Raw genomic sequence first — 144,179 nt, 5'->3', positions numbered from 1 at the left:
GGCGAGCCGGTGTCAGGGCGGCACTTTTTCGAGGGGCGGCACTGCCCCCCCTCCTCCAACGGACACCAAGTACAGGGGTGGGCAGAGGGGCTGCTGTACCTTACCTGGCTCCGGTCCCGGTCCCACGATAATCCGGTCCAGGAAGCGCGGCTGCTCCTTCTTTCAGTTCGGCCGCTCGATGGTCCCGCCGCCCGCTCGGCTCCGCCTCCTCACCGGTAATTGGGCACCAGCACTGGAAAGGCACACGAGGAGGCGGAGCCGAACGGCCCTGCGAAAATCAAGCGGCCGAACTGAAGGACGGAGCAGCCGCTCCTCTCCCCCCACTGACACTAACGATGGGGCACTATTCCTCCTCCACTGACACCAATGATGGGGCACTATTCCTCCTCCACTGACACCAATGATGGGGCACTATTCCTCCTCCACTAACACCAATGATGAGGCACTATTCCTCCCACTGACACCAATGATGGGGCACTATTCCTCCTCCACTGACACCAATGATGGGGCACTATTCCTCCCACTGACACCAATGATGGGGCACTATTCCTCCCACTGACACCAATGATGGGGCACTATTCCTCCCACTGACACCAATGATGAGGCACTATTTCCTCCCACTGACACCAATGATGGGGCACTACTCCTCCCACTGACACCAATGATGAGGCACTACTCCTCCCACTGACACCAATGATGGGGCACTATTCCTCCCACTGACACCAATGATGGGACACTATTCCTCCCCCACTGACACCAATGATGGGAGACACATATTCCTCACACACTGACACTAATGATGGGGCACCATCATTGGTGTCAGTGGGAGGAATAGTGTCCCATCATTGGTGTCAGTGGGAGGAGTAGTGCCCCATCATTGGTGTCAGTGGGAGGAGTAGTGCCCCATCATTGGTGTCAGTGGGAGGAGTAGTGCCCCATCATTGGTGTCAGTGGGAGGAGTAGTGCCCCATCATTGGTGTCAGTGGGAGGAGTAGTGCCCCATCATTGGTGTCAGTGGGAGGAGTAGTGCCCCATCATTGGTGTCAGTGGGAGGAGTAGTGCCCATCATTGGTGTCAGTGGGAGGAGTAGTGCCCCATCATTGGTGTCAGTGGGAGGAATAGTGCCCCATCATTGGTGTCAGTGGGAGGAATAGTGCCCCCATCATTGGTGTCAGTGGGAGGAATAGTGCCCCATCATTGGTGTCAGTGGGAGGAATAGTGCCCCATCATTGGTGTCAGTGGGAGGAGTAGTGCCCCATCATTGGTGTCAGTGGGAGGAGTAGTGCCCCATCATTGGTGTCAGTGGGAGGAATAGTGCGCCATCATTGGTGTCAGTGGGAGGAATAGTGCCCCATCATTGGTGTCAGTGGGAGGAATAGTGCCCCATCATTGGTGTCAGTGGGAGGAGTATTGCCCCATCATTGGTGTCAGTGGGAGGAATAGTGCGCCATCATTGGTGTCAGTGGGAGGAATAGTGCCCCATCATTGGTGTCAGTGGGAGGAATAGTGCCCCATCATCGGTGTCAGTGGGAGGAGTAGCGCCCCATCATTGGGGTCAGTGGCAGGAATAGTGCCCCATCATTGGTGTCAGTGGGAGGAATAGTGCCCCATCATTGGTGTCAGTGGGAGGAATTGGAATACCATATTGAAATCAAATCTGATGTTTTTTCATTTTTATTTGGTGTGCGTTGGAAGAGGGGTAGTCTTATACGGCGAGTATAGCTCAAACCCTATATTTTAACAGGAAACGTAGGGGGTCGTCTTATACGCCGGCAAATACGGTAGATCCAGGTGGGACATCCAGCCGTCCAGCAGCAAACTATGTCTATAGGATCAGGAAGTAGAGTCCAGGATGTGCATCAAAAATGAAGCTTGGAGAGCAGAGTCAGATGTAGCAGGTGAAGGGGGCGGTAATGCATTTCAGAGCATGCTCAATAGGCTCCTTCTTCAGGTCTGCAGAGCAGGGGAGTTGTGCAAGGATTAGGGATTTGGGGGTGGGGCTGTACTAAGAGGGGACTTGAGAGATTTTGTACTAGGAGGGGTGATTTGAGAGCGGGAGGATTGTGTAAAGATCAAGGATTTAGAGGTTTTGTGCTGGGAGGGGAATTTGGGGTGTTTGTGCTAGGATGGTAGGGGGGGGGGGGATTTGGGGGCAAAGTTGTCCCAGGAGGTGGAATTTGTGCTAGAAGGGAGGATTTCCAAAGGGGGGGGTGGGTGTTGTAATAGTAGGGGAATTGAAAATTTGTACTACATGGTGAATTTTTGGGGGGTTATACTAGGTGGGGTGATTAGAGGGGGATTTGTATTAGGAGGGGGATTTGGGGGGAAAGTTGTGCTAGGAGGGGGATTTGATGGGCATTGTGCCAGGAAGGGGATTTGGGGGGAATGTTTGGCCAGGAGGCGGGGTTTGTGCTAGGAGGGAGGATTTCAATGGGCTTTGTACTAGGAAGGGAATTTGGGTGCTTGTGGTAGGAGGGAGGATTTGAGGGGATTTGTGCTAGGAGGGGGGGGGGTGTGCTAGGAGGGGTAATTTGGGGGTAGAAGATTTACGTCCTACAGCCCACTGCACGTCTACGTTCGGTCCGGATGACATCAGCGCAGTGCAGTAACGTGAAGGTTGTGCATTTTCCCGCATCGCACATAATATGTCCTGCTGTGGATGTACACTGGGGGGGGGGGGGGGAGCATTAATTCTTAGTGGCACCCCCATTATGCAGCTTATGTTCATGCCTGGCACGATACCACAGTACAGCGTTCTTCTGCCATGTGATTTGAAGAATCACGCCGGCAGCTTTTTGCACATTTCCCACTTAGAGCAGCCCAGCGATGTGCAGGAGCATGCTCAGATGTACCTCCTGGGGTGAATGAGCCCTCAGAATGCTGTGTCCCCGGATTGTGCATAGGGGGCCTGGACTGAAAAACGGTTGAGAAACACCGGAATAGACAATATGTGGGGGGGAGGGGAGCAGGATAGGTAGGGGAACTGTGTGTAGGGGGTAGGTAGGTGTGTACAAGGGAGGAGGTGGGTGATCTGTGTCTGGGGGGAGGTAGGTGATCTGTGTGGGCGGGGGTAATTGTGTGGGCTGGAGGTAGGTGATCGGGGTGTGTGGGGGGGGAGCTAGGCAATCTCTGTGTGGGGGGGAGGTGTGTATAGGGGAGGAGGTAGGTGATCTGTGTGTGTGTGTGGGGGGAGGTAGGTGATCTGTGTGTGTGTGGGGGGAGGTAGGTGATCTGTGTGTGTGTGGGGGGAGGTAGGTGATCTGTGTGTGTGGGGTAAGTGATCTGTGTAGGGGGGAGGTAGGTGATCTGTGTGTGGGGGGAGGTAGGGGATCTGTGTGTGTGTGTGTGTGTGTGGGGGGGGGGGGTAGGTGATCTTTGTGGGGGGGTAGGTGATCTGTGTGTGGGGGGGGGGGGGGGGGAGGTAGGTGATCTGTATGGAGAGGAGGTAGGTGATCTGTGTGTGTGGGGGGGGGGGGGGGTGGTAGGTGATCTGTATGTGGGGAGGTAGGTGATCTGTGTGGAGGGGGGAGGTAGGTGATATGTGTGTGGGGGGGAGGTAGGTGATCTGTGTGTGTGTGTGGGGGGGGGGGGGGTGGTAGGTGATCTGTGTGTAGGGGGGAGGTAGGTGATCTGTGTGTAGGGGGGAGGTAGGTGATCTGTGTGTAGGGGGGAGGTAGGTGATCTGTGTGTAGGGGGGGAGGTAGGTGATCTGTGTGTAGGGGGGAGGTAGGTGATCTGTGTGTAGGGGGGAGGTAGGTGATCTGTGTGTAGGGGGGAGGTAGGTGATCTGTGTGTGTGTGAGGAGGTAGGTGATCTGTGTGTGTGTGAGGAGGGAGGTAGGTGATCTGTGTGTAGGGGGGAGGTAGGTGATCTGTGATATATGGGGGGGGGGGAGGGGGGGGGAGGCGATCTGTAGGGGGAGGTAGGTGATATATGAGGGGGGGGGGAGGGGGGAGGCGATCTGTAGGGGGAGGTAGGTGAGGGTAGTCTGGGTGTGATATCTCCATGGAGTACAATGCAGGGATCTCCCCCCCAGTAGAAATCTCCTGCAGACTCCTCTGTCTATCAGAACACCCAGTGCAGGGATATCACCCCCCCCCCCCATGTCTGCTGTGTGAAGACATTTCCCTGTATAGCCCCTCCCCCATGGTGACCCCACATTACACCCACCCCAGTGTCCCCCCCTGTACTCCCCTCCATGTCCCCCCCTCTTACCTGATCTCTTCTGAAGTTTCTCAGATTCTTCTCTGTGTCTGGTTAAAGCTCCATGTGAGGGGAGGGGCGTCCGCCATGTTCTTGTAGCTCAGATGGGCGGGAGGAGTGTCCTCCATTTTCTTGTAGCTCATTGAAGGGGAGGGGATGTCCTCCATTTTCTTGTAGATCATAGAAGCGACGGGGATGTCCTCCATTTTTTTGTAGCTCAGAGAAGGGGAGGGAGTTTTCCATTTTCTTGTAGCTAATTGTAGTGATAGGGGGTCCTTTTGACGTCACATTGTGTGGATGAAATGTCTCCATTGATGGATCTCTTCCTCCTCCATATACAATGTCTCCATTGATGGATCTCTTCCTCCTCCATATACAATGTCTCCATTGATGGATCTCTTCCTCCTCCATATACAATGTCTCCATTGATGGATCTCTTCCTCCTCCATATACAATGTATCGGGTGAAGTATTCTGTAAAATGGTTTTAGGTAAAACATGAGCGATGTTCTTGTAGTCAGCTCTGTAGTTTCCCCGGACATTGTATACAACACCCGGACGTGTCACTAATGGTGTGAATATATACTGTATATATACACACAGCTCCAGAAACTGACAGGAAGACTCTGAGAACCCATCAGATCCCAATGGGGAGGAATCTCCTGCTGGATCTCTATCCTGACATGGACGGGGGATGGTGAGGAACGTAAGGACGCCCCATCATTGGATGGAAATGATCGACCTACAGAGGACTGAATTCACAGACACCCCAAAAATCAAAGTGAAGAAATGATGCAGCAGGCGAGTCCATGTTGGTGAAATGTCATTGCAGCAACTCACAATGGTCCTCAGTAGTCTGTGTGGCCCCCACATGCTTTTATGCATGGCTGACAACATCGGGGGAGGCTCCTAATGAGACCACGGATGGTGTCCTGGGGGATTTCCTCCCAGATCTGGACCAGGGAATCACTGAGCTCCTGGACAGTCTGAGGTGCAACCTGGAGGCATTGGATGGACCGAAACATGTCATCCCAGAGGTGTTCTATTGGATTTAGGTCAGGAGAGCGTGGGGGCCAATGGTATCAATTCCTTCATCCTCCAGGAACTGCCTGCATACTCTCCCCACATGAGGCCGGGCATTGTCGTTCACCAGGAGGAACCCAGGACCCCCTGCACCAGGAGGAACCTAGGACCCACCGCACCAGGAGGAACCCAGGACCCCCTGCACCAGGAGGAACCCAAGACCCACTGCACCAGGAGGAACCAAGGGCCCACTGCACCAGGAGGAACCCAGGACCCCCTGCACCAGGAGGAACCCAGGACCCCCTGCACCAGGAGGAACCCAGGACCCCCTGCACCAGGAGGAACCCAGGACCCCCTGCACCAGGAGGAACCCAGGACCTCCTGCACCAGGAGGAACTCAGGACCCACTGCACCAGGAGGAACCCAGGACCCCTTGCAACAGGAGGAGCCCAAGACCCACTGCACCAGGAGGAACCCAGGACCCCCTGCACCAGGAGGAACCCAAGACCCACTGCACCAGGAGGAACCAAGGGCCCACTGCACCAGGAGGAACCCAGGACCCCCTGCACCAGGAGGAACCCAGGAACCCCTGCACCAGGAGGAACCCAGGACCCACTGCACCAGGAGGAACCCAGGACCCACTGCACCAGGAGGATCCCAGGACCCACTGCACCAGGAGGATCCCAGGACCCACTGCACCAGGAGGAACCCAGGACCCACTGCACCAGGAGGAACCCAGGACCCACTGCACCGGAAGGAACCCAGGACCCACTGCACCAGCGTAGGATCTGAGAATGGGTCCAAGGATTTCATCCCCATACCTAATGGCAGTCAGGGTGCCATTGTCTAGCCTGTAGAGGTCTGTGTGTCCCTCCATGGAGATGCCTCCCCAGACCATCACTGACCCACCACCAGAACAGTCATGCTGAGCGATGTTACAGGCAGCAGAACGTTCTCCATGGCTTCTCCAGACCCTTTCACGTCTGTCACATGTGCTCAGGGGGAACCTGCTCTCATCTGTGAAAAGCACAGGGCGCCAGTGGTGGACCTGCCAATTCTGGGGTTCAATGGCCAATGCCAATGGAGCTCTATGGTGCCCCCTTACATCAGGTGTCCCCATAAGAGTGCCCCCTTACATCAGGTGTCCCTATCAGAGTGCCCCCTTACATCAGTGTTCCCATCAGAGTGCCACCTTACATCAGTGTCCCCATCAGAGTGCCCCCTTACATCAGTGTCCCCATCAGAGTGCCCCCTTACATCAGTGTTCCCATCAGAGTGCCCCCTTACATCAGGTGTCCCCATCAGAGGGCCCCCTTACATCAGGTGTCCCCATCAGAGTGCCCCCTTACATCAGGTGTCCCCATCAGAGTGCCCCCTTACATCAGTGTTCCCATCAGAGTGCCCCCTTACATCAGTGTTCCCATCAGAGTGCCCCCTTACATCAGTGTTCCCATCAGAGTGCCCCCTTACATCAGTGTCCCCATCAGAGTGCCCCCTTACATCAGTGTTCCCATCAGAGTGCCCCCTTACATCAGGTGTCCCTATCAGAGGGCCCCCTTACATCAGGTGTCCCCATCAGAGTGCCCCCTTAAATCAGGTGTCCCCATCAGAGGGCCCCCTTACATCAGGTGTCCCCATCAGAGTTCCCCCTTACATCAAGTGTCCCAATCAAAATGCCCCCCCCTTCCATGTATTTTCCCCATCAGAATCCCCCCTTACATCAGCTGTCTGCGTCTGATTGGCTCATGGATCAGTGGATGCACTCTCAGAGATCTGGGGGGTGGCACAGCCCACCCCCTATATCCGGCCCAGTACACTGGTCTGGTGTGGTTTGTGATAAGGAACACTGACTGGCTACATTGGCCCAGTGACACCGTGACTGCTGTGGCTGATGATCAGGGGCCCTGCGACTGGCTAACACTGGTCTGGTGACGGTGTCACCGGTGTGCCTTGCAAGCAGAGAACTGCAGCTGGTCCTGGTGACCGTGAATAAGTCGCCGGCCATCAAATTCGGAAAAAGTTCTGTTTCCATTCACAACAAAATGCAGCCTTTGTTTACATGTGTGATTGGCCCCCCAGTGATCACATGGTACAGGACCAAATTCATGGGCTCTGTACCTTGCTTGGCGATCTGTAGCATCCAATGGACACAGTGATCACAGACCATGCCCATGCGTGTTGTAGAGGGCAGGTATGAGCACCACAAGGGTGAGAGGAGTTTAGGACGGCCTCCCATTCCCGGGAAGGATCTGTCTGGACATTTTCATACAACCACCAGATGGCGAGTAGTTCAAGTGGTTCTGAAGGTTCAAGGTTTTATAGAACGCAACCTCCTGTGTACAGCATCCCCTCCCCCCAGCACTCACCTAAGCCCCCTCTGGATCCAGCAATGTGCACTGGAGTCTCGGCTATCCTGGGGCTCCCTCTTCTCATTGCCTCCCCCTGCTGTCAATCACAGCCAGTGAGCCAATGAGGAGAGAGAGGGGGCGGGGCCGAGCCGCTGCTCCGTGTGGGAATGGAACAGTGGGTGCCCCCGTTGCAAGCTGCTTGCTGTGGGGGCCCCCGACAGGAGGGAGGGGGCCTTAGAAGAGGAGGATCTGAGCTGCTGTGTGCAGCGATCTCCTGGAGTAGTAGGCGAGATGATGAAGGGGGTGTACTAATGAGGTCAGCTGGACGCTGAGGTGAGGACTTCTGCAGAAGAAGTACATAAATGGTATTTTGGTACATAGGGGACCTAGAATTTCAGGGGGGGACTTATCCTTCAACTTCTACCACACCGGAACCTCCAGACCATCACCTTTCTGTGGAATCGCCACTAGATGGTGCTCTAACACAGGGCATTAAGGTACCTTCACTCCTTCCTTCTACCTACAAGTCCAACAGCAACCGGGAACCTCACTGCTTGTTGACTTGAGTATCAAATAAACGTCACTGAATGTTTAGTGTCCCAGAGGTCCATACAAATGCTCCACGCTAGAATCCCGTCACCTTTTTGCTGCCATCTTTGCATTTTGATATATCCACTTGCCCACCGCCCTATAGCAGGATCGCTTCTCCTGTGAACCGTCACAGCAGAAACCGATCTGCAAGTCCCGGAGAATGGATCCTCACCGGCACCTGCAGATTGTCAGTCAGGGAGGAAGAACAGAGCTGTGTCTGTTTCTGTTGTGTCGGGGAGGGTGGGGGAGTAATCGATCCTGCGTCCCTGCAGAGCTGGGAACATGATCCAGCACTTCCCCTTGTACCAGCGCCATCTACTGTTTACCAAGCGCATAGCTAGGGACACACTTAACCCTTTGATCATCCTAGGTGTTAACCCCGTCCCAACCAGTGTCATTAGTACAGTGATCAGTGTATTATTGTCTCTTGTTTCCACAAAGTGTCAGTGCAAAAATGTCTGCCGAAATATCAGAGTCCCGCTATCAGTCGCTGATCACCGTCAATGCTGGTATAAAATTCCAGTATACACTATATTGCCTGCAGTATTGGGCCGCCGGCCTTTCCACGCACATGACCTTTAATGGCCTCCCAGTCTTAGTCCGTAAGGTTCAATATTGAGTTGGCCCCGCCCTTTCCACGCACATGATCTTTAATGACCTCCCAGTCTTAGTCCGTAGGGTTCAATATTGAGTTGGCCCCGCCCTTTCCACGCACATGACCTTTGAGGGCCTCCCAGTCTTAGTCCGTAGGGTTCAATATTGAGTTGGCCCCGCCCTTTCCACGCACATGACCTTTAAAGGCCCCCCGGTCTAAGTCCGTAGGGTTCAATATTGAGTTGGCCCCACTCTTTCCACACACATGACCTTTAATGGCCCCCCCGGTCTTAGTCCGTAGGGTTCAATATTGAGTTGGCCCCGCCCTTTCCACGCACATGACCTTTAATGGCCGCCCAGTCTTAGTCCGTAGGGTTCAATATTGAGTTGGCCCCGCCCTTTCCACACACATGACCTTTAATGGCCCCCCAGTCTTAGTCCGTAGGGTTCAATATTGAGTTGGCCCCGCCCTTTGCAGCTATAACAGCTTCAACGCTTCTGGGAAGGCCGTCCACAAGGTTTAAGAGGGTGTCTATGGGAAGGTTGGACCATTCTTCCAGAAGCACATTTGTCAGGTCAGGCACTGATGTCGGGGGAGGAGGCCTGGCTCGCAGTCTCCGCTCTAATTCATCCCAAAGGTGTTCTATGGGGTTGAGGTCAGGACTCTGTGCAGGACAGTCAAGTTTCTCCACCCCAAACTGGCTCCTCCATGTCTTTATGGACCTTGCTTTGTGCACTGGTGCGCAGTCATGTTGGAACAGGAAGGGGCCATCCCCAAACTCTTCTCACAAAGTTGGGGGCATGAAATTGTCCAAAATGTTGCCTTAAGAGTTCCCTTCACTGGAACTAGGGGGCCAAGCCCAACCCCTGAAAAACAACCCCACACCATAATCCCCCCTCCACCAAACTTTACACTTGGCACAATGCAGTCAGGCAAGTACCGTTCTCCTGGCAACTGCCAAACCCAGACACATCCATCAGATGACCAGATAGAGAAGCGTGATTGGTCACTCCAGAGAACACGCCTCCACTGCTCTAGAGTGCTTTACGCCACGGCATCCCACTCTTTGCATTGCACTTGGTGATGGAAGGCTTGAATGCAGCTGCTCGGCCATGCAAACCCATTCCATGAAGCTCTCTACGCACTGTTGTTGGGCTCATCTGAAGGCCACACCAAGTTTGGAGGTCTTTAGCTATTGACTCTGCAGACAGTTGGTGACTTCTGCGCACTGTGCGCTTCAGCATGCGCTGACCCCGCCCTGTCATGTGACGTGGCCTACCACTCGGTGGCTGAGTGGCTGTTGTTCCCAGTTGCTTCCACTTTGTTATAATCCCACTAACAGTTGAGCGTGGAATATTTAGTAGCCAGGAAATGTCACGGATGGACTTATTGCCCAGGTGGCCACCTATCACGGGACCACGCTTGGAGTCACTGAGCTCCTGAGAGCGACCCATTCTTTCACCAATGTTTGTAGAAGCAGTCTGCATGCCTAGGGGCGTGATTGTATACACCTGTGTCCATGGAGGGGATTGGAACACCTGAGTCACATGATTGGGAGGTCAGGGACAATACTTTTGGTAATATAGTGTATACTAAAGGTTGAGGGGATCATCATGGCCATGCTGGTTCAGAAGAAAGCTGAAACCTGTCCTGGTAGACTTCTCAGCAGTGCACCACCTGAATGTACTCACTAGTGAAACCCTGCAGAGCCTGGCAGCAAAGATCTTTATCCTCAGATGCCAATCCCTTCCTCTGGACGCATCTTAACAATAAGGACAGCAGGAACTATGGTCAGATATCTCCAAGTTCCCAAACGCAGTTAATCTGGACTCAGTGTTATGTTAGGATCCCGATACCTGGGACCAGGTTGTGTGCAATTAAAATACGATTTATTAATAATAAAGCAAAACAAATCTAATGCCAGGAAACAGTATACAAGGCAAGAGTGAACATACACTTGAACAATGAACTACGTGACAAAATACCTAACCAGCAACCTAACTATCATACAATGTATACCAATTGAGGGAGAACACGAATATACAGGGTAGGACAGAAGATGCAAGGGACAACCAGGGAGAAGGATCAGAAAGGGAATCAGAACTGGGACAAGGAACAAAGGGAGCAGATGTGAGGTAGCAAGGTATAAGATGCAGGTGCTGGATAAGGAACAGGATCACAGCTGGAAGCGGGATCAGGAACAGAGCAAACAACCAGGTATAAGGCACAGAGACAAAACAATGAGGCACTGAGAAAAGCTAGGGAAGGGGCTATGTACCTTCACAGCGGCCAGCATTAGACTGATTACTGGGATCTGCTGGTTACTGGGAGACACCCACAGGAAGACACTGGAGCTGCACTCTTCAGCTCTGAGAGCCACAGTGCCACCAGCAGGTGATCCAGGTCCTAACTGTCCCCCCCTTAAAGTGGCTGTACTGGCAGAAAGCATTCATTTTATGCACGAAGGTAGAAAAACTTTTGTGTGCAGCTACCCCCAGCTCCTCCACGAGAGCCTCGGCTGTCGAGGAACTCTCTTCTCACTGGCTGAGACAGCCATTGACTCCCGCTGCTGTCAATCACAATTAGTAAGCCAATGGACACAGTGGCTAGCTCCCAAGCCTGATTGGGTGCCCCCATAGCAAGCTGCTTACTCTAAGGGGCACTCAGCAGGAGCATAGGGCCAGAAGCACCAAAAGGGGACCCAAGAAGAGGAGGTAAGAAGATGCTCTGTGCAAATTAGGGGCTCTCAGCAGGAGGGTAGGACCAGGAGCACCAGCAGGGGACCCAAGAAGAGGAGGTAAGAGGATGCTCTGTGCAAATTAGGGGCTCTCAGCAGGAGGGTAGGACCAGGAGCACCAGCAGGGGACCCAAGAAGAGGAGGTAAGAGGATTCTCTGTGCAAATTAGGGGCTCTCAGCAGGAGGGTAGGACCAGAAGCACCAGCAGGGGACCCAAGAAGAGGAGGTAAGAGGATGCTCTGTGCAAATTAGGGGCTCTCAGCAGGAGCGTAGGGCCAGAAGCACCAGCAGGGGACCCAAGAAGAGGAGGTAAGAGGATGCTCTGTGCAAATTAGGGGCTCTCAGCAGGAGGGTAGGACCAGAAGCACCAGCAGGGGACCCAAGAAGAGGAGGTAAGAGGATGCTCTGTGCAAATTAGGGGCTCTCAGTAGGAGCGTAGGGCCAGAAGCACCAGCAGGGGACCCAAGAAGAGGAGGTAAGAGGATGATCTGTGCAAATTAGGGGCTCTCAGCAGGAGGGTAGGACCAGGAGCACCAGCAGGGGACCCAAGAAGAGGAGGTAAGAGGATGATCTGTGCAAATTAGGGGCTCTCAGCAGGAGGGTAGGACCAGGAGCACCAGCAGGGGACCCAAGAAGAGGAGGTAAGAGGATGCTCTGTGCAAATTCATTGCGCAGAGCAGGTAAGTACAACATGTTTGTTATTAAAAAAAAAACTTTAATATCACTTTAAAGAGTTTCCTGCAGAAGCTTCACCTTGCTTTGATCAAAAAAGTCCATATGAGAGACTCCTGTCCTGAATAAGTCTGTAAAGAAGGCCTCTCATCAATATCTGAAGACATGTCGGTCTTCTTTTTAACAAAGTCCTTCAACTTGCAGGATACCTCATCTCCAGGGTTCGGTAACTGGTTGGTTGTCAACATCAGGTAAAGACTGGGATCTGCTTGATTTTAGGAGACACCCTCTGGTGGACACTGGAACTACCCCCCTTCCGCCCTGGGAACCACAGTGCCATCAGCAGGTGATCCAGGTCCTGACACCATTTTTCTCTCTAAATGTATTTCTCTGAAGGGCCCGTCTCAAAGTTTGTTTGATTTCCTTGGTTCGAAGGAAATAGACGATTGGATTGGCCATGTGAGGTACAAATGAGTAGAGATAAAGCAAAAGAGCACTTGCATCAGGTTTTATTGTAACAAAGGGAATATTCGTTACAATGTACACAAAGATTCGAGGAGTAAAATACAAAGCGATGACCAGCAAATGGGTCACACAGGTGTAAAATGCTTTCTGGAGGTTCTCAGCGTGAGTCATTGAGATGGTCACTACTATTTTGATATATGAGGCTAATATCAGCCCCAGTGGCACTAGAAGAACGACCAAGGCAGTGACAAAGACCACCTTTCTTGGGCGGGAAATATCAGCACATGCTAAAGCTGCATGCGCTGAATAGCTACAGAACAAACTATTTATTGTGTTGGGGCCACACAGGGGGATCTGTGACGCTAGAATGGTAATCATTGAAATTGCAGAAGGAGACAAAATCATCCAACAGATGCCACAGGAAACGGTGACCACTTTATTGGTGACAATGGAGGTGTATCTCAGTGGGTGGCAGATGGCCACATATCGATCTGCAGCCATCAGCATCAACAGAAATGCATCCATACTTCCAAAATAATGACCCAAGAACATCTGGAAGAAGCACATTCTCAAAGGAATGGTGGAAGCTCCAAACAAATATCTAGCGATGAGTTTCGGTAATGTCACGGTGTCAAATAAAAGATCAGAGGTGGCAAGGTTGGCTATGAACAGGTACATGGGCTGATGCAGATGTTCATTAAAGGTGACCAAACATATGACGGTGCCGTTAGTAGTCAGCGATATCATGTAGGTAACGAACATCATGATGGATACCAAGCCATGGAAGGCATTAGGAAGCCCCGGGAATCCAACTAATATAACTTCTGACACTGCCGTTTGATTAGACATCGTTCCGAAAACGGACCTAGGTGAGAAAATATCCACAGATCAAAGTACACATTTTGACGGTATTTCGAGAAGTAATAAATCAGGGAACAAATATCTTGTAGCTGTTTACAATCTTTTTATGTGCTGTTCCTCAAATGTTTGTGAGAAAAGCAGATATTTGTTGTCGGAACCATTGGCGGTGGTATGCTAAGACAGTTCCCACACCAGGGGGGCTCCTGAGTGAAACACGATTGGTTTGGGCTACCATTCCCCCTTACCCACTAGGTACCTGGTTGTTGTCTTGTGACCACAGGCCCTCCAGGATCAATTACTGGTCTCCTACTCAAGTTATATTAGAGACTGTAATGGAACCGGACCCCGACTGCACGAGGGTATTTCTGTTAGACTCCCGCTTCCCTGTCCAAACACAGATCCACGAACACCACTCTTGAATGAAACCAGTAAATAGACGGCTTTATTTGAACACAGACACAAGATATAAAATTCAAGGGAATAACCCCCCTCCCTGCATATGGACACAGGGCGGGGCAAACCAAATCTAGCAACCAGAGACACATCAGCAGACACCCCCCACCAAGCCAATACACAAACACATACATCCCATAATAGTTTGCTCCCAAGCAAGACACACAATAGATCAATGGGATGCAGCCCCATGGCAGTAAACAATGACCAACCCCCACCCCACCTATACATGTCTACACAATATTAGGACATATCACTCTGTATCCCTAACAGGCACAGGGTGACTTACACATAAGAGGGATATGGGGAGCTGAGACAGAGGTCTCCCCACCGCTCCAAAGTGAGCTGTGTTCTATGGGCCCCCCACCCAAAGTCACTCCTGTCACAGAGACCCTTCAGGGTATGCTAAGCCCTATGCAGATTAGGCACAGCACTCATCCCAGCTCACCCAGTTATCCAGCCTGGCACTTGGTTTTCTGCATGCTTTCCTTAACACCCATTAATATACAAAGTCAAGCTGATGGCATCGTAATCCATTCCTTAAGAAGCAACACAATCTGGCATAGAGGGGTTTTCTGCCAGAATTCTGAGTCCGGGTCAGGGCCGAGACAAGGGTTGGGTGGGAAGGGCAGCTGCCCTAGGCTCGGTGGTTTTTTATATTTTTTTTGTGGGGGGACTACATGGAGAGTTCCTACATACAAGCTGCCCAGAGTAGTGATGGCAGTTTCACTACTCCTGTCAGCTTAGTGCTGGAGGAGACAAGCCAGACCTAGAGAGGAGGGGAGAGCTGGGAGGAGGGATGGGTTGTGCTCTCTCTCCCCTTCAGCTCCTTCTCCTGCCACTACAGCTCTCCTGGATCGGGGCTGTCACTATGCAGTGTTTATTTATCTGGCCCCATCTTCTTCCAGCAAAGAACATGGGTAGGAGGTGGGTAAGCAAACACCGCACAGTCTGACAGCCAGTGGTATCTCTGGTGCTGCAATCTTCAGCCCTCTATAGCCCCCCAATAGTGCTTGAATTTTTTTTTTTGGGGGGGTGGGATTTTGCTGACACATTATGCACATACATTTTGGGGGGGGAGAAGTGCTGTTTAGAATCTTCACCCTGGGAGCTAGATGACCTTGTCCCGCCACTGGTCTGAGTCTCTACATAGTCACTCTCACAGTCATTCACCCTGAGGTCTACTTCACAGACCCATGCTGGGGCCCACAGAGGGGAAAATGTGGCTCTCATACCAATGTTCTTATACCACCACAAACGGAAGTCCTCCATGGCTGTCTCTTCCCATTCACCGCTCTCCTAGCAGCTGCTCTTCCATTTTTTGTACCTTAGCCAGTGTAGCACCCTCCTAGAAAGGTGCTAGGATTTGTACAGTTAGGGTAGTATCAGGGCTGTATTTACCACAAGGCAAACAAGGCATTTGCCTAGGGCAGCATTTTTCAGGGGGGCAGTGCTGCCCCCTGAAAGAAGGGATGGAAGAAGGGACACACAGATCATGAGGACCAGGTGGGATCTGAGAGAGGCTGTGGGCTTCTTGATGTTGTATGCAGAGCCTGACTCTTGTGCCCGGGGATGTCCGGAGCTGTGAAGATGAGTGTCTATCTCTCACCAGGGTGGGTGGGGGTTGCCAGTGTATGGGGGGCAGTGGTAGTGGAAGGCTTTCTTGGGTGAGGCTGGGGTGTTATTGGTCAATGTCAGGCTCTCTTCATGTGGGAGGGGGGTGTTGGTTGGTGTCAGGGTCTCTCTGTGGTGATGGTAGGGGGGGGAACCGATTTTTGTGTTGCCAAGGGCAGCACGAAACCTAAATGCACCACTGGGTAGTATAGTTGTGTTTCTCTGCTTAACAGAGAGAACTGATAGGAAAATCTAGCTTGGCTCTCTGCTTAACAGAGAGCAGTGATGATGGACATGTAAGGGCTGCTCAGTGTGCTCTGGTACTGTTTGGTTCTGCTTCTAGGTGTCCCCTCTATCCAGGCAACCTAGGAAGGTTCTGGATGGATAGGATGAACCTATGCAGATCACAGTGTGAATATTAAAGCCATCCCAGCCAATCATGGGGAATTCTGCCCTGAAGCATTCTGGGAGAGGGGATGTATTTACGGAGCCCATTGAGCTCTGTGTCTTTCCTGGAGGCAAGCTTGCCTCGCCTGGCACCATGCGGCCTCAGGTGGACAACCGGGGGTGACCCCGGTTCTTCAGACGCTGACTGAGGGGAGCTGTCTGCCAAAGATCTTTCTGGTATCAATAGAGGAAAATTGGAAGGAGGCCACCATTCTGTCCTTGGACCTTGTGAGTACAGGCGCTGAGGGTTCTTGGAGAATCTGAGTGCTTTTGTTACCCCTCTGGTGCTTGGGTCTGTCAAAGCAAACAATGACTACTGTTCTGAAGAGATTGTAAAACTGTTGCTACTGCAAAGGACTTTGCTCAGTTTCTGTTACTTTTGGAGTACCACAGTCTGCCGTAACTGGCCTGCACCCGAGGAGCTCAGCCCTGCTACTACTACCACTGCTAAGGGACTTTCCTCACTTCTAAACTACTTGTAACTATTACCAAAGAGAAGTCTGCAATCTGCTTCCACCAAAGACCCTCAACAGTGCTTCCCTAAGAGATCAGTTCGATGTCCTCAGTTGTGAATAGTTCTAATTTTGGAGTATCCTACTAAAATTCCCCATCCCTATCCCCAGTTCTACAATAAATCTACAAAACCAACATCCCCTAGACTGGTCACTGGGGACAACGAGTGAAGGTCTGTCTAATCCACAGAGATAAATCCGTCACAAACCTTTTCAAACTTTCGAAGTTGGCCACCCAGGAATACAGGTACAGGGGCCACAAATACATTTCAAACCTGTTGTTGAGGCTGCAGAGACTGCCTGAAATGCTCCTAGTTGGGAAATTGTAGTTTAGTGTCCCTTTACTTGCCTGCCTCAGGGGGAGACACAGGCCCCTATAACTCTGTTCCAGGGGTGGACTGATAACTCATGGGGCCCCGGGGCAATAGGAAATCATGGGGCCCCTGTATCCTTGCCCACGCTCAAATCACACCCAAAAAAGCCTATGAAAGGCACCAGGGGCATCTCATGGAGCCCCCTACTGACCCGGCCCTCAGGCAGTGCCAGAGGCGGACTAACCATTTGGAAATTTGGGCACTGCCCAAGGGCCCGGGGTCAGTAGGGGGCCCCATGAGATGCCCCTGGTACCTTTTTCATAGGCTTTTTTGAGTTTGGGCAAGGACACAGGGGCCCCATGATCCCTTATTGCCCGGGGGCCCCATGAGTTGTCAGTCCGCCCCTGGGCAGTGCACAAGGGCCCAAATGGTCAGTCCGTCCCTGCTCTGTTCCCTAACAACCCCTGGGCTCCCATTTGGCCACTCTCAGAAGATATAAGTTCCAGCTCTTCCTGCCATTTGTTGCTCATGGAGACCCTGCCTCGTGGGTCAACAGTGACTGGGCGCATGAGCTGTAACCAGGTGTTGGGTGCTTCATTCCTATGTCTGGGGAGCAGGCTACTGGTGGAGAGCCGCTGCTTCTGGTTAGGTCCCAGTCACTATGGTGAACACTTTGCCAGCAGACTTGACTTTGGAGCATTGCCCTTCCTATGGGGTGGCATGGACTTTGACTACCTGAACCTCGAGATTGAAGACTTCTCCAGCCATACCCCTGTGGAGCCAGCTTGGGGATCATAACTACCAACTATCTGAACTATCAGCTACAGCCTGCCTCCTAGAAGTGTTACACCCCTTACCTAGGGGACCACAAATAACTGCATTTTTTACTGACTGCATGGCACCTTTTGTTTAGCAAGTGAATTTCCCTGTTCTCTAGGAATCTGTTATATTTTACTGCCACCTAATGGTCAAGTGTGAGAACTACTCCAAGCACTCCAATTACCAGAGTTGGTTGTATACTGCGTTCAATACTGATTGCATACCATTTACTCCATCTGGACTTTCAGTTTACTAAGTTGCACCTTGTTGTTTGTTTGGTCATATGGCTGATACTATAGCAGTTCTACCCTCTTGGAGCCTCCGAGGTTTAGGTCCCCCTATTTCTACACAGTCACCTTTTCTCCCAGAGACAATGACCAGTCCATGGGGTTGTTTTTGTTGTTTTATTGAGGAATGACCAACTTGATTTGGTGAAACAACTTGGGGGCAAAACTTCATACACTATGTGGAAGGTGAATGTATCCCGGACGTTACTCCCTCCGGAGTGGTATCAGACCCTTTAAGGATCCATAGCAATGTTACTGAGGATCACTAAGTCCCCTTGAATGAACTCTCAAAGCTCAAGTTAGTAATACTACCAGCCAGGGGCGGACTGACCATTTGGAAACTCGGGCACTGCCTGAGGGCCCGGGGTCAGTAGGGGGCTCCATGAGATGCCCCTGGTACCTTTTTCATAGGCTTTTTTGAGTTTGGGCAAGGACAGAGGGGCCCCATGATCCCCTATTGCCCGAGGGCCCCATGAGTGGTCAGTCTGCCCCTGCTACCAGCTCACCTGGCTGCCTTGAAGAGTGTCCCAGAGCAAGAGATTTAAGTCAGCTGTGACACTGCCCTAATGAAGGCCTCCTGGATATTGCATCTGGCAGCCCTCTCCCTTGTAGGCCCTGGGAGTGTAGAGGTACTTCCACTGTCCCTTATATCCTGCTGCTGTGGGTGACTCTGCTCTCAGGCTTTTCACTGTGCTAGTCTTCCTGGGCTAGGCAGGCTGTCCTCTTTTCCAGACTACAGAGCAGTGGAGATCCCTCTTTCCAGCTTCCTTCCTTATCCTTTCCTCAGCTCCAGCCTGGAGGTAGAGCCCCCCTTCCCCGGGGTCTCCTCCCGGGCCTCACAACTCCAGCTCAGTACTCTATCTTCCATCCGACTCCCCTTACTGGCCAGGATCTTCAGTATATTTTAGCTGACCCATCCACCCTACCATGCCTCCTGCCTGGGGATCGACCAGGTTCCCATAAACAAACAGATCACAGCCTCTTGGCCACCACCCACTAGCTTCTAGAATCCTCTGGAAGATTTTCAGAACCAAGGGGAGGTACCAGAGGCCTGACCTGTAGGACCCTACAGCCCGATCTAAAGTTATCCCAAAACAATTCCCCAGATTCACCACCCTGCTGCGAGTTATAACTTTTGCCTAAACTCTAACTGTACACTAGAGGGTGCTACACCTTTATATAGCATTGATCATTTGCTTGAAAAAATCCCCCCATAGTTTGGCAAGTGTGAGTGCGTAATTTTAACTGGCAATTTTCAGAATGTTTACATAGTACTCATAAGCAGGGGCATACTGACAACTCATGGGGCCCCCGGGCAATAGGGGATCGTGGGGCCCCTGTGTCCTTGCCCAAACTCAAAAAAGCCTATGAAAAAGGTACCAGTGGCATCTCATGGGGCCCCCTACTGACCCCGGTCCCTCAGGCAGTGCCCGAGTTTCCAAATGATCAATCCGCCCCTGCTCATAAGCTGCCATTTTTTCCACCTCCCCTGTGTCTTTGAGCCTCCATTCATTCAAAATGTTTTGTTGTGCAGTTTTAGGTCTTCATTATCTGAAAAACATGCAACACTTTTTTAGGATTTTGTAAAATGAAGCTCATGGTCTTCACAAGGCTTCTATAGAGACACTGCATTCTACTGAGCTTTGGACACTCATAAACTGCCACTTTTTTCCACCTCCCCTGTGTCTTTGAGTCCCCATTCTCCCTCAGAACTTGGCTTTGATATTCTTCCATGAGGGTCTATAGGACATCAGTATAGAAGATATCTACCAGAAGTGGTCAATCTAGTCCTAAGGAAGGGTCATTGAAAAGGGTTAGTACACAACATACCGAAAGAGTCGGAGGAAAGGAGGTTCTTCAGAAGAGAAGGAGGCCCTGTGTCAAAAAGTTTTGTTGTGCAGTTTTGGGCCTTCATTATCTGAAAAACATGCAACACTTTTTAGGATTTTGTGAGATGAAGCTCATGGTCTTCACAAGGCTTCTATAGGAACACAGCATTTTACTGAGCTTTCGACACTCATAAGCCGCCGTTTTTTTTTTTTTAGCTCTAATGTGTCTTTGAACCCCCTTTCTCCCTCAGAACTTGGCTTTGATATCCTTCCTTGAGGGTCTTTTAGAGGTCAATATAGAAGATATCTTCCAGAAGTGGTAAATCTAGTCCTAAGGAAGGGTCACTGAAAAGGGTTAGTGCAAGGTATACCGTAAGCAGGGCTGTGGATAAGGATATACCACCAGTCCTCCTGTACGGGGCCCAGGCTAGCAGGGGGGCTCAGGCAGCTGGATGAATTGGATGTGGGCAGGGAGGGTAATCAACATGGTGGGGGGCAATTACTGGAACTGATCCCCTGTATGGCTCTCTCTGCAGCACCTGGAATCTGGCTTCTTCTCCACTCCCTCCCACTGGCAGTTACTGCAGAGAGAACCCTACAGGGGACTGGTTCCAGTAATTCCCCCCCCCCCCCCCACATTCATCATCCTCCCTGTGCACCATACGTTTCCCCCTGCTGCCCAGACCCCTTGTGTGCCCAAACCTCCACAGGGCTATCAGCTATCCTCCTCTCATTTCCACCAACACCTGCAAGCACACAATAGGATCCTTTAGGATGGAGACTGGGGGAAAGGTCCGGTACATATGTCACATTTACCAGCCTCTTCCTTTCCTGAATGAACTTAATGAGTGATTGGTACTGGTCATTCACTGTGTTCATTCATACCTGAAGCATAGTAAACTGTTTTTTTTAAAGGGGGAGGGCCCTGTTAGGCTGGCTGTATGGGGCCCCGTGGTTTCTATCAGCACCCCTGACCATAAGAGCCGGAGGACAGCAGGGTCTTCAGGAGAGAAGAAAGCCCTGTGTCAAAAAGTTTTGTTGTGCAGTTTGGGCCTTCATTATCTGAAAAACATGTAACACTTTTTTTTAGGACTTTGCGAGGTGAAGCTCATGGTCTTCACAAGGTTTCTATAGAGACACAGCATTCTACTGAGCTTTGGACACTCATAAGCCGCCAATTTTTTCCAGCTCTCCTGTGTATTTGAGCCCCCATTGTCCCTCAGAACTTGGCTTTGATATCCTTCCATGAGGGTCTATTAGAGGTCAGTATAGAAGATATCTGGCAGAAGTGGTCAATCTAGTCCTAACGAAGGGCCATTGAAACGGGTTAGTGCGAGGTCTACCGTAAGAGTCTGAGGAAAGGAGGGTCTTCAGGAGAGAAGGAGGCCCTGTGTCAAAAAGTTTTGTTGTGCAGTTTGGGCCTTCATTATCTGAAAAACTTGCAAAACTTTTTTAGGATTTTGTGAAATGAAGCTCATGGTCTTCACAAGGCTTCTATAGAGACACAGCATTCTACTGAGCTTTGGACACTCATAAGCCGCCGATTTTTGTCCAGCTCTCCTGTGTCTTTAAGCCCCCATTGTCCCTCAGAACTTGACTTTGATATCCTTCCATGAGGGTCTATTAGAGGTCAGTATAGAAGATATCTGGCAGAAGTGGTCAATCTAGTCCTAACGAAGGCCCATTGAAACGGGTTAGTGCGAGGTCTACCGTAAGAGTCTGAGGAAAGGAGGGTCTTCAGGAGAGAAGGAGGCCCTGTGTCAAAAAGTTTTGTTGTGCAGTTTGGGCCTTCATTATCTGAAAAACTTGCAACACTTTTTTAGGATTTTGTGAAATGAAGCTCATGGTCTTCACAAGGCTTCTATAGAGACACAGCATTCTACTGAGCTTTGGACACTCATAAGCCGCCGATTTTTGTCCAGCTCTCCCGTGTCTTTGAGCCCCCATTGTCCCTCAGAACTTGGCTTTGATATCCTTCCGTGAGGGTCTATTAGAGGTCAGTATAGAAGATATCTGGCAGAAGTGGTCAATCTAGTCCTAACGAAGGCCCATTGAAACGGGTTAGTGCGAGGTCTACCGTAAGAGTCTGAGGAAAGGAGGGTCTTCAGGAGAGAAGGAGGCCCTGTGTCAAAAAGTTTTGTTGTGCAGTTTGGGCCTTCATTATCTGAAAAACTTGCAACACTTTTTTAGGATTTTGTGAAATGAAGCTCATGGTCTTCACAAGGCTTCTATAGAGACACAGCATTCTACTGAGCTTTGGACACTCATAAGCCGCCAATTTTTGTCCAGCTCTCCCGTGTCTTTGAGCCCCCATTGTCCCTCAGAACTTGGCTTTGATATCCTTCCGTGAGGGTCTATTAGAGGTCAGTATAGAATATATCTGCCACAAGTGGTCAATCTAGTCCTAAGGAAGGGCCGTTGAAAAGGGTTAGTGCAGGTATACTGTAGGAGTCGTAGGAAAGGAGGGTCTTCAGAAGAGAAGGAGGCCCTGTGTCAAATAGTTTTGTTGTGCTGTTTTGGACCTTCATTATCTGAAAAACATGTAACACTTTTTTACGATTTTGTGAGATGAAGGTCATGGTCTTCACAAGGCTTCTACAGAAATATGACATTCTTCTGAGCTTTGGACACTCATAAGCCGCCGTTTTTTCTTTTTTTTTTCTGGCTACTATGTTTCTAAGGTAATTTCTAGTTAAAAGAAAAAAAATGCAGAAATGAATAAAAACAAAAAATACAGAAACGCATAAGTTAAAAAAAATAAGAAAATAAAAAGGACAGACTTGATGGACCGCTTGGTCTTTTGTTTCTTGCCATCACTTTTCTAAGGTAATTCCTAGTAAAAAAAATAATACAGAAATACAGTAAATAAATAAATAAATAAATAAAGGATAAATAAATTTAAAAAAACAGACTTGTTGGACCAATTGGTCTTTTTTCTCCCGCCCTCACTTTTCTAAGGTCATTTTGTCAGCAGGCTCCCAGTATTAGAATGACAGAACTGTTCTGACTGGCTCACAGTACTGGCTATATAAATGCTGCACAAAAATGAACTGTGCTTGAAATAGAAAAAAAATAAATAAAATCATACATTAAAGTTACATACATTAAAGTCTAAAAAATGAACTGTGCTTGAAATAGCAAAAAAAATAAATAAAATCATACAATAAAGTTTATCTATCAAAAATGTTAAATTATAACAAAAATAATAATAATACTGATTAATTATAAAAATAATACTTATTAAATATAAAAATAATAATAATACTGATTAAATATAAAAATAAAAATAATACTGATTAAAAATAAAAATAATACTGATTAAATATAAAAATAATAATAATACTGATTAAATATAAAAATAATAATACTGATTAAATATAAAAATAAAAATAATACTGATTAAAAATAAAAATAATACTGATTAAATATAAAAATAATAATAATACTGAATTAAATATAAAAGTAGTAATAATACTGAATTAAATATAAAAGTAATAATAATACTGATTAAATATAAAAGTAATAACGTACGTAGAGATATCTCAGCAGATTTCCAGGTATACGGATCTTCTCTGCATCATGTGCTGTATTTTTATAGTATGGAATATCCCTCGTGGCTTCAAACTGCTGACCTGATTATGTACGCCGCGCTGCGAAAATCTCGAAAAGTTCTTTAATTGCTAATTAACTGACTGGGAGCTTCATCCGCGCCACGCCCACATGCTACAATGCATCACGGCATGGCACAATGCACTCATTGCACACACAACAAAAATGCAGACCGGGCCACCTTCTTCCATGGCTTAGTGGTCCAGTTCTGATGGTCACATGCCCACTGTGGGCGCTTTTGGTTGTGGACACGGCTCAGCATTTGCACCCTGACCAGTCTGCGGCTACACAGCCCTCCATACACAACAAACTACGATGCTCTATGTGTTCTGACACCTTTCTATAGGAACTGGCATTCACTTTTTCAGCAATTTGAGCTCCAGTAGCTCTTCTATTGGATTGCACTGCATGGGCCAGCCTTCTCCCCCCCCCACCTCCATCAATGAGCCTTCCCTCCCCACCTCCATCAACGAGCCTTCTTCCACCCCACCTCCATCAACGAGCCTTCCCCCCACCTCAATCAATGAGCCTTCCTTCCCCACCTCCATCAATGAGCCTTCCCTCCCCATCTCCATCAATGAGCCTTCCCTCCACACCTCCATCAACGAGCCTTCTTCCACCCCACCTCCATCAACGAGCCTTCCCCCCACCTCAATCAATGAGCCTTCCCTCCCCACCTCCATTGATGAGCCTTCCCTCCCCATCTCCATCAATGAGCCTTCCCTCCCCACCTCCATCAATGAGCCTTTTCGCCCCACCTCCATCAATGAGCTTTCCTTCCCGACCTCCATCAATGAGCCTTTCCTCCCCACCTCCATCAATGAGCCTTCCATCCCCACCTGCATCAATGAGCCTTCCATCCCCACCTCCATCAATGAGCCTTCCATCCCCACCTCCATCAATGAGCCTTCCCTCCCCACCTCCATCAATGAGCCTTCCTTCCCCACCTCCATCAATGAGCTTTCCTTCCCCACCTCCATCAATGAGCCTTTCCTCCCCACCTCCATCAATGAGCCTTCCATCCCCACCTCCATCCATGAGCCTTCCATCCCCACCTCCATCAATGAGCCTTCCATCCCCACCTCCATCAATGAGCCTTCCCTCCCCACCTCCATCAATGAGCCTTTCCCTCCCCACATCCATCAATGATCCTCTACTCCCCACCTCCATCAATGAGCCTTCCCTCCCCACCTCCATCAATGAGCCTTTCCCTCCCCACATCCATCAATGATCCTCTACTCCCCACCTCCATCAATGAGCCTTCCCTCCCCTCCACCATCAATGAGCCTTCATAAGGGGGGATATGATCACCATGTATAGTACATAGGGGGGGATATGATCTCCATGTATAATACATATGGGGGATATGATCTTCATGTATAATACATAAGGGGGGATATGATCTCCATGTATAATACATAAGGGGGGGATATGATCTCCATGTATAATACGTAAGTGGGGATATGATCACCATGTATAATACGTAAGGGGGGATATGATCTCCATGTATAATACATAAGGGGGGGATATGATCTCCATGTATAATACGTAAGGGGGGATATGATCTCCATGTATAATACGTAAGGGGGGATATGATCTCCATGTATAATACGTAAGGGGGGATATGATCACCATGTATAATACATAAGGGGGGATATGATCTCCATGTATAATACATAAGGGGGAATATGATCTCCATGTATAATACATAAGGGGGGGATATGATCTCCATGTATAATACATAAGGGGGGGATACGATCTCCATGTATAATACATAAGAGGGGATATGATCTCCATGTATAATACATAAGGGGGGGATATGATCTCCATGTATAATACATAAGGGGGGGATATGATCTCCATGTATAATACATAAGGGGGGATATGATCTCCATGTATAATACATAAGGGGGGGATATGATCTCCATGTATAATACATAAGAGGGGATATGATCTCCATGTATAATACATAAGGGGGGATATGATCTCCATGTATAATACATAAGGGGGGATATGATCTCCATGTATAATACATAAGGGGGGATATGATCTCCATGTATAATACATAAGGGGGGATATGATCTCCATGTATAATACATAAGGGGGGGATATGATCTCCATGTATAATACATAAGGGGGGATATGATCTCCATGTATAATACATAAGGGGGATATGATCTCCATGTATAATACATAAGGGGGATATGATCTCCATGTATAATACATAAGGGGGATATGATCTCCATGTATAATACATAAGGGGGGGATATGATCTCCATGTATAATATGTAAGGGGGGATATGATCTCCATGTATAATACATAAGGGGGGATATGATCTCCATGTATAATACATAAGGGGGGATATGATCTCCATGTATAATACATAAGGGGGGATATGATCTCCATGTATAATACATAAGGGGGGGATATGATCTCCATGTATAATACATAAGGGGGGATATGATCTCCATGTATAATACATAAGGGGGGGGATATGATCTCCATGTATAATACATAAGGGGGATATGATCTCCATGTATACATAAGGGGGGATATGATCTCCATGTATAATACATAAGGGGGATATGATCTCCACGTATAATACATAAGGGGGGATATGATCTCCATGTATAATACATAAGGGGGGGATATGATCTCCATGTATAATACATAAGGGGGGATATGATCTCCATATATAATACATAAGGGGGGATATGATCTCCATGTATAATACATAAGGGGAGATATGATCTCCATGTATAATACATAAGGGGGGATATGATCTCCATATATAATACATAAGGGGGATATGATCTCCATGTATAAATGCATAAGGTGGTTCAGGCTGAATGTTGGGTGGTCTATACCTGGAGGAAAGAACATAGAATGGTTCCGGTTGATTGTTGAACGGTCTAAACCTGGGAGTAAGTATATAGACTGGTTCCGGTGGATTGTTGGATGGTCTATACCTAGGGGTAAGTACATAGACTGGTTTCAGTGGAGTTTAGGGTGGTGTATACCTGGGAGTAAGTACTTTGCCTGGTTCCGGTGGATTGTTGGATGGTCTATATCTAGGGGTAAGTGCATAGACTGGTTCTAGTGGAATGTTGGGTGGTCTATACCTGGGAGTAAGTACTTAGACTGGTTCCGGTGGATTGTTGGATGGTCTATACCTAGGGGTAAGTACATAGACTGGTTTCAGTGGAGTTTAGGGTGGTGTATACCTGGGAGTAAGTACTTAGCCTGGTTCCGGTGGATTGTTGGATGGTCTATACCTAGGGGTAAGTACATAGACTGGTTTCAGTGGAGTTTAGGGTGGTGTATACCTGGGAGTAAGTACTTAGCCTGGGTCCGGTGGATTGTTGGATGGTCTATACCTAGGGGTAAGTACATAGACTGGTTTCAGTGGAGTTTAGGGTGGTGTATACCCGGGAATTAAGTACATAGGCTGATTGTTGTGGATTGTAGGCTCTGACCTTGGGCCTCACCTATTTGCTTTCTACACCTCTTCCCTGGGTCAGCTGATAACCTCTCGCAGCTTTCAATACCACCTTTATGGAAACGACACCCAGATCTATCTTTCTTCTTCCCAACTCACCCACTTGATCTCCTCGCGCATCACAAATTTACTAAGTAACATAACAGTATGGATGTTGCACCTTTTCCTCAAACTTAGTCTGCTAAAACCAAGCTTGTAATGTTTCCTCCTCCCGATCACCCCCTCATGACTTTGCAATTGAGATCAATAGCACAATTATTGGTCCTTCCACTTTGCCAGGGTGCTGGGTGTAATTTAGGACTCTGACCTCTTCTTCGAGTCCAACATCCAATCACTGGCTAAATCTTGCCACCTTAAACTCTGCAACATTTTCAGAATTCACCACTTCTTAATTAATGACACCACAAAACAACTTATCTACCCCTTGGCTGTTTCCTGCCTTGACTACTGCAACTCCGCAATGGTGTACATTTACACCAGCTATCCCCCGTTTAGTCTACTATGAATGCTGCTGCTACACCTTACTAACCAATCCTGCTGCTGTCCCTCTCTACCAATCCCTTCACTGCCTTCCACTAACCCAACATATAAAATTCAAAATACTAAGCACAACATACAAAGCCATCCATAACACTGCCCCCAGCTATATCACCAATCTCAGATCAAGATATCACCAAAATTGTCCTCTCTGTTCCTCCCAAGACGTCTTGCTCTCTAGATCCTTTGTCATCTCCCCCTATGCTTGCCTTCAGGACTTCTCCAAATTCTCTCCCCTCCTGTAGAACACCCTACCCCACTATGTGTGGTTAGCTCTTACTCTGTAAGCCTGGGTGGTCTATACCCAGGAGTCAGTACATAGACTGGTTCCAGTGAATTGTAGAGTGGTCTATACCCCGGGGTCAGTACATAGACTGGTACCAGTGGAGTGTTGGGTGGTCTATACCCAGGGATCATTACATAGACTGGTTCCAGTGAATTGTAGGGTGGTCTGTACCCAGGAAGTTATTACATAGACTTGTTTCAATGAATTGTTGGTTGGTCTATACCCAGGAGTCAGTACATAGACTGGTTCTAATGAATTGTTGGGTGGTCTATACCCAGGGGTCAGTACATAGACTGGTTCCAGTGGATTGTTGTGTTTTCTATACCCAGGAGTCATTACATAGAGTGGTTCCATTGGATTGTTTTGTGGTCTATACCCCGGGGTCAGTACATAGACTGGTTCCAGTGAATTGTAGGGTGGTCTGTACCCAGGAAGTAATTGCATAGGTTGGTTCCAGTGAATTGTTGTGTGGTCTATACCTAGGGGTCAATACATAGACTGGCTCCAGTGAATTGTTGTGTGGGCTATACCCAGGGGTCTGTACATTGACTGGTTCCAGTGAATTGTTGGGTGGTCTATACCCAGGAGTCATTACATAGACTGATTCCATTGAATTGTTTGGTGCTTTATACCCAGGGATCAGTGCATTGACTGGCTCCAGTGAATTGTAGGGTGGTCTATACCCAGGGATCAGTACATAGATTGGTTCCAGTGAATTGTAGGGTGGTCTATACCCCGGGGTCAGTACATAGACTGGTACCAGTGGAGTGTTGGGTGGTCTATACCCAGGGATCATTACATAGACTGGTTCCAGTGAATTGTAGGGTGGTCTGTACCCAGGAAGTTATTACATAGACTTGTTTCAGTGAATTGTTGGTTGGTCTATACCCAGGAGTCAGTACATAGACTGGTTCTAATGAATTGTTGGGTGGTCTATACCCAGGGGTCAGTACATAGACTGGTTCCAGTGGATTGTTGTGTTTTCTATACCCAGGAGTCATTACATAGAGTGGTTCCATTGAATTGTTTGGTGCTCTATACCCAGGGATCAGTGAATTGACTGGCTCCAGTGAATTGTAGGGTGGTCTATACCCAGGGATCAGGGCATAGACTGGTTCCAGTGAATTGTAGGGTGGTCTGTACCCAGGAAGTAATTGCATAGGTTGGTTACAGTGAATTGTTGTGTGGTCTATACCTAGGGGTCAATACATAGACTAGCTCCAGTGAATTGTTGTGTGGGCTATACCCAGGGGTCAGTACATTGACTGGTTCCAGTGAATTGTTGGGTGGTCTATACCCAGGAGTCATTACATAGACTGGTTCCATTGAATTGTTTGGTGCTTTATACCCAGGGATCAGTGCATTGACTGGCTCCAGTGAATTGTAGGGTGGTCTATACCCAGGGATCAGTACATAGATTGGTTCCAGTGAATTGTAGGGTGGTCTATACCCCGGGGTCAGTACATAGACTGGTACCAGTGGAGTGTTGGGTGGTCTATACCCAGGGATCATTACATAGACTGGTTCCAGTGAATTGTAGGGTGGTCTGTACCCAGGAAGTTATTACATAGACTTGTTTCAGTGAATTGTTGGTTGGTCTATACCCAGGAGTCAGTACATAGACTGGTTCTAATGAATTGTTGGGTGGTCTATACCCAGGGGTCAGTACATAGACTGGTTCCAGTGGATTGTTGTGTTTTCTATACCCAGGAGTCATTACATAGACTGGTTCCAGTGGATTGTTGGGTGGTCTATACCCAGGGGTCAGTATATAGAAGGATTACAGTGAATTGTAGGGTGGTATATACCCAAGGGTCAGTACATAGACTGGCTTCAGTGAATTGTACGGTGGTCTATACCCAGAGGCCAGTACATAGACTGGTTCCAGTGAATTGTTGTGTTGTCTATACTCAGGGATCAGTACATTGACTAGTTCCAGTGAATTGTTGGGTGGTCTATACCTAGAGATCAGTATATAGTCTAGTTCCAGTGGATTGTTGGGTGGTCTATACCCTGGGGTCAGTACATAGACTGGTTCCAGTGAATTGTGGTGTTGCCTATACCCAGGGGTCAGTACATAGAATAGCTACAATGAATTGTTGTGTTGTCTATACCCCGGGGTCAGTACATAGACTGGCTCCAATGAATTGTTGTGTGGTCTATACCCAGGGGTCAGTACATAGAATGGTTACAGTGAATTGTAGGGTGGTCTATACTCAAGGGTCAGTACATAGACTGGCTTCAGTGAATTGTACGGTGGTCTATACCCAGAGGTCAGTACATAGACTGGTTCCAGTGAATTGTCAGGTGGTCTATACCCAGGGGTCAGTGCATAGACTCGTTCCAGTGAATTGTTGGGTGATCTGTACCCAGGAGCCAGTACGTAGATTGGTTCCAGTGGATTGTTGGGTGGTCTATACCCTGGGGTCAGTACATAGACTGGTTTCAGTGGATTGTTGGGTGGTCTCTTTCCAGGGGTCAGTACATAAATTGGTTCCAGTGGATTGTTGGGTGGTCTATATCCAGGGGTCAATGCATAGAATGATTCCAGTGAATTGTAGGGTGGTCTACACCAAAGTACATAAACTGTCCAGTTATACAGGTGGCCGCCAGGAGAAGGAGTGATGGCCAGCCTGGCTATGGTGATGGGTTCCCTGCCTGGATCACACGTCTACCCTTTCTACCCTTACCAAATTAGTGTAAAGTGGGTCAGCTGTTTAGTGTGACCCCTGATGGATCTGGCTGGCAACCACAGTATTTTTGTCCCCAAAAAGCTAAGCTAGGACAAGTGGGTGTCAGGTTCCTAAAAAGGCCAGTAGTGAGGTGAGTGATCAAAGCAAGGGAAGAGGTCTCCAAAATTCCTTTAATTGTAAGCTCCGACGGGGGAAACTTGTTTGACAACCCACCACAAAGAGGAGCTAAAAGCCTTGACCATTGACTGCTAATCTATCCACTCCATGTCCTAACCTAGCATTCTGCATGCCAGTGAATGATAAAACAGGTATTGATGCACTAAAGAGATGGATGGCAACACACCAACCTACAAATGGGGAAATGGGCCCCTAATGTTATATTGTTGGCTAATAGTACCTGTGTGTGCTGTGACCATTGCAGGTCAACCCCCGAAACATGACCGATAGATCTTTGACCCTGAGTGTGATTTTAATCATTAACTATAAAAAGAGTTATCTTGTTCCTTGTCACCTCTGACAGTGAAACTGAGAATGTGACAGTGAAATCATATCAGAAAGTGTATTGTGGTCAATGCGGGGGTGGTGGTGGTGGTGTGGGGAGTGGGGGGGGGGGGGGGGGAGTATAAGAACCAACTACTGTCACTATCATACTGACACTTCTCCTATGTCCAGAGGATGAGGATGAGGATGACTCCACCGAGCTGGATCTTCTTCACGTTGAGTGAGTGTGACCACCACCATAGAATGTTGGCCTCTGCACAGTACCACTTCTCTGCCAGGTGTAATGGACTGTATTTATGGACTCTGCACAGTAGATGGATGTTAGCATTTAGGATTCGGAAATATTAACTTTATATAAAGAAATATCGGCAAAATCACAGTTTGGTAACAGTTATAGGATTAGGTAAGGATAAAATAAATTAATTCTATTCCGTGCTCTTCTGGATGTCTGATCAGTTTGGGTGCTGAAATGGACAAAAGAGACTGGAGGAGAGGAGATAATAGATGAGCTTGGGGGAGGTGAGATGATGAAAGAGATTGGGGGAGGGGAGATGATGGAAGAGATTGGGGGAGGCCAGATGATGAAAGAGATTGGGGGAGATGATAAAAAAGAGATTGGGGGAGGGAAAATGACAAAAGAAACTGGAGGAGACGAGATGATGGAAGAGATTGGGGGAGGCGAGATGATGGAAGATATTGGGAAAGGGGAGATGATGGAAGAGATTGGGGGAGGGGAGATTATGGAAGAAATTGGGGGAGGGGATATGAGAAAAGAGACTGGAGGAGAGGAGATGATGGAAGAGATTGGGGGAGGCAAGATGATCGAAGAGATTGGGGGAACAGAGATTATGGAAGAGATTGGGGGAGAGGAGATGACATAAGAGACTGGAGGAGAGGAGACGATGGATGAGATTGGGGAAGGTGATATGATGGATGAGATTGGGGGAAGGGAGATTATGGAAGTAATTGGGGGAGGGGAGGGGAGATGACAAAAGAAACCAAAGGGGAGGAAATAATGGATGAGATTGGGGGAGGCGAGATGATGAAAGAGATTTGGGGAGGGGAGATTATGGAAGAGATTGGGTGAGGGAATATGTTAAAAGAGACTAGAGGAGAGGAGATGATGGATGAGATAGGCAGAGGGAAAATTTTGGAAGAGATTGGGGGAGGGGAGATGATGGAACAGTTTTGGGTAGGGGAATGATGGAAGAGTTTGGGACAGTGGAGATGATAGTAGAGACTGGGGAGTGTAGAACATGAAAGTGATTGGGAAAGAGGAGATAATGGAGGAGACAGGGGGGATAGATGGAAGAGATGATGAATAAGATCGGGCTGGGCGGGTGATGGAAGTGAGAAGAGGTAAGATGAGAAAGATGGATTAAATTGGGGAGGGGCAATGATGGAAGAAATTGGGGGAAGGGAGATGATGAAAGATTGGGGAAGGAAGATGGTAAAAGAAATTGAAGGAGGGGAGATGATGAAAGATATTGGGTGAGTAGAGATGATGGAAAATATTGGTTGAGATGGTGGAAGAGATTGGGTGAGGGAGAGATGATGGAAGAGATTAGAGGTGGGGAGATGATGGATGAGATTGGTAGAGAGGGAGATCATGAAAGATTTTGGGGGAAAGGAGGTGATGGAAAAGATTTAGGGAAGGGAAATGATGGAAGAGATTGGGTAAGGGGAGGGAAGGGGAGGGGAGATGATGGATACTGTTGGGAGTGGGGCAATAATGGAAGCGACTGGGGGAGGGGAGATGATGGAAGTTAATGGGGTATGGCAGATGAAGGAAGAGATTTTGGGAGGGTAGATGATGAATTATATTGGGAGAGGGGAGATGATGGATAAAACTGACGGAGCAAAGGGGGAGGGGGGAGGTTATGGATGAGATTGGTGGAGAGGACAAGATGAAAGAAATTTGGGGAGGGCAGATTTAAGAAGAAATTTAGGGAAGGTAAATGACGAAGGAGATTGTGGGAGTTGAGATGATGGAGGAGAATGGGAGAGGAAAGGGGGAGATCATGGAAGATAATGGAGGAAAGGAGGGGGGAGTGGAAGAGATTTGGGGATGTAAAACGATGGAAGAAATTGTGGAGGAGAGGTGACGTGAGGTGAAGAAGATGGATGAAACTGGGGAAGGGCAATGATGGAAGAGACTGGGGGGAGGGGGAATATGAAAGAAATTGAAGGAAGGGAGATGATGGAAAAGACTTGGGGAGAGGAGGGGAAATGATGGATGAGAAAGGAGAGAGGAGATAATGAGTTATATTGAAAGGGGAGATGATGAAAAAGACTGGGGAGAGAAGATGATTCAGGAGATTTTTTTGGGGGAGGAATGATGATGGAAGATATTTGGAGATGGGGGATAATGGAAGATATTTGGGGAAGGCAGACGATGGAAGATAATGCAGTAGGGGAGATGATAAAAGAGATTTGGAGAGGGAAGATTATGGATTATATTGGGAGAGATGAGATGATGGATGCGATTGAGGGAGGAGAGGAGGAAATGATTTATGAAATTGGTGGAGGGGAAAAGATGGAATGATTTTGGGAGGGTAGATGAAGAAAGAGACTTGATGAGGGGAGATGTTGAAAAAAATCAGGGGACGGGAGATGATGGAAGAGATTTGAGGAGGGAAGTTGATGGAAGAAATAGGGGATGGGAGATATTGGAAGAGATTAAGATAGGGAAGGTGATGGAAGAAATTTGGGGGAGGGGAGATGATGGAAAAGATTTGGGGAGGGGGGTTGATAGAAGAAAATATATTTCTTACTGGAGAAAAGTATATGCCCAGATTTGTTAATGACGGCATCTCAATTGGCACAGTTATGGTGGTGGAAAGCTGAATGATGTTCAATGTGTTCTTCAAATCTTTTTCATCACATACTTACCCGTTCCTCCAGTTCTTTGGAAAGTTGTGTTCCTAATTTTGTGTCTTTGTGATGTTGTGTCCATTGAGGGACATTCACTAACACTGGAAAGTGATGGGCCGAACACCCCAGCAATTAAATTAAAGTGATGGGCATTACCCAGCAATTAAAAAAAAACAAAACGTGGGGTCCCCCCCATCCATACCAAACCCTTAAGGTCTGGTATGGATTTTGAGGGGAACCTCCCTGTCAACATTTTTAAAAAATTGCCATGTGCGCCCCCCCCCAAAATCCACACCAGACCCTTACTGAGCATGCAGCCTGGCAGATCTGGAAAGGTGGGGGGACAAGCGAGCTCCCGTCCTCCTGAACCATACCAGGCCACATGCCCTCAACATGGGGGGTGCTTTGGGGCAGAAGGGGGCTTCCCCCGAAAGCACTTTGTCCCCATGTTGATGGGGACAAGGGCCTCTTCCCCCACATCCAAGGCCGGTGGTTGTGGAGGTCCCCTTTAAGTAGGGGGCTCCCAGATCCCTTCCCCCATGTGAATGAGTATGGGGTACATGGTACCGCTACCCATTAACAAAAAAAAAGTGTAGTGGAAAAATGACAGGAGACAGTATTTGACAAGTCCTTTATTAAAAACAAAAATTAAAAAAATGTACCCCGAAGTAGATCCAACGTCAATCAAAAAAAGAAAAAAAACCTCGCTCCGCTCTCAGTGCCGGCTCCTGCCGTCTGACAGCTGTGCAGGGATGACAGTTCTTAAATAGCGTGATGACATCACAAATTGTGCCCATCCCTAGCCAGAATGACCTTCTAAAACCCCATATCTCACCATGCCATGTGACCCCACAATGTAACCACACATCTAACCCTGCCCTGTGACTCGGTCATGTCTTCTCGCCTTGTGACCCTCCCACATCCAACCATCCACATGCTATCTGAGCATCCCATGTGACCTGACATGTAACCTCACATCTAAACCCACCACGTGACCCCACTTCTTTCCCTGCTATATGATCCCACATGTCACCTTGCCATGTGACCTCACTTTATAACCCCACCATATGACCCTACCATATGACCCTTCAATGAAACATGACATCTAGCCCAATCGTAGGACCCCACCATATAACCCTATCATGTGACCCTACCAAATGACCCTGCCATGTCACATGACATCTAGCCTCATCATGTGACCCTGTTTTATAACTCCACCATGTGATCCATCCATATGGCCCTGACATGTGACATGACATTTAGCTCATTGTTATTTCTTTGCTTCTTGTATCTTAGATGGTATTCTTGTCTATTTCTGGATATGATCAAAAATAAAACTGTAAGTTGGGCAAAATGTCCTTAAATGTCTATACAGTTTAATGTTCTCATTTTCCCGCAGTGCTCTCCTCCACTGGGGCCTTCTTTATGGACACAAAGAATCTGATCGTCTTCCAGAATGAGGATCCGAGCTTTGGATATCGAGTGGCACAGCTAAATAAATGGTGAGAGAGGGATCTGTCCTCTTTCTTGTAGGGTGGACCATGTTGGGTTACTGGGACACTCAGGGACTGGAGATGCCTTAGGGGGGGACCTAAAGCCTTACCCCACCTGAAACTAGCTTTTTGATTTTAGGAAGAATTTCTTTAAGTTGATCTTATCCCCAGAGCCTGTGACAGCTATAGGAGGCTTTTAGGAGGCCTTAGCACTGAAATGAAGATCTGACTCCACCCTGTCCTCGCTCCTGTCTTCAAGCTTATGTTTGCCAATGTTTTGGTTGGAGCTTCCCAAAGGACACATGACATGTTAGCTCGGTTCAAATGTTGGTGAACCAAAATGTGCCCCACAGGAAGCTCTGCCTTTTATAATTTAAGGAGCCTAAGGAGCAGCTCTACGCAGGGTTCAGGCAGGTAAATCCTTTACACCCCTGTAAGGTTATCTAAACAAACTAACTGACCACATATTAGCCAAAAATGCAATTTTAAAATTTTTTGTAGCACCTCTAATGCGCATAGTTAGATATATATAGTTTGGCTCCCAAGTATCTAAAGTGAACATGTCTGTGGAGTTCAAGCTCAGGTCAAGTTGGAGGGCTCTGTAGGTCAGGCCTCTGTTCCCTCCCCCGGTTCTGAAAGTTTCCAAAAAGCTCTAGAAGCCAGTTGGTGGAGGTACAGGGGCAGGGATCTGAATATTCATGGGAGTTTGGGTGGGAGGGGGGCAGGGGGTGTTGTTGGTCAATGTCAGGCTCTGCCTCTGGTTAGTTACACCTGTTCAATTGCTTGGTAACACTAATTGCTAATCAGCCAATCACATGGCAGCAACTCAATGCATTTAGGCATCTAGACGTGAAAACGACTTGCTGAAGTTCAAACTGAGCATCAGAATGGGGGAGAAAGGGAATTCAGGTGACTTTGAACGTGGTATGATTGTTGGTGCCAGACGGGCTGGTCTGAGTATTTTAGAAACTGCTGATCTACTGGTATTTTCACGCACAACCATCTCTAGGGTTTACAGAGAATGGTCCGAAAATGAGAAAATATCCAGTGAGCGGTAGTGGTGTGGACAAAAATGCCTTGTTGATGTCAGAGGTCAGAGGAGTATGGGCAGACTCGGTAGAATGTTTTGGTTGGAGCTTCCCAAAGGACACGTGACATGTTAGCTCAGGTCCAAACGTTAGTGGATCAAAATGTGCCCTAGAGGAAGCCCTGCCTTTTATAATTTACAAAGAGCCGATGGAGCAGCTCTACGCAGGGTTCAGGCAGGAAGATCCTTTACACCCCTGTGAGGTTATCTAAACAAACTAACTGGCAACATATTAGCCAAAAATGTAATTTTTTAAATCTTCATAGCACCCTCTAATGCACATAGTTAGATATATTTAGTTTGGCTCACAAGTAGTTAAAGTGAACATGTATGTGGAGTTCAAGCTCAGGTCAAATTGGAGGGCTCTGCATGTCAGGCCTCTGTTCCCTCCCCCTGGTTCTGAAAGTTTCCAAAAAGTTCTAGAAGTCATTGGGTGGAGGTACAGGGGCAGGGATCTGAATATTCATGGGACCAATCCCCAGGCAGGAGGCCTGGCAAGGTGGTAAGATGTGTCCATAAATATTGAAGAGCCTGACCAGTAGGGGTTGTTGCTGGTTGAAGTACGGAGTGCTGAGTGGAGGATCATGAGGTCAGGAGGGGACCCTGGGGCTGGGGGCTCTGCCTCCAGGCAGGAGCTGAGGAAGGAATGTAAGGAGCGGTTTGATCTGAGGGATCTTCACCGCTCTTCAGTTTCATCCAGGAGACACCCTGTATTACAAAAGGAGGACTTGTACAGCAGGAGGCCTGAACAAACAGTCTTTACTGAGCAGCAAGAATTCAAGGGACAGTGTGAGCACCTCTGCTTTCCCCACCAAAAGCCTATAAGGAAGAGGCAGCCAGGTGCAATGCCCAGTTTGCCATTTGGGAGGGACAGCTTCTGCCAACCTTTACCCCTGCGTGGTATAATGTTGTGCTAATGGGCCAGCGTTGGGATCAGTATTGGAAGTGCTTTGCCAGCTTTCAGAGGGACAGCGTACTGTTATCCTTCAGCCTTGCTTGGGGAATTCTCAGTTGAAGCCAGGTGCGCCGGCATCTTGCAGGGAATACTAAAGCTCCTCCATACAGCTGAGACTTTCTACTAAGGGGACATAGAGCTCTTTAAAACAAATGGGATATCCATTAAGGACTGATATCCTGGAGGGGGTACAGTCTAGGATCCATTTTTGCTGCAAGTTGCACATAGAGAAGTTGTCCTCCAAGTTGTTGTTGAATTCAATTTGGGCATCCCATAATCCCTTATCCTCATCCAAGTTTATATCCCCCCAATAAAACATAAAAACAAGCCCAAGGACTGGTAACTGACTGCGGATGCAAGCAGAAAATGCATTTTGCCTGGCTGGGGGACCCACAATCCAGTGACTCTTTAGGGGGTAGCGCTACAACTTATAAAATAAGACTCCAGTCTAAAGTTTGACTCAGCGAATGTCATTTTACACACTTATGTTTTATGTGATTGCAGGGTGATAGTCAGCGCTCCACTACAACAGGTCGCCATGGATAAAACTGGACAGGTTTATCGCTGTGACCCCCAAAGGAACAGCTGCGAGGTGATCCCAATCGCTGCTGGTAAGTCCTGTATTAATATTATGATAGTCCTGATGACCCAAACGCTTCCAGCAGACAGGAGGTAATTTTAACGAAACTGGACCCCGACTGCACTTGGGTACTTCCGTTAGGATACTGCTTCCCTGTCTGAACACCGACCACAGACACCACAGCCGACCATACAAGACCAGACGACACCAGTTTTGAATTAAACCAGGAAGAAGACTACTTTATTTTAACACAGATACAAGATATATACATTCAAGGGAACAACCCCCCCTCCCTGCATAATGACACAGGGCGGGGCAATCTACATTTAGTAACAAGAGACACACCAACAGACAGTCCTATCAGGAGGGAGAGCTGCTGGAAACACCCCCCACTAAGCCAATACAAAAACACATACATCCCATAATAGTTTGCTACCAAGCAAGACACACAATAGAACAATGGGATGCAACCACATGGCATTAAACAATCAACAACCCCCCCACCCCAATGTTAGGACAGATCACCCTGTACCCCTAACAGGCACAGGGTGACTTACACATAAGAGGGATATGGGGAGCTGAGACAGGGGTCTCCCCACCTCTCCAAAGTGAGCTGTGTTCCATGGGCCCCCAACCCAAAGTGACTCCCGTCACAGTAATGGTGGGACAATTATATAGAAGGAGGTAGCTGGAGACCCGGATATGTGCTGCATGAGATCAGATGAGATAAGTTGATGTGTTTAGACATGTTTATCGAACTCAGAATGAATGCAGGCGTACTGAAAGCTGGTGGCAGATGACCAACACATCCATCGTTTGTCATTGATTAAACAACCTCATGACCAGCTTTTACATTTTATTTCTTCCTCTAGCAGTCACGTGTAACACTAAACAATCATCTGTGAAGGGTCTCGTTCACCCAGGTCAGGTTCCCCTGGTAGTAATTAGCCATATTCATCTGTACTTTTTCTCTAATGTTGGATATGTTCCATGGCTTATCCAAGTGGCATCTTTGGTTCTAGTGAAGGTCAGTGAGGTGACCACTCTCTCAGTGATGCCAATCTAAGGAAATACCCCACTAGCTTGTATAAGACCAAGGTGATAAACTGGCAGCAAAGGCTAGAAAAGGTAAAAAACAGTGTTTGTACCACCGTCTCTGTCCTGGGGAAGATATATCATATCTACCTAGACTACCTAAGCTTCACAAGGAAGGTGGCCCTTCTAGGACTGGATGTCAGAAGCATCAATTCTGTCACTTGTAACATTGCTAATCATCTGGCTACAGTTCTGTCCCTATACCCTTAGTTTTGCAGCACACTACACCATATTCAGATCCCTAAAGAATTCATCAGCAAGGTACGTCAATTGAAGTTAGAGGCCGAAGACACAATAGTGTCCTATGATGTCACGTATTTATTTGCATACCAACTTCAGAGGGTATTGAAACTGTAAGGAAACATGGGAACTGGAGAACATTCTTGACAGCCAAACAAAACTCAAGACCAACTATGATCACTGCTGGACCTTTGTCTCAACACCACCGATTCCAAGTCGAAGGACAGCTTCTACACTAAAAAATACGGCTGTCATGGGATCATCTGTATCTCCCATTGTAGCTATCTTGTGCATGAAGGAGGTGGAGATGAGAGTCATCACCAAGTGATTGGTTCAGGTATGTGGACTATAAGTGGTCATAAGACAACCAAGTGGTCCTTTGTGTTCTTCTCTTTGTTGTTTTATTTTATATTGGGTATACACTCAGGCAAACAAGGCATTTGCCTAGGGCAGCATTTTTCAGGGGGGCAGCACTGCCCCCCCCTGGAAGGAGGGATGGAAGAAGGGACACATGCGGCTTGAGGACCAGGTGGGATCAGAGAGAGGCTGAGGGCTTCTTGACTCTTGTTCCTGGGGATGCCCATAGCTGTAAAGGTGAGTGTCTTTCTCTCTTTTGCTGGGAGGGGATTGGCCGGTGTATGGGTTCAATGGTAGTGGAAGGCTTTTACAGGTTGGGGGGGGGGATAGGGGTGTTGTTGATCAATGTCAGGCTCTCTCCAGTTAGTTACACCTGTTCAATTGCATGGTAACACAAATTGCTAATCAGCCAATCACATGGCAGCAACTGAATGCATTTAGGCATCTAGACATGGTGAAAATGACTTGCTGAAGTTCAAACCAAGCATCAGAATGGGGAATGTAACAGAACCGACCCCAGACTGTGCTTGGGTACTTCCTTTAGACTACCGCTTCCCTGTCTGAACACCGACACCATACAAGACTAGACGACACCAGTCCGGACGTAAACCAGGAGGTAGACTAGTTTGTTTGAAAACAGATACAAGATATATACACTCAGGGGACAATCCCCCCTCCCTGCATAATGACCCTGGGTGGAGCAATCTACATTTAGTAACTAGAGACACACAGGTATTCAAACTTCACACCAGCAGACAGTCACATCAGGAGGGAGGGCTGCTGGAGACACCCCCACCACTAAGCTAATACACATAAACATATACATCCCATAATAGTTTGCTCCCAAGCAAGACACACAATAGAACAATGGGATGCAACCACATGACACCAAACAATCCACAACCCCCCACCCCACCTATCTCATAGACATATCTACACAATATTAGGACATATCACCCTGTACCCCTAACAGGCACAGGGTGACTTACACATAATAGGGATATGGGGAGCTGAGACAGGGGTCTCCCCACCTCTCCAAAGTGAGCTGGGTTCCATGGGACCCCCACCCAAAGTGACTCCCGTCACAGGGAAGAAAGGGAATTTAAGTGACTTTGAACCTGGCATGGTTCTTGGTGCCAGATGGGCTGGTTTGAGTATTTAAGAAACTGCTGATCTACTTGGATTTTGACGCGCAATCATCTCTTGGGTTTACAGAGAATGGTTCAAAAATGAGAAAATACCCAGTGAGGGCAGTTGTGTGGAGGACAATGCATTGTTGATGTCAGAGTTCAGAGGAGAATGGGCAGACTGGTTCGAGACGATGGAAAGACAAGCCATGTTGTCGATTTGGACCAAAATCTCAGGGATGTTTCCAACACCTTGTTGAATCTATGCCACAAAGAATGAAGGCAGTTCTGAATGCAAAAGGGGGTTCAACCAGGTACTAGCAAGGTGGTCCTAATAAAGTGGCCGCTGAGTGTAGTAGATCTATATACAGTAAATCCCAAGCATGTTTAGATTCACTTTACTGTTGATTGCCCTTGTGGACATCTTTAGTGTTTTTAGAGCAGGAGGAGGTGCCATCTTGCTTGAAATCATCAATAATTGTTCCAGGTCCAAAGAAGTCCAGTATTTCCTGCTGTAGTGATTGTCCCCCTGTGGCTCAAACTTTCATTGTAATGAAATTCTTTGAGAAATTAAAGTGAAAGTTTAGTCAAAACCCAACTAAGCTAAACCTACTCCCACCCCATTCTATAGACATCTTCCCTTTTCCAAAAAGGAAAGATGTCTTTACCTATTGGTTCTGAAGTTCCTCCCGTCTGGTCACGTGATCTCTCAAGCGCCGGCATCAGCTGACAATGGCTGCAGTACAATACAAGAGGATTAGGAGGGCCCTGCTTCTGGGAGCTTACGATCTAATAGGTAGGGGCTACTGGAACAAAAGGTAATAACTGCGGGGGGTGAAACTGATGGGAGAAATAGAAGATTCGGTTATTAGCTGAAGGCAGGATAGGCTTCCCTGAAGAGATTTCTGGGTTTTCGGGGATGGCCTAAATGTGGACAGAGTAGGTAATAGACAGACAGATTGGGGTAGAAAGTTCCAGAGGATGGGAGAAGCTCTGGAGAAGCCCTGGAGACGAGCATCAGAGGAGGAGACAAGGGAGCTAGAGAGCAGGAGGTCTTTGGAGGAGTGGAGAGGACAGTTTGGATGATATTTGGAGACAAGACTGGTGATGTAGCTTTGGACAGAATTGTCTGTATGTTGTTCATGTTTACAACTTGATTTGTTAGGCAATGGGATTGGCAGAGAGGGATGGAGGACACTGAGTGGGGGCCAGTGGAGGGATTGGCAGAGAGGGGTGGAGGATACTGAGTGGGGGCCAGTGGAGGGATTGGCAGAGAGGGGTGTAAGACACTGAGTGGAGGCCAGTAGAGGGATTGGCAGAGAGGGGTGGAGGATACTGAGTGGGGGCCAGTGGAGGGATCGGCAGAACGGGATGGAGGACACTGAGTGGGGGCCAGTGGAGGGATCAGCAGAGAGAGGTGGAGGACACTGAGTGGGGGCCAGTGGAGGGATTGGCAGAGAGGGATGGAGGACACTGAATGGAGGCCAGTGGAGGTATTGGCAGAGAGGGGTGGAGGACACTGAATGGAGGCCAGTGGAGAGATTGGCAGAGAGGGATGGAGGACACTGAGTGGAGGCCAGTGGAGGGATTGGCAGAGAGGGATGGCAGATATGAAATGGTTGGTAAGGTGGATGAGTCTGGCAGCAGCATTCATGAGAGACTAAAAAGGGGATAGCCTGCGATGAGGTCGGCCAATGAGGAGGGAGTTACAATAGTCAAGTCGAGAGATAACCAGGGAGTGAATGAGTTACTTAACGGTTTCAATAGTTAAAAAGGGACGTATTCTGGAGATGTTGCGGAGGTGAAGTCTACAAGATTTGGACAGTGATTGGATTTGGGGCTGAAAGGACAGATGAGAGACTAGGATTACACCTAGTACCCTGGCATGAGGTGAGATACTGATGGTTGTATTATTGATCTTGATGGAGAAGGAGGGGGCACGGCTGGAGGAAATACTAAGAGCTCAGTTTTGGAAAGATTGAGTTTGAGGAAGTGGAGTGACATCCATGCCGATATGTTGATGGAGAAGGAGGGGGCACGGCTGGAGGAAATACTAAGAGCTCAGTTTTGGAAAGATTGAGTTTGAGGAAGTGGAGTGACATCCATGCCGATATGTCACTTAGTAGGTTAGTAATGGGAGAGGAGACTGAAGGGGTGAGGTGAGGAGGAGACTGAAGGGGTGAGGTGAGGGGTAGACAGATAGATTTGTGTGTCATCAGCATAGAGATGGTACTTGAAGCCGTGGGAGTTTATAAAGTGACCAAGGGAGGAGGTGTAGATGGAGAAGAGAAGGGGTCTGAGGACAGAAACTTGAGGGACCCCTACAGAAAGAGGGAGTGAAGAGGAGGAGAAAGAGTTATAGGTAACGCTGAAGGAGCGCTGCGATAGGTAGGAGGAGAACCAGGGGAGAGCAGAGTCTTGGAGGCCAAAAGAGTGGAGTTTGTTGAGGAGGAGGGGATGGTCAACAGTATCAAAAGCCACAGAGAGGTCAAGCAGTAAGAGTACGGAGTAGTGGCCATTGGATTTAGCAGTTAGTAAATCATTAGTGAGTTTTAGTAGGGCAGTTTCAGTGGAGTGTTGTGAGCGAAAGCTAGATTGTACGGGGTCAAGAAGGTTATTGTCATTGACCCATTTGAAAAAAAAACAAACAGTTACATCTGCATGCTTTTTATTGATTTTCAGCTCAGTTTTTAATAGGAAAATAAGGGATGTTAATCATGAGCCGGTTATGACTGGTGGGGTGGAGTTTGTGGGGGTAAAGGAGTTCTGCTTTCAGAGGACAAGAATTATTTTATTTTATTTATTTCAGGTACTTATATAGCACCATCAATTTACGCAGCGCTTTACATATATATTGTACATTCACATCAGTCCCTAACCCTCAAGGGGTGTACAATCTAAGGTCCCTAACTCACAGTCATACATACACATACTAGGGACAATTTAGACAGAGCCAATTAACCTACCAAGGATTTGTCATGGACAGGACATATGGGCAAGGCCCACCAAAGACTGTACTTCTTAAGGAAGCATTTGCAGGCAGGTTTATGGAGCGCATCTTTCTCAGCTTCTATAAAGCGACATAGTTGCTCAGTTGATAACAATGAATAAATACACCGTTACATCTAGTTCAACCTTGGTGTGAGTCTATCCTTTCCCATATCCCTGTACATTGTGTTCACTAAGAAACACGTCAAAACATTTTTGGAACCTATCTACACTCCTTGCTGACCCCACCAACTCCACATTCTTACTGCTCAAACAGTAAAGTACCCCTTACGCTGTTTATGATTGAACCGCTTTTCATCCAGTCTCATTATGCGGCAGCGTGTCTCCTTTAGGATTTAAAGGTTAAATCATTTCCTACAAATGTTAGACTCCCTATTTAAACATTTGTTCATTGTGATCAGATTCCTTCTTAAGCATCTCCTCTCGAGGGAGAATAAGTTTAATGTTTGTAGTTGTTCTTCTTAACTGAGGTGCTCCATCCCCCATAACTGAGGTGCTCCATCCCCCATAACTGAGGTGCTCCATCCCCCATAACTGAGGTCCTCTATCCCCCGTAACTGAGGTGCTCCATCCCTCATAACTGAGGTGCTCCATTCTCCATAACTGAGGGCCACCATCCCCCATAACTGAGGTGCTCCATCCCCCATAACTGAGGTGCTCCATCCCCCATAACTGAGGTCCTCCATCCCCCATAACTGAGGTGCTCCATCCCCCATAACTGAGGTCCTCCATCCCCTATAACTGAGGTGCTCCATCCCCCATAACTGAGGTGCTCCATCCCCATAACTGTGGTCCTCCATCCCCCATAACTGAGGTCCTCCATCCTCCATAACTGAGGTCCTCCATCCTCCATAACTGAGGTCCTCCATCCCCCATAACTGAGGTCCTCCATCCCCCAAAACTGAGATGCTCCATCCCCCATAACTGAAGTCCTCCATCCCCATAAATATGGTCCTCTATCTCCTACAACTGAGGCTTTCCATCTTCCATAACTGAGGTCTTTCTTCCTCCATAACTGAGGTCCTCCATCCCCCATAACTGAGGTGCTCCATCCCCCATAACTGAGGTCCTCCATCCCCTATAACTGAGGTGCTCCATCCCCCATAACTGAGGTGCTCCATCCCCATAACTGTGGTCCTCCATCCCCCATAACTGAGGTCCTCCATCCTCCATAACTGAGGTCCTCCATCCTCCATAACTGAGGTCCTCCATCCCCCATAACTGAAGTCCTCCATCCCCATAAATATGGTCCTCTATCTCCTACAACTGAGGCTTTCCATCTTCCATAACTGAGGTCTTTCTTCCTCCATAACTGAGGTCCTCCATCCCCCATAACTGAGGTCCTATATCCCCCATAACTAAGATGCTCCATCCCCCATAACTGAAGTCCTCCATCCCCCATAAATATGGTCCTCTATCTCCTACAACTGAGGCTTTGCATCTTCCATAACTGAGGTCCTCCATCCCCCATAACTGAGATGCTCCATCCCCCATAACTGAGGTCCTCCATCCTCCATAACTGAGGTCCTCCATCCCCCATAACTGAGGTCCTCCATCCCCCATAACTGAGGTGCTCCATCCCCCATAACTGAGGTGCTCCATCCCCATAACTGTGGTCCTCCGTCCCCCATAACTGAAATGCTCCATCCCCCATAACTGAGGTCCTCCATAACTGAGGTCCTCCATCCCCCATAACTGAGATGCTCCATCCCCCATAACTGAAGTCCTCCATCCCCATAAATATGGTCCTCTATCTCCTACAACTGAGGCTTTCCATCTTCCATAACTGAGGTCTTTCTTCCTCCATAACTGAGGTCCTCCATCCCCCATAACTGAGGTCCTATATCCCCCATAACTGAGATGCTCCATCCCCCATAACTGAAGTCCTCCATCCCCCATAAATATGGTCCTCTATCTCCTACAACTGAGGCTTTGCATCTTCCATAACTGAGGTCCTCCATCCCCCATAACTGAGGTCTTCCATTCCCCATAACTGAGGTCCTCCATCCCCCATAACTGAGGTGCTCCATCCCCCATAACTGAGGTCCTCCATCCCCCATAACTGAGATGCTCCATCCTCCATAACTGAGGTCCTCCATCCTCCATAACTGAGGTCCTCCATCCCCCATAACTGAGATGCTCCATCCCCCATAACTGAAGTCCTCCATCCCCCATAAATGTGGTCCTCTATCTCCTACTACTGAGGCTTTCCACCTTCCATAACTGAGGTCTTTCATCCTCCATAACTGAGATGCTCCATTTCCCATAATTGAGGTCCTCCATCCCCCATAACTGAGGTGCTCCATCCACCATAACTGAGGTCCTCCATCCCCCATAACTGAGATGCTCCATTTCCCATAATTGAGGTCCTCCATCTAACATAACTGAGGTCTTTCATCCACCATAACTGAGGTCCTCCATCCCCCATAACTGAGGGCCTCCAATCCCCCTTAACTGAGCTCTTTCATCCCCCATAAATGAGGTCCTTCATCCTGAATAACAGAGGTCTTCCATCCCCCATAACTGAGGGCATCCATCCTCCATAACTGAGGTCCTTCATCCCCAATAACTGATGTTCTTCATCCCCCATAACTGAGGGCCTCTATCACCTATAATTGAGCTCCTTCATCCTGCATAACTGAGGTCCTCCATCCCCCATAACTTAGGTCCTCCATCTCCCATAACTGAGGGCCTCCATCCCCCATAACTGTGGTCACCCATCTCCCTAACTGAGGTTTTCCACCCCCCATAACTGAGGTCCTCCATCCTCCAGAACTGAGGTCCTTCATCCGCAATAACTGAGGTCCTTCATCCCCTATACTGTAACTGAGGGACTCCATCCTCCATAACTGTGGTCATCCATCTCCCATAACTGAGGCTTTCCACTCCCCATAACTAAGGTCCTCCATCCTCCAACACTGAGCTCCTTCATCCTCATTAACTGAGGTCCTTCATCCCCCATAACTGAGGTCCTTCCTCCTGCTGGTGACCCCTCTAGTTATATAAAGATCTATATAGAGGAATTGGGACCTTCTTCCTCCTGCCTGTGATCCCTCTAGTGATATAAAGATCTATATACGGAAATCGGGACCTCCTTCCTCCTGCCGGAGATCCCCTCTAGTGATATAAAGATCTATGTAGAGAAATCAGGACCTCCTTCCTCCTGCTGGTGACCCCTCTAGTAATATAAAGATCGATATAGAGGAATAGGGACCTCCTTCCTCCTGCCGGTGACCCCTCTAGTGATAAAAAGATCTATATAGAGGAATCAGGACCTCCTTCCTCCTGCCGGTGACTCCTCTAATGATATAAAGATCTATATAGAGGAATCAGGACCTCCTCCCTCCTGCCGATGACCCCTCTAGTGATAGGATCTATATAGGGGAATCAGGACCTCCTTCCTCTTGCCGATGACCCCTCTAGTGATATAAAGATCTATATAGAGGAATCGGGACCTCCTTCCTCCTGCTGGTGACCCCTCTAGTGATATAAAGATCTAAATAGAGGAATCAGGACCTCCTTCCTCCTGCTGGTGACCCCTCTAGTGATATAAAGATCTATATAGAGGAATCAGGACCTCCTTCCTCCTGCCGGTGACCCCTTTAGTGATATAAAGATCTATATAGAGGAATCGGGACCTCCTTCCTCCTGCCGGTGACCCCTCTAGTGATAGGATCTATATAGAGGAATCAGGACCTCCTTCCTCCTGCCGGTGACCCCTCTAGTGATAGGATCTATATAGAGGAATCAGGACCTCCTTCCTCCTGCTGGTGACCCCTCTAGTGATATAAAGATCTATATAGAGGAATCAGGACCTCCTTCCTCCTGCCGGTGACTCCTCTAGTAATAGGATCTATATAGAGGAATCGAGACCTCCTTCCTCCTGCCGGTGACTCCTCTAGTAATAGGATCTATATAGAGGAATCAGGACCTCCTTCCTCCTGCCGGTGACACCTCTAGTTCGCCTGATATGGATTGCTGATTAATTTTTCTGTTATCCCCTTAGAAGGTTTATCCTCTAACCAAGGGTTTATCTTCACCCTATACCAGAGCTGAGAACATCTCATCCCCTCCCAGTCCCTAGCTTCCAGCCCTGTATATTACATCCTGCTGGATCCCCCCCTCTGGATCTCCCTAGATCCATCAGACATGTTCTATATGTGATACATTCTATATTATGTTTATTGCAGGATCACACGATGGAGTCAACATGTCACTCGGACTCTCTCTGGCTGTCCAAGAGAAATCACAGTTGTTGGTACGTGACTTTTGTACGTCTGTATTTCCAGACTTCTCAAAGACTTTGCGGGGTTTCAAGTAATTCACGTAGGGTGAGGCCAGACAAGCGGCGGTCTATGGCGAGGTTTTGTTGGCCGACTATTGCAGTGGGTGTTTCTAGGCTTTCTAGGTCAGCGATGTAGACATGGTGAAACTGCGCCAAGCATCCCTGCGGGGTTCAGGGCCAACACTTACAGTTGGTCAACTTTTACCCATTTTTACCACGACCCACCTTAGCATCACAATACTCCGACTCTTTATGGATTTGAAATTCCGGTCATCTTTGATATTCCAAGCCAGGGAAATGCATAGTTCAGGTCCTCACTGGCCTCACCTTGGGTGGTAAAGATCGGACAGCACATTCTACTTTCCTGTCTATTACAGGTTTGTGGGCCAACTCTTCAGAGAGTCTGCGGAGAAAATCTGTTTGTTAATGGACGGTGCTACCAGCTAGACCTGAGCCAGCCGGGGAACCAGAGAACACTACCAGCTTCTCTACCAGGTAATCCTTGCACGGTGTTATGTTTTTCCCGGGGGCCAGATGTGGTCCTTTGCTTGCCTTTATCTGGCCCTTGGGGCACTATTCCACCAACTAACACCAATGATGGGGCATCATTCCTCCTACTGACACCATCAATGGGGCTCTATTCACCTAATTGATATCAACAACTGAACACTGTTCCTCCCATTAAAATGCCTTGGAACTGATGCCAAGACATTTTCTACTCCCACTGGCCAAAGTCCAGCCCTTCTAAAGCTTGAAAGTCAGTAAACTGACCCCTTGCTTGGAAAGTTTGGAGACCCCTGCTGTATACCATAGATTTATGACAACCCAGTGTAGTATACAGTTGTGTTCAAAATAATAGCAGTCAGACATCGCTAACCGGATCAATCACTGTTTTTGGTAGAAATTACATTTCTACATGGCAAATAATTTCCTAGCAGGTGTAGTAGAGTAATAGAAATCCAACAGACCCAACAGTCATGACATGCATGCTGCTGATTCTGTGTCATTGAATCATTCATTGAGGGGCGTGTTCAATATAATAGCAGTGTGGAGTTCTATTAGTGAGGTCATTCATTCAGGTGGCAATTATTGCCCTTATTTAAGGAAGGAAGGCAGCAAATGTTGGACATGCTGGTTACAGTGCATTTCTCTCTGAAATTCTGAGGACAATGGGTCGTTCCAGACATTGTTCAGAAGAACAGCGCACCTTGATTAAAAAGTTGATTGGAGAGGGGAAAATATATAAAGAAGTGCAGAAAATGATCGGCTGCTCAGCTAAAATGATGGCAAATGCTTTAAAATGGCAACCAAAACCTGAAAGACGTGGAAGAAAGCGAAAAACTACCATTGGAATGGATAGAAGAATAGCCAAAATGGGGCAGACTCAGCCAACAATCAGCTCCAGGAAGATGAAAGAAGGTGTGACGTTCCCTGTGAGGACTGTTACAATTAGAAGACGCCGATGTGAAGCCAAGCTATCTGCAAGAAGTCCCCGCAAAGTCCCACTGTTGGGAAAAAGACGTGTGCTGAAGAGGTTACAATCTGCCAAAGAGCACATTGACCGGCCTAAAGAGAAATGGCGCAACATTTTGTGGACTGATGGAAGTAAGATTGTTCTTTTTGGGTCTAGTGGGCGGAGACAGTTTGTCAGACGACCCGCAAACACTGAATTCAAGCCACAGAACACTGTGAAGACCGTGAAGCATGGTGGTGCAAGCATCATGATATGGGGATGTTTCTCATACTACAGTGTTGGGCCTATTTATCGCATACCAGGGATCATGGATCAGTTTGAATCCATCAGAATACTTGAAGAGGTCATGCTGCCTTATGCTGAAGAGGAAATGCCCTTGAAATGGGTGTTCCAACAAGACAACGACCCCAAACACACCAGTAAACGTGCAACATCTTGGTTCCAGACCAACAAGATGGACGTTATGGAGTGGCCAGCCCAATCCCCGGATCTTCATCCAATAGAAGACTTGTGGGGTGACATCAAAAATGCCGTTTCTGAGGCAAAACCAAGAAATCAAGAAGAACTGTGGAATGTCGTCCAATCATCCTGGGCTGGAATACCTGATCACAGGGGCCAGAAGTTGGGGGACTCCATGCAACACAGATGTACAGCAGTTCTCAGAAACAGTGCGACTACAACCAAATATTCATGAAGTCATTCAAAGGAAAGCAAAATCTTCAAACATTTCTCAGTTTATATAGTGAATATTTGAGTTTGTAAAGAAGAATACAAACACGGCCATTTTATTAAACCGTCTAATATTCACTTTTCTTCCATTTTTTTTAGAGGAACATCACAAATTTGATGTATTTTTCTTCATGTTGTGATTTGGAATAGAATGTGTCGTGTTCCCAATGCATTTGTGTGGATGGAAATAAAAGTATTAGAAGGATTTTCAGCTTTAGTCACTTTTTTTAACACACTGCTATTAATTTGAACACAACTGTACATCAGATATTGTATCTGCTGAGAACTTGAAGACAATGAGTAAGTACAAAGAGATCAGGACAACGATCAGACCCGTCCAATAAAATGTGCCCCATAAACACAATCTCGAGGTCAAGACTCGAATATCCATCCTGGTATCCCTACAGGTCCAGGTAGGGTGGCCACCTCATCCCTTTAAAACCAACACATATTAAATACACGGGTTCTGAGGCTAATGTAATGTGGATAGTTGAGTGTCATGACCGTCTTCATCAGCCACAGAGCCCGTGTCGTTAATATGTGTTTGGGTTTAAAGGGATGAGGTGGCCACCCTAGGTCCAGGGGTCCAGGTTTTCTTCTACAGCTGGTCTCTGGAGCCCTCATTCTCGTTCTTTGTGTCCCTGCAGAGTGTATCCTTTCCAGCCTTGACATCGTCTTCCTGATTGATGGATCCGGCAGTGTTTCTTCCGATGACTTTAAGAAAATGTTAACTTTTGTGTCTACAGTCATGACATCTTTCAGCAAGACGGACACCCAGGTAACCCTCTCTCCATGGTTCAATGGTCAGTTCCATGTCTATAGTAGGTTAGAAGAAAGGAAAAAAATCTTATTTACGTACAACTGACAATGGGCGGGGTTTTCCTCCAGCTCTCTCTGTGATTGTGTATAGTCCTGCCCCTCTGTGATCCCGGGTGGTGGGCGGGGATTTCCTCCAGCTCTCTCTGTGACTGCGTATAGTCCTGCCCCTCTGTGATCCCAGGTGGTGGTCAAGGCTTTCCTCCAGCTCTCTTTGGCTGCGTATAGTCCTGCCCCTCTGTGATCTCGGGTGGTGGGCAAGGCTTTCCTCCAGCTCTCTCTTTGGCTGCGTATAGTCCTGCCCCTCTGTGATCCTGGGTGGTGGGTGGGATTTTCCTCCAACTTTCTCTGTGGATGCGTATAGTCCTGCCCCTCTGTGATCCCGGGTGGTGGGTGGGGCTTTCCTCTAGCTCTCTCTGTGGCTGCTTGTAGTCCTGCCCCTCTGTGATCCAGGGTGGTGGGTGGGATTTTCCTCTAACTTTCTCTGTGGCTGCGTATAGTCCTGCCGCTCTGTGATCCCAGGTGGTGGGTGGGGATTTCCTCTAGCTCTCTCTTTGGCTGCACATAGTTCTGCCCCTCTGTGATCCCCGGTGGTGGGTGGGATTTTCCTCCAACTTTCTCTGTGGATGCGTATAGTCCTGCCCCTCTGTGATCCCGGGTGGTGGGTGGGAGTTTCCTCCAACTTTCTCTGTGGCTGCGTATAGTCCTGCCCCTCTGTGATCCTGGACAGTGGGTGGGGCTTTCCCCCAGCTCTCTCTGTGGCTGCGTATAGTCCTGCCCCTCTGTCATCCCGGGTGGTGGGTGGGATTTTTCTCTAACTTTCTCTTTGGCTGCGTATAGTCCTGCCGCTCTGTGATCCCAGGTGGTGGGTGGGGATTTCCTCTAGCTCTCTCTTTGGCTGCACATAGTTCTGCCCCTCTGTGATCCCCGGTGGTGGGTGGGATTTTCCTCCAACTTTCTCTGTGGATGCGTATAGTCCTGCCCCTCTGTGATCCCTGGTGGTGGGTGGGGCTTTCCTCCAGCTCTCTCTGTGGCTGCGTATAAACCTGCCCCTCTGTGATTCCGGGCTGGGCTTTCCTCCAGCACTCTCTTTGGCTGCTTATAGTCCTGCCCCTCTGTGATCCTGGACAGTGGGTGGGGCTTTCCCCCAGCTCTCTCTGTGGCTGCGTATAGTCCTGCCCCTCTGTGATCCCGGGTGGTGGGTGGGGCTTTCCTCTAGCTCTCTCTGTGGTTGCGTATAGTCCTGCCCCTCTGTGATCCCGGGTGGTGGGTGGGGCTTTCCTCTAGCACTCTCTTTGGCTGCTTATAGTCCTGCCCCTCTGTGATCCTGGACAGTGGGTGGGGCTTTCCCCCAGCTCTCTCTGTGGCTGCATATAGTCCTGCCCCTCTGTGATCCCGGGTGGTGGGTGGGATTTTCCTCTAACTTTCTCTTTGGCTGCGTATAGTCCTGCTGCTCTGTGATCCCAGGTGGTGGGTGGGGATTTCCTCTAGCTCTCTCTTTGGCTGCACATAGTTCTGCCCCTCTGTGATCCCCCGTGGTGGGTGGGGCTTTCCTCTAGCTCTCTCTGTGGTTGCGTATAGTCCTGCCCCTCTGTGATCCCGGTGCTGGGCGGGGTTTTCCTCCAGCTTTCTCTTTGACTGCGTATAGTCCTGCCCCTCTGTGGTCCTGGGTGGTTGGCTGGACTTTCCTCCAGCTCTGTTTGTGACTGCATATAGTCCTGCCCCTCTGTGATCCCGGGTGGTGGGCGGGACTTTCCTCCAGCTCTCTCTTTGGCTGCATATAGTCCTGTCCCTCTGTGATCCCAGGTGGTGGGCAGGACTTTTCTCCAGCTCTCTCTGTGGCTGCATATAGTCCTGCCCCTCTGTGATCCCGGGTGGTGGGCGGGACTTTCCTCGAGCTCTCTCTATGACTGCATATAGTCCTGTCCGTCTGTGTTCCCAGGTGGTGGGCGGGACTTTCCTCCAGCTCTCTCTGTGGCTGCATATAGTCCTAGAGATCTGCAGTGACTAGTAGACTAGACTCTGCTGCCAGATCGAGCAGCGCTGTACACCAGGGGTACACATAAACCAATGTCATATCTATAATCGATTTTAATACATTGAGGTGAAAAGTAATTATTTGCTGATAATTCTGCCATCATCAGTGTCTCCTCTATATTGTAATACAGCGTGGAATGATTTCGTTACATTTCCGTCTCCTCCATCTTTCCCCTCCCCAGTTTGCCCTCATGCAGTATGCCAGCACATTTAAGATACACTTCGACTTCAATCGATTTTCTTCAGTAAGGGACCCGAACGTTCTGACCTCAGGGATCAAAAAATTGAATGGGTTGACCTATACCGCAACGGCTATCCACAAAGTAACGTAAGTATCCCATCCGATACCACGGCCAGAACAGCAACAATCGGGAGTAATAATACACCACGTGGGAGTTCGATGCTCGGATGGCAATACAGAGTTTGCAGATTGTACAGGTGAGGGAGCAGATTGCTGAGTTGGCAGATGCTACAGGAATATGGCTCCCGAAAGTATCAGCACATTCACACTGAGGGCCACAAGTCACAACAGGTGGAGAGAGAGTGTGACGATGACGCTCGTTTTTTGGTTGCATCCCGTCTGAAGGATGTACAGGCCGACATACATAGGATACGTGTACCCAGCACTCCACCCAGGACACCTTGGCCTCCAGTCTTTGTTTTTTTCCATCGTCCTTTTATCTACTAGATGTCCATTCAGGGTATCTCCACCTCACTTCGGGACTTGCTGAGATGATATGGATTGGTGGACTGCTCCCTACCCCACATTCCCCTGTCTATATTTCTCTCATGATTTTTCTCATCGACTTTTGTCCTCCACTAGGACATCAGGATGTGTTCTCCACTCTGCCTTCTCTCCCTGGGACGGCCATGTCTAGTATTTCAGCCCCTGAAATGAACAGGTATTTTAAGGGTTTTAGATGGGACCCATTTTTTTTGTACGCAACGCCGAGGTGCACCATTGTTAGGTGAGGAAGATATAAAATGTAACACGAGGACCAAAAAACATAATTCCTCAGAAAGGGAGTCCAAAAAGAAAGACAGAAAGGTGTAGAACTCCCCCTCACCATCTCCCTGAGTTATGTCATTGTCCTCCTCTATCTCTTTTGCCATACAGTGGTTCCCCCAACCCTGACCACCGGCGGACACTGAGTGGACCATCAGAAGAACCTGTACACGAGGGTGGCCATATGTACTCTACCTGAGTTATGTCATTGTTCTCCTCCATCTCTTGCCATGGTTCCCCCAACCCTGACCACGTCTTCATCCTCATAGTCATCCCCACCGGCAGACACTAAGTGGACCATCAGACTAAGAACCTGTACACGAGGGTGGCCATATGTACTCTACCTGAGTTATGTCATTGTTCTCCTCCATCTCTTGCCATGGTTCCCCCAACCCTGACCACGTCTTCATCCTCATAGTCATCCCCACCGGCAGACACTAAGTGGACCATCAGACTAAGAACCTGTACACGAGGGTGGCCATATGTACTCTACCTGAGTTATGTCATTGTTCTCCTCCATCTCTTGCCATGGTTCCCCCAACCCTGACCACACCTTCATCCTCATAGTCATCCCCACCGGCAGACACTAAGTGGACCATCAGACTAAGAACCTGTACACGAGGGTGGCCATATGTACTCTACCTGAGTTATGTCATTGTTCTCCTCCATCTCTTGCCATGGTTCCCCCAACCCTGACCACGTCTTCATCCTCATAGTCATCCCCACCGGCAGACACTAAGTGGACCATCAGACTAAGAACCTGTACACGAGGGTGGCCATATGTACTCTACCTGAGTTATGTCATTGTTCTCCTCCATCTCTTGCCATGGTTCCCCCAACCCTGACCACACCTTCATCCTCATAGTCATCCCCACCGGCAGACACTGAGTGGACCATCACAAGAAGAACCTGTACATGAGGGTGGCCATATGTACTCAACATGTATCCAATCAGCTTCTACCTTCAGCTTGATCAGTGAAGCTTTGGATATAAATCCTGGAAGCTGATTGGTTTCTATGCAGAACTGCACCAGATTTTTGCACCCTCCAGTTTTAGTAAATAACCCCCCAATGAGTCTATGAGCCAACTCACTGAGCAACATACATCTTCTCTCAGCTAGACACGTGCACAACGAAGACATTTGTTTTGCTTCGCTTCCTTAATCAGTTAATTTTGTCTCGTTAAATTCGTTTTCAGAATTTGTTTCGTTTCATTTATTCATTTTCGTATTCGATTAAAATTTTCCAAATTCTATCAAATTGAAATAAATTCGACCGAATTTGGAAAAATTCAAATTGGCATTCGCATGCACATTTATTCTACTTGAAATGTGAATTTCGGAAGACAATTCTATTTAACTCTATTCTATTGTTTTTTTTTCTATTTTATCATATTTTATTCTGGTCTATTCTTTAATTTTCTATTCTACTCTTATCTATTCTAGTCTTTTATTTTTTATTCTATATTTTTTTTATTTTCTATTCTACTCTATTCTTGTATTTTCTATTCTTTTCTATTCTGTTCTTCTCTTCTCTATTCTAATCTTTTCTATTCTTTTATTTTCTATTCTACTCTATTCTTTCATTTTCAATTCTATTCTTTTCTATTCTAATCTATTCTATTCTTTTATTTTCTATTCTATATTTTTTATTTTCTATTCTTCTCTATTCTTTTATTTTCTATTCTATCCTAATCTATTCTATTCTTTTATTTTCTATTCTATTTTACTCTAATCTATTCTATCTTAATTTGAATTTATTCTATATAAAATTTGAATTTCGGAGGATGTTTATATTTTTTCTAATTTAATCATTTCTATTCTATTCTTTTTTTCTATTTTATTATATTCTAATCTTTTATTTTCTATTCTATTCTAATCTACTCTATTCAAAATTTTATTTATTCTATTCAAAATTTGAATTTCGAAAGATCTATATTCTTTCCATTTTATTTTATTGTATTCTGTTCTTTTCTATTCTACTCTTTTATTTTCTGTTCTATTTTATTCTAGTCTTTTCTTTTCTATTATTTTCTATTCCTTTATTTTCTATTCTATTGTATCCTATGTTTTTACTTTATTTTCTGTTCTGCTTTACTCTAGTCTATTTTTTCTGTTCTATTCTTTTGTATTCTATTCCATTATTTTTTATTCTATTTTATTCAGTTTTGTTTTACTCTATGTTTTTCTATTCTAGTCTTTTTTGTTCCGTTTTATTCTATTCTTTTCTATTCTAATCTGTTCTATTCTAATTTGAATTTATTCTATTTGAAATTTGAATTTTGTACATATAATCTTTCTAATTTAATCATTTCTATTCTATTGTTTTTTTTTTCTATTCTATTCTTTTCTATGTTATTCTATTAGTTTATTTTCTATTCTATTCTAATCTATTCTATTCAAATTTGAATTTATTCTAAGAAGGTTCTATTCTATTGTTTTTTTCTTTTCTATTCTAATCTTTTATTATCTATTCTATTTTATTCTATTGTTTTATTTTCTATTCTTTTCTGTTATATTCCTTTATTTTCTATTCAATTCTTTTATTATTTTATTCTGCTCGGTTTTACTCTTTTCTATTTTTTTATATTCTATTCCTTTATCTTCTATTCTATTCTTTTATTTTCTATTCTGTTCTGTTTTACTATATTCTTTACTATTCTATTCCTTGCTTTCTGTTCTTTTCCTTTATTTTCTCTTTTTTATTTTATCCTTTTCTTTTGTTTTCTATTCTGTTCTGTTCCAGTCTATTTTTTTTCTATTTTATTCTATTCCTTTATATTCTATTCTATTTTGTTCTATTCTCATTTTCAAATTCGATTTCTTTTTCGAATGTGATTCGCATTTTGGATGAAATTTAATTTCGTTATCTCCGATTTATCTAAATTCATTACTATAGTAATTCAGGATTTCAGATATATCCGAATCTTCGAATAACGAAAAATTCATCCAAATTTAAATTTAGGAACAAAATGATCCCCCCGTGTGCTATTACCATACAAGCTCATCCTGTTATATTTCCCTCCTCAGGACGCAGCTCTTTGTCCCCAGCAGAGGGGCCCGAGATGACGCTATGAAAGTCCTCATTGTGATAACTGATGGACGGACAGCTGGAGACATCAGAAAACTTAAAGATTCAGCCAAAAAGGCAAAAGAAAAAGGCATAGTGTGCTTCGCCATTGGGGTAAGTGTCCCAGGAACTTCCAGACGTTCCACATGTGTCACACCTATAGGATAACGGTTGTAGTAGGGTGACCTTCCCATGGATGGTCATCACCACCTAATTCAAATGTAGGGTTGGTGCTACACTGGGTTGGTGGGATGGTTGGTGGCACACTGGGTTGGCGGGATGGTTGGTGGTACACTGGGTTGGTTGGTGGTACACTGGGTTGGTTGGTGGGTGGGTGGGTTGGTTGTTGGTACACTGGGTTGGTGGGTTGGTTGGTGGTACACTGGGTTGGTTGGTGGGTGGGTGGGTGGGTTGGTTGGTAATACACTGGGTTGGTGGGTTGGTTGGTGGTACACTGGGTTGGTGGGATGGTTGGTGCTACACTGGGTTGGTGGGTTGGTTGGTGCTACACTGGGTTGGTTGGTTGGTGGGTGGGTGGGTTGGTTGGTGGTACACTGGGTTGGTGGGATGGTTAATGCTACATTGGGTTGGTGGATTGGTTGGTGGTACACTGGATTGGTTGGTGGGATGGTTGGTGCTACACTGGGTCATAGGATGGCTACTTATATCTTTGGAGTGTTTTATGAGATGTTACTACTAGAGTTATGAGTTTAACCCCCTCTGGACCAGCGACACACCCGTATATGGTTATACCGGGGTGATGCCTGCAGCTGCTGTTTTTTTTACAGCCGGTGGTCGACTCTCAAACTTTGACCCAGATTCACACCAACCGTTCTCAGACTCCTCAGGCCGGTCAGATCTGTTCATCCGTGGCCTCAAATATGCTGCCAGTTCGGTCAAGAGCTCCGGGATAATATTTCGTGTTCCCCCCTCCCCCCCCGCAGGTTGGGAACGCCTTCGGAAATAAAGCGGCCTACAAAGAATTACAAACCATCGCGTCGTCCGATGACCGCATCTTTAGAGTCACCGACTTTACAGCCCTCTCTGAGCTCCAGGAGGTCCTGCAGGAGAAGATCTTTACCATCGAAGGTGCCGTCACCCAGGTTTTGGGGTTTTTTTTCTTGGTCTGTCGTACATGGAGATGTTTACTAGAACACGTCCCAAAGTATTGGCCCCGCCCTCCCAATCATGTGATTCAGGTGTTCCAATCCCCTCCCAATCATGTGATTCAGGTGTTCCAATCCCCTCCATATCATGTGATTCAGGTGTTCCAATCCCCTCCCAATCATGTGATTCAGGTGTTCCAATCCCCTCCCAATCATGTGATTCAGGTGTTCCAATCCCCTTTCCGATCATGTAATTCAGGTGTTCCAATCCCCTCCCAATCATGTGATTCCAGTGTTCCAATCCCCTCCCAATCATGTGATTCAGGTGTTCCAATCCCCTTCCAACCATGTGATTCAGGTGTTCCAATCCCCTCCCAATCATGTGATTCAGGTGTTCCAATCCCCTTTCCAATCATGTGATTCAGGTGTTCCAATCCCCTCCCAATCATGTGATTCAGGTGTTCCAATCCCCTCCATATCATGTGATTCAGGTGTTCCTATCCCCTCCATATCATGTGATTCAGGTGTTCCAATCCCCTCCCAGTCATGTGATTCAGGTGCTCCAATCCCATTCTAATCATGGGATTCAGGTGTTCCAATCCCCTCCCAACCATGTGATTCAGGTGTTCCAATTCCTTCCCAATCATGTGATTCAGGTGTTCCAATCTCCTCCAAATCATGTGATTCTGGTGTTCCAATCCCCTCCCAATCATGTGATTCAGGTGTTTCAATCCCCTCCCAACCATGTGATTCAGGTGTTCCAATCCCCTCCATATCATGTGATTCAGGTGTTCCAATCCCTTCCCAACCATGTGATTCAGGTGTTCCAATCCCCTCCCAATCATGTGATTCCGGTGTTCCAATCCCCTCCCAATCATGTGATTCAGGTGTTCCAATCCCCTCCCAATCATGTAATTTAGGTGTTCCAATCCCCTCCCAATCATGTGATTCAGGTGTTCTAATCCCCTCCATATCATGTGATTCAGCTGTTCCAATCCCCTCCATATCATGTGATTCAGGTTTTCCAATCCCCTCCATGGACACAGGTGTATACAATCAAGCTCCTAGGCATGCAGACTGCTTCTACAAACATTGGTGAAAGAATAGGTCGCTCTCAGGAGCTCAGTGACTCCAAGCGTGGTCCCATGATAGGTGGTCACCTGTGCAATAAGTCCATCCGGGATATTTCCTGGCTACTAAATATTCCACGCTCAACTGTTAGTGGGATTATAACAAAGTGGAAGCGACTGGGAACAACAGCCACTCAGCCACCAAGTGGTAGGCCACGTCACATGACAGGGCGGGGTCAGCGCATGCATGCCTAATGGCCGCAGCCCCACAGGGTCTGGGGTAATCCTGGGGAGAGAGAACCCACCTCTCCGGTGAGAGAGAACCCACCTCTCCAGTGAGAGAGAACCCAACTCCCCAGTGAGAGAGAACCCACCTCTCCAGTGCTTCATACTATTTATTTCCTTTCCAACCCCTACTTGGATATTCCTTTTCCAGGGGCGGACTGACAACTCATGGGGCCCCCGGGCAATAGGGGATCATGGGGCCCCTGTGTCCTTGCCTACACTCAAAAAAGCCTATAAAAAGGTACCAGGGGCATTTCATGGGGCTTCCTACTGACCCCGGGCCCTCGGGCAGTGCCTGAGTGCTCGAATGGTCAGCCCGCCCCTGCTTGGAGCACGATGAATATTCAGGCTGCTCATTTGGACCTCCTTCTCTAAGTTCTGGAAACGTCTTCCAAAGGAAGGGGCAAGCAATCAAACTCCCAGCCTTTGAAACCCTGAACAGACCAGGACAAAGGAACACTGCTCTCTTGATTACACCTAGTATCACGTACCTGGTGATGGAGGCCAATGGAGAGAGGGCTTCCCTTGCGGCTAAGTTCCGGATACCCCTGAGAGTGGGACAGTGGAAGTCAGGCCCAAAGTTGCATAGGTCGCCTGTAGGAGTGCTGGTTGGTGGTCCACTCAGAAGCACAGCTGGTACACAGAGATAGGTCTGCAGACAGGAGGCGCCTGTGCGTGGTATGCAAGCCCTTCCGGGATTTAGATGTTCACTGGGTAGTCGGTTCAAGCCAAAGTCAGGTGGCAGGTGGGAATCAGAGCAGATATAGTCGAGGTCATTCACAGAGGAGCGAGAGAGAGAGAGAGTATCTGTAAGCCAGGCCGAGGTCAGATCAGGGGTAAAGCAGAGTAGACAGGTCCAGGAGCAAGCCGAGTCGGTAACAGGAAGTCACAGGAACCAGGAACAGGGCACGGGAGCTAAATATCATCCAGCAACTTGAGGAAGTGATGAGCCTCCTTATAAAGGCCGTCTGGCACCAGACTGAGGCTGATGTGTACTTCTGCGGCCATGCGGAGTACTGGCAGAAATGCCAGATCTTCCAGAACTTCTGCCGTGGACAGGACCCTGACACCTAGCATCTTACATTCGGAGGGTGCTAGATCTGTCTTGTGGGTTTTAAGGAGGACCTGTTCTCAGCCAAGGAATTGGTCCTTGGAACCTAATATATGGCTGTTAGGTAGACATCTAGAAGAAAACAGATGACCCTGAGCTGAATGAAGTCCTCCATACTTCTCTGTCACCCATTGCAGTTCTGGTACACAGTTTACTGAAGGTGGTGCCAGGTGAGGACAAAGCTGCCGAGGGACTCCTGTACCTTCCTCCTAAAATGTGACCACTTTCAAAAGGGACTGTATCCTTATCAATGTCTTTCTTCTACAGGAATGCACTCAAAGAATGCAGTCTCCTTCCAGATGGAGATGTCCCAGGAGGGGTTCAGTGCCACCCTAACACAGGTCATTATCATGTATTGTAAGAAGAAGTCATTTTTACTATTCGTAAGGGACTTCACACCTCAAACACGTGGTCTTCTACACATTCCTGGACGTCGATTCTCTGAAGGCATTTCAGCAACTATTGGTTAGGAGAAGAATGGATTTTAAGAAACACACCATGAAAAGATGTGAGCCGTTTATAATTGGAAAAAGCCTAGTGTCTTCAGAGCTTTCTCCTCGGCCTGTTTGGACCCGAACCACCATGATACCTCCGCGGGCCTGGATGATAAGGAGACCTCATTTAGTATTTTGTATTCCATAACTGGATCGATGAGTTACAGAGACTAGAACATAGCGATGGTTAGATGTGTAATAAGCACACTCTGTTGGAGTGGCTCCATCATTCAGAAGTCCATTGGTGGGCTTCATTTAACGGTGGACCTTCTTTAATTATGGACCTAGTTATTGGTGGGCCTTCTTTAATTATGGACCTAGTTATTGGAGAGCCTTCCTTAATTATGGACCTAGTTATTGGAGAGCCTTCCTTAATTATGGACCTAGTTATTGGTGGGCCTTCTTCAATTATGGACCTAGTTATTGGTGGGCCTTCTTTAAATATGGACCTAGTTATTGGTGGGCCTTCTTTAATAGGCAGTTGTCCTTGTTGCCCCTAAAAGCAGAACCACTTAACCCATGTAGGCCTGAATAATATTCTATAACTGGATTAATGGGTTAAAGAGACTCAAACGTACTGATGGATCAATGTGTAATAAGCACATCTTTCAGGTGTCAAAGGTAGGCCTTCTATAATGGAGAACCTATTTAGTGGTGATCATCCTTTCTCCATGGGTTTCCTATAATGGAGAGCCTTTTTTTTAGTGGTGATCGTCCTTTAACCGTGGGCCTCCTATAATGGAGAGCCTTTTTTAGTGGTGATCATCCTTGAACCATGGGCCTCCTATAACGGAGAGCCTTTTTTAGTGGTGATTGTCATTTAACCATGGACCTCCTATATTGGTGGGCCTTTTATAATAAGTTGTCCATGTCGGACTTTTATTAAATCAGCTTTGGTTCCAGCTCTGGAGGTGGTGCGTGTTTGGTTCTCTGTCCTGCAGACCATCGATCAGTTAACTTTGTCTTCTCCTCCTCCTCAGGATGGGCCCATCCTCGGGGCAGTAGGTGCCTATGGTTGGTCAGGAGGGATATTAGTTTACAGCGCCGGGCAGCAGAATGTTACCTGGATAAACTCTACCAAGGATCAGACGGACATGAAGGACTCTTACATGGGTGAGAAGGCAGATTATCTCCTGCAGCAGTTTTTTTTTCATTTGCATTAATACTGTATAAAACAAGGTCTTCTCTGTCAGTGATGGTGATGCCCTCATAATGATCCAGTAGGTACAGTGCCTTGAAAAATTCTTCTTCCCCCTTGAAATGTTCCCCATGTTGGCATGTGACAACCAGAACCATCAATGTATTTTATTTGGATTTTATTTGATAGACCGACACAAAGTGGCACATAATTGTGACATGGAAGGAAAATGAGAAATGGTTTTCAACATTTGTGACCAATATATCTGTAAAAAGTATGGCGGCATTTGTATTCAGCCCCCTTTACTCTGATACCCCAAACTAAAATCTAGTGGAACCAATTGCCTTCAGAAGTCACCTAATTAGTAAATAGAGTCCCCCTGTGTGTCATGTGATCGCAGTATAAATCCAGCTGTTCTGTGAAGCCCTCAGAGGTTTGTTAGAGAACATTAGTGAACAAACTGCATCATGAAGGCCAAGGAACACACCAGACGGGTCAGGGATAAAGTTGTGGAGAAGCTTAAAGCAGGGTTAGGTTATAAAAAAATCTCCCAAGCTTTGAGCATCTCACGGAGCACTGTTCAATCCATCATCCAAAAATGGAAGGAGTACGGCACAACTGCCAACCTACCAAGACATGGCCGTCCACCTAAACTGACAGGCTGGGCAAGGAGAGCATTCATCAGAGAAGCAGCCAAGAGGCCCATGGGAACGCTGGAGGAGCTGCAGAGATTTACAGCTCAGGTGGGAGGATCTGTCCACCTGACAACTATTAGTCGTGCACTTCACAAATCTGGCCTCTATGGAAGGGTGACAAGAAGAAAGTCATTGTTGGAGGAAAGCCATAAGAAGTCCCGTTTGCAGTTTGTGGGAAGCCATGTGGGGGACACAGCAAACATGTGGAAGAAGGGGCTCTGTTCAGAGGAGACCAAAATGGAACATTTTGGTCTAAAAGCAAAACTCTGTGTGGCGGAAAACTAACACTGCACATCACCCTGAACACACCATCCCCACCGTGAAACATGGTGGTGGCAGCATCATGTGGTGGGGATGCTTTTCTTCAGCAGGGACAGGGAAGCTGGTCAGAGTTGATGAGAAGATGGATGGAGCCAAACACAGGGCAATCTTAGAAGAAAACCTGTTAGAGTCTTCAAAAGACTTGAGACCGGGGCGGAGGTTCCCCTTCCAGCAGGACAACAACCCGAAACATCCAGCCAGACCTACAATGGAATGGTTCAGATCAAAGCATCTTCATGTGTTAGAATGGCCCATTCACAGTCCAGACCCAAATCCAATGGAGAATCTGTGGCCAGGCCTGAAAATTGCTGTTCCCAGACGCTCTCCATCCAATCTGACAGAGCTTGAGGGATTCTGCAAAGAAGAACGGGCAGAAATGTCCCTCTCTAGATGTGCAAAGAGACATCCCCAAAAAGACTTGCAGCTGGAATTGCAGCCAAAGGGGGTCCTACAAATATGGACTCCGGGGGGGCTGAATACAAATGCCACCACACTTTTCACAGATTTATTGGTCACAGATGTTGGAAACCATTTCTCATTTTCCTTCCACTTCACAATTATGTGCCACTTTGTGTCGGTCCATCACATCCAATCCCGCTAAATACATTGACAGTTCTGATTGTCACATGACAACATGGGGAACATTTCAAGTGGGAGGAAGACTTTATCAAGGCACTGTTTACAGAGCCTGGAACCCACCTCTGGAGTCCCATCACGCATCCCTGTGTAGTAGTGGAAGAACTCATTTTGTGAGGGTGTCTAGCACTTGTTCTGTGTTGAAGCTGCTCCTAGAAAGGCAGGAATAGCAATGTATCGGTCTTATTTTGGTGGTTCCAGAAGTTCCTGAACATGCCACTTTAATCACGCTTCAGTAGTAGCCATGTACACGTGTATTTGTGCATGCATATCATCAGTGAATCTCTATAGGTTACGCTGTACAGAAGGTGACAAAGGACCTCATAGCAGTTGGGGCCCCAAGATACCAACATATCGGGAGGGTCCTGATCTACAAAAGAGACCCCAAAGACAGCCAGTGGAGGCAAATGGCTACAGCCAAAGGAGAGCGGGTAAGTCATGAATTGCTTGGAGAAAAATGGGAATTATGATGGAATTAGGGACCTCATCATGTGGGAATTATGATGGAATTGGGGACCTCATCATGTGGGAATTAGGATGGAAATGGGGACCTCATCATGTGGGAATTATGATGGAATTGGGGGCCTCATCATGTGGGAATTATGATGGAATTGGGGACCTCATCATGTAGGAATAAGGATGGAAATGGGGACCTCATCATGTGGGAATTAGGATGGAAATGGGGACCTCATCATGTGGGAATTATGATGGAATTGGGGACCTCATCATATGGGAATTATGATGGAATTAGGGACCTCATCATATGGGAATTATGATGGAATTGGGGACCTCGTCATATGGGAATTATGATGGAATTGGGGACCTCGTCATATGGGAATTATGATGGAATTGGGGACCTCGTCATGTGGGAATTATGATGGAATTGGGGACCTCGTCATATGGGAATTATGATGGAATTGGGGACCTCGTCATGTGGGAATTATGATGGAATTGGGGACCTCGTCATGTGGGAATTATGATGGAATTAGGGACCTCATCATATGGGAATTATGATGGAATTGGGACCTCGTCATATGGGAATTATGATGGAATTGGGGACCTCGTCATTTGGGAATTATGATGGAATTGGGGACCTCGTCATGTGGGAATTATGATGGAATTGGGGACCTCATCATGTGGGAATTAGGATGGAAATGGGGACCTCATCATGTGGGAATTAGGATGGAAATGGGGACCTCAACATATGGGAATTATAATGGAATTGGGGACCTCATCATATGGGAATTATGATGGAATTGGGGACCCCGTCATATGGGATTTATGATGGAATTGGGCACCTCGTCATATGGGAATAATGATGGAAGTGGAAACCTCATAATATGGGAATTATGATGGAATTGGGGACCTCTTCATGTGGGAATTAGAATGGAAATGGGGACCTCATCATATGGGAATTATGATGGAATTGGGCACCTCGTCATATGGGAATTATGATGGAATTGGGGACTTCGTCATATGGGAATTATGATGGAATTGGGCACCTCGTCATATGGGAATTATGATGGAATTGGGGACTTCGTCATATGGGAATTATGATGGAATTGGGGACCTCGTTATGTGGGAATTAGAATGGAAATGGGGACCTCATCATATGGGAATTATGATGGAATTGGGGACCTCGTCATATGGGAATTATGATGGAATTGGGGACCTCGTCATATGGGAATTATGATGGAATTGGGGACCTCATCATATGGGAATTATGATGGAACCGATTCAGTTATCCCTCAGCCATTTCTAATGCAAAGATTTGTGAAGCCATGGACTCCTTCACCAGTAACCAGCCAGCTCCTTGAGAAACTACAGTTTGGGCTTCAGAGTCCTCCTGCTCTTGTTCCACTATGGCTGCTAGGATGTCACTAAACTCCACATCCTTAGTATGTTGTAGTTTTCACCTGGTTCAGTTGTGCCTGTTTGGAGGTGCCTGCCCAGACCCCTGAGATGAATTGATCCCTCACCACTTGATTGGGGGTCCCTATGAAGGCAAAGTCTTCCTTATCCTTTTCCACTAGCTGCTTCCATCGTTTTTGTACATCCACAGAATACAGGGGGATAGTATTATTCTCATGCTGTTTTCTCAAATACTGGGGACTCTCAAAATGTTTTACCTTTTACCTGGGTGCTTTCAGGAACAAAACACCAATAAAGAAAAAGTTAGTCCTGATATCTCCTGTCCCTTTGAATTGACTGCTGAATGTTCTCCTCCTTAATTGTCACCAACTGATGTCTCCAGAAGATGGAAAGACAAAGTCGTACTTTCTGAACCTGGGGTTGTACTTTCCAATACTGTGTATAGAACCATATCTAGTAACTTCATCTAAATGTATACATTAATGTGATGCTTTATATTACTCTCCCAGATTGGGTCATACTTCGGGTCAGTTCTAAGTGTTCTGAATGAGAATTCAAGACAACCTGTCCTTTTGGTTGGAGCTCCAACATATTACTCTCCAGAAGTGCCAAGTGGACAGGTGTACCTGTGTCCCATTCCTACTGAGGTGAGGTCTTTATTACAATAGACACAAAGAATGTTAAGGGGTACATGGGTTGAACTTGATGGAACCAGTGAGAAATGGGGTCATCAGTGGTGTTCAGAACTGCGATTGTAGTTGTTGAATATTACAAATGACACGACTGAATGGTGAAAATCATCATCAGCTAGTTTTTCGGTGGAGTGTGGAAAGTAGAGATGAGCGAATCGAACTTGGCGAAGTGGAATTCGTTTCGAATATTAGGAAAAATTCGATTAGCATACTTCGGATGCGCGAATCGAAATTTTTCCAAAAATGGCGGCGACATGTGTGGCGACGGAGCGGGGATCTCTGGGAAGGCGCGCAGACAAGGCGCGCTGACCCATAATGCATTCATTCATGACGTGATCGCATTAGCCAATCAGCAGCCAGCCAGCACTGTGTAATGGTGGAGCTATAAATTGCGGCCATCTTACAATTCTCCATTTGCCTCCGGTCATTCAAGAGAGACAGACCTCTCTGTATTAGGGACAGAGTTAGGGCCACAGATACTTTAGGGACACAGAATCGTTACTTAGGGACAAAGAATTGTTACTCAGGGACACAGAACTGTTACTCAGGGACACAGAACTGTTACTCAGGGACAGACACAGAATTGTTACTGAGGGACACAGAATTGTAACTGAGGGACACAGAATTGTTACTGAGGGACACAGAATTGATACTCAGGGATACAGAACTGTTACTCAGGGACACAGAACTGTTACTCAGGGACACAGAACTGTTACTCAGGGACAGACACAGAATTGTTACTGAGGGACACAGAATTGTTACTGAGGGACACAGAATTGTTACTCAGGGACAGACACAGAATTGTTACTGAGGGACACAGAACTGTTACTCAGGGACACAGAACTGTTACTCAGGGACACAGAACTGTTACTCAGGGACACAGAATTGTTACTCAGGGACAGACAGAGAATTGTTACTGAGGGACACAGAATTGTTACTGAGGGACACAGAATTGTTACTGAGGGACACAGAATTGTTACTCAGGGACAGACAGAATTGTTACTGAGGGATACAGAATTGTTACTGAGGGACACAGAATTGTTACTCAGGGACACAGAACTGTTACTCAGGGACACAGAATTGTTACTCAGGGACAGACACAGAATTGTTACTGAGGGACACAGAACTGTTACTGAGGGACACAGAATTGTTACTGAGGGACACAGAATTGTTACGCAGGGACAGACACAGAATTGTTACTGAGGGACACAGAATTGTTACTGAGGGACACAGAATTGTTACTGAGGGACACAGAATTGTTACTGAGGGACACAGAATTGTTACTCAGGGACACATAATTGTTACTCAGGGACACAGAATTGTTACTCAGGGACACAGAACTGTTACTCAGGGACACAGAATTGTTACTCAGGGACAGACACAGAATTGTTACTGAGGGACACAGAATTGTTACTGAGGGACACAGAATTGTTACTCAGGGACAGACACAGAATTGTTACTGAGGGACACAGAATTGTTACTGAGGGACACAGAATTGTTACTGAGGGACACAGAATTGTTACTCAGGGACACAGAATTGTTACTCAGGGACACAGAACTGTTACTCAGGGACACAGAATTGTTACTCAGGGACACAGAACTGTTACTCAGGGACACAGAATTGTTACTCAGGGACAGACACAGAATTGTTACTGAGGGACACAGAATTGTTACTGAGGGACACAGAATTGTTACTGAGGGACAGACACAGAATTGTTACTGAGGGACACAGAATTGTTACTGAGGGACACAGAATTGTTACTGAGGGACACAGAATTGTTACTCAGGGACACAGAATTGTTACTCAGGGACACAGAACTGTTACTCAGGGACACAGAAGTGTTACTCAGGGACACAGAACTGTTACTCAGGGACACAGAATTGTTACTCAGGGACAGACACAGAATTGTTACTGAGGGACACAGAATTGTTACTGAGGGACACAGAATTGTTACTGAGGGACACAGAATTGTTACTCAGGGACACAGAACTGTTACTCAGGGACACAGAATTGTTACTCAGGGACACAGAACTGTTACTCAGGGACACAGAATTGTTACTCAGGGACAGACACAGAATTGTTACTGAGGGACACAGAATTGTTACTGAGGGACACAGAATTGTTACTCAGGGACAGACACAGAATTGTTACTGAGGGACACAGAATTGTTATTGAGGGACACAGAATTGTTACTGAGGGACACAGAATTGTTACTGAGGGACACAGAATTGTTACTCAGGGACACAGAATTGTTACTCAGGGACACAGAACTGTTACTCAGGGACACAGAATTGTTACTCAGGGACACAGAACTGTTACTCAGGGACACAGAATTGTTACTCAGGGACAGACACATAATTGTTACTGAGGGACACAGAATTGTTACTGAGGGACACAGAATTGTTACTGAGGGACACAGAAATGTTACTCAGGGACAGACACAGAATTGTTACTGAGGGACACAGAATTGTTACTGAGGGACACAGAATTGTTACTGAGGGACACAGAATTGTTACTCAGGGACAGACACAGAATTGTTACTGAGGGACACAGAATTGTTACTGAGGGACACAGAATTGTTACTCAGGGACACAGAACTGTTACTCAGGGACACAGAACTGTTACTCAGGGACACAGAATTGTTACTCAGGGACACAGAACTGTTACTCAGGGACACAGAATCGTTACTCAGGGACACAGAATCGTTGAATTAAAGAGTATGTCAGACAACACGCAGAGGAGTGTCAGAGGAGGCCATGTTTTAGGAGCGAGCAGACGTGGCAGCAGAGGAAGGGGTCAAGGCAGCACTAGTCGCAGCCAGAGGCCAGTGCTCCCGGTGTCATCCAGCGGTCGTGTCTCCACCGACAACCCTGCCGTCATCGATTGGTTGGCTCGGTCGTCTTCCTCTTCCCAGGTCACCTCTGACACCTACAGCCAACGGTCGGTGGGTACGTCAGACACAACCGTTAGTTGGCATGGCCCGGGAGCAAGGCCACTGAAATCACGTGTCCTCTACCTGCCCCTGTCCTTTGGTGTTCCCTCACCAAGCGAAGTATCGCATGCTGTGGGCTCAGCCCCACTGTACAGTGAGGAAGAGCTAACAGAGGGCGGTCAGGAACGGGGGGAGACATCCGCCTCTTCAGCAGCCAGGCGAAGAAGTACTGGCGAGGAGAGTGGCTCGGTAGCCGGTCTAGAGACAGGTCTGTCTCCTGACCCACACGCAGCCGAGGGGGCTAGTAGTGAGGCGGAGACCCTAATTGATGATGATGAGGCTGATCGCACTTGGCAGCCTCGTCGTCATCAGGCTATTTCTTCCGCATCATCAGGAGAAGAGGGTGGCAGCTTGGCAGCGAGCAAAACAGTCGGTGGGTTGCCCAGGAGGCAGCAGGGTCGCAGCAGTGTCAGTGGAGGCAAACGGCCACGGAGTAGAGCACCAGCTCCACTGCAGCCTACCACCACGGCCAGTAGTGGTGCCGGTGTGCACGGAGGAAGTAGCAGTCAGCCAGTGAGGAGTAGCGGGGGCAAAGTTTCCTACTCGGCGGTGTGGCAATTTTTCGTCAAGCCGCCCGAGGAAGTAAACGTAGCCGTATGTCGACTATGTGGGCAGAAAGTCAAGCGTGGCCAGGGGGCCCATGTTGGGACTACAGTGTTGCGTCAGCATATGCAGCGTCGCCATTCAATGGCCTGGGAAAACCATGATAAAGATACGGCGGTTCTGCCTGCCCCAGCCCCCACTCCATCACCCGCTCCGTTACTTGCTCCGTCACCCGACGTCAATCGCCCTCTATCAGCCAGTCAAGGCTCCAACACCTCTGCTGAGGGGAGTTGTCGCTCGTTGGCATCTTCCGCTTGTTCAGATGCTCCTTCTCCTGCTACTCCTCTTCACGGATTCCGTCAGCAGTCTTTCTTGGAATCCGTTTCCAAGAGACAACAGTTTGCGAGCACGCACCCGACGGTGCAAAAGCTGAACGTCCTCCTGTCCAAGTTGCTGGTGCTGCAGTCCCTCCCTTTCCAAGTGGTGGACTCAGCACCTTTCCGAGAAATGATGGCTTGTGCCGCGCCGCGGTGGAGAGTGCCAAGCCGGCATTTCTTCGCCAAAAAGGCAGTGCCAGCCCTGCATTCACATGTAGAAGAGATGGTGGGCCAGTCTTTGAGCATGTCGGTCTCTGCCAAAGTGCACAGCAGCGCCGACGTGTGGAGCTGTAACTACGGTCAGGGACAGTACATGTCATTTACGGCCCACTGGGTGAACGTGGTGCCGGCACAGCCGCACCAGCAACTTGGACAGGTCACGCCGCTTTTGCCTCCACGTTTGCACGTCCTTGGTCTAGAAAAGATGTCCGCCTCTACCACCTCTTCTTCCGCCGTGTCCTCAGCCGCCACCCCCGTGCCAAGTCCCATTACCCGACCGGCATATCACATGTGCAGGGCGCAACGGTGTCACGCTGTGCTGCACCTGGTATGCCTTGGCGAACGTAGTCACACAGGGGAGGAACTTCTGAGTGTAATGAACAGAGAAATCGACAGATGGCTGTCTCCGCGCAAACTGAAAATCGGAACCATGTTGACCGACAACGGAAAGAACATGGTGTCTGCTCTGCGTCAAGGAAGGTTGTGCCATGCGCCATGCATGGCTCACGTGTTCAATCTGGTTGTCAAGCGGTTCCTAAAATTCACCATCCCACTGCAAGACATCCTTAAAATGTCACGTAAACCTTGCATGCATTTCAGCCATTCCTACACCGCAAAGCACACCCTCCTTGAGCTGCAGCGGCAGAACGGAATTCCACAGCATCGCCTGATCTGCGACGTTGCAACAAGGTGGAATTCAACCCTACACATGTTAGACCGCCTTTACGAACAGCGAAAGGCCATCACCGATTTCCTGATGTTACAAGCGGATAAAGGTACTCCCCTGTGTAACTTCGATGTCAGCCATTGGCAGCTCATGCGTGACACCTGCTGCTTGCTCAGGCCCTTTGAGGAGGCCACGCTATTCGTGAGTCGGCAGGACTATGGGATGAACGACGTCATTCCTCTGTTGCACGTCCTGGAACAAATGCTGTTAACAATGGCTGGTCAGGGTGCGGTAGACGTGGTTCACAGATCTCAACGCCACATGACCCCTGTGGGGCCAGGACAGGAAGAAGAGGAGGAGGTAGAGGAGGACATTGGTGCTCAGGAATTATTGAGTGAAATGGGTGGTTTTTCCACTCAGCGGACAGGAGTGGAGGAGCAGGAGCATCTGGTAGAGGAGGAGGAGGAGGAGACAGAGGACCCAGACGCATCGTGGCAGTATGCTGTGGAGATGGAGGCAGGGAGTCCCTCGCATTCCTTGGCACAAATGGCCCATAGCATGCTCGGTTGCTTGTGTAGCGACAGCCGAATAATAACCATCAGACAGAGGGATGACTTTTGGCTGTCCACCTTGTTCGACCCTCGCTACCGTTCAAAAATGGTGGCCTTTTTCACACCTGCTGAGAGGGAGGCCAAAATAACGTACTATAAAAACCACCTATGTAGTCAGTTGGTCTCTGCCTTTCTGCGCCAACGTCCATCCTCAGACACTGTGGGCCCTGTGCGCTCGCGTTCCGCTGCCATGGCAGCAGGGGAGGGGTGGGGTGGTAGGAGCAGTGGCAGCTCCACCAGCAGCGGCTGCCTCAGTCTGCAGTCGATGATGAGTAGCTTTCTTCACCAGCGCAGTGAGGAAACTACTAACCAGCCGCAGCAGCAGCAGCAGCATCAGGTGGACCTGGAGCAGGACCTCAAACAACAGGCTTGGGCCTACTTGGACAGCACCCTGTCAACCGAGGTAGACAATCCCCTTGACTACTGGGCAACGAAACTTGACCTTTGGCCCCAACTAGCTGAATTTGCCCTTGAAAGGCTGTCATGCCCGGCCAGTAGCGTGGCATCGGAGCGCGTGTTTAGTGCGGCAGGAGGTATTGTAACTCCGCGGAGGACACGACTGTCCACCCAAAGTGTGGAGAGACTCACGTTTGTGAAAATGAATCAGGCGTGGATTAGTCTGGATTTCAAACCACCAGTTCCTGACACAACTGACTAAATCCGCCATGAATCATGCCCCAAACATGTTAACTCTGCCATGTGCCACTTTCAAGTCTCCTCACACTGCTGGTGGGTTCCATTTTGTCATAGGGTGCTGGCAGATTACGGGCCTCCCATTGCTGCTGCCAGGCCCGTAATCTGCCATGGGCCCCCGTACCGACTCCTCATGCTGCTGCCAGGCACGTAATCTGTCATGGGCCCCTGTACCGCCTCCTCATGCTGCTGCCAGGTCCAGAGTCTCTCATGGGTCCCTGTACGGCCTCCCATTGCTGCTGTCTCCATCGCCACACTCTCCCATTTGCCACTTTCAGGTCTCCTCACACTGCTGGTAGGTTCCATTTTGTCATAGGGTGCTGGCAGATTACGGGCCTCCCATTGCTGCTGCCAGGCCCGCAATCTGCCATGGGCCCCTGTACCGCCTCCTCATGCTGCTGCCAGGTCCAGAGTGTCTCATGGGTCCCTGTACGGCCTCCCATTGCTGCTGTCTCCATCGCCACACTCTGCCATGTGCCACTTTCAGGTCTCCTCACACTGCTGGTGGGTTCCATTTTGTCATAGGGTGCTGGCAGATTACGGGCCTCCCATTGCTGCTGCCAGGCCCGTAATCTGCCATGGGCCCCCGTACCGACTCCTCATGCTGCTGCCAGGTCCAGAGTGTCTCATGGGTCCCTGTACGGCCTCCCATTGCTGCTGTCTCCATCGCCACACTCTGCCATGTGCCACTTTCAGGTCTCCTCACACTGCTGGTGGGTTCCATTTTGTCATAGGGTGCTGGCAGATTACGGGCCTCCCATTGCTGCTGCCAGGCCCGTAATCTGCCATGGGCCCCCGTACCGACTCCTCATGCTGCTGCCAGGCCCGTAATCTGTCATGGGCCCCTGTACTGCCTCCTCATGCTGCTGCCAGGTCCAGAGTCTCTCATGGGTCCCTGTACGGCCTCCCATTGCTGCTGTCTCTATCGCCACACTCTGCCATGTGCCACTTTCAGGTCTCCTCACACTGCTGGTGGGTTCCATTTTGTCATAGGGTACTGGCAGATTACGGGCCTCCCATTGCTGCTGCCAGGCCCGTAATCTGCCATGGGCCCCTGTACCGCCTCCTCATGCTGCTGCCAGGTCCAGAGTGTCTCATGGGTCCCTGTACGGCCTCTCATTGCTGCTGTCTCCATCGCCACACTCTGCCATGTGCCACTTTCAGGTCTCCTCACACTGCTGGTGGGTTCCATTTTGTCATAGGGTGCTGGCAGATTACGGGCCTCCCAAGGCTGCTGCCAGGCCCGTAATCTGCCATGGGCCCCCGTACCGACTCCTCATGCTGCTGCCAGGCCCGTAATCTGTCATGGGCCCCTGTACCGCCTCCTCATGCTGCTGCCAGGTCCAGAGTGTCTCATGCGTCCCTGTACGGCCTCCCATTGCTGCTGTCTCCATCGCCACACTCTGCCATGTGCCACTTTCAGGTCTCCTCACACTGCTGGTGGGTTCCATTTTGTCATAGGGTGCTGTATGGCCTCCCATTGCTGCTGCCTCCACCGCCACACTGTGGCTCCACACTCTGGTTTTGGCAACGTGACTGCCCAAATGAGTGAAGTGTGCGGTGATTCTAAGATCGACGGCACTCATCTGCATGTCATACTGACTGACAGTATTATTTCTCTTCCCCAGCAGACTCCAAGGGCATTTAAATTAAAGGTACAGTGTTCTGCACTAATATAAAGGCTCTCTGAATCCTAGAAACACCCTTTTTATAAGTTAAATTCGCAGCGAATATATTCGCATCGAATCGAATTTGTTCCTCGAATTCGCCGAATCGAATTTTTGAATACTTCGCTCATCTCTAGTGGAAAGGTTAGAACTCCTATCAGTCTTTTATTGATGTACTGCATGTATCTCACTGGGAGATTCTCCCCAACTTTTTCCTGGTAACCATTGTCACCAGAACTGAATGTGAGGCAAAATCTAAAATTTGGAGTTGTCATCAAAACAGGAATAGAGGGGAAATCATCCAGTGAGGACACCCGGTTGGGTGTAATTGTCTAAGAAGGGAAATCCCTCACCTTGGAGAGATTTCAACTCAGGAATTAAAATTAAGGGAAATTTCCCCAATGGCACACAAATGGAAAAAACAGATGGGTTTTAACCACTCTTTACTATACCCAAGATAAAAAAAATGCTTTAGTTATACTTTCATGAGTGCCAACATTCTATATCGTGTGTGCATTGGATATGTGTGCCCCTGTTTTCCCAATTCCACCTTCCTGGCTTGAAAAATGCTGAGTGCCCCTGTTCTGTCTCTTGGTTCTCGTATATAAGAGCAATATATAACAGTTCCACTGTCTCTGGATTCAGGTCACCTGGTCAGCTCAAACTATCACCATCTCCTGCCCGGAAACCCTTCAGGGTGACTCCAGCCAAACTTTGGGACAATTTGGTTCTGCCATCTCTGTTCTGCTCGACCTGACTGGAGATCAGCTGCCAGACCTGGCAGTTGGTGCCCCATATGAGGACAATTATCAGGGAGCTGTCTACATCTTTCCAGGTCAGGAGAAAAGCTTCAGAACATCATATATACAGGTAAAATCATGTGACCTCTACAGTCTAATTCTAACTTTCTGGGTTAACTACATGGCCTAAGGTCCCTTTCGCTGGTTGTCCTACATGACCTAATGTCACTGTTACTGGGTGTTTTACATTATCAGATGTCCCTGTTGTTGGGTGTCCTACTTGACCTAATATTTCTGTCACTGGGTGTCCTATATGGTCTGGTCTCCCTGTTGCTGGGTGTCCTACTTGACCTAATATTTCTGTCACTGGGTGTCCTATATGGTCTAGTCTCCCTGTTGCTGGGTGTCCTACTTGACCTAATGTTTCTGTCACTGGGTGTCCTACATGGTCTGGTCTCCCTGTTGCTGGGTGTCCTACTTGACCTAATGTTTCTGTCACTGGGTGTCCTACATGGTCTGGTCTCCCTGTTTCTGGGTGTCCTTATTGACCTAATATTTCTGTCACTGGGTGTCCTATATGGTCTGGTCTCCCTGTTGCTGGGTGTCCTACTTGACCTAATGTTTCTGGAACTGAGTGTCCTACATGGTCTGGTCTCCCTGTTGCTGGGTGTCCTACTTGACCTAATGTTTCTGTCACTGGGTGTCCTACATGGTCTGGTCTCCCTGTTCCTGGGTGTCCTACTTATTATTAATATTATTACATCGAGTTTATATAGCGCCAAAGGATTTGCTCAGCGCTGTACAATAGAGGGGGGGGACAATACATGAAACAGTACAACAACTACAAACAGCACACGAGGGGTTAGAGGGCCCTACTCTTTCGAGTTTACAATCTAGAAGGGAGGGGTAGTGGTACAGGAGGAAATGGCTGTGGGGGATGGAGTGGTAGGAGGAATGAAGGAGAACGGCTGTTAGGTGAGGGTGGGGTAGGCTTCCCTAAAGAGGTGGGTGTTCAGGGAGCGCCTGAAGGTGAGGAGGGAAGGTGACAGTCTGATGGATTGGGCTAGTGAGTTCCAGAGGATGGGGGAAGACCTGCAGAAGTCTTGCAGTCGTGCGTGGGAGGAGGAGACCAGGGAGCAAGATAGAAGGAGGTTCTGTGAAGAGCGAAGGGTACGGGTAGGGTGGTACCTGGGAATCAGGTAGGTGAGGTAGTTAGGGGCAGTGTTGACCTTATGTTTCTGTCACTGGGTGTCCTATATGGCCTGGTCTCCCTGTTGCTGGGTGTCCTACTTGACCTTATGTTTCTGTCACTGGGTGTCCGACATGGTCTGGTCTCCCTGTTGCTGGGTGTCCTACTTGACCTAATGTTTCTGTGACTGGGTGTCCTACATGGTCTGCTCTCCCTGTTGCTGGGTGTCCTACATTGCCTAATGCCACAGTAGCTTAATCTCCTACATGATTTATTGTCTCTGCCACTGTGTGTCCTACAAGACCTGATGTCCCTGTCTATGGGTGCTTTACATGGTTCAATTTTGCTGTCGTTGAGTGATCTAGATAGCCTAATGGTAATGTCCCAGTCACTGGCATGCTATATTGTCCAATGACCCTGGTGGGGTTTATAGATGTCTATGCTGCCGGGGGTCTTACATGGTTTAATGTCTCCATCATTAGGTGTCCTACATGACCTAAAGTTGCTGTTGCTAGGTGTCCTACATGACCCAATGTTGCTATCACTGTGTGTCTCACATGACCAGATATCTCCTTAATTACATCATCTAATGTCCCTGTCATTGACATTCTACATTGTTTAGTCTCCCTGTAATTGGCATCCTATATTGCCCAATGTCCCTGTTGGTGGGTGTTATGCAAGTAGATGTTCATGCAGTTGGTTGTCTAACATTGTTTAAAGCTCCTGACACGGAGTATCATACATGACTCAATATCCCTATTATTATGTATTTAACATGACCTAATGACCCATTCAGTGGGTGTCCTGCAGTGTTTGGCCTAGTGATCATGTAACTTGGTGTCATACATGGTCTAATGTTCTTGTCACTATATGTTCTGAATGACTTGATGCCCCATCTATGGGTATCCTACATGGTCTAAAGTTCCTTTTGTTGTTTACTCTACACGGCCTAATGTTTCTGTCATTAGCAGGGCTGCTGGGAGAAACCACAGGGCTCCATACGGCCCCCCAAAAAACACAGGTTACTAGGCTTCAGTTTTGAATGAACACAGTGAGCGATTGCTACCAATCACCCATTGTGTTCATTCAGGAAAGGAAAGGGCTGGTAAATGTGACTTATTTATCAAGTCCTCCGCCCACACTCCATCCTTAAAGATCCTATTGTCTGCTTACAGCTGCCAGTCGGAAGGAAAGGAGGGAAGCCAGCAGAATGTGGGGGAACACTGGGGGGTCTTGGGCAGCGAAAGAAACATACGGTGCACAGGGAGGGTGATAGGTGCTGCAGGGGGGGAGTTACTTGATCCCTGTATGGCTCTCTCCACAGCAGCTGAAAGCCAGCAACAGGTAGAGCAGAAGAAGCCAGCTTTCATCTGCTGCGGAGAGAACCAAACAGGGGACTGATTCCTGTATTTGTGCCGATCATCCTCTCTACTGCCCACATCTGATTCATCCAGCTGCCTGGGCCCCCCAGCTGGCCTGGGTCCCATACAGGAGAACTGGTGGTACCCCCTTATCCACAGCCCTGGTCATGAGCATCCTATAATGTCTAATGTTCTTCTCAATGGGTGTTATAGAAGGTAGATGTCCATGTCGATGTGTGTCCTATGTGGCTTTATGTCCCTGTTACATTGTGTACTACATGACTAAAATTCCTATTGCTGTATGATTTACCTGGCCTAATGTCCCACTCACTGGGTGTCCTACATGGCCTAATGTCCCTGTTACTGCCTGTGCTACAAGGTCTAATGTCTCCATCACTGTGTGCCATACATGATCTAATGTCCCTATTGCGCTGTGCCCTATATAGCCTAATGTCCAACTTTCTGGGTGTCCTACATGGTTTAATGTCCCTGACACTGTGTGTCCCACATGACCTGTAGCTGAATGTCCTACATGGTCCATAGTTCCCTTTGTTGTTTGCCCTACATGGCCTAATGTCTCTGCCATTAATGTCATCTATCGTCTCAGTTGGTGGGTGCTATACATGGTACAGTGGGGCAAAAAAGTATTTAGTCAGCCACCAATTGTGCAAGTTCTCCCACTTAAGATGAGAGAGGCCTGTAATTGGCATCATAGATAGACCTCAACTATGAGAGACAAAATGAGAAAACAAATCCAGACAATCACATTGGCTGATTTGTAAAGAATTTATTTGCAAATTATGGTAGAAAATAAGTATTTGGTGAATATGAAAAGTTCATGTCAATACTTTGTTATATATCCTTTGTTGGCAATGACAGAGGTCAGACGTTTCCTGGAAGTCTTCACAAGGTTGGCACACACTGTTGCTGGTATGTTGGCCCATCCTCCATGCAGATCTCCTCTAGAGCAGTGATGTTTTGGGGCTGTCGCTGGGCAACACGGACTTTCAACTCCCTCCAAAGGTTTTCTATGGGGTTGAGATCTGGAGACTGGCTAGGCCACTCCAGGACCTTGAAATGCTTCTTACGAAGCCACTCCTTCGTTGCCCGGGCGGTATGTTTGGGATCATTGTCATGTTGGAAGACCCAGCCACGTTTCATCTTCAATGCCCTTGCTGATGGAAGGAGGTTTGCACTCAAAATCTCACGATACATGGCCCCATTCATTCTGTCCTGTACATGGATCAGTCATCCTGGTCCCTTTGCGGAGAAACAGCCCCAAAGCATAATGTTGCCACCCCCATGCTTCACAGTAGGTATGGTGTTCTTTGGATGCAACTCAGCATTCTCTCTCCTCCAAACACGACGAGTTGTGTTTCTACCAAACAGTTCTATTTTGGTTTCATCTGACCATATGACATTCTCCCAATCCTCTTCTGGATCATCCAAATGCTCTCTAGCAAACTTCAGACAGGCCCGGACATGTACTGGCTTAAGCAGGGGGACACGTCTGGCACTGCAGGATCTGGTAGCCTTTGTTATGTTGGTCCCAGCTCTCTGCAGGTCATTCACTAGGTCCCCCCGTGTGGTCCTGGGATTTTTGCTCACCGTTCTTGTGAACATTTTGACCCCATGGGGTGAGATCTTGCGTGGAGCACCAGATTGAGGGAGATTATCAGTGGTCTTATATGTCTTCCATTTTCTAATTATTGCTCCCACAGTTGATTTGTTCACACCAAGCTGCTTGCCTATTGCAGATTCAGTCTTCCCAGCCTGGTGCAGGTCTACAATTTTGTTTCTGGTGTCCTTTGACAGCTCTTTGGTCTTCACCATAGTGGAGTTTGGTGTGTGACTGTTTGAGGTTGTGGACAGGTGTCTTTTATACTGATAACAAGTTCAAACAGGTGCCATTGATACAGGTAATGAGTGCAGGACAGAGGAGCCTCTTAAAGAAGAAGGTACAGGTCTGTGAGAGCCAGAAATCTTGCTTGTTTGTAAATGACCAAATAGTTATTTTCCACCATAATTTGCAAATAAATTCTTTCCAGATCAGCCAATGTGATTGTCTGGATTTTTTTTCTCATTTTGTCTCTCATAGTTGAGGTCTCCGTATGATGCCAATTACAGGCCTCTCTCATCTTTTTAAGTGGGAGAACTTGCACAATTGGTGGCTGACTAAATACTTTTTTGCCCCACTGTATATATCCATGCCGCTGGGTGTTGTACATGACTGTACATGGTCCATTGTTCCTTTTGTTGTTTTCTCTTCATGTCCCACTCACTGGGTGACCTACATGGTTAAACATGCCTATCACTGTGCCCAGATGACCTATAGCTATCATATCTTACATGGGAAAAAAAAACCATGAAGGACCAAGAAGGTTCATTTGTTCAAACACAACTTTGGAAATGTTGTAGCATTTATGCACAGCGATCCACCACTTGCAAGGCTCTAATGTGTTCCCCAGGTTTAGGTGCACAAAATCAAATAATGGATATCTTCCTTGCAGGTTTCTTTCCTACCCTGCCCTTCCAGCTCTTGCCGATTTCTCTTTCTGTGTCTTCCTTCCACAGAGGGTTGCTGGAAGCTTGGTCAGGAGTGGCATAAAGTTTTTCGGGTGGTCATTAAGCGGGAATCTAGACATGACAGGGGATGGAATTCCAGATGTCACCATCGGAAGTGAAGGCCGAGTCCTTATACTGAAGTAAGAAGCAATTATGATTAGTGCCCATTCACACCAGGCACATCGTTGGATACCTTTGCTCAGTCATAACACTAGACGTGGCCAAAAGCTTAGATCTCCATCATGCCAGTTCATACCGCGGCACTGTGGTGGTGTGCATTGAAAAACAGCATAGCATGCAGTACGTTTCTTTGCACAGTTGATGCAATCCACCGTATCGCTCTTCAGCCAGTAGAACTTTGTCACTCTGTGACATTTCAATAAAGTTAACACAAAAAAAGAAAAAATGTAAGCAGTGCAATATGCAAGATCAGCACATTGGTACCAGGGGCGGACTGACCGTTTGAAAACTCAGGCACTGCCCGTGGGCCCAGGGTCAGTAGGGGGCCCCATGAGATGCCCCTGGTACCTTTTTCATTTTTTTTTGAGTTTGGGCAAGGACACAGGGGCCCCATGATCCCCTATTGCCCAGGGGCCCCATGAGTTGTCAATCCACCCCTGATTGGTACTGTTCTTCCTAACTCACACCAGTAGCCAGGAATTCGGCTGTATTCTCTGGAGGACAAGAAAGTTTAGGAAGTTCCTTGGGGTCACCCTAAACAGGTAAGACACGAGAGTCAGGAGACTTTCTCACCAGATCTGTTATAAATCTCATCACATGCCTGATGAAGGTGTTCTGCGTGGCTCAGAAACATTGCTGTGGTATGATTGTTAATAAAAGCATTGGAGCCTTTGATGGGGTTCATTGGCATGCTGAAGACATATCCTTTGACCTAATAATATTGTAGTGCCGCTTTAAACAAAGAACAAAAATGTATGTAGTCCCGCTGGTACTCAGGAATGGAACACTGGCTGAAAATATCACCATCCATGGCTAAGTACTGGTGGGTGGGGCCAGACATATCTAAGGGTGTGGCATGTGGAGTGGTGCAAGGCTGAGGCCATCTTACATGTGTTAACCACATAGACTGGATTAGGCTGAGAGGTGATTTTTCTAACTAGGTGATACAGTATATCCTTTGTTTTAAATATTGGGGTCAACTATGAAGGAGAGGGTCTTGTCCTCCAGAAGTAGACCTGGGGAGGAGTGCTGTCAATGCGGCTATCCTTTTAGGGATCCTAGGTTAGTCCTAGGTCAAGGTCTGGAGCTGTCCTGTCTGGCAAGGAGGAAGCTATATAGGGTTGCCACCTCATCCTTTTAACCCAAACACATATTGTTTGCACGGGTTCTGTGACTGATTAAGATGGCCATTAAACTCATTTAGTGCCTTATCTGCATTAAATTAGCAGCAGGACCTGTGTAATTAATATGTGTTTGGGTTTAAAGGGATGAGGTGGCCACCTTAAAGCTATACCCAAGCTGGGAGGGATACCAGAGGGAAGGATCTCTTCCGGAGGAGGTGCTCCAGATGAGCAGCTGGAACCTTGCAGAGGGTTGGTAACCAACATGAAGGATGGATAGAGCTCTCTACTCACCATTCAAGGTACTTCTCAATTACAGAATTCCTGGACTCGGCTTAAAGAGTTTATTCTGTAAAGCTGGGAGTGGAGACTGGAATTGTGCAGGGCTGTGCTCTGGTATCCGATGTCCTAAACCACAGGTGTCAAACTGGCGGCCTTCCATCTATTGCCAAACTACAAGTCCCATGAGGCATTGCAAGATTGACAGTTACAAGCATGACTACCAAAGGCTGAGGCATGATGGGACTTGTAGTTTTGCAAGAGCTGGAGGGCCGCCAGTTTGACACCCCTGTCCTAAACCCTCTCAAATTTGCACAATTGCTGGCAATAAAATACAATTTGTTGGGGCACATGCGCGACCAGGGACGATGGCGGCTGTGTAATCCCTGAGCTCCGCTCATCCCTGGCCAGCACGGACTCACCACGCGCCACTGCCTTCCTTCAGCTCCGGGTGAGTCATACACCCTTTGCACCCGGCACGGCACCAGAACGAGTCCTCTATGGGGAAGATAGGGCGCTGGAAGCCCCCCTCCCCGCAGCCACAGGATCCGCGGCCGTCACCGCTCCGTTCTTATCCAGGCCGCAATCACCGGCCTCTGGCATGTCCAGGAACCCAGGGAGTGATCCCGGACCCCCGGTGGTCACGGAGGGTACTGCACCCTCAAGCATTACAGCTCCTCTGCCTGCCTCTGCCCTGCTCCAGCCCCAGATGGAGGATCATGATCCCCAGATTATAACTGGGGGGGCAATAGTTCACCCTGCCTTAGGGAATCAACACCCCTCCACCCAGATTTCCCAGCAGGCCGTCACATCATCCTCTCTCACAATTTCAGCGCTAGATGATAAATTGCAAATATTCTTACGCAATATCACCGCATCCATTTCCACTGAAATTGGAAAACTGGCGTTGGATCTCAGAGGGGAAATAGCGCAGATTGGTGACCGCACGGATAAATTGGAAAATGAGTTTGATGATTTGGTGCAATACGTTCATGTTCTGGAAGAGGACAACGCGTATTTGAAACATTCCATGTCCCAAATGCAGCTCCAACAAGAGGATTTGGAAAACAGGGAACGGCGCCAAAATATCCGTATACGCGGTATGTCCGAATCTATTGTTGATGCACAACTACATCGTCACCTATTATCCTTTTTCACCGCAACTGCTCCCTTGGTTCCAGAAGCTGATTGGCGTATGGACAGGGCTCATCGCTCCTTGGGCCCAAAACCTGTTGAAGGCACCAGACCTCGCGACGTCATTGTTCGCTTCCATTTTTTTCAAAGCAAGGAAGCCTTATTATCAGCAGTTCGCCACAAGCCATCTCTGGAATTTAAAGGTGACAGACTCCAAGTCTTCTGCGATCTGTTCCCGATTACCCTGGCCAGCGGCGAGCTCTGAAGCCGATCACCTCACACCTTCAGCAACACCGTGTCCTTTATCAGTGGGGGTTCCCCTTCAGGCTGATCGTAACTAGGGACAATGCTCAAGTTGTGCTCCGTGATCTTCATGAGGCGGATTCTTTTTTTAAGCGCCTGGGACTTCCACCTTTGTCAGATGACGTGACCCCTCTGCCACCCACTCCAGCCCGTTCATCTGCCACCCCGAACAAGATCTGGACTCCAATCCGCAGAGGCCGGAGGAGGCTCTCACATACCCCACAACGTCCACGACATCCTCGGACAACTGATCCGCCTGTCTGATGACTCCCTGGGGTGCTTCTCCGATGTGAATTTGGTGCCGATCCTTCCCTCCTGGTTTATACATGTTTTTTTCCACAGGTTTTTCATTTCTGGCCGGCCGAACCATTGTTGGGTGTTTTTTTTTTTTTTTTTTTTTTTTCACTTTTGTTTTTTCTGGCCGGGTTTGGCGATCTTCCTGATGTCTTGGTTGTCGTGCTGCTCCCGATTTTGTCTAGCCATAGGCCTAGACGACTTGGGCCAAATTGTTGCTCCCAAGTTTATATCCTTGCGGATACTTATGTCAACTACTGTGTTTGTTCTTTCTTGTGTTAGTTTAATGTTTTTTGTTCTCCATTTTTTTACATCGATGGTATATTATTCATTTCTCATGCTTATACATGTGTTTATTTTATTATTATTTTATAATGGCTTTGAGGTTTTTGTCATATAACGTCAAGGGTCTCAATTCCATTCAAAAACGTTGGATGGCTTTGCGGGAATTTCGATCCTCAGGAGCAGACATTATTTTTGTCCAGGAGACCCATTTCAAATCAACTGGCTCCTTCCGTTTTGCCTCGAGATTTTTTTCCCAAGCCTATTCGGCCTTTGATCCTTCCGGAAAGGCTGGGGTGGCAATTTTGATTAGGTCACACTGCTCCCTTCGGGTTGTTTCCTCCAGGGTTGACCAACAGGGTCGCTTTATTATTTTGGAATGTATGCTTGGTGACACTCCCCTTGTTTTGTTGAATCTATACGCCCCAAATTTGGGTCAATTGCAATTTCTTTCACAAACACTCGCCAACTTAGATTCCTTTCCCATTTTGCATGTGATTGTTGGGGGTGATTTCAATTTGTTTTTTTCCCCCCAGAAAGACAGGAAAGTTCTTTTTGAGTCCACACCCTCGAAGCGGCAATGCTCCTCTTCAAAATCTTTCCGTAGACTGATAAGGGAGCACCGTCTCTTCGATGCCTGGCGGATTAAACACCCCCTCCATAAACAATTTACTTTCTACTCCACCCCTCACCGTAGTTTTTCCCGCCTAGATCATTTTTTTATCTCTGCCCCACTTCTTCCACTTCTGGTCGCCTCTGAAATCAACCCCATTACCTGGTCTGACCATGCCTCTCTGACTTTAAACCTTTTTTTCCCTCCTATTATACCCAAACCATGTCATTGGCGCCTTAATGAGACCTTTCTTTCCACAGAACATCTTAGGGATGAACTGTCACGGGGACTTGATACCTATTTCACCCACAATGTTGGCTCCGTAGCTTCTTCCTCAACCCTATGGGAGGCCCATAAGGCGGTATTTCGAGGACTCTGTATTTCTATGGGTTCTCGTTTAAAAAAATCCTCAGCGAGTGCTAGGGCTTCTCTCATCCATCAACTATCTTTGGCAGAACGACGGTTGTTGGCCAAGCCGTCCATTTCTGGGCTCCGGAAGGTAACATCTCTACGTGACCGAATTAAAACTCTTGACTCTAGTAAGTCTGCGCGATCCCTCCTATGGGTTAAGCAAAAATTTTATGAATTTTCCAACAAACCTCATCGTATGTTAGTCAATCGAGTCAAAGCTCAGTCTCCTTCCACGATGCCTGATCTTTTAATCCAACCGAATGGAAGCCCTACCTATGATCCTCAGGTCATGGCATCCCTTTTTGGCTCATACTATAAGAATATTTATAACTGTTTGACCCCAGACCTTCACCCGCCCCTCACACAGTTATCTTTTGATAATTTTTTTGACCCCCTGTCACTTCCGAGTCTTTCACCCTCAGACATTGCCACCCTTAATGCTGATATTACGCCAGAGGAATTGTTTGACACAATTAAACATCTTCCCTCTCGTAAAGCCCCAGGACCGGACGGATTGCCCTACTCCTACTATAAATCTTTTATTGGTATCCTGGCTCCTCATCTCCTCTCCTTTTATCGAGATCTTTTCAAGGGGGTCACACCCCAGACTAAATTCTCCCGAGCATATATCTCGGTTATCCCCAAACCCGATAAAGATCACTCTATAGTAGACAACTACCGCCCCATTGCCCTACTTAATTCCGATTACAAGATTTTCACTAAAATCTTGGCCAACCGACTGTCTGGAATTATTTCCAAACTCATACATAGGGACCAAGTGGGCTTTGTACCTGCCAGACACGCTGCAGATAACACCAGGAGATCTATTGATCTGGTTGACTTGGTTAACCGATCCTCCACTCCCGCTATATTATTAAGTTTAGATGCTCAAACAGCTTTTGACCGTTTAAGTTGGCCTTACATGTTCATGGTCTTGGAAAGATTTGGTTTCAGGGGTCCATTTGTAGCAGCCTTAAAGGCCCTTTATTCTTCCCCCTTTTCGCAGGTCAGATTAGCCTCTTTTTTTTCACTCCCCTTTCAGATGTCAAATGGTACACGTCAGGGTTGCCCACTCTCTCCTTTACTGTTCATTCTTTGTCTGGAACCATTAGCCATCGCCATCAGGTCGAATCCGGATATTCGCAGGATACGATCCCATAACCATGAATACAAATTATCGCTGTTTGCTGATGACATCCTCCTCACGCTTGCCTATACCTCCCTACCGATTTTGCATAAGACCTTGAAACAATTTGGGGCCATATCTGGCTGCAAAGTTAACACGTCTAAAACTGAGGCACTCCCGATACATGTCCCTTCTGGCGTTTTATCCTCGCTTCAGGAAGCCTTTCCCTACCGGTGGTGCACCCACTCTTTAAAATATTTAGGTACTAATCGTACTTCCTCTTACCAATCCATATACGAGGCCAATTTCCCCCCATTATTTATAGCAATTTCTCGTTCTCTGAAACACTGGGATGCCTTGCCCATCTCTTTCCTAGGACGCATTAACGTACTAAAAATGACCGTGTTACCCAAACTGTTATACCTGTTTGCGACTCTCCCCGTTCCCGTTCCTATGTCCAAACTTCACTCCCTCCAGAAATCTTTCCTGCATTATATTTGGCACAACAAGCGGCACAGGATTGCACGTTCTGTTTTGCTTTCTCCGCGTTCTAGGGGGGGCTTGGGGGCACCGGATATAATAACATACTACTATGCAACTCACCTTCGTTTTCTCATGTCATGGTCTACTCACTATCCTCCCAACACGTGGGCTGAGATCGAATCTTTACAATTGTCTCCGGCTCATCCATGCTCCCTCCTTTGGTCGACCTCAGCAGTGGATGTCTCTTCTTTTCGCCACCTACTCCTTGGTCCCATGCACTTTTCTCTGGCTGTTTGGCGGAAATGTAAGGCTAAATTTACACTGGCCTCTGATTGCTCCCCACTGACAAATGTCCTCTATAACCCTAATCTTCCAGATAATATGGCCATGTCCCGGATGTCTCTTTGGGTAGTAGCTAACCTTTTTCAATTGCGTCACTTGGTACACCCGGTGACTCGTAAGTTACACTCATTCCCAGATCTCCAGAAAAAAGCTCTTCTACCTTCTCAACACCTATATATTTACCTTCAAGTACGCCACTTCTTTTCCACCTTATCACCCTCATTAACCCTGGGGAAGCCTACTTCCTTTGAAAGTTTATGTATGCAGGGTCCCCACCAAAGGGGTATTATTTCTACCACATATAAACTACTTCTAGATGCCCCCTCCTTATCCAATGACACTCACCTTTACATGCGTAGGTGGTCTCAATTCGTACAATGTGATATTGATCTATTAACGTGGAAGAAAATTTGGGAAAATGCATCTAGATCTTCTGTTTGTGTGGTTTTTAAGGAAAATATTTACAAGATTATGATGTTATGGTACAAAACTCCTGAAGTTCTTCATGCTTATAATCCGAATGCTTATCCTGCCTGCTGGCGCTGTGGTGGAGACCTGGGTTCTCTCTATCATATCTTTTGGACATGCAGCTCCATTACTCCTTTCTGGAAAGATGTTCTCTCCCTGTTACAATCACTAATGCGTACCTCTCTCCCACTTGATCCACTACATTTTTTGCTAGGTCTACCATTTCCGGGTCTACCTAAACCATCCGGAAAACTTGCTGTACATGTTCTGACCGCGGCTAGGAGAAGCATTCCTATGTGTTGGTTGTCTTCTACCCCTCCTTCAATGTCGATTCTGTACAAACTTATTGCTGATGTTAGACAGATGGAATACTTGACTGCACTACATAATTGTTCGTTTGCTGTGTTTGAGATGATTTGGCTCCCATGGGATACCTTCATTGCCTCTATGCCGGCCCAAAATGTAAGGTCCTGATAACCTTCACACTGTTATTTTATGTTTTTGTTGGTTCTGTCCTTACGCAGTTTTGCCATCGATGTAACTTTCTGTTTTGCTTGTTTTCTTTTCTTAACCTTTTTTTTTTGCTTAAACATACTGTTTATATATTTTTGAAAATCAATAAAAATTGTTTTTATAAAAAAAAAAAAAATACAATTTGTTCAGGCCAAGATCTAGGGGGGTGCTGGGGTGGGCTATGCACCCCCAGATTTTAGTTGTGCCCCCCAGATCTCTGAGAGTGCATCCAAATGATCCATGAGACCTCATGGGGACTATTGATATAAGGGGGCACTCTGATAGGGATAGTTGATGCAAGGGGACACTCTGATAGGGATAGTTGATGCAAGGGGACACTCTGATAGGGATAGTTGATGCAAGGGGGCACTCTGATAGGGATAGTTGATGCAAGGGGGCACTCTGATAGGGATAGTTGATGCAAGGGGGCACTCTGATAGGGATAGTTGATGCAAGGGGGCACTCTGATAGGGATAGTTGATGTAGGGGGGCACTCTGATAGGGAGAGTTGATGCAAGGGGGCACTCTGTTGAAACAGTTGATGTAAGGAGCTCTCTGAGGGGGGCAATTAATGTTAGGGGGTACTCTGATGTACACATTTTATGTAAGGGGCACTCCGATGAGGACACCTAATGTAAGGGGGACTTTTATAGGAACCCTGATGTAAAGGGGAAACTTTGAGGAGGACTCTTGATGTAAGGAAGGACTCTGAGAGGGACACCTTACATAAGGCGACACAGGTTCTGTTTATCATCCTAATACATACTAGTGCTCTCTATTCACTCCCTTACCACCTGTGCATCTGTCAGATGTTACGTCCGGGCTGTGACTCCAAGGTACAGAAGCGTGTCGAGTGAACAGGGAATACTGGTTCCATGCATCACACTGTTGACATTATGCCCCCTGAATTTTTATTTGCATTCCCAGATCAGAACAGGCTAGATCTGGCTCTGAATTTGTTTGCCAAAGTGACTGGTGCCAAGCATTCACCATAGACTCAGCCCTGGGATGAAATGCTGGCCCACCCTGTCTCTGGGGGTCCTTAATATGCCTCTGGGGTTAGAGGGAGAGCTACACACTGATTCACAGAATGGATGAAACAGAAGCAGGGAGATCCTTGCACTGCAGGTCCTAAGGTGCAATTTCCTCTCCAGCAAGGAGAACAGTGAACAGCACAGTAGTGATATCACCAAATCTGACTCTGATGAGCAATTAGAGTCTGCAGAGCCTTAGATGATCTCACGCTGCAGATATACAGCTAGTAGGATTTTGAACGGGAGTATCTAGGCACAGAGAATGCACTGCTAGTTTTCCGGAAAAATTCTAGTTAAAAAGGTACATTTTTCAGGGAATAAAAAATTTCTAGATGTTCCCTATAAAATCTTCACTGTTAGCGTGCAGGTCTACTTTAAATGTTTTATGTGATGTCACATATTCCTGTAATATTGTCACCTGACACATCGCCATCAGTCTCTCCTTCTGACTCTCCTTCAGATCTCGTCCGGTGGTTGGTGTGTCGGTGTCCATGACATTTGATCCACAAAGAATTCCGCTTTCTTCCTATGAATGTTCAGTTCCGGGAAGACGGGAAGCTGCTACAAATGTCACCTTGTGCTTCACCCGGGAACTGAAGAGCACCCAAGCCACGAGTAAGTGGTATTCTTATAGGTGGCGAATGAAGGTAGGAAACGCGTTGCAGGTATTGGAGCACCCTCTATCGGTGATCTGTATGTTAGACAGTATAGTCAGTGTCTCCATCAGGACACTTCCAGCATGAAAATGATTATGGGATTTTTAAAAAGTATCCTTTTTATGGTCAATTATGTCTGAGCTTTGTGCATGGAAGAATGAAGAGCAGTAAATCCCAATCATGGAGTACATCATGTGAAAACATGGCTGCCAATATGTAGGTTCTGTAGCCCTAGGACAGTGAGGTGTTTCTGTAGGTTCTGTAGCCCTAGGATGGTGAGGTGTTTCTGTAGGTTCTGTAGCCCTAGGACAGTGAGGTGTTTCTGTAGGTTCTGTAGCCCTAGGACAGTGAGGTGTTTCTGTAGGTTCTGTAGCCCTAGGACGGTGAGGTGTTTCTGTAGGTTCTGTAGCCCTAGGACGGTGAGGTGTTTCTGTAGGTTCTGTAGCCCTAGGACGGTGAGGTGTTTCTGTAGGTTCTGTAGCCCTAGGACGGTGAGGTGTTTCTGTAGGTTCTGTAGCCCTAGGACGGTGAGGTGTTTCTGTAGGTTCTGTAGCCCTAGGACAGTGAGGTGTTTCTGTAGGTTCTGTAGCCCTAGGACGGTGAGGTGTTTCTGTAGGTTCTGTAGCCCTAGGACAGTGAGGTGTTTCTGTAGGTTCTGTAGCCCTAGGACAGTGAGGTGTTTCTGTAGGTTCTGTAGCCCTTGGACAGTGAGGTGTTTCTGTAGGTTCTGTAGCCCTAGGACGGTGGGGTGTTTCTGTAGCCCTAGGACGGTGAGGTGTTTCTGTAGGTTCTGTAGCCCTAGGACGGTGAGGTGTTTCTGTAGGTTCTGTAGCCCTAGGACGGTGAGGTGTTTCTGCAGGTTCTGTAGCCCTAGGACGGTGAGGTGTTTCTGTAGGTTCTGTAGCCCTAGGACGGTGAGGTGTTTCTGTAGGTTCTGTAGCCCTAGGACAGTGAGGTGTTTCTGTAGGTTCTGTAGCCCTAGGACGGTGAGGTGTTTCTGTAGGTTCTGTAGCCCTAGGACGGTGGGGTGTTTCTGTAGGTTCTGTAGCCCTAGGACGGTGAGGTGTTTCTGTAGGTTCTGTAGCCCTAGGACAGTGAGGTGTTTCTGTAGGTTCTGTAGCCCTAGGACGGTGAGGTGTTTCTGTAGGTTCTGTAGCCCTAGGACGGTGAGGTGTTTCTGTAGGTTCTGTAGCCCTAGGACGGTGAGGTGTTTCTGTAGGTTCTGTAGCCCTAGGACGGTGAGGTGTTTCTGTAGGTTCTGTAGCCCTAGGACGGTGAGGTGTTTCTATAGGTTCTGTAGCCCTAGGACGGTGAGGTGTTTCTGTAGGTTCTGTAGCCCTAGGACGGTGAGGTGTCTCTGTAGGTTCTGTAGCCCTAGGACGGTGAGGTGTTTCTGTAGGTTCTGTAGCCCTAGGACGGTGAGGTGTCTCTGAAGGTTCTGTAGCCCTAGGACGGTGAGGTGTCTCTGTAGGTTCTGTAGCCCTAGGACGGTGAGGTGTTTCTGTAGGTTCTTTAGCCCTAGGACAGTGAGGTGTTTCTGTAGGTTCTGTAGCCCTAGGACGGTGAGGTGTTTCTGTAGGTTCTGTAGCCCTAGGACAGTGAGGTGTTTCTGTAGGTTCTGTAGCCCTAGGACGGTGAGGTGTTTCTGTAGGTTCTGTAGCCCTAGGACGGTGAGGTGTTTCTGTAGGTTCTGTAGCCCTAGGACGGTGAGGTGTTTCTATAGGTTCTGTAGCCCTAGGACGGTGAGGTGTTTCTGTAGGTTCTGTAGCCCTAGGACAGTGAGGTGTTTCTGTAGGTTCTGTAGCCCTAGGACGGTGAGGTGTTTCTGTAGGTTCTGTAGCCCTAGGACGGTGAGGTGTCTCTGTAGGTTCTGTAGCCCTAGGACGGTGAGGTGTCTCTGTAGGTTCTGTAGCCCTAGGACGGTGAGGTGTCTCTGAAGGTTCTGTAGCCCTAGGACAGTGAGGTGTTTCTGTAGGTTCTGTAGCCCTAGGACGGTGGGGTGTTTCTGTAGGTTCTGTAGCCCTAGGACGGTGAGGTGTTTCTGTAGGTTCTGTAGCCCTAGGACGGTGAGGTGTTTCTGTAGGTTCTGTAGCCCTAGGACGGTGAGGTGTTTCTGCAGGTTCTGTAGCCCTAGGACAGTGAGGTGTTTCTGTAGGTTCTGTAGCCCTAGGACAGTGAGGTGTTTCTGCAGGTTCTGTAGCCCTAGGATGGTGAGGTGTTTCTGTAGGTTCTGTAGCCCTAGGATGGTGAGGTGTTTCTGTAGGTTCTGTAGCCCTAGGACAGTGAGGTGTTTCTGTAGGTTCTGTAGCCCTAGGACAGTAAGGTGTTTCCTCACCTGGGACATACAGCCCTCCGCACAGCAGACAAATGAAAAGACTCTCTGCCATTTTCCGATCATAGCATGCATTAGTTAAGTTTTTGTTCTGGATTTGCTTCACTTTCATGTTATTTCTCACTTTTACCTTGTTCCTGGTTTGTTGGTGTTGGAATAGAGTTTTTTTATATTAATAGGCTTTATTTAACCATACATGGTCTGGTTCCTGATTGCTTGAAGTGTAGCCCTCTCATCTAGTCATCCCTGCTGGATACCTGCAGTCAGTATTCCTTTACTCCTCTATGTGTTAAGTTGTGATACCTTTCAAGAAAGTGCTTTGCAAAGGGTTTGAGATGATCCATTTCTTGGCCTGACCCCTTTATGTGGTTAGTTGTGATACCTCACATGAAAGTGCCTTGGAGAGGGTTTGAGATGATCCAGTTCTTGGCCTGACCCCTCTATATGGTTAGTTCTGATACCTCTCAAGTAGGTGCCATGGAGAAGGTTTGAGATGATCCAGTTCTTGGCCTGACCCCTCTATGTGGCTAGTTGTGATACCTCACATGAAAGTGCCTTGGAGAGGGTTTGAGATGATACACCTCTTGGAATGAGCCCTCTGAGTGGTTAGTTGTGATACCTCACATGAAAGTGCATTGGAGAGGGTTTGAGATGATCCAGTTCTTGACATGACCCCTCTATGTGGTTAGTTGTGATACCTCACATGAAAGTGCCTTGGAGAGGGTTTGAGATGATCCAGTTCTTGACATGACCCCTCTATGTGGTTAGTTGTGATACCTCACATGAAAGTGCCTTGAAGAGGGTTTGAGATGATCCAGTTCTTGGCCTGACCCCTCTATGTGGTTAGTTGTGATACCTCACATGAAAGTGCCTTGGAGAGGGTTTGAGATGATACAGTTCTTGGCCTGACCCCTCTATGTGGTTAGTTGTAATATCTCACAAGAAAGTGCCTTGAAGAGGGTTTGAGATGATCCAGTTCTTGGCATGACCCCTCTATGTGGTTAGTTGTGATACCTCTCAAGAAGATGCCTTGGAGAGGGTTTGAGATAATCCAGTTCTTGGCCTGACCCCTCTCTGTGGTCAGTTGTGATACCTCACATGAAAGTGTCTTGGAAAGGGTGTGGGATAATCCAGTTCCTGGCCTAAACCCTCTGCATGGTCAGTTGTGATGCCTCACAAGAAGGTACCTTAGAGATCGTATGGGATGGCCCAGTTCTTGACCTGAATGCTCTATGTGGTCTGTTGTGATACCTCACAAGTTTGTGCCTTAGAGAGGGTGAAAGGTGAAACAGTTCCTTGCCTGATCCCTCAAGGTGTCTTGAAGAGGGTGTGGGATGATCCAGTTCCTGGCCTGACCCCTCTCTGTGGTTAGTTGGGATGCCTCACACAAAGGTTTAGCCCACTGTTCTGGTCCTTTTTTACTGAATATCTACATTCCGTATCTCTTACACTCCTCTGTGTTCAGCTGTGATACTTCACAAGAAGGTGCCTTGCAGAGGGTGTGGGGTGAAGCACTTTCTCACCTGACCCCTCAATGTACCTTGGAAAAGGGTATGGGTTGACCCAGTTCTTGGCCTGACCCCTCTATGCAGTCAGTTGTGATACTTCACAGGAAAGTGCCTTGGAGAGGGTGCAGGATGACCAAGCTCTTAGCATGGCCCCTCAATATGGTCAGCTGTGGTACCTTTTCATACAGGTCATGCAGAAATGGATCATTGCATAAAGATCATCATCACTCACATTGCCTCTTTTTTCCTCCAGGTGGAATCTCTGCACAAGTTAACTACACTCTCCTGCTGGACTCGGCACACATTCTAACCCGAGCTGTCTTCTCCCGCCATCCTGACACCCGGACGATGATCCAGTCCATGGAGCTTAGTGAGAAGCGGAAATGTGCCCAGTACACCATCCTCCTTCCTGTTAGTACAGAGCTAACACCTGCAGACTATAAAGCTCAACTCCAGCAGTCCGTGCCTACCTGTAATGGTGACAACCACATCCCAGATTTATGTACTGGTGTCATAGGGACTGGGAGTTAGGGGCAAACCTCCACCATGGAGTAACTGACAGAAATTCTTGCTCTATTCAATGCTACAAAAATATTTTGGGTAGAGTTAAGCTTTAATAGAATGAGCCTCCAAGAGGATCTGTTTGACTCTGTAGGACCAAAAGCCAAACTCCCTTCAGGTCTTAAGACTTTGGTTGACCAGACTGAACTTGGTACATACTGTCTAATAGTGGAGAGGTGACAGCAGGATGACGTTGTACATTCTGGTTGGGGCTGGCAGAAGTGAGTCTGGATTCTGGTCCTGCAGAGGTTTGCATTGTAGAGATATTCATGGCCAGGGCTTTTTTTCAGCAGGAACATTGTTCCGGCACCTCCAGCACTGATGCTGGCGACTGGAACATAAATTGTTTTGGGGGGTCTATTGTTGCTCGAGGGGAGATCTGTTGTTGGGGAGGGGTCTATTGTTGCTGGAGGGAGACTTATTGGTGCTTGGGGGTATTTTGTTGCAGGAGGGTCTATTGTTGCTAGAGGAAAACCTATTGTTGCTGGGCGGGTATTTTGCTGCAGGAGAGTCTATTGTTGCTGGAGGGGGAGTTATTATTGCTCGAGCGGTATTTTTTTGCAGGAGGGTCTATTGTTGCTGTAGGGAAATTTATTGTTGATGGGGGGGGGGTATTTTGTTGCAGGAGGGTCTATTGCTGCTTGAGGGAAACCTATTGATACTATGGGGGTATTTTGTTGCAGGAGGGTCTATTGTTGCTGTAGGGGGATAGTGTTGATCAGGCAGTATTTTGTTGCAGTAGGGTCTATCGTTGCTACAGGGGGACCTATTGTTGCTCAGGGAGTATTTTTCTGCAGTAGGGTCTTTTATTGCTGGAGGGGGGGGGGGGGAATTGTTGCTCAGAGCATATTTTGTTGCAGTAGGGTCTATTTTTGTTGGAAGGAGACCTATTGATGCTCAGGGGGGTATTTTGTTGCAGGAGGGTCTAATTTTGCTGGAGAGGGAGCTGTTGTTGCTCTGGTGGTATTTTGTTGCAGGAGGGTCTATTGTTGCTGTAGGGAAACATATTGACGCTCAGGGGTATTTTGATGCAGGGGGGTCTATTGTTGCTGGGGGGAGGAATATGTTACTGGAGGAATCTATTGTTTCTGGCTTCAGGGGATTTATTTTACTGTTTTTCTTGTTATCATTACCAAATTATTTAGAGCCACAAAATGAGACTTGGTTCTGCATTCTCTAGAACAGTCAGTATCAGGAGCTGGATAGGGGGAGGAACCAAGGGATGATGCTCAGAGGTGGGTAGGGGGAGGAACAAAGGGATTGTGCTCAGAGGTGGGTAGGGGGAGGAACAAAGGGATGGTGCTCAGAGGTGGGTAGGAGGAGGAACCAAGGAACAATGCTCAGAGGTGGGTAGGGGGAGGAACCAAGGAACAATGCTCAGAGGTGGGTAGGGGGAGGAACCAAGGGATTATGCTCAGAGGTGGGTAGTGGGAGGAACCAAGGGATGGTGCTCAGAGGTGGGTAGGAGGAGGAATCAAGGGATGGTGCTCAGAGGTGGGAAGGGGGAGGAACCAAAGAACAATGCTCAGAGGTGGGTAGGGGGAGGAACCAAGGAACAATGCTCAGAGGTCTGTAGGGGGAGGAACCAAGGTATGGTGCTCAGAGGTGGGTAGTGGGAGGAACCAAGGGATGGTGCTCAGAGGTGGGTAGGAGGAGGAATCAAGGGATGGTGCTCAGAGGTGGGAAGGGGGAGGAACCAAGGAACAATGCTCAGAGGTGGGTAGGGGGAGGAACCAAGGGACGGTGCTCAGAGGTGGGTAGGGGGAGGAATCAAGATATGGTGCTCAGAGGTGGGTAGGGGAAGGAACCAAGGAACAATGCACAGAGGTGGATAGGGGGAGTAACCAAGGGACGGTGCTCAGAGTTGGGTAGGGGAAGGAACCAAGGGACGCTGCTCAGAGGTGGGTAGAGGAAGGAACCAAGGGACGGTCCTCAGAGGTGGGTAGGGGGAGGAATCAAGGGACAGTGCTCAGAGGTGGGTAGAGGGAGGAACCAAGGGACGGTGCTCAGAGGTGGGTAGGGGAAGGAACCAACGGATGGTGCTCAGAGGTGGGTAGGGGACAGAGACAAGGGGTGACTCAGAAGGGGTGTTCCTGCACCTATTCTCCGAGAAAAAAAGCCCTGCTCATGACAGACTGGAGTTGTCCATGCTCACTCCATGCAGTCAGTACATGAGCACATGAAAGTTTTGTCACATAACTGTTTTCTATACTAAAGAACATCTTAGTTGTATAGATACCCTGACAGTGCATTGTGATTGGCCAAAGCAATGCACCTAACCACAGGTTTTAGTTTCTAACACAAGTCGTATTTGTTCCATCTCCTCTCTGTGTCTCAGGAGTGTGTGGAGGACTCTCTGACTCCTCTCCGGGTGTCTCTCAGTTACTCTCTTATGGGAAATCCGGTGCTGAGTGAGGACACAAGGACCATCTATGATGAGGAGGTATGAGGAGCCTACAACCAGTATTGTGCATTACTGATCGTACATTCGCTTGAAGGATAAAGAGGAGACCGATCTCCTCTCAAAGTTAGAAATGTCTGCAAAGCAGGGCAGCGATATTATCATGGGGGGACTTCAGTTATCTGGATAGTGACTGGGAGGACGGAACTGCTCACTCTTCTAAGGCTCGTCATTCCTTCATTATCCTGCAGCACAATTTCATGTGTCAGTTGGTGGAAGGAAGCCCCAACTTGAAATAATGCTCTGATAGACTTAGTAATTACCAACAACACAGATCTGATTGCAGATGCAGAAGTGAGGGACAACTTAGGAAACAGTGATCGCAGAGTAATTTATTCAACATAAATCATAGGAAAAGGAAACACAAGGTTAGGACGGGAACACTAGAGCCAACTTTACCAAACCGAGGTCCTGTCAAGTGTCTGTGTTACTGAGTCCTTGCAGATCAGCATTTCAGGGTTCTCCAGGCTGCAGAGTCTAAGCCCCAGCCTGCTTCTTCACCAGGGCCCCTGTTGGTGGAAATGGACTTACCACAAGCTGGAACCTGGTCACGTCCCCCATTATTGTGCATTACTGATACTACACTCACTTAAAGGATGAAAAGGAGACCAATCTGCTCTCACAGTTAGAAATGGTGATGAAGCAGAGCAGCGATATTATCATGGGGGACTTCAGTTACCCAGATAGTGACTGGAACTGCTCACTCTTCTAAGGCTCATCATTCCTTGAATATCCTGCAGCACAATTCCATGTGTTAATTGATGGAAGGAAGCCCCAACTAGAAATAATGCTCTGATAGACCTAGTAATTACCAGCAATGATAGGTGATGATAGGTGTCAATCCCAAAAATTTAAGAGTAGATCATGCTAAAAACTGCGATGGAGACCAACTTTGTACTTTTCACCTTCAAGACAATTATCTAAGCTGAAAGGGTCCTTTGTGCTTCATCAGACTGAGGCTTCCATTTCTTTGCAGGTCCCATTTCAGAAGAACTGTGGTCAGGATGAGGTGTGTGAAGATGATCTGAGGTTGGCCATCACCTTCTCTGGGTGAGACAGTCCTCCTCCATCCAGTCAGCTCAATGCAGGTCCCCCCCATTGCTGACAGGTGCCTTATCTTCCTCTGACAGTGTCACCAAGCTGGTGGTGGGGACGATGCTGGACATCAATGTGACGGTCTCTGTGGAGAGTTTAGCAGATGAATCGTACAACACTTCTGTTTTCATCCCCTTCCCCATGGGCTTGTCTTACCGTAGGGTCTCTCTTGTTGAGGTAACTGAGGGCCCTCTATCAGAAGGTCTCTTTCAGATTGCTGGGTCTAAATCTTAGTTTGTTTGTCTTGTAGAGTAACAAGAATGTGACAGTCCTATGTGCTACTCTGGAGGGTCCGAGAGTGGTGAGCTGCACGGTGAACAGACCTCTGCTGAGACCCAACACCACAGTAAGGGTGCAGGAGAGAATGCTGAAGACTGCCAGGGAGAAGGACATGGAACATCTGTCCAAATACTTAATCCCACCAACATCCTTTGGCCTCAGTATTTTGGCTTTGGGTTGGGGTTCATGGGCTCTACCAACAGATGGATTGGACATGTGCAGAACGAAAAAATCCCACCAACGTCTTTTGGACTGAGTCAATGCATGCTAGCTGTTATACAGGGTCTCTTCTATCATGTGCTAGATGTTATGCAGGGTCTCTTCTATCACGTGTTAGATGTTATGCAGGGTCTCTTCTATCGTGTGTAAGATGTTATACAGGGTCTCTTCTATCATGTGCTAGATGTTATGCAGGGTCTCTTCTATCACGTGTTAGATGTTATACAGGGTCTCTTCTATCACGTATTAGATGTTATACAGGGTCTCTTCTATCACATATTAGATGTTATACAGGGTCTCTTCTATCACATATTAGATGTTATACAGGGTCTCTTCTATCACGTGTTCTATGTTATACAGGGTCTCTTTTATCACATGTTAGATGTTATACAGGGTCTCTTCTATCATGTGTTAGATGTTATACAGGGTCTCTTCTATCACGTGTTAGATGTTATACAGGGTCTCTTCTATCACGTGTTCTATGTTATACAGGGTCTCTTCTATCATGTGTTAGATGTTATACAGGGTCTCTTCTGTCATGTGTTAGATCTTATACAGGGTCTCTTCTATCACGTGTTAGATGTTATACAGGGTCTCTTCTATCACGTGTTCTATGTTATACAGGGTCTCTTCTATCATGTGTTAGATGTTATACAGGGTCTCTTCTGTCATGTGTTAGATCTTATACAGGGTCTCTTCTATCACGTGTTAGATGTTATACAGGGTCTCTTCTATCATGTGTTAGATCTTATACAGGGTCTCTTCTATCACGTGTTAGATGTTATACAGGGTCTCTTCTATCATGTGTTAGATGTTACACAGGGTCTTTTCTGTCACGTGTTCTATGTTATACAGGGTCTCTTCTGTCACGTGTTCTATGTTATACAGGGTCTCTTTTATCACGTGTTAGATGTTATACAGGGTCTCTTCTATCACGTATTAGATGTTATACAGGGTCTCTTCTATCATGTGTTAGATGTTACACAGGGTCTCTTCTATCACGTATTAGATGTTATACAGGGTCTCTTTTATCACGTGTTAGATGTTATACAGGGTCTCTTCTATCACGTATTAGATGTTATACAGGGTCTCTTCTATCATGTGTTAGATGTTACACAGGGTCTCTTCTATCACGTATTAGATGTTATACAGGGTCTCTTCTATCATGTGTTAGATGTTATACAGGGTCTCTTCTATCATGTGTTAGATCTTATACAGGGTCTCTTCTATCACACTGAGCCACAATGTGTAACACTGATAAACTTACTTTTCCAAGAGGCATTCACGTCTCTCTTCTAGGTGGTCTTCTTGGTGGGCTTCCATGTTTCCCCAACAGCAGATTTAGGAGACTCTCTGCTCATGACAGCCCATACAACCAGGTACCCCACCCCAGACATATCTATCTCTATGGGATCCGGTTTCCTGACCTCTGTGTTAAATTGTTATTTTCTCTGCAGTGATAACAAAGAATCGCCCAACAATCGAAGGATGTCCTTGGCAAAAGTCGATGTGTTGTATGCCATCTATGTCTCCATCAATGCGTGAGTGGATCCAACCAGCAGAGAGAAGGTTTCAATCTTCAGACTGTCCATACCAGAGTAATAAGGAGGTTAATCCCGGAATCTTTTGGGTCCAGCAACCAAATTCTCCCACCAGCTCCTCAATAGAATTATATCTTTCCTGGGTGGTCTTCCAGGAAAAACGTTACTGAACTATCAAAGACAATCAATTTTCTGGTATAAACCATTAGGATCATAGAGGGTATATAGACCCCTTCATAATGAACAAAAAACATTCACACAAGCAGTATAGTGAGTATACAGAACATTGTAGATATGATAGTGGCCACAACTGCTTCCACCAAGAGTCTGACTCCAAACAGTGAGGGCGGGTGCATCTCCAGATCTTACGGAAATTACCAGACCCCAACAAACCCAACATTCCCCTGAAGTAGCCCATTTAGATAGAATGTGTTTGGATATTGCATGATGGAGCGTTCATTGGCAGACTTCAGACAGACATTTATTCGGCATCGTGCCAGAGGTGTTTGATGTTAACATTTGAGTGTCCCTGATCCCTTCTATGTGTTCCTGCCCAATGGAGTGTCCCTGTCGGATCTTACGGGAATTACCAGACCCCCAACAAACCCAACATTCCCCTGAAGTAGCCCATTTGGATAGAATGTGTTTGGATATTGCTTGATGGAGCGTTCATTGGCAGACTTCAGAGTCATTTATTCGGCATCGCACCAGTGGTGTTTGATGTTAACATTTGAGTGTCCCTGATCCCTTCTATGTGTTCCCGCCCAATTTAGTGCCCCTGCCGGATCTTACGGGAATTACCAGACCCCAACAAACCCCAACATTCCCCTGAAGTAGACCATTTGGACGAAACGTGTTTGGATATTGCTTGATGGAGCGTTCATTGGCAAACTTCAGACAGCCAATTTTTTTAGGTATCGCACCAGTGGTGTTTGATGTTTAAATTTGAGTGACCCTGATCCCTTCTATGTGTTCCCGCCCAATGGATTGCCCCTGCCGGATCGTACGGGAATTATGAGACCCCAATAAACCCCATCATTCCCAAAGTAGACCATTTGGATGAAACATGTTTGGATATTGCTTGATGGAGTGTTCATTGGCAAACTTCAGAGTCATTTATTCAGCATCGCACCAGTGGTGTTTGATTGTCCCTGATCCCTTCTATGTGTTCCCGCCCAATGGAGTGTCCCTGTCGGATCTTACGGGAATTACCAAACCCCAACAAACCCAACATTCCCCTGAAGTAGCCCATTTGGACGAAACGTGTTTGGGTACTGCTTGATGGAGCGTTCATTGGCAGACTTCAGACAGCCATTTATTCGGCATCACGCCAGTGGTGGTTGATGTTAACATTTGAGTGTCCTTGAACCTTTCTTTCTGTTCCTGCCCAATGGAGTGCCCCTGTCGGATTTTACGGGAATTACCAGACCCCAACAAAACCCAACATTCCCCTGAAGTAGCTCATTTGGACGAAACGTGTTTGGATATTGCTTGATGGAGCGTTCACTGGCAGACTTCAGAGAGCTATATATTCGACATCGCGCCAGTGGTGTTTGATTTAAAAATGTGAGTGTCCTTGATCCCTTCTATGTGTTCCCGCCCAATGGAGTGCCCCTGCCCCCTGTGTGGTGTTTGATGTTGACATTATATTTTATTCATAATTCTGATGGGGATAATCTTCTGTATTACTTACTATACTGCTTGCGGATGTGTTTTTATGAAGGGGTCTACGCCCATTGGGTTGTTTTCTCTCTCCTCTATGTGTTTCTGCTACTATAGGGTGTACCTGCCCACTCTGTGTGTTCCCCTTCTACATGGGGTGTCCTCATTCCCTCTGTGTGTTCCTTCCCTCCATGGAATCTCCCCACTTTCCTCTGTGTTTCTGCTCTCATGGGGTGACTATACTTGTTCTGTGGATTCCCTCTCTTATTCAGTATCCACACTCCCTTCTATGTGTTCCTACCTCCATGGAGTATCATTGCTCCTCTCCATGTGTTCCCACCCCCATGGAGTATCATTGCTCCTCTCTATGTGTTCCCACCCCCATGGATTATCATTGCTCCTCTCTATGTGTTCCCACTGCAATGGGGTGTTCTATCTCCCTTCTACACATTTCCACTCCCATAGTGCATTCGCTCCCTTCTATTGTATGTGATCTCACCCCCATAGAGTGTAACTTATTTCCCCTATATGTTTCCACCCAATTGAGTGTCCCTGCTCCATTCCGTGTGTACCCACACCATTGAATGTACCACCTCTGTGTTTCTGCATCTCTCTATGTGTTCCCACCCAATGGATTGCCCATGCTCCCCTCTGTGTGTTTCCACCCAATAGAGTGTTCCTGCTCCCCTCTGTGTGTTTCCACCCAATAGAGTGTCCCTGCTCCCCTCTGTGTGTTTCCACCCAATAGAGTGTCCCTGCTCCCCTCTATGTGTTCCCATCCAATAGAGTGTCCCTGCTCCCCTCTATTTGTTCCCATCCAATAGAGTGTCCCTGCTCACCTCTATGTGTTCCTGCCCAATTAAGTGCCCCTGCTCCCCTCTATGTGTTCCCGCCCAATGGAGTACCCTTGCCCCCTCTATGGTGTTTGATGTTGACATTATATTTTATTCATAATTCTGATGGGGATAATCTTCTGTATTACTTACTACTGTGTTTTTATGAAGGGATCTACATACCCCCTGATCTTAACGGTTTATCCAATAAAGTTGATTGGTTTTCGAGGTGCAGTAATGTTTTTCCTGGGAGAGGACCTACCCTTCAAAATCCTTTCTGTGAAAGTTTGCGATTCGTCCGCTATGCAAAAGTGTCAAGGTCCTACCTTTCCTCAGGGCTTGTGCTGCTCCATGTGCTGGCATCCATCTTAGGTGTCTGCAAAGCATTGTGGGATCCTTTATGCTTTCAGCCCCCTGCGGCTCCTCCCACAGGAGGTGGCGGCTTATCACATATAAGTCTGCTGTTTGTAGCTGTCAATTGCATTTGTGTCCTATCTGTTGCACAGCAGCAAGCTCCTGTTTAGTTTCTCATTGCTTTCCTGGATACCAACTCGGCTTTGGCAAGACTCCTTCCTGGCTTCTGACACCGGCTCTGGCGACCATCCTTCCTGGCTTCTGACCCAGGCTGTGACGACCATCCTTCCTGGCTTCTGACACCGGCTCTGGCGACCATCCTTCCTGGCTTCTGACCCCGGCTCTGGCGATCATTTTTCCTGGCTTCTGACCCCGGCTCTGGCGATCATCCTTCCTGGCTACTGTCCTACCCATTCATCCGCTGTTGCTGTTGGACTTGCAAAGACTCTGTCTTGTTTTTGTATAATAAATCTACCTTTAATTGCACCTCCTTGTGTGTCTGGCTCCTCGCTCCCTGACAAAAAGTAATAAGGAGGTTAAAATGCTGACCCACCTCCCATTACATTTTCGAGATACTGGGATACATTGTATAGCAGGCAAAAGGTTCAACTAGTGGCCTAAAACGCTCTAGAAAGCTAGGTGATACCCTAAGTGCTCTCCAATCTTTGTGATTACACCACATAATAACAATTGCAATTCTGCCACAGATTAGATATGGATGAATATAGAGATCACACTGCTATAAGCTCACCCGTGTATGATGACACCCTTCGTACAAGTTCCTCCCAACGTTGTCACGCTAGAAGAGGAATGCTGCTTTTATATAAAGAGAAGGAATTATGTCTGAGTGGTCAATCCATCAGACTATGGAAAGGGGAGGTGGGCAGGTGTTGCTTGAGCTATAGAACCTTCTGATTCCTCTCCATAAATACCACAACCAATCCCACCCCAGATGCTTGATGTATCTCCAGAAGTCCACACATGGCCAGAGAAGCAGAAAGGTTAACCAAAACTAACCAGATTCTCTCCATTTTTGCTGTTGTGTTGACATTGGCCTAAAAGTGTCTTATGGCATATAAAGCCTTCCTTGATCAGAACCACTTTTCCATGGCCACAGATTTTTATTTTTATGGACACTCCTGGGTTTCCTGCATTCTTTACTGACAGACTGTAGCTGCTTGGACATTTCCTAGCTTTGCTGTCTTTTCACCATCACAGCTTGTATTGGACTGTCGTTTACTCCACAGTGATTCATTGTTTGTGTTTCAGGCTTGAGGAGTCCAGCAAGTACCACGACTTCACATCCGATAACACCACCATACAGCACATCTACAGGGTAAGACCCTATACGTGGCACACGATATGATTCAGTTTAGTAGTGGAGTTCCCGGTGATGTTGGAGTGTAACCACCATGTGACCGCTACTTTATAGATTTATCTATAGAATTAGTAGTAATTATTTATTTATTTTTTACGAAGGATCAGATAAACCAAAAGTAATATTTAGTTATAGGTAGACAATAGTGGGTGGTTATCTCCCTTCTTGTGGTGACCCTACCTGCTTTGCACATTTCCTCCACCCATTGGGTTGTTTTCTCTCTCCTCTATGTGTTTCTGCTACTATAGGGTGTACCTGCCCACTCTGTGTGTTCCCTTTCCACATGGGGTGTCCTCATTCCCTCTGTGTGTTCCCTCCCTCCATGGAATCTCTCCACTTTCCTCTGTGTTTCTGCTCTCATGGGGTGACTATACTTGTTCTGTGGATTCCCGCTCCTATTGAGTATCCACACTCCCTCCTATGTGTTCCCACCTCCATGGAGTATCATTGCTCCTCTCTATGTGTTCCCACCGCAATGTGGTGTTCTATCTCCCTTCTACACGTTTCCACTCCCATAGTGCATTCGCTCCCTTCTATGTGATCTTACCGCCATAGAGTGTACCTTCTTTCCCCTATACGTTAACACCCAATGGAGTGTCCCTGCTCCCCTCTGTTTCCCACCCAGTTGAGTGCCCCTGTGTACCCACACCATTGAATGTACCTCCTCTGTGTTTCTGCATCTCTCTATGTGTTCCCACCCAATGGATTGCCCATGCTCCCCTCTGTGTGTTTCCACCCAATTGAGTGTCCTTGCTCCTCTCTATGAGTTTGTCTCTGCTCCTCTCTGTGTGTTCCCACCCAATAGAGTGTCCCTGCTCCCCTCTATGTGTTCCCATCCAATAGTGTCCCTGCTCACCTCTATATGTTCCTGCCCAATTAAGTGCCCCTGCTCCCCTCTATGTGTTCCCACCCAATGGAGTGACTCTGTACCTCTCTATTTGTTCCCGTCCAATAGAGTGTCCCTGCTACCCTTTATGTGTTCCTGACCAATTAAGTGCCCCTGCTCCCATTTATGTGTTCCCGTCCAATTGAGTGTCCCTGCTTCCCTCTATGTGCTCCCATCCAATGCAGTGTCCCTGCTCCCTTCTATGATTTCCCACCCAATGGAGTGTTCCTGCCCCCACTCTGTGTTCCCATCCAATGGAGTGCCCCTGCTTCCCTCTATGTGTTCCTGCCCAACTGGGTGACCCCGCTCCCTTCTATGTGTTCCCATCCAATTGAGTACCCCTGCTCTCCTCTATGTGTTCCCATCTAATTGAGTACCCTTGCTCTCCTCTATGTGTTCCCACCCAATGGAGCGTCCCTGCTCCCCTCTACGTATTCCCGCCCAGTAGAGCATCCCTGTTTCCTTTTATGTGTTCCCACCCAATGGAGTAACCCTTTACCTCTCTATGTGTTCTTTTCCAATGGAGTGTCCCTGCTTCCCTCTAGGTGTTCCTACCCAATTGAGTGTCCTTGCTCCCTTTTATGTATTCTCGTCCAATTGAGTGTCCCTGCTCCCCTCTATGTGTTCCTGTCCAATGCAGTGTCCCTGCTCCCCTCTATGTGTTCCCATCCATTTGAGTGTCCCTGATCCCTTCTATGTGTTCCCACCCAATGGAGTGTCCATGCTCCCCTCTACGTGTTCCCACCCAATGGAGCATCCCTGCTCCCCTCTACGTATTCCCTCCCAGTGGAGTGCCCCTGCTCCCCTCTATCTGCACCTCTCTGTGTGTTCCCTTCCAATACAGTGTCCCTGCTCCTCTCTATGTGTTCCCTCCCAATTGAGTATCCCCGCTCCCTTCTATGTGTTCCCTCCCAAATAAGTATTCCCGCTCCCTTCTATGTGTGCCCACACCATTGAGTGGCCTTCTACTGTGTCCTCTGTATTTATGCATCTCTCTATGTGTTCCCACCCAATGAAGTGTACCTGCTCTCCTCTATGTGTTCCTGCTCAATTGCGTTTCCCTGATCCATTCCATGTGTACCCACACATTGAGTGTCCTTCCTCTGTGTCCTCTCTGTTTCTGGATCTCTCTACGTGTTCCTTTCCAATGAAGTGTCCCTACTCCCCTCTATGTGTTCCCTCCCAATTTAGTATCCCTGTTCCCTTCTATGTGTTCCCACCCAATTTAGTATCCCCATTGCCCCCCACCATAGCCCCATAAACTCTCCCCTCCTCTGACCTCGCTACCGCCCTCCCTCCCACCCACCACACTGAACATCCCGCACAGCTTCACCTCCCCTACACTCCTGCTACATTTGAGGAGGTCACTAAGGTCTTCTCAAAAGCCCGTCTCACCACCTGCCCCCTTGACCCTGTTCCCTCGCAACTCCTTTGGTCACCCTCCTCCTCCATCCTGCGCTCCCTTACCCACATCTTCAATATCTCCCTCTCTACTGGCACATTCCCCTCCCCCAAAGCTCGCCCACATCACCCCCATACTCAAAAAACCCTCCCTGGACCCCACCGACCTGAACAACCTCAGACCCATCTCACTGCTGCCATTCACTTCCAAGCTCCTTGAGCTCTTAGTTTACAATCGCCTAAGCGCCCACCTCACCGACAACAACCTCCTCGATCCCCTACAATCCGGCTTCCGCCCCAAACATTCCACCGAAACTGCCCTACTGAAAATTACTAACGACCTGCTAACCACCAAAGCTAATGGCCACTACTCAGTCTTCCTACTCCTCGACCTTTCCGCTGCCTTTGACACAGTTGACCACCCCCTCCTCCTTAACAAACTACACTCCCTCGGCATCAGAGACTCCGCTCTCTCCTGGCTCTCCTCCTATCTATCCCAACGCTCCTTCAGTGTTACCTATAACGCTGCCACCTCCCCCTCTGTTGGGGTCCCCCAAGGCTCTGTCCTCAGGCCCCTTCTCTTCTCCATCTACACCTCCTCCCTTGGTAAACCGATACACTCCCATGGCTTCAACTATCACCTCTACGCCGATGACATGCAAAATTACCTCTCCACCCCTCACCTCACCCCTTCATTCTCCGACCGTATCACCCACCTACTGAACGACATATCGGACTGGATGTCGCTCCCCTTCCTCAAACTGAAACTTTCCAAAACCAAACTCCTAATTTTCCCCCCTGCCCGCACCCCCCCCCACCCTCTCCATCACGACCAACAATGCTACCATCAGTCCCACCACGCAAGCCAAGGTCCTAGGTGTCATCCTAGACTCCAATCTGTCCTTCCAACCCCATGCCCAATCGCTGACTACTGCATACAGGTTCCACCTCCGCAACATCTCCAAAATACGCTCGTTCCTAACCCCAGGCACTACTAAACAACTCGTTCCCTCCCTTCTCACCGGCCTACCTCATCACAGACTATCCCCGCTTCAGTCTATCCTGAACTCATCCACCTTACCAACCGATCCACTTCTGCCACCCCCCTCTGTCATTCCCTCCACTGGCTCCTGATTGCCCAACGCATCAAATTCAAACTACTAACACTGACGTACAGTTGCAAGAACAAGTATGTGAACCCCTTGGGATTACGTGGAGTTTTGCATGAATTGGGCATAAAATGTGCTCTGAATGTCATCTAAGTCACAACAATAGAAGAACACAGTCTACTGAACATAATACTACACAAACATTAGATGTTGCCATGGTTTAATTGCGCATAACATGTAAACATTCACAGTGCAGGGAGGAAAAAGTACGTGAGGCCCTAGCTTAATGACTTCTCCCAGAGCTAATTGGAGCCAGGAGTGAGCCAACCTTGACTCCAATCAGTGTGATGATATTGGATGTGTTGCTGACAGCTGTCCTGCCCTTAAAAAACACACACCTGTTTTGGGTTTACTGGTTTCAAGAAGCACTGTCTGATGTGAAACATGCCTCACAGAAAAGAGCTCTCAGAAGACCTACGATCAAGAATTGTTGACTTGCATGAAGCTGGAAAGGGTTACAAAAGTATCTCCAAAAGCCTTGATGTTCATGTGTCCATGGTAAGACATACTGTCTACAAATGGAGAAAGTTTAGCACTGTTGCTACTCTCCCTAGGCGTGGTCGTCCTGTAAAAATGACTGCAAGAGCACAGCGCAGAATGCTGCATGAGGTAAAGAAGAATCCCAGAGTGTCAGCTAAAGACCTACAGAAATCTCTGGCACATGATAACATTTTTGTTGACACATCTACAATAAGGAAAACATTAAACAAGAATGGAGTACATGGCAGGACACCAGGGAGGAAGCCATTGCTGTCCAAAAAGAATATTGCAGCACGTTTGAAGTTTGCAAAAGAGCACCTGGATGTTCCACAGCACTACTGACAAAATATACTGTGGACAGATGAAACCAAGATTGAGTTGTTTGGGAAGAACACACAACACTATGTGTGGAGAAAAAAAGGCACAGCACACCAACATCAAAACCTCATCCCCACTGTAAAACATGGCGGAGGGAGCATCATGGTTTGGGGCTGCTTTGCTGCCTCAGGGCGTGGACGGATTGTTGTCATTGATGGGAAAATGAATTCCAGAGTTTATCAAGACATTTTGCAGGAAAACGTACGACCATCTGTCCGCCAACTGAAGCTCCGCAGAGGATGGGTGATGCAACAGGACAATGACCCAAAGCATACAAGTAATTCAACAAAACAATGGCTGCAACAGCACAGAATACGCCTTCTAGAGTGGCCCAGTCAGAGTCCTGACCTCAACCCGATTGAAATGCTGTGGCATGACCTTAAGAGAGCGATTCACACCAGACATCCCAAGAATATTGCTACACTGAAACAGTTTTGTGAAGAGGAGTGGTCCAAAATTACTCCAGATCGTTGTGCAGGTCTGATCTGCAACTACAGGAAACGTTTGGTTGAGGATATTGCTGCCAAAGGAGGGTCAACCAGTTATTAAGTCCAAAGGTTCACATACTTTTTCCTCCCTGCACTGTGAATGTTTACATGTTATGTGCAATTAAACCATGGCAACATCTAATGTTTGTGTAGTATTATGTTCAGCAGACTGTGTTCTTCTATTGTTGTGACTTAGATGACGTTCAAAGCACATTTTATGCCCAATTCATGCAAAACTCCACGTAATCCCAAAGGGTTCACATACTTTTTCTTGCAACTGTACAAAGCCATTCACAACGCTGCCCCAAACTACCTCACCGACCTAATGCCCAAATACCACCCTACCCGTAATCTTCGCTCCACGCAAGACCTCCTACTCTCTAGCTCCCTGGTCTTCACCTCCCATGCCTGACTGCAGGACTTCTCCAGAGCTTTCCCCATCCTCTGGAACTCACTTCCCCAATCCATCAGATTGTCCCCTACCCTCCTCACCTTTAGATGCACCCTGAAAACCCATCTCTTCAGAGAAGCCTACCCCACCCTCACCTAACAGCCGATTCCCTCCACTCCTCACTCCATTCCATCCCCCCACAGCCATCTCCTCCTGTACCACCATCCCCCCCCTCCTAGACTGTAAGCTCGAAAGGGCAGGGCCCTCTAACCCCTCGTGTATTGTGTTGCTATTGTATTGTCTCATGTCTTCTCCCCCATTCTAATGTACAGCGCTGAGCAAACCCTTTGGCGCTATATAAATACTCTATAATAATAATAATGTGTTCCTGCCCAATTGAGTGCTCCTGCTCCCCTTTACGTGTTCTCACCCAATGAAGTGTCCTTGCACCCCTCTGTGTGTTTCCACCCAATGGAGTGTCCCTGCTCCCCTCTGTGTGTTTCCACCCAATTGAGTGTCCCTGTATCTCTATGTGTTCCCACCCAATGAAGTGTCCCTGGTCCCCTCTATGTCTTTCTGCCACCATATGGTGTTCTCGCCCAGCACCTTTGTGTGCCCCCCATGAGGTGTTCCTGCCCACCTTTGTGTGTCCCCCCCATTAGGTATTTCTGCCCTCTTTTGTGTTTTCCAGCTGCATTGTTGGTTATGTGTTATAGAAGACACTGGTAGTGATAGCAGAATTCAGGCTTTACTTGTGTGGCTTAAGTTACAAACATAGAGAGCACATTGCAGCAGACTGTATAACAGCAGACTTATTACAGCACATTACTTCCTGAAAAGATGATAGAGAAAAAGAAAGAACCAGCAAGTTTTACACATACACAACTAGTAACCTTTAGCGTACAGTGCCATCTACTGGTCAAGTGATATTACCACAGAATACTGTATATAGTACATTATAGTACATGCTGTTGTATTCCCAACACCCCTTCTCAACGGCATGTGCATAATTATATGACATTTAGTCTCTTTTGTAGAAAACAATGATGTTCCCTTGGCAAAGGTTTGGTGAGTGCGTCTGCAGTCATCTCCTCTGATGGGCAGTACTGGATGTCGATAACCCCTTGTTCTTGCATGTCTCTGAGCAGATGATATCTTACATCAATGTGCTTGGTTCTTGGGTTAATCTTCTCAGAGTGCGTAAGCTTTATGCATCCCTGATTGTCTTCAAAGATGGGTGTGGGTTGTGACATATTCAGTCCCATGTCTAGTAGAAGTTGACGAATCCAAATGGATTCTTGACATGCATGTGCTGCTGCTATGTATTCCACTTCAGTTGAAGAGAGTGCAACAGTCACTTGTTTCCGATGGTTTTGCGACCAGGAGGGAGTTCTGTTAGTGACCAAGTTTTATTTTCTTGAAGTGATTTTATTTCTTCTTCAGCTGCTTTTCTCCACTGATCGGCTTCCCTTCTTGGCAAAGTTTCTATGTCTTCCCAGGATGTTGGCTCCTGTGTTTGATGTGTTTTAGCAGCGTATGATAACCTGCGGGGTGGTATCCCTTTTGTCATTCGAGAGGATCTTCTGATTTCTTGTTGTTCAGTGGGTTCTATTGGATCGTTGATTGTAAGTTCCACTTCTTGTTGTTCTGGCTCTTGTCCTGCTTCGCATAAATCAGTGTCTCTTGCCGATTCAGTGTGTAAATCCTCTCCACATTTTTCAAGCATTGTATTATCTGGTGCTTCACTTTCATCAAAATAAACACTGCGGCTTACTGTGACCTTGTTGGTCTTTGGACAAAGGATTCTATATCCCTTACTCTGCTCACTGTAGCCGACCAGAATGCCTTCTATGGCTTTGTTCTCCAACTTGGAGCGTTTCTGACTTGGAATGTGGGCATATGCTTTACAGCCAAACACTCTGATGTGTCCTACGTTAGGTTTTGATCCATTCCACATTTCATATGGTGTACTCTCAATAGATTTTGATGGGAGCCTGTTTTGTAGGTATGTTGCAGTCATTATTGCTTCTCCCCAGTATTTGTTAGGTAAGGCAGCGTCCGTAATCATACATCTTGTCATTTCTACAAGAGTGCGATTCTTTCTTTCCGCTACACCGTTTTGCTCAGGAGTGTATGGTACAGTTGTTTGGTGTATAATACCTTGTTTCTTTAGGTATGATTCCATCTCTTTATTCATATATTCCCCTCCATTATCAGTGCGTATTATTCCAGGTTTCCTTTGAAACTTGTTGCTTGTCATAGCTACAAACTCTTGAAGTTTTTCTAATGTCTCACTTTTGTGCTTCATTAGATACGTTATTGTGTACCTGGAATAATCATCAATGAAAGTCAGTAAATATCTGTTCCCGCCAGGTGTGATGGTTTTCATTGGTCCGCACACATCACTGTGTATCAGTTCCATGGGTTTAATGGTTTTACTCTGACTGGTCTGTGGAAGAGAGGTTCGGGTGGCCTTTGCTTTGATGCAACACGTGCACTTGCTGAGTGTGTGGCAAGGCAATATTTTCATGTCTTCTGATAGACCTCTCTTTGCAAAGTCCTTTATAGCTTCTGGGTTTGGATGCCCCAATCTTCTATGCCACAGGTGGATGCACTTGTCATGTGGGCTATGAGTTGCCGCATTAGCCTTCTCACTTTCAGTGATGAGTTTGTACAGATGTTGATTTAATCTTCCTCTTGCTAGAATTTGCTTTCCATTTTGAATTGTGCATTCATTACCTCTGAACTGGACAGTGAGTCCATTGCTTGCAAGGGTTTTAACTGATAGGAGGCTTCCTTCTAGGCTTGGAACATATAGAACATTCTTTACAAGGATGCTCTGCTTGCCCCCTGATGGCGTTTTGCAGTTCAGAAATCCCTGACCTTTACCTTCTGCTGTAATACTTTTCCCATTTGCTAGGAAGACTTTATCTTTTACACTAAAATCAATTTCTGTGAAGAATGTCTCGTCGCTTGTCATGTGACTTGTTGCCCCTGAGTCAATGTACCATCTATGTGAGGTACTATTCTGAGTCACTTTAAAAGTACCACTCCATGATGCACTTTCATTTTCTTTCATGACTGCTTTAGCTTTTTCTCTTGTGGGTAGCTCCTGCTTTCGCTGCTCAGGTTTCCAGATTGAACAGTTCTTTTTCAGGTGACCGGCCTTTTTGCAGCGAAAACATACCCTGGTTTCTTTGCTTTGTCTTATGCCTTCATGCACCTTCAGAGCTGCCTCTGGTCTCTCGTTCTCTTCACTATGCAAATTTTCCTTTCTTCTGCTGTATTCATCAATTAATTTTCCCTTAACATATTCTAGTGTCAGTTCAGTTTCCGGTCTAGTTTCTAGAGCATTTATAAGGGCACTGTATGATTCTGGAAGGCTGCACAGAAGTAGCGCCACAACATGGTTGCCTTTCAATTCTTCACCTATTGCACCCAGCTGGTTCACAATTTCTAGCATAGCATTTACATGTTCACCCATTTCCTGCCCTTTTTCCAGCCTCATCTTATACAGTTGGCGCAGCAGATATAGTTTACTGTTTAGGTTTGCACGTTCATGCAGCTTTTGTAATGCAGTCCACATACCTTTAGCTGTGCTTTCTTTCCTTATATGAATGAGTTGATCATCCTCCACTAACAGGCTTATGACTGCTTTTGCTTGCCTGTTTTTTCTGTCCCATTCTTCCGGGTTGTCATTGGGTCTGTCCCATTCTTCCGGGTTGTCATTGGGTCTGTGTGTATCTAGTACCTGCCACAAGTCATCTTTGGATAACAGCATCTCAAGCTTAAACTTCCATAGCTGGTAGTTGGTATTGTTGAGCTTTGCTATTGTGAACTTCATATCTGAAGCACTTGCCATCTTTCAGTGAATTGGTATGATTGTAAATGCAGCACTTACTTGCTTGTAGTTTTCCTTTTTCCAGTGTCTGGAGCTGGGCCCATAACCTGTTGGTTATGTGTTATAGAAGACACTGGTAGTGATAGCAGAATTCAGGCTTTACTTGTGTGGCTTAAGTTACAAACATAGAGAGCACATTTCAGCAGACTGTATAACAGCAGACTTATTACAGACACATTACTTCCTGAAGAGATGATAGAGAAGAAGAAAGAACCAGCAAGTTTTACACATACACAACTAGTAACCTTTAGCGTACAGTGCCATCTACTGGTCAAGTGATATTACCACAGAATACTGTATATAGTACATTATAGTACATGCTGTTGTATTCCCAACAATTGTTACATTCTCTATGATATAAAATGAGTTAAAATCCTGACGTGTGTTGTCCCATTGTGTTTTCCTGGCAGGTCGATAATCTGGGTCAGCGCAGTCTTCCCTTTTCTGTCATCTTCTTTGTCCCAGTACAGCTCGGGAAGGCCTCAGTCTGGGAGAATATCGACATCAGCAGCTCCGAGGTAACACATCCCATATGTCTATGATCTGGTCTCCTCTAGTGTGTCCTTCACACTAAACCTGCCCTGAAATCTGGCCGGTCACAGATGAGCCCCATCTAAATATGTTTTAGCAACTTTCTTTAATTTGTATTATCAAAGATCAGATCAACGGCTTTGGTTCCACCTGTAATCGTTGAATTTTCTTGAGAAGGTTTAGAACACAAATAACCAATATAAAGGCCTGGAACACTCTGGGTCAGGGGCGGACTGACAACTCATGGGGCCCCCGGGCAATAGGGGATCATGGGGCCTCTGTGTCCTCGCACACACCCAAAAAAGCCTATGAAAAAGCCAATGAAAGGTACCAGGAGCATCTCATGGGGCCCCCTACTGACCCAGGGCCCTCGGGCAGTGCCCGAGTGCTCGAATGGTCAGTCCGCCCCTGCTCGGGGTACATTACCTCCGCTCACTGATCAGACCAGGAAAAGGAAACCTAGATAAATGGTTCCTTGTGGGCGCACAGCTCAGGACGAATGTGGCATGCATGCATTGTAGCTCTACAGAGCATTCTCCATGAACTAATGTCCCTTCCTTCCAGAAGAACTGAAAACATCGGGTGTGATAGGAATCGTGTAATGACATGTTCTACTTTAATCATCTCATTATGTCCTCTCACATCTTCCACCCCAGCTAGAGGACACCAGATGTACCATGATGGGAGCAACAGAAGGAGCCAAGAATGCCATCGAACTCATAAACAAGAGTCCAGTTTTAGTAAGTGTCTATGTTCTGATCAAATAACTGGTATGACTGAAGAGTCACCAGAACCTCAAACGTGAGGACCTGACTTTTGTCTTCTGTCCACTTTATAACTGTCCACTATTTCTCAATGTATGTGTATAATGACACAAGGTGCTCAAGGTCTCTCTGGGGTCTCTCTATATATAATGACATAGGGTGCCCGGGGTCTCTCTATATATAATGACATAGGGTGCCCGGGGTCTCTCTATATATAATGACATGGGGTGCCCGGGGTCTCTCTATATATAATGGCATAGGGTGCCCGGGGTCTCTCTATATATATATAATGACATAGAGTGCCCGGGGTCTCTATATATAATGACATAGGGTGCCCGGGGTCTCTCTATATATAATGACATAGGGTGCCCGGGGTCTCTGTATATAATGACATAGGGTGCCCGGGGTCTCTGTATATAATGACATAGGGTGCCCGGGGTCTCTCTATATATATATAATGACATAGAGTGCCCGGGGTCTCTATATATAATGACATAGGGTGCCCGGGGTCTCTCTATATATAATGACATAGGGTGCCCGGGGTCTCTGTATATATAATGACATAGGGTGCCCGGGGTCTCTGTATATAATGACATAGGGTGCCCGGGGTCTCTGTATATAATGACATAGGGTGCCCGGGGTCTCTGTATATAATGACATAGGGTGCCCGGGGTCTCTGTATATAATGACATAGGGTGCCCGGGGTCTCTCTATATATAATGACATAGGGTGCCCGGGGTCTCTCTATATATAATGACATAGGGTGCCCGGGGTCTCTATATATAATGACATAGGGTGCCCGGGGTCTCTCTATATATAATGACATAGGGTGCCCGGGGTCTCTGTATATAATGACATAGGGTGCCCGGGGTCTCTGTATATATAATGACATAGGGTGCCCGGGGTCTCTGTATATATAATGACATAGGGTGCCCGGGGTCTCTCTATATTAGACATGGGTCCTGCTCTGTATATAATGACATGGGGGGTGTCCTGGTCTCTGTCCTCAGGATTGCTCGGTTGGTTGGTGTGTGAGAGCGGAGTGTGAGATCCGAGATCTGGAGGTTCAGCGTTCACTAATCTTCACCATCAATGGATCCGTGACTAAAGACTGGGCCGCACAGGTAGGTACACTCTATATACAGGTGGGTACACTCTACACACAGGGAGGTACACTCTACACACAGGTAGGTACACTCTACACACAGGGAGGTACACTCTATACACAGGTAGGTACACTCTACACACAGGTAGGTACACTCTATATACAGGTAGGTACACTCTACACACAGGGAGGTACACTCTATACACAGGTAGGTACACTCTACACACAGGGAGGTACACTCTATACACAGGTAGGTACTCTCTACACACAGGGAGGTACACTCTACACACAGGTAGGTACACTCTACACACAGGGAGGTACACTCTACACACAGGGAGGTACACTCTACACACGGGTAGGTACACTCTATACACAGGTAGGTACACTCTATACACGGGTAGGTACACTCTATACACGGGTAGGTACACTCTACACACAGGTAGGTACACTCTATACACGGGTAGGTACACTCTACACACAGGTAGGTACACTCTATACACGGGTAGGTACACTCTACACACAGGTAGGTACACTCTATACACGGGTAGGTACACTCTACACACGGGTAGGTACACGCTACACACAGGTAGGTACACTCTACACACAGGTAGGTACACCCTACTTTTCTGAGACGTCTGTTGGTCATTATACACCTTCTTCCTTCTATTTCAGGTGGAGAAGAAGAGAATCTACCTGCAGAGCTGGGCGGGGATTGTATATGATTCCAGGACCTACCATCAGAGCCACCACTTCACCCGAGCCCAGGTATCATCCATGCTTCCATCCATCCATCCATTCCTCCATCCATCCTTCCATGCTTCCATTCATCCATGCTTCCATCCATCCATCCATACTTCCATCCATCCATGCTTCCATCCATCTATTCATCCCTCCATCCATCCCTCCATCCATCCATCCATCCATCCATCCATCCCTCCATCCACTCATCCATCTAGTCACCATTACAATAGTTTAGGAGTGAACATTCCAATTCCTGCCTTGGCCCAGTCATGACCGGTTCTCTTTAGGTGATGACCAGTTTGTGCTCCATGATCTCTGGTCTCTCCCACAGGCTCAGACGGTGCTGAAAAGTCCCACCAAGTACAACTATGCCCCCCTCCTGATAGGAAGCAGTTTGGGGGGGTTGGTGCTGCTGGCCCTGATATCGGGTGTATTGTACAAGGTAAGCAGTGCCCATGGAGAGCACACACAGGGCAATCACATATCCAATGAAGGCCTCCATGGCAGTGACTGTTGGTGGGTGAACGATAGTGAGGTTGGTGTGGTGAGAGTTGTACGTGAGTGGTGTGGCTCAGGGCTGGATGTCGAAGCTGGGTGTCGAAGCTGGGTGTTGGGGCTGGATGTCGGGGCTGGGTGTCGGAGCTGGGTGTTGGGGCTGGGTGTTGGAGCTGGGTGTCGGGGCTGGGTGTCGGGGCTGGGTGACGGGGCTGGGTGTCGGGGCTGGGTGTCGGGGCTGGGTGTCGGGGCTGGGTGTCGGAGCTGGGTGTCGAAGCTGGGTGTTGGGGCTGGATGTCGGGGCTGGGTGTCGGAGCTGGGTGTCGGGGCTGGGTGTCGGAGCTGGGTGTCGGGGCTGGGTGTCGGGGCTGGGTGACAGGGCTGGGTGACGGGGCTGGGTGTCGGAGCTGGGTGTCGGGGCTGGGTGTCGGAGCTGGGTGTCGGGGCTGGGTGTCGGGGATGGGTGTCGGAGCTGGGTGTCGTGGCTGGGTGTCGTGGCTGGGTGTCTGCGCTGGGCGTCGGCGCTGGGTGTCGGGGCTGGGTGTCGGAGCTGGGTGTCGGAGCTGGGTGTCACGTTGCTGTTCTCCTGAGAGATGAGTTGTGATTGGTCGCTGTGAGTACGCCGTCATGATGACATCATATATGGAAATGTGATTATTGTAAAACGCCGTCCGAATATTTTTTCTTTTTTTCAATGATTATTCAATCTTCATCCTGAGCCGTGTGACCGCCATTTTGTTTTCTGTCTCTCCAGCTCGACTTCTTCAATCATCAGTATAAGTTCACATTGGAGGATCCAGCGGGAGGGGAAACGGTAAATGATGAGGCGCCCCTGGAGCCCCAGAACATCGCAGAGGACAACTGAGGAGAGCGCGGAGGCGGGGTGTGCTGTGGGCGGGGCTGTTAATGAGCCAAACGACCCTTAGCTGATTAGTCAATACAACCAGATTGAGAGGTAAAGAACATGGAGAGATTCCACCCGCACTACGTCCAATGGGAAGACTTTATATTCATGGGGTGGGAGATACAAATCAGCCAATCTGAGACTTTATATGTGTAGAATGTAAATTGGTGGATCTCAGCACCGTGGAAAAATGGTTAGCACTTCCACCTGGCAGTACTCGGGTCGCTGGTTCAAATCCCAACCACGGCACCACCTGCCTGGAGTTTGCATGTTCTCCCTGTGCCTGTGTGGGTTTTCTCCGGGTACTCCGGTTTCCTCCCACATGCCAAAGACATGCTGGTAGGTTAATTGGATCCTGTCTAAATTGGCCCTAGTATGTGTATGTATGAATGTGAGATAGGGACCTTAGACTGTATGCTCCTCGGGGGCGGGGACTGATGGGAATGTACAATATATATGTATAGTGCTGCGTACACTGATGGTGATATATAAATACCTGAAATAAATAAAATAAACATTGTTATTGTGCCATATAATGTTCTGGTTATTTTATCTCCAATTTGTGTCAGAAAAATTGTTACTTTACAGAAGGATTGAGAGAGTGAGACAGAGAGATCAGGGGATCAAGGAAATGAGACAGAGAGATCAGGGGATCGAGGAAATGAGATAGAGAGATCAGAGGATGGAGGAAATGGGACAGAGGGATCAGGGGATGGAGGAAATGGGACAGAGGGATCAGGGAATTGAGGAAATGGGACAGAGGGATCAGGGGATGGAGGAAATGGGACAGAGGGATCAGAGGATGGAGGAAATGGGACAGAGGGATCAGGGGATGGAGGAAATGGGACAGAGGGATCAGGGGATGGAGGAAATGGGACAGAGGGATCAGGGGATGGAGGAAATGGGACAGAGGGATCAGGGAATTGAGGAAATGGGACAGAGGGATCAGGGGATGGAGGAAATGGGACAGAGGGATCAGGGGATGGAGGAAATGGGACAGAGGGATCAGGGGATGGAGGAAATGGGACAGAGGGATCAGGGGATGGAGGAAATGGGACAGAGGGATCAGGGGATTGAGGAAATGGGACAGAGGGATCAGGGGATTGAGGAAATGGGACAGAAGGATCGGGGGATGGAGAAAGTGAGACACAGGGATCAGGGGATCAAGGAAATTGGTATCAGTGAGAGGAATAGTGCCCCATCATTGGTGTCAGTGGAAGGAATACTGCCCCATCATTGGTGTCAGTGGGAGGAATAGTGCCCCATCATTGGTGTCAGTGGGAGGAATAGTGCCCCATCATTGGTGTCAGTGGGAGGAATAGTGCCCCATCATTGGTGTCAGTGGGAGGAATAGTGCCCCATCATTGGTGTCAGTGGGAGGAATAGTGCCCCATCATTGGTGTCAGTGGGAGGAATAGTGCCCCATCATTGGTATCAGTGGGAGGAATAGTGCCCCATCATTGGTGTCAGTGGAGGAATAGTGCCCCATCATTGGTGTCAGTGGGAGGACTAATGCCCCATCATTGGTGTCAGTGGGAGGACTAATGTCCCATCATTGGTATCAGTGGGAGGAATAGTGCCCCATCATTGGTGTCAGTGGGAGGAATGGTGTCCCATCATTAGTGTCAGTGGGAGGAATGGTGTCCCATCATTGGTGTCAGTGGGAGGAATGGTGTCCCATCATTGGTGTCAGTGGGAGGAATAGTGTCCCATCATTGGTGTCAGTGAGAGGAATAGTGCCCCATCATTGGTATCAGTGGGAGGAATAGTGCCCCATCATTGGTGTCAGTGGGAGGAATAGTGCCCCATCATTGGTGTCAGTGGGAGGAATAGTGCCCCATCATTGGTATCAGTGGGAGGAATAGTGCCCCATCATTGGTGTCAGTGGAGGAATAGTGCCCCATCATTGGTGTCAGTGGGAGGACTAATGCCCCATCATTGGTGTCAGTGGGAGGACTAATGTCCCATCATTGGTATCAGTGGGAGGAATAGTGCCCCATCATTGGTGTCAGTGGGAGGAATGGTGTCCCATCATTAGTGTCAGTGGGAGGAATGGTGTCCCATCATTGGTGTCAGTGGGAGGAATGGTGTCCCATCATTGGTGTCAGTGGGAGGAATAGTGTCCCATCATTGGTGTCAGTGAGAGGAATAGTGCCCCATCATTGGTATCAGTGGGAGGAATAGTGCCCCATCATTGGTGTCAGTGGGAGGAATGGTGTCCCATCATTGGTGTCAGTGGGAGGAATGGTGTCCCATCATTGGTGTCAGTGGGAGGAATGGTGTCCCATCATTGGTGTCAGTGGGAGGAATAGTGTCCCATCATTGGTGTCAGTGAGAGGAATAGTGCCCCATCATTGGTATCAGTGGGAGGAATAGTGCCCCATCATTGGTGTCAGTGGGAGGAATAGTGCCCCATCATTGGTGTCAGTGGGAGGAATAGTGCCCCATCATTGGTGTCAGTGGGAGGAATAGTGCCCCATCATTGGTGTCAGTGGGAGGAATAGTGTCCCATCATTGGTGTCAGTGGAGGAATAGTGTCCCATCATTGGTGTCAGTGGGAGGAATAGTGCCCCATCATTGGTGTCAGTGGGGGGGGGAATAGTGCCCATCATTGGTATCAGTGGGAGGAATAGTGCCCCATCATTGGTGTCAGTGGGGGAATAGTGCCCCATCATTGGTATCAGTGGGAGGAATAGTGCCCCATCATTGGTGTCAGTGGGAGGAATAGTGCCCCATCATTGGTGTCAGTGGGAGGAATAGTGCCCCATCATTGGTGTCAGTGGGAGGAATAGTGCCCCATCATTGATGTCAGTGGGAGGAATAGTGTCCCATCATTGGTGTCAATGATGGAGGACCTCAGTTATGGGGGATAGAAAACCTTATTTATGGGGCATAGAGGACCTCAGTTATGGGGGATGGAGGACCTCAGTTATGGGGGATAGAGGACATCATTTATGGGGGATGGAGGACATCAGTAATGGGGGATGGAGGACCTCAGTTATGGGGGATGGAGGACCTCAGTTATGGTGGATAGAGGACATCATTTATGGGGCATGGAGGACCTCAGTTATGGTGGATAGAGGACATCATTTATGGGGGATGGAGGACCTCAGTTATGGGGGATGGAAGACCTCAGTTATGGTCGATGGAGGACCTCAGTTATGGGGGATGGAAGACCTCAGTTATGGTCGATGGAGGACCTCAGTTAAGGGAAATGGAAGACCTCAGTTATGGGGAATGGAAGACCTCAGTTATGGGGAATGGAAGATCTCAGTTATGGAGGATGGAGGACCTCAGTTATGGGGGAAAGAGGAGCTCAGTTATGGGGGATGGAGGAGCTCAGTTATGGGGGATAGAGGAACTCAGTTATGGTGGATGGAGGGCCTCAGTTATGGGGGATGGAGGACCTCAGTTATGGGGAATGGAAGACCTCAGTTATGGTGGATGGAGGCCCTCAGTTATGGGGGATGGAGGACCTCAGTTATGAGGAATGGAAGACCTCAGTTATGGTGGATGGAGGCCCTCAGTTATGGGGGATGGAGTTAGTAGGGGAAAGTTTGTAGAGTCTTTCCAATTTGCACATCAGACCCGGGGAGTGATTGTAAAGGTGAACTTTTTATTTTCTCATAGTAAGAAATGTGTGGTACTTACCTGCTCAAATAGTTTTGCACAGTGCAGCTCAATGCTCTTCTTCTGGGGCCCCCCACCAGTGGTTCTGGGTCACGCACCTTCAGCCTTGTGAGGTGAATCCTCTGTCAGATCGAGATGTATTATCCCCAGCACTGTGTTGGCTTGGAGGAGGAGGAAGGGCGTTGGCTATAATTGACCTCTGTGTATAGGCCCACATGTGTCACTCTACAGTCCCACGGGCTGCTCACATGTGATGGGGAAGGAATGCTCAGCATCAAACCTCACTGAGAACTGAGCATGTGCAGAGCTGCAACACTCCTCCACTAGAGGAGGAGATAGGGAACAGCACGATCAACCAGGATTTCTGCAGAAAACGAATTTCATAGTGACCGAGTGAGTATTAACTGCACGTAATACGGCATTTATTGATAGTTTTATGATGTGGATTTACTGACGCTTTAAATATTTAAACTTTATATTTTATACATTTTTTATACAAATTTAAAACCACCTTTTTAATTTTTTTTTTCACATACATTAGGCAAAAGAAGCAAAATGAGAAAAAGCAAATAAAGCTAAAAAGTTTTTATAAAACACTCTCCTCCAAGGCGATACTATACTTTTTTGACCAATTGGCCCACATGGGAGTAAAATATATTTTAAATATAAGTTAAAAATATTCTTCCCAAATATATTGACATATATTTGAAATACTAAAATGTTGACCGTATTCAATATATTAAAAAAAAAAAAAAAATTATATATATATATATATATACACACACATACTGTATTTTGAAATTTGTTACATATATTTGAAATACTACAATGGTTCAATTTGCCCATATTCAATATATATATATATACTGTATTTTGAAAAGTGTTTTTTATATATTACAAAATATATGAAAAATATGTTTCAACATACATTTTCAAATATATTTAATCTACATTTCGGGAATGCATTTAAAAATATATGTAAAAAAATTTTTAAAATAACTTTTTTATATGTTAAAATAAAATCTAAAGCAAATACTTTAAAATATATATTTTTATATACAGTGGGGATCGAAAGTTTGGGCACCCCAGCTAAAAATTTTTATTAATGTGCATAAAAAAGCCAAGGAAAGATGGAAAAATCTCCAAAAGGCATCAAGTTACAGATTAGACATTCTTATAATATGTCAACAAAAGTTAGATTTTATTTCCATCATTTACACTTTCAAAATAAAAGAAAACAAAAAAATGGCGTCTGCAAAAGTTTGGCACCCTGCAGAGTTAATATCTTGTACTGCCCCCTTTGCCAAGCTGAGACCTGCCAGTGTCATGGATTGTTCTCAATCATCGTCTGGGAAGACCAGGTGATGTCAATCTCAAAGGTTTTAAATGCCCAGACTCATCTGACCTTGCCCCAACAATCGGCACCATGGCTTCTTCTAAGCAGTTGTCTAGAAAACTGAAACTGAAAATAGTTGACGCTCACAAAGCTGGAGAAGGCTATAAGAAGATAGCAAAGCGTTTTCAGATGTCAATATCCTCTGTTCGGAATGTAATTAAGAAATGATCAGGAACAGTGGAAGTTAAAGCAAGATCTGGAAGACCAAGAAAAATATCAGACAGAACAGCTCGCAGGATTGTGAGAAAAACAATTCAAAACCCACGTTTGACTGCACGATCCCTCCAGAAAGATCTGGCAGACACTGGAGTTGTGGTACACTATTCCACTATAAAGAGATACTTGTACAAATATGGTCTTCATGGAAGAGTCATCAGAAGAAAACCTCTTCTACGTCCTCACCACAAAAATCATCGTTTGAACTTTGCAAATGAACATATAGACAAGCCTGATGCATTTTGGAAACAAGTTCTGTGGACCGATGAGGTTAAAATTGAACTTTTTGGCCGGAATGAGCAAAGGTACGTTTGGAGAAGAAGGGGCACAGAATTGAATGAAAAGAACCTCTGTCCAACTGTTAAGCATGGGGTTGGATCAATCATGCTTTGGGGTTGTGTTGCAGCCAGTGGCACAGGGAACATCTCACGAGTAGAAGGAAAAATGGATTCAATACAATTTCAGCAAATTTTGGATGGTAACTTGATGCCATCTGTGAAAAAGCTGAAGTTAAAGAGAGGATGGCTTCTACAAATGGATAATGATCCTAAACACACCTCGAAATCCACGGGGGATTACATCAAGAGGCGTAAACTGAAGGTTTTGCCATGGCCTTCACAATCTCCTGACCTCAACATAATTGAAAATCTATAGATAGACCTTAAAAGAGCAGTGCGTGACAGACAGCCCAGAAATCTCAAAGAACTGGAAGACTTTTGTAAGGAAGAATGGGCAAAGATACCTCAAACAAGAATTGAAAGACTCTTGGCTAGCTACAAAAAGCGTTTACAAGCTGTGATACTTGCCAAAGGGGGCAGTACAAGATATTAACTCTGCAGGGGGCCCAAACTTTTGCAGATGCCATTTTTTTGTTTTCTGTTATTTTGAAAGTGTAAATGATGGAAATAAAATCTAACTTTTGTTGACATATTATAAGAATGTCTAATCTGTAATTTGATGCCTTTTGGAGATTTTTCCATCTTTCCTTGGCTTCTTTATGCACATTAATACACATTTTTAGCTGGGGTGCCCAAACTTTCAATCCCCACTGTATATATATATATATATATATATATATATATATATATATATATATATATATATTTATATACATACAGGTGAAACTTGAAAAATGAGAATCTGGTGCAAAAGTCGATTTATTTCAGTGCAGCAACTTAAAAGGTGAAACTAATATATGAGACTCATTCCATGCAAAGCAAGATAGTTCAAGCCGTGATTTGTCATCATTGTGATGATTATGGCTTACAGCTCATGAAAACCCCAAATCCACAATCTCAGAAAATGAGAATATTGTGAAAAGGTGGAATAATCTCGGCTCAAAGTGTCCCACTCTAATCAGCTCATTCAGCCATAACACCTGCAAAGAGTTCCTGAGCCTTTAAATGGTCTCTCAGTCTGGTTCAGTAGGAATCACAATCATGGGAAAGACTGCTGACCTGACACCATCACTGACACCCTCCATAAGGAGGGAAAGCCTCAAAAGGGAATCGCAGAAGAAGTTGGATGTTCCCAAAGTGCTGTATCAAAGCACATTAATAGAAAGTTATGTGGAAGGGAAAAGTGTGGAATATATATATATATATATTTTAATATAATAATATATATATATTTTTTAATATATTGAATATAGCCAAAATTGTAGTATTTTAGTATTTCAAATATATGTCCATATATTTGGGAAGAATATTTTTAACATATATTTAAAATATATTTTTCTTCCATGTGGCCTGTTACTGTTATACAGAACAAATCTAAAAAGCGGATATATCTCCGTTCTACTGGATAGCGGAAATGTGCCGAAACCGAAGAAAACTCAAAAGAAAAGGACCTTCTACCTCAGGGGTCTCCAAACTGTGGCCCTCCAGCTGTTGAAGTACTACAAGTGCCATCATGCCTCTGGGAGTCTTGCCTGTGGCTGTCAGAGTCTTGGAAGGCCCCATGGGACTTGCAGTTCCTCAACACCAGGAGGACCCTAGTTTGGAGACCCGTGGTCTACCAGATGGTTGTGGAGCCATCTGGAGAACGTTCACTTTTGGTTGCCTTTCATGTTCTCCATCCATGACATCGTCACCCTTCCAGTCAGAACCCCCGGCCGTTGACGTTGTTGACGTTGTTGATGGTCTCAAACCAGCCATTTGACTCTGAATTTGCTCCGGTGAAGAACCCGTCTCAGGGTCTTTTTGATTTCTTTGTTTCGGAGGAAATAGATGATGGGATTGGCCACGTGAGGTACAAACGAGTACAGGAACAGAAGGACTGCGTTCACCTCAGATCTCATGGTGACAAAGGGAAGGACGCTTATGATGTAGACGAAGATCCGAGGGGCGTAGTACAAAGCGATGACCAGCAGATGGGTGGCGCAGGTGTAAAACGCCTTCTGGAGGCTCTCGGTGCGTGCCATGGAGACCACCGCTATGATTTTGACGTAGGACACCAGTATCAGCCCAAGCGGTAACAAGAGGACAACCATAGAGTTGACAAAGGCCACCTTTCTCGAGCTGGAGGCATCCGTACATGCTGCAGCCACGTAGGCCGTGTGGCCACAGAACAGACTTTTCACCTGGTAGGTGCCACACAGGGGAATTTGTGAGACCAGGACGGTAATGGCTGTGTTTATAGAAGAGGACAACAGGATCCAGCAGAAGCCGCAGGAGATGGCCACCACTTTATTGGTGACCACGGAAGCGTAGCGCAGGGGATGGCAGACGGCCACATAGCGATCTAAGGCCATCAGCATCAGCAGGAACGAGTCCAGGCTTCCGAAATAATGAACCAAGAAGATCTGGAGGAGGCACATGGTCACGGGAATGGTGGAAGCTCCAAACCAGTATATGGCGATGGATTTCGGCAACGTCACGGTGTCGAAGAGAAGATCGGAGGTGGCCAGGTTGGCTATGATCAGGTACATGGGCTGACGTAAGCGGTCATTAAAAACCACCAAACCTACCACGGCGCTATTGGCGGCAAGCGATGTCACGTAGGTGAAAAACATCATGGTGGACACCAAGCCGTGAAATCCATCAGCCAGACCCGGAAATCCAACCAATGTAATTTCCAAAACTGCCGTGTGATTAGACATCAAATGGTCCTTCCAACTAGGAGGAAAAAATACCCAACGTGAAATGCAGATTAACAGCTAAAAAAATAAATAAAAAAACAAGATGAAGACAAGAAAAATTACATCTCTGCATGATGCCTTCTAAGGCATTTTTTTTTGTGCTTAAAATTAAGGAAAGCCCTGCTGCCACTTTTTTTATTGGACCTAACCAAATTCAAGATATCCATCAAATGACTAAAAACTTCTCTAAAACTTTCCCAAACCTTGGTTTCCCAAACCTATTTCAATATATATATATATACACACACACATACATACACACACTGCATGTTGAAATGTGTTTTTTATATATTAAATAATTAAAAAAATATTTTTCATATATTTTGTATTTTTATATATTACAAAATATATGAAAAATATTTTTTTAATTATTTATTTTTATATATTACAAAATATATGAAAAATAATTTTTAATTATTTATTTTTATATATTACAAAATATATGAAAAATAATTTTCAAGATATATATTTTTTTAATATATTCTTCAGAGTTTAACTGACTATAAAATTATTTGACTACAATAAAGTCATTTTAACATATATTTGTAAATGCGTTCCACAAAATGCAAATTAAATGTATTTTTAAAGACGTACAGTATATTTGAAAATGTATTTTTAAAAATATTTTTCATATATTTTGTAATATATATGCATCAAAAGGATCCCTTTCTGGCCAGCTGCATCAAGGTGATCTCTCTCTGGCCTACTTAGTGAAAGTGTTCCCTCTCTTTCAACTGCATCAAAAAGATCCCTCTCTGGCCAACTGTATCAAAGTGATCCCTCCCTGGCCAACCTCATCAAAAGGATCTCTTTCTGGCCAATTGCATCAACATGTTCCCTCTCTGCCAAATGCATCAAAGTGATCCCTCTCTGGTCAACTGTATCAAAATTATCTCTTTGGCTAACTGCATCAAAGTGATCCCTCTCTGACCAGTTGCATCAAAGTGATCCCTCTCTGGTCAACTGTATCAAAATTATCTCTCTTTGGCCAAGTGCATTAAAGTGATCCCTCTTTGGCCATCTGCATCAAAGTGATCCCTCTCTGGCAAAAACCCAAATAAATAATTGCTTGTAACATACTACCGGCCCCTTCCTTTTCTGAATGAACACAGTGATCAATACCACTCCCTCACTGTGTTCATTCATAACTGAAGTACATGAAGCTGCTCAGCACGGGGCCCTGTCCTGGGCAGCTGAGGCTGCAGAGAGAGGTACCAAGATGTCTGTCTTCTGTCCCTCCCTGTCTTCTGTCCCTCCCTGTCCTCTGTCCCTCTCTGTCCTCTGTCCCTCCCTGTCCTCTTTCCCTTTCCCTGTCTCTAAAGTGACACATCGGGGCAAAAAGGCTATAAAAATTAAAACAAAAATTGTAAACAAAAAAATAATGTAATAAAAAAAAATGACTGACACTTTCCACTGCCCTAGTGACACCAGCCTCTGCTTTACTGACACTATTCTCTGCCCAACTGACACCATCCACTCCTCTACTGATACCATCCTCTGCTCTACTGACTGACACCATCCACTGCCTTACTGACATCAGCCTCTGCCCTACTGACACGTCCATTGCTCTGCTGACACCATCCACTGTCCTACTGACACCATCCACCGTCTTACTGACACCATCTACTGTCCTACTGACACCATCTACTGTCCTACTGACACGTCCATTGCTCTGCTGACACTATCCACTTTCCTACTGACACCATCCACTGTCCTACTGACACCATCTACTGTCCTACTGACACATCCATTGCTCTGCTGACACCATCCACTTTCCTACTGACACCATCCACTTTGCTACTGACACCATCTACTGTCCTACTGACACCATCCACTGTCCTATTGACACGTCCATTGCTCTGCTGACACCATCCACTTTCCTACTGACACCATCCACTGTCCTACTGACACCATCTACTGTCCTACTGACACCATCCATTGTCCTACTGACACGTCCATTGCACTGCTGACACCATCCACTTTCCTACTGACACCATCTACTGTTCTATTGACACCATCCATTGTCCTACTGACACATCAATTGCTCTGCTGACACCATCTGCTGTCCTACTGACACCATCCACTGTCTTCCTGACATGTCCATTGCTCTGCTGACACCATCCACTGTCCTACTGACACCATCCACTGTCCTACTGACACCATCTACTGTCCCACTGACACCATCCATTGTCCTACTGACACGTCCATTGCTCTGCTGACAACATCCACTGCCCTACTGACACCATCCACTGCCCTACTGACACCATCCACTTTTAAGGTAGGCTAAGTGAATATTTTCTGAGTGACATTACATTTATTGTATTTTTCTTTCGATGGACGGCGAGGAGGTAACATGTTGTCTGCTCGCTGCCTGTTTCAACCGTCAAAATGCCACACCAACAGCTTCGCAACCCAACGCATTGCACACAGCTGCAGGGTGGTCGCCTCACGGCGCTGTTTACTTACCGCCAACCAAAAGTGACGCACTGTTTATATTTTGACACGGCCTGTGCATAGCTCCTGTTCGCCCTTGTTGGGGTGGGCGGTCTGTGAAGGGGAGCGGTAAAACCTCCTTTGTCTTTAGGTATCTAGAGGAGAGCAGCTCTCTGTCTTTGTCCTACGGGTCCCCAAACAAAAGTCCTACAAAATGAAGTCCCCACATAATGAAGAAACGACTTACATTGTGATATCGCCGACAATCCCGGAGTGTGAGATCTGACCGGAACACAGGAGGTATTTATACAATGTGCCGATGGTAATGAGCTTCCCGGGGGGGTGGGGAAACAACAGCCAAGCTGACAATTAATCTGTGGCTGCTAATTATCAAGGAGGGAATTCACTTTGCTGGAGCGGCGTACTTGTTACATCTCCTGAAACGTGAGCCAAAGGCTGGATGTGGGTTGCCCAAAATGAATCGGTGCAGCAAGGGTCCCACGCATCGAAACGTAAAAGCAAAACACAAGAGCGCGCCAGCGTATTGCGTCAAAGTCTCTTTAATCACCCACCTACCAGGGCCACTTCCGCATGATTGCATCTTCTCGTATGCGTAGGTGGGGGGAGGGGGGCAGAGGTGCTTTCACCTTTGTCGTTTATACTGCTTGTTGAAAAATATTTTTCTATATATAAAAATTATATGAAAAATATTTTTAAAAATATATATTTTTTTAAATATATTCTTCAGATTTTTTTTAACATATGAAAAAGTCATTTTAACATATATTTTTACATATATTTGTAGATGCATTCCAAAAATGTAGATTAAATGTATTTTTAAAGATTAAAATGTAGATTAAAATTTATTTGACAATGTAGTTTAAAAAACATTTTTCATATACGTTGTAATAAAATAAAAAACGCATTTCAACATACAGTGTATATATATATATATATTATATATATATATATATATATATATATATATATATATATTATATTTTATATATATATTTATATATATTTTATATATATATATATATTTTATATATATATATTTTATATATATATATATATATATTATATATATATATATATATATATATATATATTTTTTTTTTTTTTTTTTTATATTATATATATATATATATATATGTATTGAAATATATTTTGAAATACATTGAATACAGCCCAAATTATATATATATATTTATGTATATGTGTGTATTGAAATATATTTTGAAGTACATTGAATACAGCCAAAGTTGTAGTATTTCAACTATATGTATTTTTAAAAAATGTTTTCATATATTTTGTAATAAAAAAACACATTTCAACATACAGTATATATATATTTATTTAAGTATTTATTTATTTATATATATGTATTGAAATACATTGAATACAGCCAGAATTGTAGTATTTCAACTATATGTATTTTTAAAAACATTTTTCACATATTTTGTAATAAAAAAGGGTTCCTCCGCCAACTACAAGGAACGTCTCACCTCTGTGCTCTCCAACAAGGGTTCCTCCGCCAACTACAAGGAACGTCTCACCTCTGTGCTCTCCAACAAGGGTTCCTCCATCAACTACAAGGAACGTCTCACCTCTGTGCTCTCCAACAAGGGTTCCTCCATCAACTACAAGAAACGTCTCACCTCTGTGCTCTCCAACAAGGGTTCCTCCACCAACTACAAGAAACGTCTCACCTCTGTGCTATCCAACAAGGGTTCCTCCATCAACTACAAGAAACGTCTCACCTCTGTGCTCTCCAACAAGGGTTCCTCCACCAACTACAAGAAACGTCTCACCTCTGTGCTCTCCAGCAAAGGTTGGTCCGCCAACTACAAAAACGTCACACCTCTGTGCTCGCCAACAAGGGTTCCTCCACCAACTACAAGAAACGTCTAAACTCTGGGCCCGCCAACAAGGGTTCCTCCACCAACTACAAGAAATGTCTTACCTCTGTGCTCTCCAACAAGGGTTCCTCCACCAACTAAAAAAAATCTCACCTCTGAGCTCTCCAACAAGGGTTTTTCCACCAACTGCAAGAAACGTCTCACCTCTGTGCTCACCAACAAGGGTTCCTCCACCAACAACAAGGAACATCTAACCTCTATGCTCTCCAACAAGGGTTCCTCCACCAACTACAAGAAACGTCTCACCTCTGTGATTGCCAACAAGGGTTCCTCCACCAACTACAAGGAACGTCTCACCTCTGTGCTCACCAACAAGGGTTCCTCCACCAACTACAAGAAATGTATAACCTCTGTGTTCTCTAACAAGGGTTCCTTTGCCAACTACAAGAACGTCTTTCCTCTGAGCTCGCCAACAAGGGCTCCTCCACCAACTACAAGAAACGTCTCACCTCTGAGCTCGCCAACAAGGGCTCCTCCGCCAACTACAAGGAACATCCTACCTCTGTGCTCTCCAACAAGGGTTCCTCCACCAACTACAAGGAACGTCTCACCTCTGTGCTCACCAACAAGGGTTCCTCCACCAACTACAAGAAATGTATAACCTTTGTGTTCTCTAACAAGGCTTCCTCCACCAACTACAAGAAATGTATAACCTCTGAGCTCGCCAACAAGGGCTCCTCCGCCAACTACAAGGAACGTCCTACCTCTGTGCTCTCCAACAAGGGTTCCTCCACCAACTACAAGGAACGTCTCACCTCTGTGCTCACCAACAAGGGTTCCTCCACCAACTACAAGAAATGTATAACCTCTGTGTTCTCTAACAAGGGTTCCTTATCCAACTACAAGAACGTCTCCCCTCTGAGCTCGCCAACAAGGGTTCCTCCACCAACTACAAGAAACGTCTCACCTCTGAGCTCGCCAACAAGGGTTCCTCCATCAAGTACTAAGCCATGTTTTGCTTGGGTATCAAATACTTACCGTACTTTTAGCTCCATAAGAAGCACTTTTGTTCCCCCCAAAAACTGAGGGAAAATGTCTGTGCGTCTTACGAAGCGAATATGGAGCGGCTGGCCCGGTATTCCCTATCTCCGTAGCCATGTTAGAATACTGGGCCGGCCGGCCGCTCGACTCTACTGTGCAGAAGAACCTGCTCCTTGGTACTACCTGTTCCTCAGTCCAGTGGTGTCCTGCTTTCACCGACCGTCTTCTCTCCCTGGGGCTGGCATCTTCAGTGGGGGCACAAGGCTGTGAAAGCTTACAGCTTCACAGCCGGGAGCCCACTGCGCATGCGTGAGAAGCTCTGTGCTTTATGAACGGCCTCGTAGTCTTCTGGTACCTGTCATGTGTCCCACAAGACTACTGGGGGGTTGGAGGAAATTCGGGTACCCGCTCCCCCATTTGCTCCTCGAAGGTCCGCAGTCTCTGGTCATCTCCTGTATTATGTCTTCAGTCTCTGGTCATCTCCTGTACCATGTCTGCAGTCTCTGGTCATCTCTTGCAGTACATCTGCAGTCTCTGGTCATCTCCTGTTCTATGTCTGCAGTCTCTGACCATCTCCTGTACTGTCCACAGTCTCTGGTCGTCCCCTGTACTGTGTCCGCAGTCTCTGGTCATCTCCTGTACTGTGTCCGCAGTCTCTGGTCATCTCCTGTACTGTGTCTGCAGTCTCTGGTCATCTCCTGTACTGTGTCTGCAGTCTCTGGTCACCTCCTTTGGTATGTCCGCAGTCTCTGGTCATCTCCTGTACTATGTCTTCAGTCTCCGGTCATCTCCTGTACTATGTCCGCAGTCTCTGGTCATCTCCTGTACTATGTCCGCAGTCTCTGGTCATCTCCTGTACTATGTCTGCAGTCTCTGGTCATCTCCTGTACTGTGTCTGCAGTCTCTGGTCATCTCCTGTACTGTGTCTGCAGTCTCCGGTCATCTCCTGTACTGTGTCCGCAGTCTCCGGTCATCTCCTGTACTATGTCTTCAGTCTCCGGTCATCTCCTGTACTATGTCCGCAGTCTCTGGTCATCTCCTGTACTATGTCTGCAGTCTCTGGTCATCTCCAGTACTGTGTCCGCAGTCTCTGGTCATCTCCTGTACTGTGTCTGCAGTCTCTGGTCATCCCCTGTACCGTGTCCGCAGTCTCTGGTCATCTCCTGTACTATGTCTGCAGTCTCTGGTCATCTCCTGTACCGTGTCCGCAGTCTCTGGTCATCTCCTGTACTGTGTCCGCAGTCTCCGGTCATCTCCTGTACTGTGTCTGCAGTCTCTGGTCATCTCCTGTACTATGTCCGCAGTCTCTGGTCATCTCCTGTACTGTGTCCGCAGTCTCTGGTCATCTCCTGTACTGTGTCCGTAGTCTCTGGTCATCTCCTGTACTGTGTCTGCAGTCTCTGGTCACCCCCTTTGGTATGCCCGCAGTCTCTGGTCACCTCCTGTACTGTGTCTGCAGTCTCTGGTCATCTCCTGTACTGTGTCTGCAGTCTCTGGTCATCTCCTGTACTGTGTCCGCAGTCTCTGGTCACCCCCTGTACTGTGTCCGCAGTCTCTGGTCATCTCCTGTACTGTGTCTGCAGTCTCTGGTCACCTCCTGTAGTGTGTCTGCAGTCTCTGGTTACCTCCTTTGGTATGTCCGCAGTCTCTGGTCATCTCCTGTACTATGTCTGCAGTCTCTGGTCATCTCCCGTACTGTGTCCGCAGTCTCTGGTCATCTCCTGTACTGTGTCCGCAGTCTCTGGTCATCTCCTGTACTGTGTCCGCAGTCTCTGGTCATCTCCTGTACTATGTCTGCAGTCTCTGGTCATCTCCTGTACTGTGTCCGCAGTCTTTGGTCATCTCCTGTACTGTGTCCGCAGTCTCTGGTCATCTCCTGTACTGTGTCCGCAGTCTCTGGTCATCTCCTGTACTATGTCCGCAGTCTCTGGTCATCTCCTCTACTGTGTCTGCAGTCTCTGGTCATCTCCTGTACTGTCCGCAGTCTCTGGTCATCTCCTGTACTGTGTCTACAGTCTCTGGTCACCTCCTTTGGTATGTCTGCAGTCTCTGGTCATCTCCTGTACTGTCCGCAGTCTCTGGTCATCTCCTATACTGTGTCCGCAGTCTCTGGTCATCTCCTGTACTGTGTCCGCAGTCTCTGGTCATCTCCTGTACTATGTCCGCAGTCTCTGGTCATCTCCTGTACTGTGTCCGCAGTCTCTGGTCATCTCCTGTACTGTGTCCGCAGTCTCTGGTCATCCCTGTACTGTGTCCGCAGTCTCCGGTCATCTCCTGTACTGTGTCTGCAGTCTCTGGTCATCTCCTGTACTGTGTCCGCAGTCTCTGGTCATCTCCTGTACTGTGTCCGCAGTCTCTGGTCATCTCCTGTACTGTGTCCGCAGTCTCCGTTCATCTCCTGTACTGTGTCCGCAGTCTCCGATCATCTCCTGTACTGTGTCCGCAGTCTCTGGTCATCTCCTGTACTGTGTCCGCAGTCTCTGGTCATCTCCTGTACTGTGTCCGCAGTCTCTGGTCATCTCCTGTACTGTGTCCGCAGTCTCTGGTCATCTCCTGTACTGTGTCCGCAGTCTCTGGTCATCTCCTGTACTATGTCCGCAGTCTCTGGTCATCTCCTGTACTGTGTCCGCAGTCTCTGGTCATCCCCTGTACTATGTCTGCAGTCTCTGGTCATCTCCTGTACTATGTCTGCAGTCTCTGGTCATCTCCTGTACTATGTCCGCAGTCTCTGGTCATCTCCTGTACTGTGTCTGCAGTCTCTGGTCATCTCCTGTACTATGTCCGCAGTCTCTGGTCATCTCCTGTACTATGTCTGCAGTCTCTGGTCATCTCCTGTACTATGTCCGCAGTCTCTGGTCATCCCCTGTACTATGTCTGCAGTCTCTGGTCATCTCCTGTACTGTGTCTGCAGTCTCTGGTCATCTCCTGTACTATGTCTGCAGTCTCTGACCATCTCCTGTACTATGTCTGCAGTCTCTGACTATCTCCTGTACTGTGTCTGCAGTCTCTGGTCATCTCCTGTACTATGTCCGCAGTCTCTGGTCATCCCCTGTACTATGTCTGCAGTCTCTGACCATCTCCTGTACTATGTCTGCAGTCTCTGACCATCTCCTGTACTATGTCTGCAGTCTCTGGTCATCTCCTGTACTGTGTCTGCAGTCTCTGGTCATCTCCTGTACTATGTCTGCAGTCCATTGGTTCAGAATATTTTTTTTCTCTTTTTCCTCCTTTAGATACTTATGGAGCGAAAAATAATGTATTTTACTCACTGAACTGCAACTCCATTTGGAACATTTGTATCTTTTTTTTATGTTTTTTTTTTGTTGATATTCTGTCTCTACCATTTAAAATACATCTTAGTTGAAAAATTTTATACCGTCCATTTGTTTTGTAAGTGGGCAAACGTGCAAACTCTGCAGGGGATCCAGTCATGATTTCCCCCGCTGTAGACATAGAGAAAACGTTTGGCCGTATTCTGTAGTATATTTTTTGGATTTTTAATAGTTAAGGTGAATTTATTTTTATGTTGCCAAAATATAGACCTTATGTATGTAATAAAGAGAACTGAATGAGCAGCGATTGGGAAGGTACAAATGACAGATGGGTGGTGCACTCGGCGTCATGGCAATCACCTCAATCCTCCGAAGGCTTCAAGAGAGCAACTGAGCGCTCGGCACAACAACACGGCTAATGACGCCCTACGTGACCTCGACCCTCATCAGCCAAATTATCCGCATGAATTAATCTCCCGCTGGATCCAGAGACACCAACCAGTGTCCTAATGATGCTGATGGGGGACGTTACAGGAAGAGCGTCTGGGACGTCCCCCGCGGGACACCACCTGGAGGTTATCAGGAAACTGTGACTTTGAAACCAGAAAATCCTGGGGGACTTCATTATCTAGCGTGTGAAAAGTACAACATGTAACAATTACAACCATCGTTCTTTTATTCTCCCGGAAATTAGAGTGGGAGTCCCCGGAGCATACGCCGCAAAAGGCTCCTTCCAACCAAGGCAGTAGAACCTATCTGGAGTTTTCACGTAGCATCGTTCTTATTCTATGTAAAGTCCTGTAATAGTGGAATATAATATAAAATAATATAACATATAATATGAAGAAAATATTTTCGCACATATAAAGGTCAGGGGGTATCAAGGTGCTCTCATTAGTATATCTGTCTGTGCCCATGTCCTCCTCCTCCCTCACCAGCACCCCAAACCTTCTTCTCCTCCTCCTAGTGCACCTCTTATTCATGGTACTGCCTCACCGGGACGGGGTCAGTTGCTCACCAGCACCCCAAACCTCCTCCTCCTCCTAGTGCGCCTCCTATTCATGGTACTGCCTCACGAGGACGGGGTCAGTTGCTCACCAGCACCCCAAACCTTCTTCTCCTCCTCCTAGTGCTCCTCCTATTCATGGTACTGCCTCACGGGGACGGGGTCAGTTGCTCACCAGCACCCCAAACCTCCCCCTCCTCCTAGCGCTCCTCCTATTAATGGTACTGCCTCACGGGGACGGGGTCAGTTACTCACCAGCACCCCAAACCTCCTCCTCCTAGTGCGCCTCCTATTCATGGTACTGCCCCATGGGGACGAGGTCAGTTACCAGCACCCCAAATCTCCTCCTCCTCCTAGTGCTCCTCCTATTCATGGTACTGCCTCACGAGGACGGGGGGAGTTACTCACCAGCACCCCAAACCTTCTTCTCCTCCTCCTAGTGTTCCTCCTATTCATGGTACTGCCTCACGGGGACGGGGTGAGTTACTCACCAGCACCCCAAACCTTCTCCTCCTCCTAGTGTTCCTCCTATTCATGGTACTGCCTCACGGGGACGGGGTCAGTTACTCACCAGCACCCCAAACCTCCTCCTCCTAGTGCGCCTCCTATTCATGGTACTGCCCCATGGGGACGAGGTCAGTTACTCACCAGCACCCCAAATCTCCTCCTCCTCCTAGTGCTCCTCCTATTCATGGTACTGCCTCACGAGGACGGGGGGAGTTACTCACCAGCACCCCAAACCTTCTTCTCCTCCTCCTAGTGTTCCTCCTATTCATGGTACTGCCTCACGGGGACGGGGTGAGTTACTCACCAGCACCCCAAACCTTCTCCTCCTCCTAGTGTTCCTCCTATTCATGGTACTGCCTCACGAGGACGGGGGGAGTTACTCACCAGCACCCCAAACCTCCTCCTAGTGCTCCTCCTATTCAGGGTACTGCCTCACAGGGACGGGGTCAGTTACTCACCAGCACCCCAAACCTTCTTCTCCTCCTCCTAGTGTTCCTCCTATTCATGGTACTGCCTCACAGGGACGGGGTGAGTTACTCACCAGCACCCCAAACCTTCTCCTCCTCCTAGTGTTCCTCCTATTCATGGTACTGCCTCACAGGGACGGGGTCAGTTGCTCACAGCACCCCAAACCCTCTCCTAGTGCTCCTCCTATTCATGGTACTGCCTCACGGGGACGGGGTCAGTTATGAAAGAATAAAGTGGGCCCTGAGACACCAATAGCTCCTCCTCTTCCTTCCTGCTGTGCCTGCAATGCCCAGTCTATTTCACCAAGCAGTCTCTGCTCTGGCAGGAACACAGGAGTGATTATTTCGCTGATCTCCATCTTGTCTCTGTTCATCAGTCTGGTCACTTCTTTGACAACAAAGTACACATGTTCTGAATGAGGACCCGCCGATTTACTGTCATGTTCCTGTATTCACACAAATACTCATTGATGGCTGGCTGATGCAAGTGTAATCACCGCGGTACGACTAAGGCTTGGTTTCAGCACTTAAGCATATCGTATGGTTGGCAGGCGGAGGCTTGGTATGAAAGTCTAAAGAGTCTTCACACTCTTTTAGGCTGCCACAGGAAATCATAGAAGCCAAGAAGAAACCACCGCATCACCAGGTTAAGGACATTTGCCGGGCAATGTCCTGCAGAAGCCAAATAGAAACCACTGCATCACCAGGTTGAGGACATTTGCTGGGAAATGTCTTGTAGAACCCAAGAAGAAACCAGTGCATCACCAGGTTGAGGACATTTTCCGGGAAATGTCCTGTAGAAGCCAAATAGAAACCACTGCATCACTAGGTTGAGGACATTTGCTGGGAAATGTCCTGTAGAAGCCAAGTAGAAATCACTGCATCACCAGCGTGAGGATATTTGCCAAGTAATGTCCTGTATAAGTTAAGTAGAAACCACTGCAGCACCAGGTTGAGGACATTTGCTTGGCAATGTCCTGTAGAAGCCAGGTAGAAACCACTGCATCACAGGTTGAGGACATTTGCCAGGCAATGTCCTATAGAAGCCAAGTAGAAACCACTGCATCACCAGGTTGAGGACATTTGCTGGGAAATGTCCTGTAGAAGCCAAGTAGAAACCACTGCATCACCAAGTTGAGGACATTTGCTGGGCAATGTCCTGTAAAAGCCAAATAGAAACCACTGAATCACTAGTGTGAGGACATTTGCCAAGTAATGTCCTATAGAAGTCAAGTAGGAACCACTGCATTACCAGGTTGAGGACATTTGCTGGGCAATGTCCTGTAAAAGCCAAATAGAAACCACTGAATCACTAGTGTGAGGACATTTGCCAAGTAATGTCCTATAGAAGTCAAGTAGGAACCACTGCATTACCAGGTTGAGGACATTTGCCATGCAATGTCCTGTAAAAGCCAAGTAGAAACCACTGCATCACCAGGTTGAGGACATTTGCTGGTCAAAAAGGGGCTCCAAATATTTATCTTTTAAGTAAAAGCAAATGCCGTTCCTTACAGGGGTAAATCGGACTGATGTTCTGTTTTGCATAAAAAATGCTTGTGAGATGAGACTCAAAATTCACCTATAAAAGGCCCAAATTTTTCTCTCTATAAGAGTGCTTGAATTCCCAATTGCGGCATGAGGTGTAACAACCCCATATCACTATAAGTAGCAAGGTATGACTTAGCTCTATTCAAGGGTACTTGCTCTTACTTAAAAGAGAACATTTTGGAGCCCCTTTTTAGGCAAATCACTTGAATGTTTTAGTGCTATTACGCACAATCAAGACTTTCCTATCATATCTAACCAATTTTTGATATAAAGGAGAATATACCTATCTTCAACCCAAGAATTTATATAGACTCATACATCAATGGAAATATCATGGTTTCTATTATGAAGCCTAAATCGCTGCAATCCTATGAATATCGGCCGATTGAAATTGGCCATATACTATGAATCAACTATAATTCATCCATATGACGTTGATGATTCGTTAAGAAGGAGTTGTAATGTACAAGCCTCTACTACTACATTAGAGGAATTGGAAGGAAGTTTTTGATACCCTAAAGATAAAGGATACAATATAAAGGATACAGATTGAAAATACGGAAGATTTCTATACACCTGGATTTTCTACATGGACATTCCATAAATGAATACAGAAGTAGTCTTTACCTATTTAATCTGGCTCATTTGTCATTCATGCAGCTAAATGGAAAACGCAGAACTTTTTTTTGTTTTTATTTTTACTTATTTTATTTTCATGATTGATATATTGTTCAGCATGATTCAATGTCTACCTTTTCATGATCCAAGTGATCTTAATAAATACAATTTGCATTCACTAATTTAGTGATCATTACTCCGCATAGGATTAGCAATTTACCGCTTTATGGCAGGCCTGCTCTTGTCAGCTGGTAATTTATATAAATGTCCTGTAGAAGCCAAGTAGAAGCCACTGCATCACCAGGTTGAGGACATTTGCCAGACAATGTCCTGTAGAAGCCAAGTAGAAGCCACTGCATCACCAGTGTGAAGACATTTGCCAAGCAATGTCCTGTAAAAGCCAAGTAGAAACCACTGCATCACCAGGTTGAGGACATTTGCCAGACAATGTCCTGTAGAAGCCAAGTAGAAACCACTGCAGCACCAGGTTGAGGACATTTGCCAGGAAATGTCCTGTAGAAGCCAAACAGAAACCACTGCATCACAGGTTGAGGACATTTGCTGTTTAATGTCCTGTAGAAGCCAAATAGAAACCACTGCATCACCAAGTTGAGGACTTTTGATGGGCAATGTCCAGTAGAAGCCAAGTAGAAACCACTGCAGCACCAGGTTGAGGACATTTGCTTGGCAATGTCCTGTAGAAGCCAAGTAGAAACCACTGCATCACTAGTGTGAGGACATTTGCCAAGTAATGTCCTATAGAAGTCAAGTAGGAACCACTGCATTACCAGGTTGAGGACATTTGCCAGGCAATGTCCTGTAAAAGCCAAATAGAAACCACTGCATCACCAGGTTGAGGACATTTTTTACCAGACAATCCCTGTAAAAGCCAAGCAGAAACCACAACATCACCAGGTTGAGGACATTTGCCAGACAATGTCCTGTAGAAGCCAAGTTGAAACCACTGCATCACCAGCGTGAGGATATTTGCCAAGTAATGTCGTGTATAAGTCAAGTAGAAACCACTGCAGCACCAGGTTGAGGACATTTGCTGGGAAATGTCCTGTAGAAGCCAAATAGAAACCACTGCATCACTAAGTTGAGGACATTTGCCAGGCAATGTCCTGTAAAAGCCAAATAGAAACCACTGAATCACTAGTGTGAGGACATTTGCCAAGTAATGTCCTATAGAAGTCAAGTAGGAACCACTGCATCACCAGGTTGAGGACATTTGCCAGGCAATGTCCTGTAAAAGCCAAATAGAAACCACTGAATCACTAGTGTGAGGACATTTGCCGGGCAATGCCCTGTAGAAGCCAAGTAGAAACCACTGCAGCACCAGGTTGAGGACATTTGCCAAGTAATGTCCTGTAGAAGGCAAGTAGAAACCACTGCATCACCAGTGTGAGGATATTTGCCAAGTAATGTCCTATAGAAGTCGAACAGGAATTACTGCATCACCAGGTTGAGGACATTTGCCGGGCAATGTCCTGTAAAAGCCAAATAGAAACCACTGCAGCACCAGGTTGAGGACATTTGCTGGGCAATGTCCTGTAGAAGCCAAGCAGAAACCACTGCATCATCAGGTTGAGGACATTTGCTGGGCAATGCACATGTGGGAACATTCCTTGTCCGGGGGCAGACAGAAGGTCGGTACTGTTATTCACTATCTTTCCTGGCACAAGATGTCAAGGGTTCAGCTCCTCTCGGCCTGCCCCTATACTGTTCCCAGAACATCTGCCCCACTATAGCTCTTGTCTCCCAGGCATACCTGCTGCAAAACAATATGGGAGAAATTTGCTTGGGTCATTGTGCAGCCTCCTCATCTCTTAGGTGGGACTGGTGGTTCTCACAACTCACCGAATGAGAACAAAGAGAAGGAGGTAGACATGACTGAGTCGTCACTATTACCATGTTGCGGGACACGTGGTGGCACCACCAGCTCCAGAGGTGTACCCCGTTCCGCATTCTTTCTGGCTGCCAACATATTTACCTAGCATGCTGTAAATTAGATGGAATGTCCTTGCGTGTTCTTGCTAGACCATGTATCTGTGGTCCTACAGAGTTTGCTGCTTACCGTGTTGTAAGCAGGGGTTAGTACCCCTATTAGAGAACATGGTGGGAGGAGCTAGACTGTCCTTTATAATTTTGAGCCTAGGGCAGAAGCTGATGGGAAGAGACTACCCCTGGTGTACTGCAATGTAAGCCTCTTGCGTCAGGAAGAGAACCCTCCACCATATCAGCATTGTGTTGAGGACCCATTTATAAGCAAGCTACGGTGAGGACCTTGGAAGAGTTAGGCGGTCATCTGTAGTTGATGTTGGACTTGGTAAAGAAAAATGGCTGTTTGCACTGAAAAATGGTGGAGGGAAATGTATTGACCTCTTGCCGCCCAATAACAGTACATCTACTGCTAATGGGTGGTACAGCCAGGCACCACGGTGTACCCACCCACATGGAAGAAAAATATATTTGAAATATATTTTAAAAATATTCTTCCCAAATATATTGACATATATATGAAAAGCTACAATTCTGGCCGTATTCAATATATTTCAAAAATATAATTTATATAGATAGATACAGTGAAGGAAATGTGTATTTGCTCCCCGGCTGATGCTGAATGTTCGCCCCTCACAAAGAAACAATCGGTCTAAAAATTGAATGTTCGGTGTAACACTGAGAGACAGAATACAACAACAAATTCAGCAGAAATGCGTCTAACAAATGATGACTGATCTGCATGTTCATGAGGGAAAGAAGGATTTGATCCCCTTCACAAAACATGACTTAGTACTTGGTGGCCAATCCCTTGTTGGCAATCACAGAGGTCAGACATTTCCTGGAGTTGGCCCCCAGGTTCACACACATCTCAGGAGGGATTTTGGCCCACTCCTCTTGGCAGATCCTCTCCAAGTCATTAAGGTTTGGTGGCTGACATTTTGGTAACTCGAACTTTCAGCTCCCTCCACAGATTTTCAATCGGATTAAGGTCTGGAAACTGGCTAGGCCACTCCAGGACCTTAATGTGCTTCTTCTTGAGCCGCTCCTTTGTTGCCTTGGCCGTGTGTTTTGGGTTATTGTCATGCTGGAACAGCCATCCGCTACCCATTTTCAATGCCCTGGCTGAGGGAAGAAGGTTCTCTCCCAAGATTTGATGGTACATTGCCCCGTCCATCGTCCCTTTGATGCGGTGCAGTTGTCCTGTCCCCTTAGCAGAAAAACACCCCCAAAGCAGAATGTTTTCACCACCATCTTTCACAGTTGGGATGGTGTTCTTGGGGTCATAGGCAGCATTCCTCCTCCTCCAAACACGGCGAGTTGAGTTGATGCCAAAGAGCTGGATTTTGGTCTCATCTGACCACAACACTTTCCACCAGTCCTCCTCTGCATCATTCAGATGTTCAGTGGCAGACTTCAGACGGGCCCGGACATGTGCTTTCTTGAGCAGAGGGACCTTGCGGGCACTGCAGGATTTCAGTCCTTGTCGGCGTAGTGTGTTACCAATTGTTTTCTTGGTGACTGTGGTCCCAGCTGCCTGGAGATCATTGACAAGATCCTCACTCGTAGTTCTGGGATGATTCCTCACTGTTCTCATGATCATTGACACTCCACGAGGTGAGATCTTGCATGGTGCACCAGACCTAGGGAGACTGACACTTGTTTTGTGTTTCTTCCATTTGTGAATGATTGCACCAACTGTTGTCACCTTTTCACCAAGCTGCTTGGCCATAGTTTGGTAGCCCAGTCTAGCCTTGTGTAGGTCTACCATCTTGTCCCTGACATCCTTGGACAACTCTTTGGTCTTTGCCATGGTGGAGAGTTTGGAATCTGATGGTTTGATTGCTCCTGTGGACATGTGTCTTTTATACAGGTAACACAATGAGATTAGCAGCACTCCCTTTAAGAGACTGCTTCTAATCTCAGCTTGTTACCTGTATGAGAGACACCTGGTAGCCAGAAATCCTGCTGAATGATAGGGGATCAAATCCTTCTTTCCCTCATGAACATGCAGATCAGTCATCATTTGTTAGACGCATTTCTGCTGAATTTGTTGTTGTATTCTGTCTCTCAGTGTTACACCGAACATTCCATTGTTAGACCGATCATTTCTGTGTGAGGGGCGAACATTCCATTGTTAGACCGATCATTTCTGTGTGAGGGGCGAACATTCCATTGTTAGACCGATCATTTCTGTGTGAGGGGCGAACATTCCATTGTTAGACCGATCATTTCTGTGTGAGGGGCGAACATTCAGCATCAGCCGGGGAGCAAATACGCATTTCCTTCACTGTAGTACAAGGGCCTGCCTGATTGGACACACATTGATTTGATAGATAAAGCTGGTCTACTACATAGATTTGGTGGCTCTAAGCTGACTGTACAAAGATTGTATGGCTGGACTGTAATGTGTATGGTGATCCTAAGTTGGGGCCTACGTGTCCAAATGGTGCAAGGTTTCCCCGTGACAAAGATGGCCTAGATAGCCTTCCAATGTAACCTAGCGTATGGCCAGTTTTCAGGTAACCGCACAAACCATAAAACGTGTATTTGGCCGTCTTTTCTGGTGGTAAGGTTTCGGCTTCCTTGCTCCGGCCCATTTCAAAGAGAAATATATTTCCAATATATTTATAAAAAAAAAATGATATATTCAGCATATATTTACACTATATTGGCCTACACGAATATATTTTAACATGTATTCCAAAAATGTCAATTAAAATATATTTTCCAAAGGCATATATTTAAAAATATATTTTTTAAAATATATTTTCCAGATATTTTTGAACATCTAAAAACAATGCATTTAAACCTAGATTTTTAAATATACTTGTAAATGCATTCCAAATGACACTTTGAAATATAATTCAGCATGCGTTTTGAATATATTTTTAATAATATATTCACAAATAAATTGAATACGGCCAAAATTATAGAATTTGAAATATATGTCAATATGTTTGGGAAGAATATATTAAGAATGTATTTTTAAAATATATTTAAAATATATTTTTCTTCCATGTGGGCGAACCTCGATTGACCCATTGAGAAAGCTTGCGAACTGAGACGCAAAACTCGATTTGGTGCTCATTTTTCACATTTTATTAACCCCTCCAAAAAATTATTTGTTAAAACCTTCTTGATTTCCTTGTTCTTGAGACAAAACATGAGGGCCCATATGAAAGAGAATTATATTTCCAATATATTTATAAAAACAATTTATACATGAGACCTATATTTACAATATATTTTAAGATGTATTCCAAAAATGTAAATTGAAACATATTTTCCAAAGGCATATTTTTAAAAATATATTTTTTAAAATATATTTTTTAGATATTTTTGAACATCTAAAAAAAATTCATTTAAACCTAGATTTTTAAAATATACTTGTAAATGCATTCCAAATGACACTTTGAACTATATTTCAGCATGCGTTCTGAATATATTTTTAATAATATATTCACAAATATATTGAAATATTATGAAAACGGCCAAAATTGTAGTAATTGAAATATATGTCAATATATTTGGGAAGAATGTATGTTTAAAATATATTTAAAATATATTTTTCTTGCATGTGGGGAACATTGATTGACCTTTTGAGAAAGCTAGCCAACTCTGAAAATACTGAGATGCAAAACTCGATTTGGTGCTCATTTTTCACATTTTATTAACCCCTTTGAAAAATAATTTGTTAAAGCTTTCTTGATTTCCTTGTTCTTGAGACAAAATATGAGGGTCCATATGGAAGAGAAATATATTTCCAATATAT

The 144,179-nt window shown here is 46.9% G+C and overlaps 3 protein-coding genes across 3 annotated transcripts; 1 reads left to right on the top strand and 2 right to left on the bottom strand.

Moving 5' to 3' along the window:
• Positions 1-12,507: 12,507 nt before the first annotated feature.
• Positions 12,508-13,482, bottom strand: LOC149442107 (olfactory receptor 1500-like). Its single transcript, XM_089656529.1, has one exon. The coding sequence runs from the start codon at positions 13,480-13,482 to the stop codon at positions 12,508-12,510; it is 975 nt and encodes a 324-aa protein (XP_089512655.1).
• An 18,315-nt stretch (positions 13,483-31,797) lies between these two features.
• On the top strand, positions 31,798-117,255 carry LOC149442106 (integrin alpha-X-like). Its single transcript, XM_089656528.1, has 30 exons — positions 31,798-31,816; positions 35,169-35,271; positions 37,809-37,915; positions 47,903-47,970; positions 48,375-48,492; positions 50,848-50,978; positions 53,236-53,381; positions 57,088-57,241; positions 58,072-58,216; positions 60,967-61,040; positions 62,174-62,306; positions 64,275-64,414; positions 66,365-66,502; positions 74,963-75,187; positions 80,182-80,312; positions 89,216-89,370; positions 93,505-93,662; positions 96,151-96,255; positions 97,250-97,323; positions 97,404-97,545; positions 97,619-97,714; positions 99,166-99,245; positions 99,324-99,407; positions 103,526-103,592; positions 113,139-113,246; positions 113,916-113,999; positions 115,034-115,147; positions 115,801-115,893; positions 116,201-116,311; positions 117,119-117,255. Exons 1-30 carry the CDS (start codon positions 31,798-31,800, stop codon positions 117,227-117,229), a joined length of 3,414 nt encoding a protein of 1,137 aa, XP_089512654.1. The 3' UTR covers positions 117,230-117,255.
• A 7,179-nt stretch (positions 117,256-124,434) lies between these two features.
• On the bottom strand, positions 124,435-125,613 carry LOC149442105 (olfactory receptor 10D3-like). Its single transcript, XM_089656519.1, has one exon. It carries the CDS (start codon positions 125,608-125,610, stop codon positions 124,654-124,656), a length of 957 nt encoding a protein of 318 aa, XP_089512645.1. The 5' UTR covers positions 125,611-125,613; the 3' UTR covers positions 124,435-124,653.
• Positions 125,614-144,179: the final 18,566 nt, after the last annotated feature.

This window comes from Staurois parvus, unplaced genomic scaffold, assembly GCF_062004578.1.
Source record: "Staurois parvus isolate SC_StPar_1 unplaced genomic scaffold, SC_StPar_1.0 ptg000913l, whole genome shotgun sequence".
In the NCBI taxonomy this organism is placed as follows: Eukaryota; Metazoa; Chordata; class Amphibia; order Anura; family Ranidae; genus Staurois; species Staurois parvus.
Note: the sequence above shows the minus strand (reverse complement) of the source record. Positions and strands in the feature narration are given on the sequence as shown.

What these genes read in the sequence shown, in the direction of transcription:
- LOC149442106 (XM_089656528.1), top strand. An exon ending in TCAGTGCCACCCTAACACAG is followed by an intron (nt 61,041 to 62,173) that starts GTCATTATCATG and finishes CCTCCTCCTCAG; the next exon opens with GATGGGCCCATCCTCGGGGC. An exon ending in CTACAGCCAAAGGAGAGCGG is followed by an intron (nt 64,415 to 66,364) that starts GTAAGTCATGAA and finishes TTACTCTCCCAG; the next exon opens with ATTGGGTCATACTTCGGGTC.
- LOC149442107 (XM_089656529.1), bottom strand. Translation starts at nt 13,482, where the DNA reads ATGTCTAATCAAACGGCAGTGTCAGAAGTTATATTAGTTGGATTCCCG.
- LOC149442105 (XM_089656519.1), bottom strand. Translation starts at nt 125,610, where the DNA reads ATGTCTAATCACACGGCAGTTTTGGAAATTACATTGGTTGGATTTCCG.